At 30.1% G+C, this 116,048-nt stretch overlaps 7 protein-coding genes across 10 annotated transcripts; 5 read left to right on the top strand and 2 right to left on the bottom strand.

The window, feature by feature from the left end:
• Positions 1–28,249: 28,249 nt before the first annotated feature.
• LOC8269391 (probable aquaporin PIP1-2) lies at positions 28,250–30,087 on the top strand. The gene is made up of 4 exons (XM_002531303.4): positions 28,250–28,789; positions 29,066–29,364; positions 29,486–29,626; positions 29,733–30,087. Exons 1-4 carry the CDS (start codon positions 28,456–28,458, stop codon positions 29,823–29,825), a joined length of 867 nt encoding a protein of 288 aa, XP_002531349.1. The 5' UTR covers positions 28,250–28,455; the 3' UTR covers positions 29,826–30,087.
• Positions 30,088–40,129: 10,042 nt separating this feature from the next.
• On the top strand, positions 40,130–43,858 carry LOC8269392 (glycerol-3-phosphate 2-O-acyltransferase 6). The gene is made up of 2 exons (XM_002531304.4): positions 40,130–40,901; positions 42,780–43,858. Exons 1-2 carry the CDS (start codon positions 40,284–40,286, stop codon positions 43,644–43,646), a joined length of 1,485 nt encoding a protein of 494 aa, XP_002531350.2. The 5' UTR covers positions 40,130–40,283; the 3' UTR covers positions 43,647–43,858.
• Positions 43,859–52,553: 8,695 nt separating this feature from the next.
• Positions 52,554–54,281, top strand: LOC8269393 (protein ENDOPLASMIC RETICULUM-ARRESTED PEN3). Its single transcript, XM_025159473.2, has one exon. It carries the CDS (start codon positions 52,671–52,673, stop codon positions 54,072–54,074), a length of 1,404 nt encoding a protein of 467 aa, XP_025015241.1. The 5' UTR covers positions 52,554–52,670; the 3' UTR covers positions 54,075–54,281.
• Positions 54,282–55,947: 1,666 nt separating this feature from the next.
• LOC8269394 (putative tRNA (cytidine(32)/guanosine(34)-2'-O)-methyltransferase) lies at positions 55,948–62,721 on the top strand. Of its 4 annotated transcripts, none has more exons than XR_007217664.1 (13): positions 56,559–56,664; positions 56,844–56,900; positions 56,994–57,087; positions 57,405–57,454; positions 57,565–57,614; positions 57,849–57,957; positions 58,577–58,637; positions 58,744–58,796; positions 59,685–59,777; positions 60,294–60,357; positions 60,878–60,985; positions 61,741–62,033; positions 62,222–62,721. XR_007217664.1 is itself a non-coding variant. In XM_048380129.1 (12 exons), the coding sequence occupies exons 2-12, from the start codon at positions 56,874–56,876 to the stop codon at positions 61,980–61,982; spliced, it is 951 nt and encodes a 316-aa protein (XP_048236086.1). In that variant the 5' UTR covers positions 55,948–56,668; positions 56,844–56,873; the 3' UTR covers positions 61,983–62,141. The 4 variants fall into 4 exon arrangements, 2 of the variants coding, with proteins under 2 accessions (XP_048236086.1, XP_002531352.1); XR_007217663.1 differs by having other exon boundaries at positions 62,194–62,721; XM_048380129.1 differs by lacking the exon at positions 62,222–62,721 and having other exon boundaries at positions 55,948–56,668; positions 61,741–62,141.
• A 17-nt stretch (positions 62,722–62,738) lies between these two features.
• LOC125371353 (josephin-like protein) lies at positions 62,739–63,372 on the bottom strand. Its single transcript, XM_048380130.1, has one exon. The coding sequence runs from the start codon at positions 63,230–63,232 to the stop codon at positions 62,843–62,845; it is 390 nt and encodes a 129-aa protein (XP_048236087.1). The 5' UTR covers positions 63,233–63,372; the 3' UTR covers positions 62,739–62,842.
• Positions 63,373–84,942: 21,570 nt separating this feature from the next.
• On the top strand, positions 84,943–90,717 carry LOC8269396 (sulfoquinovosyl transferase SQD2). Its single transcript, XM_015726704.3, has 11 exons — positions 84,943–85,628; positions 87,239–87,305; positions 87,806–87,876; positions 88,127–88,244; positions 88,327–88,400; positions 88,530–88,585; positions 88,683–88,766; positions 88,990–89,077; positions 89,164–89,241; positions 89,725–89,781; positions 89,926–90,717. Exons 1-11 carry the CDS (start codon positions 85,255–85,257, stop codon positions 90,419–90,421), a joined length of 1,563 nt encoding a protein of 520 aa, XP_015582190.1. The 5' UTR covers positions 84,943–85,254; the 3' UTR covers positions 90,422–90,717.
• A 1,171-nt stretch (positions 90,718–91,888) lies between these two features.
• On the bottom strand, positions 91,889–94,039 carry LOC8269397 (uncharacterized acetyltransferase At3g50280). The gene has a single exon (XM_002531309.4). The coding sequence runs from the start codon at positions 93,950–93,952 to the stop codon at positions 92,441–92,443; it is 1,512 nt and encodes a 503-aa protein (XP_002531355.2). The 5' UTR covers positions 93,953–94,039; the 3' UTR covers positions 91,889–92,440.
• Between the last annotated feature and the right edge of the window lie 22,009 nt (positions 94,040–116,048).

Here is a 116,048-nt window from a genome sequence, read left to right as displayed (position 1 = left end):
CAAGGTTAGCTTGATTGGCCTACAGACACTTGATTATAAAATGTTAGATACAGCTTACATAAGGGTACCCTATGCATATAATTGAGTAACTAATTAAGAAAGATGATCTATGCCAGGAATCAACAGATTTTGCATTATTGCCATACCATATGGTCCTGAACTTCCAAATTATAATATGAATAAAACTGCATGATCAGTATAAACTGAAAAACAAAATATTATTGGATACTTTGAGCGGAATAGAGTTTATTAATTGTATGCAAAAAGATGCAGAACTTTTAACTGTTTCTAAAATTTTTTAACATATATGAAAACCGATCAAATATTATTATTCAATTGTTAAATCTGATCTCCTAGTGACTTGATCACTCGAGTTCCTGTATAATTATTATAGTAACAACAAATTTGTTGCTAAAGAAAGGGGCATTTTCGATCACTATCACTATAAATTTTGCTGCCCTGTAGTTATCGTGACCATTAACAGTACCTCTTTAAAAAAATTTACCAGGTAAAACCCCAGAAGGAGAAAAACCCATGCTAAAGAAAAATACCGCAATCCAAAAAGGAAAAAGAAAAAAAAAAAAAGAAGAACCCTGCCAAGAATACAAAATCAAAATTAATACTGTTATTCATTATTTAAGTAAAAAACAATATATTATTCGTTTATTACAACTTGAATACAATACAGGAGAGTTCGTAGATCAAACAAGAAATCGTGTGGCACCAAACCGAGTATAGGATATGTGTAGGCATCAATTGGCAAAGGGTCCCAAATTCTCATCACAAGCATGTGAATAGCCCCCCACAATTAAAAACAAGTATAGGGAAAAAAAAGAAAAGGCAAATGTGTAGTGTAGGTTAGGTGTAGCATCTTGGCACTTAGGAATTAAATTCCATATTCCCTTCTGATATTATTAGAGATGCATCAGCATGACGATTCATCCAAATTTTGTTGAATGAATTTCTGTATTTAAGAGGAAATTGCACCACTAAATTTATTAAGAGTCTTTGATAATCAAATATTTAATTATATGAAAAATATATAGTACAAGACAACTAATTAATTATACGATATATGATATTTTTTTCCTTTTAAATTGCTTTATTATTGTTTCTTTAAAATTGAATTAATTAAAGTAGATTTGAACATGAGAAACTTAACAAATAACATTTGATTGATTGTAAATTCTTTTAAGTTCACAGTCAATAGCTTCTAATCCATGTACAGAAAATCAGTTTTCTTTTTCTTAAAAAATGATGCCAAATACAAGTAGAACTCTTTATATATGAATAGGTGTGCATCTTTAGAGCAAATTGTCAAATGATGGTTTGGATAAGCAAAACAAATAAAGTGGAAGTTGGAGGCTTCTATGCTCAATTGCTTCTACCTTTGTTTCCTTCTTCTTTTTTTCCCTTTTACTTTTCCCTTCTTTAGAATAAAATATCTTTGATTGGCGGGGACAGGAAAAGAGGCCTAGGACATGATACTTTCAAGTATTCTTTATACATGGAAGAACTAACTTGGAAATGCAGCTTAATCTATAGTAAAGTATACAAAACAATGAATAATTAAATAATAATAATATAAATTAAACTGTCGACCCAGCCAGTGAAGGATCATGCATGTTAAATAGTTTCATCAATCTCGTACGAGTCACACAAGAAAACCTTTCAAAATGGCTTAATATTTTTATATATATATAATTTAATTGGGGAATGTGGGCTATGTTTACATATACAAGACATTATTACATATATAGCTGCTTTCTATTAAATAGTATGGTTATTCTTGGCTGGTTTTCATCAAGTTAATCAATTATTTTCAAAATTAAATTGGAAATCAGAAACATACTAGCTATGATAATAACAATAATAATATATATATATAGTCATGATAAAAGCTATATAGCACTGGCATCTGCTAAATTATACCCTCGTTTTCATTATTGCAATTCTTTAAGTTTCCTTTTAACTTTTTTTTAAAAGGCAATTAATACAATTTTAAAAAATCAACTTTCTTAATTAAAATTTACCCTAATCAAAACACAAAAGTATTTTCAATTTCATAGCACCACGACGTCAAGAGAAAGAGAAGAAAAAAGAATATTGGTTCATATTTAGATGAACATAATATATAATATCATAAACAGTTGATTTTTGTTTAGAAATCCAAAATCCCAATACTCGATATAATAATAACAATAATAAATTAATTCGTTAAGGAATTCTTTTTAAAAGGGAAGAGATCGTGGTGGCTGCCTGGCTGGCATTGTTCTAAAACCACCTACAACGGCGTCGCCAACGATTTTGTCACAGCAACGGGATTACCTATGCAAGGAACTTTTCTTTTTACTATTTCTTTTTTTTCTGTTTAGAGCACTGATTGCCTATGCTGAGATTACACCGACAAAACCTGTTTTTGAACTTCGACAAATCCAAAGCTACTATAATTTGCTTGCTTCTTCTTTTAATTTTCCTAAATATATAACATTAATTAATAATGTATACTGTACTTGCTCTCTCCTTAATCTCACCCATATTTGAAACCGTGCATGCATGGCAGTGGGATTCTCACTAAAACGTACTACTTTTGATAATCTTTTTATAGAAACTTTTTTCTAAGATATCTATCGTTTTAGAGATTTAATTAGATTTAAGTTTGATCATATAAATCTCCTTAATTTGACCTTATTAGTATTATTAATTCGCACTCCCTAATTTACATACTTGACTTTGCTATTTTTTTATTTTTAAAAAAAAAAAAGATATTTTCCGGATGATAAGTATAATAACAAAAATAAATAAAGAAATCCTCTGGGTATTCTTGGTTTTTAAACGAACTCATGATATATATATACACTGTGCACTACTTTTAAGTTTATGCGGTATTAAGTAGAAGCAACTAACAAAGATAGTTTTAGGAAAAAGGAAATACAATTAAAAGTAACATTTGTTTGGTTGCAAAATAGACGGAATGGCGTGCTACAGTCGTTTGTTTTATGTATATATATATATATATATATAGGGTTAAATAGTTTGGGCCCATAAATATCCGGAAGGTGGCCGCCAGGCACAGATATGCAATGAAAATGGCTGACCATAGCCAAGAAGGCAGGGAAATATGTGTACGGAAGTGGGTGGTGAAAGCTGGGAATCAATGAGAGGAGATGGAAGTAGTGGTGGTGGTGGTGGTGGTATTCAAAGGAACCAGAATTGCTTATCCCTCCAGAATTTACTGAAATATTGCTAGGCCAATTACATTACATACATAAATGGTGGGCCATCTCTTCCACTGGGGTATGCACATCGCAGAGGTCACGGTGTCGGTTCGGCTTGGGCTGCATTTCACGTCAATACCAAAAATATCATCAGAGTAGGAACTTGCTTATACTTTCTAACAAAAGAAATTATTAAATTTTAATTTTAATAACACTACCTATTTTGAAATAAATTAGACACATAAATATTATTATAAACTCTAAAACTAATTTACTACATTTTTCTCCTTTTCTATTCTACTGAATCTTTCCTATAAATATATTACCTTCAAACAAATACAAGGAAAAAAATAAATAAATTAGTGATAGGATCTCCTGTAAAAGAATATAAATACATAATAATATTATGTGTCCAATTACTTACTAAAGTTAACCACATAAGCTATTTTTTGTATGTATCATTGATGACATGAGCGAGAGAAAAATATTTTTAATATATTTATTTTCAAATGCCGCATCATCTAAATATGCCTAAAAAATTATGTGCTATTAAATTTAAAATTTAGTAACCATTTAGTTATAAATTAAATTAAAATTTGATAGTTTTTAAATTTTTTTGTTATCTTTCATGTAATTTACTTTCTAAATGTACCTAAAAATTCATCAGTGTTATTAAAATTAAAATTTAGTAATAATTTTATTATAAACTAACGATTTACTACTTTTTTTATATAAAATTTGGTGACTAGCTACATAATTTATCCATAAAAAATAAATTATTTGAATTTAAAAGTTTATTAGGAGTGAAGTTTATGCATTATTCTAGTTTAATTAAAATTTTAAATTTGAGTTTTGAATAATACAACTGTATTAAAACTCTTTAGATAATATTTTACTATGTGTAAAAATATTATTTGACGCACTTTAAATTAATCGAGCTATCCCTAAATAGTAAATGGTGTATAATACAATTTCTATAATTAACTCTACCTTAATTGGAGTTTAGGTTCAAGTTGGTTATATAAAAAAGCAAGGAAAATGAGAAAATAAAACAAAAAGATAGAAAAAAAAAAAGATTACTTGGAGCTAAATTCATTTTCAGCTGAGACAAATCCCCAATTAAAGTTGAAGTTTTGGTATAGCATTTAGTAATTTATTAAAATGTACTTTTATTTTTCAATGAGTTAACGAGCTCCAACATCATTCATTTTTAGACCAATTAACCAAAAATAATAGAGAACGATGGATACCTTTTGAGTTGAATTATTATTATTATTATTTTATTTTGTGAAGGTTTTTATGTCTTTAATGTTCAGAAATCAGAGGAGTTGGAGCATTTGAACTGTGTGATGGAGAAGAGAGGGTTCTCAGTGCTCTAATGTTCAGAAACCACATGTGGGTGTTTCTTAACAAACATGGGATGCCTTTGTTCTCTATATGCATACATGTCTTTAACCAGAATATACATATTATCATATTAAATACCCATAAATAAATTACTGTAATTAGATGTCCGGGTAAATTGCCGATAGAATTGAGTCAAGGACATGTTTCTGTAATATATGCATGCTTTCTGAACCCTGTGAAGTTTAATTTTTCTCAAGAATAATAAAAACAAAAAATGTAACGTTTCAAAGGATATGCAATAATTTATAAATCTGGCACTAAATATCACAGTACAGGCTGCCAGACTAACAGAGAAAAGTTGCTGTATTTAAAAATTGAAGCAGGAAATGAGAAAATATACGTACATAGTTAGAGTAATGATGAGGTAGTCGCTACAGTAATTAGACTTTACTGCTTAACAAAGTATATTCTGTTAATAGTTCATAATTAGATAGCTTAATCATGTCACTAACATGGCTAGCTAGGTTTATATAGTTAAACATCAAATGAATTTGATTAATTTATGCATCATTGCAGTCAGATTTTACATATTCTAATTTCATAATAGTCCCATAATCTAATTCAAATAGTTGACAATACATACCTTTTAAGCAGATAGGCAAACGCAAGTATGTTATAGAAGTATCATGTAGCTTTTCAGGTTATTGGTGATTAACAAATATCAGGGCATGATTGTCTGTTAAGTCATGTATTAACATACATCTCTTATGATCTAGCTAGTAGCATATATGATTTGAGTTCTGATCTATCGTAAGAAACCAACTAACCTATCCCCTTCAGGTTCCGTGGCACTAATAAAAGTAATAATCATCGTGCATACAAATGTACATGCATGCTTCTCCTTGTATAGATACTAGGCCACTTGCTGTGCACGTGGTCATGTCCTCTTTAGTGACATAGAGTCCATAACTGTGACACCAATTGGCTTCTATATATAGCCTGATCATTCTTTACAAAAGTAGCTAAGCTCAACAGGTACAGGGCTAGGGCACAACATATGCTATGCTATGTGCTATATGCATTAATTCTAGATGGGATAGCTAACCCCAAAATTCTGCTTTGTCCTGGTTCGGTGCCTCCACATCTTGTATACCAACAAACTTTTTTAGGACCATATTCTCACCAAGGCCAAGGTTAGTAGGGATGAAAATCATGTGATAGTCCTAACGCAGGCATTCATGTTTTTAAAGTTTGAAATTCCAAGGCCGGTATCTTTGCAGATTTAAGAATGTTTTATATCTGCTTATCTAGTATTTAATTAGTCTTGCATCTTTCTGATATAACCACTTGAAGTGAAAGGTCAAGCGGTAGGTTTTCTTATTAGGGAATGACGTGGGAGTAATGGAAGTCTGATGGATTTATGTTATTTGAATGAGATAATACGCATAAAGTAATAATTAAAAAATTTAAAATACACATCATTTATTAATTTTCTAAATGTAAAACGGTCAGAATATTTATTAATTATCTAAATGTAGATGAGTCATTAATAACTATATAGTGGGTTCTCTTATAGAGAGAATTAAGTTGGGATGATTGTGTTCTTCAAGTGTAAATCAAGAGTTGAAAATATTTGTATTATTTATCATATAAAATGACACATGCTCTCCAGAGCCTTACATTAGCACCTTTTTGAATACAGATAGTCCCTACAAGAAAGACTGTATAGTTCCCTGCTTCTTTCACAGTAATGTAAAGATTGACTGTCGAACACTCTCATCTTGCAAATTGCAATAGCAATAAGGGTTGTCTCTCACCTGTCTGCTTATAGGGGAATTCAATGCACATATCGTTGTCCATTGATGAAATAACCATTTGTGGCTAGAAAGATAGCAGCAATTTTCCAGGCTTAATGGGTAACATATAAAATTAAAAGAAATAGACAATAATATGAATATATAGATGCATAAAGAAAAATACCCAGATTACATTTCCCATCAATCATTTCAACGTTTTCATACCTGCTTCAATCTTTATGCATTCGTAGTGGGTTATGACTTATAAGGACACTTGGAATTATATATATTGGAACTCTACCCATGGACCATCTTAAACTTTAACTTATTAAATTCTTTCTGGCATTCCAATTGAAGCTGCAATAAAGAAAAGTAAACTTATCAATTAGGTCTTAATTTTTAGAGTAATTTTAATATGCTTTGATCGTAAACACTTCAAACAGCAAAAAACAACTGCTTCAAACTGCTGTATAGAATAACATAATCAAGTCATGCACCGCACCTTAATCTCTTCGCATTATGTCTCGGCTAACTTCTTATTTTATACCACTTATAATTCTATTTTACTTTTTCCATTCTTTTTGGTTGCAAAGACATAGAACACAAAGACATTAAGCTACATACGAGTATAAGTTATTTATAATAGAAAAAGTCTCTTCACTCTACTAAAATACTAACATTAGTACCTATCCAATTCTTTACTTACAAATTTAATTATTCATATTTATGATACTTAATACTCTAAATAATTAAACCTTGAAAACAATGATAGACTCATTATATATTTTATAAACTTTATTCTCTCCATAACTGTTATTTTTTAGTAGTCTACTTAGATTAATAAAATTTAATAGGTTTAATTATAAAAAGAAAGTTAAATTAGACTAGATTATCCTTATATAGATATTACAATATTTATTACATCCATTTTACTATAAAAATTAAATTAGACTAAAAATTAGTTTTGCCTCTAGATTTTTATAGATAGCGAGTGCGTGTATAGATTTTAGTGAATATTTACATTAAGCCCTCCATCTATTCTTTGTTAAGAAAAGGCAAAAAATTAGAGCCGGTCTGATAGAATGTATATGTGATCAAAGAATGTGGGGTCAGTGTTGTCAAAACCTAGCCGTTTGATGTATGGTAGGAAAATAGGGTGGGAACTATTTGATTTTAAGAGAGGCATAATGTCTTGATGGGATCCATTTGGATATGGAAGATGAAGGCTATTTTGGAGTTAATGCTTCCACTACTACAACTGGACTTCCCCTCTTATTTAGCCCAAAATTTTGGTGTTTCACTCGGCTGTGAAGGGTAGCCCACTCCTGTCCTCTCCTTCCCAGGACCCATTTCCAATGCTTGAATTGCCAAAATTACATTTGGTTCTTGGTTAGATATTCTCGCCCGTAAAAACTAAAAATCGCCCACCAATCCTGCACAGAATGTATGTTAGGCATTCTTTAAATGGGGAACCATGCGTCTTGTCATTTCTTATGGTTTTGAAGAGTGATTCCATAATTCTTCTACAAGGGATGAATGCTTGACAAGCATTAATAGTGGCGTGGGTGACTAACTGAGGATGAAATGAGCCGAGGGAGGGTAGGAAATTAAAAGGGTTTTTATTTATGATTATTTAGAGTTAGTGAAGACAATCATTCGAGGTGGAGGGGGGGCCCTCGTGCCTGTCACGTGATAACAAAAGTCCAACTTCTCGAGGCAGAAGACAGCTGCCTAACAAACCAACTAATCCTCTCCACTTCATGTTCTTGCCATTGGATCATCCCCACGTGACACTGTCCTCTATAAGAAAAGGGACTGATCATAGAAACTTGAGGAACTGCTTCTCTTTCAGGATCTGTCTTGTAATAAACTGTTAGTAGCAGAGATGTAATGTGGTGTGGTTTGTTTACACTTTCTCAAGAGCTGTTCTTGGAAGAAGAAGACAATTCAGGAGTTCTGGAAATCTATAACTTAAAGAAAGTCGAATTATGTTATTACTCGACTAAATCTTTAAAAGTATTAGATAACTTATCATACAAAGATTAGTATACTTTTAATATTATCACATCATAATATAGTTTATGGTTCTTTTATATAAAATTTGATAGAATATAATACAGTATGTTTGTCATTTATTTGGGATCTCCAAAACTTTAATTACTATGGATGAGAATGTATTGATTATTTAATCATTACCTTGAACTTGATTTGTCTCTTCAGATTATATGAACCATTGAATTTGGTGGAATCTTTTGACTAGAGGATACTTTGTTTCTTTTTCAAATTTTATTTTTTGGGTATTTTCTTTTGGCACAAAGGGACCCTTTCTTTTTTTCTTTTCTTTTAAAGAAAAACATGGTCCAATAACAGTAGACAGAAGAAGAGTGAGCAAGTGAAAGATTTGATATTTGAAACCACTGGTGGGCTAGTAAAGTCAAGCACTCAAGCTGCAGCAACACATAATAATTTAGCATCTTTTTCTTTTCCTTTCTAGCCTTTTCCCAAGCTTCCTAGGGAAATTAAGTAATAAGAATCCAGATCTTCACACCATCGTGGAGCTTTTGTTAAGTATTTTCTAGAGTTGAAAGTTGAGATGATATGATTACAAGAAAACAGAACTCAAAAAGGAAATGGGAAACGCTTTTCCGCTCTCTTTACACGTGAAAACCTCTTTTCCTCATCTTTTCTTTTAGCTCATTTCAGCTCCCACTTCCGCCCCCCCTTTCTTCCCATTCTTTAAAGTAGATTTGTAAATGAAATAGACCCATCTTTTGTCTATTGCAAACCAACTTTTTTTTTTAGTGTACTAAGGTTTAATTTTAGAGATTTATACACTGTACACATTTTTTTTTATAATATGAAGTACGTGAATTGATAACACCAATTATTTTGCTCGTATTTATAGATTAGTCTTTATAAAATGTTATTTATTTAATGATCAGATTTAGCTTTACGAAAATAAATTAGATTCTATTAGATAATATATTTTTTCTCTTTTTTTTTTAAACCTTTTAGTTGGGTTAATTTTTTTGGAATTTACACGTTGATTTAAGGAATAATTAAATTCCAAATAGATGGAGTTCTCAACTGATAAATAATTTCTTCTTAGCTGACTTTATACACACGAAGTATCTCGAAATTCACAAATCCAATATAGCTAGGTACAAGAAAATCATCACATAGAAATCAGAAATTTGTTTCTTTTTTTTTTTTTTTTAAAGAAAAAAGGGTCTGTATGTAGATAGTTTCGGTCGACATTCAAATCTTTAAAGGAATATCGGAATAATTAAGACATGTGTGCATTAAAAAGAGTGAATAATATCCTACAGGACACCACCAGTAGCAGTCCTGTTTCAAACTGAAGAAAATGGCAGGCAAGCCCAATTGATCTCTCCCTCTCATGTAGTAGGAGAAAGGAACCTAAAAGATACAAATAACAAAGAGAAGTCATTTTCTAGGTTTTGTTAAGTCCACGGATTTTGATTGAAAGAAATGAAGCATCATTACATTAGCGCATGCTGAAACAAAAGTAAAATTCTCAAAGTTTCCTTCCTTCCTTCCCACTTGTTCTTGCCTCCTATTCCCATTGCACAAATGGATTGAACATTTTGTGGCAGACATCAAGAAGCCCATATGAAATGGCATTCAATAATTTGGATATGACTAGGTAGAAGAACCCGTTACGAAATACTACAAATTAAAATTAATTTAAAACGATTTCTAGCATATGCCAGTGGATTCTCATCTTTATACTACATCAAACTTTCAAATTATTTACTTTTTGACTGAACATTTACTTTGTAATTCTAGAGGAAAGTGAAAAGCAAAGCAATCCGTATCAAGCTTAATTGAACTTAATTTATATATATTAATTTTTAAAATTTAGATTTTTTAACATGTATATTTAATTTTTGACATATAAATTTTTTATTTTGACACATAGAGTTTATATATAATTTTATAATTTTTTTATTAATTTATTAATTAATAAATTACATTCGTAATTAAAAGCTCATTCTAATCCTAAAAATAACATACTAATAATAAATTAATTTTTTAATTAAATAATAATTATTTTAAAAAATAACATATTAATTATATTTTAATATTATATTAACTAAAAAATTAGTTTTTAATTAGATAATAATTATTATTATAGAAAATAATATTTTTAAATATTATATCACTAATTAATATCAATTACATTGGTAGTATTAATTTATATAATATTAGATTTAATAAATAAATATTTTAAAAATAATTTTTATATTATTACATTAATAAAATTTTAAATATTTAAAAATAGTTTGCTATTATTTTTTAAAATACTATAGATTAATATTAAATATTAAATAGTTTATTAAATTATATTATAAATTTAATTTTATAATTAAAATAATAATAAAAATCAACTGGTTAATACTAATACACTCCTAACTTTATTACTTCTGTCATTGGATAATGAAAATCTCTTGTTTTGAGCTATTTTATGTCGTTGATGTCAATATTGTGATTAATAGATGGGCTCTTTTTCTTTAAGAATAATAGATAGGCTTTTGAAGAAACAATTTGTTTATAAAATGAAAGATGGATTCTTATTATAACATGGATTTTGAAACACGTAGCCATGTGGTCCTAGGTATATATGTCCGTCGGACATTGACGCATGTTCTTTATAAAATAATTTATATTTATTAAATTTATATTAAATATTTTATTAATTTATAGTCATTAAATATATACTAAATATTTATTATTTCAATATTAAATATATATTATTTATTAATATAATTTTATTAAAAATATACCACAATATATATTTATAGTATAACTTTAATTTAACTTATTTTTATTTACTAGCAGTAAAAATAATTTATATTACATTTTATTGAATCAATTAATAAATGTGATATTTATTAATAATTAATATTCATTGATAAATTAATAAATATTTATTATAATGCATAATCATTATATAAATCATAAGTTTTATTAACAGATTTTACAAACAGTTCCGAATAAGTAAAAAAACAATTTTAAGGATTAATAGTTAAAAAGATAAAGTAATAAACATTATAACGACATTACATATATATTAAACATACACATAATGAACATTAAAATAAAAGTGATAAACATTATAATAAAATTATATAAACATTAAATATATATACAATGGACATCACAACTATAAGTGATGAATATTATAACAACATTACATGAATATTATTAAAGAAAAATAATCAAAATTATAACGAGATTAAATATATATTAAACATACACATAATGAATATTAAAAATAAAAATAATAACATTATAACAATATTATATGAACATTAAACGTACACGCAATGTATATTATAGCTACAAGTGATGAACATTATGATGATATTCTATTAATATTAAACATACATCTAATGAACATTACAATTACAAACAATAAACATTATAACGACATCACTTGGATGTTACATATATGCATAAATAAATATTACAACCACAAACGATGAATACAATATCATAATAAAATATACTAATTAATAATGAATAAAATAATTTATGTATAAATTTTTAAAATATAATAATTAATTGCTGCAGTATATTATATGTATCAAATATACATATGAAAAATATGAAAAGTACTAGTGATGAATATTAATTATTAAAAAATCATCCTAGATCTACTTAATTTTAATTTATTTTATATCTATAACTTTTTTAATTAACTAATAACTTAAATAAATAAATAAATTAATTAATTTAAACTAAGTGGGTTAATTTTAAATAACTTAAACTAATCTAAAAATTTCTTTAACCTATTTAATTTCTTTTAATTTATTTTAAAAGAAATCATTTTAGATCTATTTACTTTTAATTTATTTTATATTTATCAATTTTTTTAAAATATAAATTTTTTATTTTGACATATATATTTATTCTTAACACATAAAATTAAGTTTATATATAAAAAGTTAAGAAAGACACTAAAAATATTTAATTTATTATTATTTTTGAAATATTTAAATAATTATAAAATATTAAAAAATTTATTTTATTTCATTTATAAACTCAAGTTATATTATTATCTAAAATTAAAATAATTACGACAATCGGATAATACAAATTAAAAATTATTTTTTATAAACATAAAGATTATTCAATATATAATCTTTTAATAATAATATCAATTTAATAATTTATTCTATTATAATAAAAAAAATTAAAGAAAGAGACGTCTGGCTCGCCTCCGGACTACGGTGGAAAGTGGTTCGGGTGCAGGTAATAATTGGACAAAGTTTCAATTTCCTCTCCAAATTTGTATCAAAAGATCAAATAGACTGAATTTCAACTTTTCAGGCAAATAGCCCAAAAAAATTTAATTTTAAGACCACTTAACTCTAAATTTCAGTTGGATAAGAGCGTAATTTAAAATTCTATTTTTAAATTAATTAAATAAATTGAAATCCACATAATAATTTTTTAATCTTAGCAAACTTTTGACTTTTTATCTAAAAATACAAAAATTATAGTTATTAACTAAAGAAAATGAATAAAAGAAATTAAATCCAACACCATCACTATCATTCAATCCATCACTCCACCACCATACCACAACTCAAGCTACTGCTTCATCACCACCATTATTAACATTGCCATTTCGACCTCCATCATCACCTTTATTCACACTAGTCGTTCCATCACCAACATCACAGTGCAGTTGCTCCACTTATACTTAAAGCCTCCATTCAGGCACCCATTACCCCACAACAAGAATAAATCACTCATAATTTTTTTGTATTTATTTTCTTTTTTATTCCATCAAAGCAAACCCAAAACCACTACCTCACAGCAAGCACCACTATCACTGCCTTATAGCATAGGCCAACACCACCACACCTATAATGCAATGAACAAAAATCACTCCACATTTAACAAATATAAATTATTTTCATTAAAAAATCCAGAAAATACAGATGGGTAAAGGATTTTTTGGAACAACTGCTTATGGTAATCACCTCTTTTAAAGTTACAGATGATGGTGAAATGACCGAAGTTGTTTTTAGTGTTGTTGTTGTATGTTGTCTCTGTAACGGCGAAAGAAGCACTTTAAGCGGCAACTTCATTGTCAGTAAATATAGAATTCATGGGTTTGAATTTAAAATAGAAACGAGAAGTGGCGTTGCAATGGCAAAGTGAGATTGAGATTGTCAGAGTTGGTAATCGGGACTTTGAAAGATTAAAAGGTGAAAAAGATTAGATTGAGACTAAGAAAAATTATGATTTCTTATAAAAGTTAGATAATAAATTTAACTATAAAAACTAAACAATAAAGGTATTTTAATTCAATTCATCAATAAAATATTTTATTCACTTTTGCGGATGTAATTGTTATGCACGCGCTATATTTATCAAGCATTTGGATCTATTTGATCCAAAAGCAGAAAGTTTTGACTTATTTGTCAAAAGAGTAAGAATTTGGTCTATTTGATCCTTTGACACAAGTTGAGGAGCCAAATTGACCCTTTGTGCGGTAATAATTTGCCTGAAAGATGAAGACCAATCAGAGGCCGGCGCGCATTTTAACTAACTAGTACTTCGAAATTAAAAGTAGCCGAAATGAATGGCTTTGAGCAACAAATTTGCTCTTTATTGGCCCAAGCGACATTTAAAAATGGGCCGCTACCTGAAAGAGTTTGATTAACATAACAATTTTTAAACAGAGAATTACTATTTCTATTTTATTTTTTAATATACAAATTGCTTCATTGATTTTTCAATATTTACGGAAACAATTTCTCAGAAAATAATTGCCAAACCAAAAGGCAAAAAATGATTTTCGTCAAATGAATTTCCATTTAATATTCTTTAAAAAAGTCTGTCAATTTTAGAATTTTGTTAAACTTGTTTTTTTTTTTAATTTAAAAACAATTTAATAAGTTGCCACAACATGGTAAGGAGTAACTATTCTTTAATTTTAAAACTATTTTCTTTATGCACTCTGAAAACATAATTAATTTAATGTATAAAAATACTTAAATTTAAAATTCATTTTTTCAATAACAAATGCTATTACCGGTAAGATCTCACATCTATTATTCATTTTTAGTTGTTGAAAATAAGCTTTTGACTGGAAAATGATAGGATAAAATGTCTTTCTTTCACACACTTTTTGATTGTTGGATTAGAGCATAGTTGCATCAAACACCAATCTTTTCTTTTCTTTACATTCTAATACGAAGATAAAGTCATTTTCTTTTTAAATAATTTACCGGTAATTATACAACTTATCCATATAATATCTGATTAATTTCGGTTTAGATAATTAATGTAGCCAATTTACATTATCCATTAACTTTAATATACTATTTATTTTATAAGAAGATTAAGATTATATATAATTGCATATATGTAAATAAATTTATATCTCGTTAAAGTTGAACTATTTATAATTACATGTGAAAAAATAATAAATCTTGATTTTTTAAACTAAAAATTATTCTCTTATTTGACAAACTCTTAAAGAAAAATATAAATATAAAATAAACTTAACATGTTATAAATGAGTTCTAAACATTATAATGACTTATCAAAGTAACATTTTTATACTAATTTTATATAATAAAATAAAAATAATTAAAAATTATTCTTATCTAATATTTAGTTCGGTTTGATTTTTATATTTCTTATAATTCTAAACCGTAATTAAATTAAATTTCTGGTTTTGCTTGATTCAAAAACCAAAATTAATCTATAATTTATTGAAATCATGATTTTTTATTTGGATTAGATTGAATCCGTTCGGTTTGATAAATTTTGTGTATTTCTAATGTATGGGTTGCCTGGATTTTCTTTTCTTCCTAATATCTGCAAGTCAATATGCATATACTATATAATAATAGTAATCATACTATTTTTTTGGTTTAAAATTAAACCTAATTAAGAAATAAAAGATTTAAAATGATTTTTTACAATTTCAAATCAAGTCTAACTGACCTAATTAAAAACATTATGTTCAGTTCATTCTTTATTTAAATTAAATTAGTTTTTCCAATTTTTTATTATAATTGTTTTGGAAAAATACTCACATTTTAAATAATTATCGGTTAAAGTAATTTATTTTTACTAAAAACTATCATTTTTTAAAAAAAATTAGGAAGAATAAAAATTTTAGTAATCAAAAAATAAAAGTTTGGTTCTTTTGGTGTATTCTATTAAAGTTCGTCCTTTAAGTTCCATGTGCTGAAGAACATCAAAATTTGGGTTTGTTTTTTCGATTGTTTATTCTGTAAACTTGCTAAATTTTATACCATCTCTAGTAATTCACGCTTCACTAACACTGCCCTAAAATCTTATGGTACCATTGAATTGGTTATGGCTCCTATACAATCAGGTCTCTGTCTCTCATCAAATGGTTCAGATTTTACAATCCCAGGATCAATCGTGTCGCCTCCTGACAACAGCCCTATGGGAAGCTAATATCAGGAATAACAGAAGTGGAGTCTATGCTAGAAGATGAACTGGAAGGTGCCTGGCCATTAAAAGAAAGGAAAGATGAACAAAGCGTAAATGAAGACGATCCTCAAAATTCGGTTGGACAGTGTGGAATTTATATTTATGAACAATGATGATTCTATTACAAAGGAAATTAGAATTCTGAGTTTTTACAAGTGAAGTTTACAGATCTATATACATGGTTGAGCTTCAACGGTCTTCTTTGCTACCTGATTAGTTCCTATGCCCTATGTCAACGTTAACTTCCTAATTCTTGATGGGTTGAAGCGACCTTTCTTCCTTAGGGAAGAAAGGTCACTCTCTTTCTTGCCTTTGCCAGGCCTGTGATGTACTTGTCTGTACAGTTGACAGCTGTACAGATCTGAGGCCACATGCTCCCAGGTCTTTTGTCCTTTGGTTCCTAGTTTCTAGACTGTGTAATGCTTTTGTGTGTTGGTCTTTAACACTCCTCAAGATAGGTTCGAACAAGTTGAGAGATCCCATCTTGCTAAGAAGTGTTTGATGATGGCCTTTATCGAGTGCTTTTGTGAATATATCTGCCAATTGCTCGTGGCTTTTGACAAAAGGGGTTTCAATTTCTCCGGATTGGACCTTTTCTCTTATGAAATGACAGTCAACCTCTATGTGTTTGGTTCATTCATGAAAGACTGGATTTGATGCAATGTGTCTAGCTGCCTGATTATCACAGTACATTTTCATAGGACCCTTGCATTCTATTTTCATATCAGCTAATACTTGTTTAATCCAAATGAGCTCACTGGCGGTTGATGCCATTGCACGATATTCTGCTTCCGCGCTGGATCTTGCAGTTACAGATTGTTTCTTGCTTTTCCAAGTCACTAGATTTCCTCCCACGAAGGTGCAGAAACCTGAGGTTGACTTTCTGTCATAACTTCCTGCCCAATCTGCATCAGAGAAAGCAACAATGGTGTTAGCAGTGTCATTATTTTTCATCCAAATACCTTGATCCGGGGTCCGTTTAAGATATCTGAGTATTCTGTCGATTGCATCTAAATGGAAAGTACGGGGAGCATGCATAAATTGGCTAACCATACTTACAGCGAAACTAATATCAGGTTTGGTGACCGTTAAATAAATCAATTTTCCCACTAGACGTTGGTAGTGACCTACCAGGGGTTTTCCATCTTCTAGGTTGAGTTTAGTTTTAGTCTCCATAGGGGTGTTTATGGGCTTGGCACCTATTTTTTCGGTTTCTTTTAAGTCCAGAGTATACTTTCTTTGAGACAAGAAAAGCCCTTTATGAGATTTGGCTATTTCTATTCCGAGAAAATAGGACAATTGGCCAAGATCTTTGATATCAAATTCCCTTTTTAGTTTCTTTTTTACTTCTTCAATCTCCTCGTTGTTGTTACCTGTTATAATAATATCATCCACATATACAAGGATAAAGATAGTGCAGGTGCGAGTGTGTTTGACAAACATAGAAGAATCAGACGCACACTTGCTGAAATTAATCTTTAAAAGAAAATAGCTTAGCTTGGCATACCATGCTCTTGGGGATTGTTTCAACCCGTAAATTGCCTTCTTAAGCTTACATACCAGAGAGGGATCGGAGGTAGATGTGTGACCGAGGGGAAGAGTCATATAGACTTCTTCTTCCAGAGATCCTTGAAGGAATGCATTCTTAACATCCATCTGAAATAAGCTCCATCCTGAGTTAGTAGCAACAAATAATAAAATATGCACAGTGCTCATTTTAGCCATAAGAGCAAAGGTTTCCTGGTAATATACTCCATAGGTATGAGTGAACCCTTTTGCTACTAACCTAGCCTTATACCTTTCAATTGTCCCATCATGATTGTATTTGATTTTATAAAACCATTTACAGCCAACGGGTTTTTTTTGTTAGTGGAAGAGGAACAAGTTCCCAGGTGCCATTTCTTTCTAAGGCCTGAAGTTCTTCCTCCATAGCCTTGCACCAACTTGGGTCAGTGTTAGCTTCATAGAAGGAAGCCGGTTCGGTATGCTTAGTAAGGCTTCCTAGATAAGCCTTATACGGATTGGACATGGACTGATAAGAAATAAAATTTTGAATAGGGTACGATACCTTATAGGACTCATAGTCTCTTAACCTGACAGGAGGCCTGATGGATCGAGTGGATCTTCATAAGGCAATTACTTCCTCAGTGTTACCGATTTCTCCCCCTGAAGGAATTGACTGAGAGTTGTAATGAGACCCCCCCTTCCTATACTTGGTTATCAGAAAAAAGAGGATTATGCGGAAATAATAAATCATGAGATTCAGGGGTTCTGACTGGATCACTGGGATAATAGGGTTCATGCTCGACAAAGGTGACATCACGAGAGGTATAAGTTTTATGAGTGGTAGGATCGTAGCACTTGTACCCCTTTTTTTCAGAGGAGTACCCTAGAAAAAGAGTTTTAACAGAGCTTTTGTCAAATTTATGGTGTCTTTTAGTGTGAACAAAGGTGGTACAACCGAAGACACGAAGGTGCCCAAGTTCAATTTTTCGACCTTTGAGGATTTCAAGGGGACTGAGATAGTTTAACTTAACACTGGGTAGGCGATTGATGAGGTAGGTAGCGGTGAGGATAGCATCCGACCAAAAAATGTTGGGAACATTATTTTGAAAAAGTAAAGTTCGAGTTATTTCAAGAAGATGTCGGTTTTTGCGTTCAGAGACTCCATTTTGTTCAGGAGTGTTAACACACGGAGTTTGATGAAGAATTCCCTTTTGTATAAAAAAGTCGGAGAAATTTTTATTTAGATACTCAGTACCGTTGTCAGAGCGAAAAATTTTAATTTTAGCATTGTATTAATTTTGAATGAAATTGAAAAATTGTTGGAAACAGGAGAAAACTTCATTTTTTTCCTTTTAATAAGTTAAGCCAGGTAGTGCGCGAGTAATCATCAATAAATGTAACAAAATATCGAAAATGATTATAAGAAGTAACAGGGGCGGGTCCCCAAACATCAGAGTGGATTAATTCAAACAGCTTTTCAGAGATAGTGGTAGATAAACGGAAAGGAAGACGAGTATGTTTTGAAAATTTACAAATATCACAACAACTAGAGCTTAATTTGTAAGGAAAAAACTTATTTAAGACTTGGTTGGATGGATGTCCAAGTCGCCGATGCATCAGCATCTCTTGATTGACCAGGTTTGTCGATGCAAGACATTGGGTGATGGAGTTGGGTAGGTAATAAAGTCCATTTTTGTAATATCCCTCACCAATCATCGTCCCTGTGGTGCGATCCTGAAATGTCACTGAAGCAGGTGAGAAGATGACATTGCAATTTAAATGGCGAGTAATTTTTCTAACAGATAATAAATTAGATGTAAAATCAGGTAATAATAAAATGTCAGGAACAGTTTTATTAAGAAGGGTGGAAGTGCCACAACTAGAAATTTTGGCCTTCCCACCATTTGCAACGATGACATGTTGAGACTCAATTGGAACAAAATTATGAAGTTTTGTTGAGTCCCATGTCATGTGATCAGTTGCACCAGAATCAATAATCCAATCATTAGAATAAGCGGAAGAGAAATAATTTTCTGAATTAGAGACTGAACCTGACCCACGGATTTGTTGTTAATTTACAAGCGACTGAAGTTGGAAAATAATCTGAGAGAGTTGAGAATTGTCTGCTGAATCTAGTCTAATTGGTTAAGAAAAACGGGTCGGATCTGAATGGTTGAATGAGTCCGGGTCGGGTCGGAGTGCACTACTGGGCTCAGATCGAATGAAGTCCATGGGCTTGCTTGGTTTGGGATGATTTGATCCAGGCCCAAGGTCTGACTCGCGTGCTGACACACGTACACCGCCCCGAGACCCGACTTCATCATTGCCCCGAGACCCGACTTCATTTTCCCATATGTTAGGGTTAGAGAGACATGAGCCGCCAAATCTATTGTCCCTCTTTTCTCTTCTTCCTCCATCGCCTCTCTCTCGATTCCCTCGGTCACCTTTCCCATGAGACGGGCGCAAGTGCAGATGAAGGTGCCAGCACCAACCTTTCTGCAGATGTAGGCGCTCCTCGCATGCGCAGCGCGTTTGGAGGGTGTAGGTGACGAGAACAAAAGGCTTGATTATTTGTGCTTTCGAGGCCAGGGTTCATCGCTGCTCGTTTAGTCTCTTCCTGTTGGACAGAGGCTATGACTGCATCGATCTTTGGAAGGGAGGATGACAAGAGTATTTAGAAGGATTCTAATCGAATCCAGTCCCCGGTAGTGTAAACAAGATCTGTTTACCTTTTCCCGTAGTTCTTCGGGGTTGTTCGTCGGAGGTAAGTAACTTTGTAATTCTTTCCATTTTGTTAGAATTTCAGTGGCGTATTCGAAGGAATTTTTTGTACCCTGAGTTGTTTGTGACAACTCTTACTTGAGTTTAAAAATATGGGCAAAGTTGTGCTGATGCTGGTAGAGACCCTTCATTTTGTCCCAAATGGCTTTTGATGACTCCATTAGAATACAGAGTCGGGAGATTTGTGTCTCCATGATATTGGTAATCATCGACATGACCAAATGGTCAGTCGTCTGCCATTCCTCCATTTTCTCCAATTCTTCCTCTGTTGGAGCTACTGGGTTTACTGGTTTTGGTCTCTATTTGCTTCCAGTAATGAATCCCAGTTTTTTCCGGCCACTGAGACCAATATATATCGATTTTGACCATTCAAAATAATTCTGGCTGCCTTTGAGAACAATGTTGGTTATCTTTGTGGTGTCGTTATGAGCCATACTGAATGCTTGTGACTGTGGTTTGAGGTAAGTGATGACAAGTTATACCTGCTCTGATACCATGTGGAATTTATATTTATGAACAATGATGATTCTATTACAAAGGAAATTAGAATTCTGAGTCTTTACAAGTGAAGTTTACAAATATATATACATGGTTGAGCTTCAACGGTCTTCTTTGCTACCTGATTAGCTCCTATGCTCTATGTCAACGTTAACTTCCTAATTCTTGATGGGTTGAAGCGACCTTTCTTCCTTAGGGAAGAGAGGTTGCTCCCTTTCTTGCCTTTGCCAGGCCTGTGATGTACTTGTCTGTACAGCTGACAGCTGTACAGATCCGAGGCCACATGCTCCTAGGTCTTTTATCCTTTGGTTCTTAGTTTCTGAACTGTGTAATGCTTTTGTATATTGGTCTTTAACAGACAGATTGTGCAGATGTCTTTTCAGTGACAATACTGGCTCCAACCATTCTTGTTGTTGAGATCAATTGCTTTATATCATCATGTGTAACACCCACTTCCTTTGAACCATCAGCTGTTACTTGACCTGCTGCTTCTTCACTTACAGAAGCTTCCCATGCATCCTTGGTAGTATTCAAATCCCAATTCGATCTGTTAGTAAATATCTTACCAGTATCAGTATTTCTTTCTATTGACGAGACAGGTTCTACAATTCCTTGATTCCAACTACTTTCATCATTACTCTGACCCTCCAAAAACCTAATTATATTTCAGGATTCCTAGAAGCTGAAGATATCTGTTTATATTTCCTTCCACTTACCAGTTGATTATCTCTCTACTGACATGAACTGCAGGGGCTTTATTGCCTAAAAAAATTAACTCAGCTTCTGCTGGTTTTACCATTATATTAGCAGGATTTTCTGCTGCCATAAGCTTCTCTACCTTAGATTATACTGAATTAAATGGCATGCTTCTTTAATTCTAACCCTCGAGTAGCCTACATCATTAGTCTGCACAGTGTTGTCACCACTTCTCTTATTATCCTCAGGTGAAGAAATCTTGTTCTCATCAGATAAGCACCTCGTGCAATAGGGAATATTGATATTCAGGTTGAGGTGAGGAAGGCCCAACGAGCCTCCTTTTCTTCGTACGAGCACCACCAACAGGTTTAACCCCAGTCTGCTAATAGAGGATTAGCAAATTAATGGTCAGATAGTAATATTAATCAACAAGAGATTTTGAGCCCAAATATACTAACACAAAAAGACTGCAAGAAATATATTTGAAGAAGTTGATAAAATAATTTTTTGTATACATTGCAGGAACAGCAACAGAAAAGAAATTGAAAACGCAAACATTACCAAGTAATGCCTGAAATTTGAATAAATACACACACATACAGAAACCTTAACAAATGAATCAGGGAAAAAAAGGTTAACTTGGTTGCTCATTTTACCGAAATATTAGCTGATCTACTGTGTGGTAACTCAGTTTTTGCTGATTCTAATGTTAGCAGATCTTTCTACCGTCGAAAGCTTCTCATCATCGTCAAGCTTAGCCAAAGAATCAGACTCTTGAGATGAGCTAGGTTCTTCAATTCTAACTCTCAGCTCATTATTACTACTTGATGTCATATTGTGAATTTCTCTTACTTTTTGCTTGAGAAACAAAATTTTTGTTTGCATCAGAAAAGCAAGAAGAACTTGCTGCAAGTTCTGATCAGGAGATGGCCTACCATGCTCTTGTTTCTCTAAGGAATTATTTCCTAAATATGGTAGTAGAGTTTGTTGTTGTTGTTGTCCAGATGTAGGTGAACCAGGGCAGATGGACCTCCTTTTCTTCACTGGAACACCTGCAATGTTAAGAACAAACTGTCCACCAAGGGATTTTAATCCAGTCTGCAAATATTTGATGAATTCATACAATTAACGAACTGTTGAAGAAAACAGAAAATAACAGCTCTTTTTGGTCTCAAAGGCTGCACAAACTAGGTTGCTTGTGCAAACCTTTCATCCCTGACCAAGGAGAAAAGGGAGCATCCTTTCCTGTAAGGCAGGAAAGGTCACTTCCACCTTTTCCCCAAAAACTCAGAAGTATCCGTTAGGAAGAAGACTCAGAATTCCAGCATGTATATATTTCCATCACAAGATGTAATAAACTTAGAATTCTTGTAACACAAATATTCATCATTGTTATATAAAAAATCACATGGTATCAGAGCTCGTCTAAAACCAGTCATCATCTACCCCATCATCACAAAAATTCAAGCCTCAAAAATGGCTCACTCAGAAACCACAAAAATCATAAACATTGTCCTGCGAGGCAGCCAAAATTATTTTGAGTGGTCAAAATCCATTCCCATTGCCCTCAGTGGCAGAAAAAAAATTAGGTTTCATTACTGGAAATAAACAAAAACCCAAACCCGTAATTCCAGAAGCTCCAACAGACGAAGAACTGGACAGAATGGAAGAGTGGCAGACTAATGACCATCTGGTCATGTCCATGCTCACTAATACATGGACAGAATGGAGTCATCAAAGGCAATCTGGGAAAAACTAAAAGGCCTTTACGGGAATTAAAACAACTTTGCTCACATTTTCAGATTAAAGCATGAACTTTCTCAAATCACTCAGGGGACTAAAAATCCCACAGAATATGCAACAGAGATATTAACTAGATGGGAAAAGTTACAAAATTACCTTCCTCCGTCTAATGATCCAAAAGAACTCCAAAGAAGGGCAGAACAAGATTTGATTTACACTTACCTCGGAGGCCTGGATTCAAGCTACGAAAGCTTGCGTTCTCAGATCCTCCTCGCCCCTCGGCTGCCATCAATAGACGTTGTGATAGCGACTATCCAGCACGAAAAAACCAGACGGAACACTATGAATGGGTCATCAGAAAGCACGGACAACCACTCATAGCTCACCTGTCGAGACCAAGGCCGTCAGAGAGGAGGGCCGAGTGCCATCGTGCGATGTGACCACTGCAAAAAGTAGGGTCATCACCGCGATGGCTACTGGCACCTCCATCCGCAGCTAAGGCCATCGAGAGGGTGGGAGGGGGCTGGCTCGAAGGGAGGCGAGAGGAGAGGCAGGGGAATGAGAAGGGAAGAAAACCCTAGAAAGGGTGTGGGAGCTCATTCGGGAATGGGGGCATCATATGCCAAAAAATATATGAGGCCTCGACCAGAAAGGCAACCCGAATTTCTAGGGTTTTCTCAACCCGACCCGACCCATCTCGACCCGACCCGGAATGAACCAAATCAGGCAACCCGACCCGACCCAATGATCCATGGTCTTCATGGGCTGGACCTCTCCGCTGGGCCAAGCCCATTCTTCACTCAAGCCCAGCAGGCCCATTCTCCAATCAAGCCCAGCAGGCCCATCCAGCTCCACAGGCCCATCCGGGCCAGCCCACCAATCAGGCCCAAATGACCGAATTTTTGGCCCAACTCCAAGCCTTGATTCGGCAACCACATGGATTCGGGTCGGTACAACCCAAAGTGTCAGGTTCGGTTCAAAACAATTTGTTTCATAATGCTAAATCTTATCTAAAAACATGGATTATTGACTCCGGTGCTACTGATCATATGACTTGGGATCCTGCAAATTTAAACAAAATTCATTCCATCAAGGATTCCCATCATGTGACCGTTGCAAACAGGAACAAGATCAAAATTCATGGCCATGGCACCACAAATTTATTTAATTGCAATATTAATGATGTTTTATTTCTACCCGAATTTAATTCTAACTTGTTATGTGTTAGTAAGATTACTAAAAATTTGAACTGCAATGTCATTTTCTCACCATCTTCAGTCTCCTTTTAGGATCGAAATTCCGGGAAGACGATTGGTAAAGGACACTTAGAAAATGGCCTCTACTACCTTCATAGTCCTTCCCCGCAATGCCTTATATCAACCACCCCTGGCATGCTCATGCATCAGAGATGTGGGCATCCCTCCGACTCTGTTCTAAATAAGTTGTTTTGTTACAATTTAAACTCGAGTAATTGTGATGTGTGTAAATTTTCTAAACACACACGATTGTCTTTTTCCTTGTCTTCCAGTAGGTCAGAAATTTTTTTTGATTTAATTCATTCTGATGTTTGGGGACCTACCCCCATTACTGCCTATAATCATTTTAGATATTTTGTCACTTTCATTTATGATTACTCTCGTAACACATGGATCTATTTATTAAAAGGAAAAAAATGAAGTCTTCTCTCGATTCCAAGAATTTTTTAATTTATAAAAAACCAGTATAATGCAAAACTAAAAATATTTCGTTCCGATAATGGTACGGAGTATGTAAATCACAACTTTTCTAGTTTCTTTAAAGAAAATGGAATTTTGCATCAAACCACATGTGTTAATACTCCCGAATAAAATGGTGTTTCTGAACGCAAAAATCGACATCTTCTCAATGTCACTCGCACCCTTCTTTTTCAAAATAATGTCCCTTCTGTTTTTTGGTCGGATGCTCTCTTAACTGCCACCTATCTCATCAATCGATTACCCACTGTCACCTTAAAAAACATGAGTCCTCTAGAAATTCTCAAAGGCCGTCAAATAGATTTAGGTCACCTTCGAGTCTTTGGTTGTGTATGCTATGTCCATATCAAGCGTCAGCATAAATTAGACTGCAGCTCTATAAAAACCCTCTTTTTAGGATATTCCTTCACCCAAAAAGGATACAAATGTTATGATCCCGTGACCCATAAAATCTATGTCTCTCGTGATGTCAGTTTTGTAGAGAATGATCCCTATTACACCACTCCCACCAGCACAGACTTTCCCAGTGGTCCCCATTTAGAATTAAAGATATGTATATTTATTAGTTTCATTTTACAATTAAAATTTTTTTTCTTCCTTATTTTCGCTTAACTCTGATTTCCCTCTTAGCAGCTCGGACCAGGACTGTCAGCTTCAGGGGGAGTCCCCTCTCGTCTCTAGGCTAATTCCTTCAGGGGGAGACAATCCTATTCCAGAGGTCCAATCTCAAGAACAAGCAGAAGAAGAAATTGCCTTGCGAAGATCTACCAGACAAACCAGACCTCCTATGAAATTTTGAGACTATGCATCTCATTCGGTAACATACCCGATTCAGAATTTTATTTCTTATAATGTCTTATCTAATCAATACCGCAACTATCTATGTCAGATTTCCAAACTCGTTGAACCCGCTAACTTCTATGAAGCCAACACTGACCCCACTTGGTGTAAAGCTATGAAAGAAGAACTCATTGCTCTAGAAAGGAATGAGACATGGAGCATTGTTCCACTTCCATAAAATAAAAAACCCGTGGGATGTAAGTGGATTTACAAAATCAAGTTCAATAGTGATGGAACCGTTGAAAGATACAAGGCAAGACTTGTAGCCCGAGGTTTCACCCAGACTTATGGGGTTGACTATCAAGAGACGTTTGCTCCTGTAGCTAAGATGAATACGGTCAAAATCCTTCTCTCAATAGCAATCAATCAGGGTTGGAATCTGTTCCAAATGGATGTCAAGAATGCCTTCTTACAAGGAAACCTAGAAGAGGAAGTTTACATGAAGCTACCTCTCGGACATAAGTCAACCTTAGATTCTTCCCTGGTATGTAAACTAAAGAAGGCAATCTATGGCCTGAAACAATCCCCGAGAGCATGGTACGCCAAACTCAGCCGTTTTTTATTAAGCATTCATTTCAATAAATGTGAATCGGATTCATCCATGTTCGTTAAACACACTAACAACCATACTATTGTTATTCTAGTATATGTTGATGACATCATAATAACAGGTAATGATGATAAGGGGATAACAGAGGTCAAACAGAGCCTAAAAAAAGAATTTGATATCAAAGACCTAGGCCAACTTTCTTATTTCTTCGGTATAGAAATGGCAAAATCTGACAAGGGATTATTCCTATCTCAAAGGAAATATACCTTTGACCTTTTAAAGGAAACAGGAAAAACAGGAGCTAAACCGGCCATCACTCCAATGGAAACCAAAGTCAAACTCAACCTTGAAGATGGAAAACCCTTAACCAACGTAGGGCATTATCAGTGCCTAGTAGAAAAACTGATTTATTTGACTGTCACTAGACCTTACATTTTATTTGCAGTTAGTATGGTAAGTCAGTTCATGCATGCTCCTCGCTCCAGCCATCTCGAAGCCATAGACCGGATCCTTAAATATCTCAAGAGAACTCCCGGTAAAGGAATCTGGATGAAGAAAAACAACTCCACTAACATAGTTGGTTTTTCTGATGCAGATTGGGCTGGAAGCTGTGACAGGAAGTCAACCACTGGTTTCTGTGTCTTTGTCGGAGGAAACTTGGTAACATGGAAAAGTAAAAAACAAAGTGTGGTTGCTAGATCAAGTGCTGAAGCAGAATATCGTGCAATGGCATCCACAGCTAGTGAACTCATTTGGATCAAACAAGTTCTCAAGGATATAAAGATTGAAAGCAAAGAACCTATAAAAATGCATTGCGATAACCAAGCTGCCCGTCACATAGCGTCCAATCCAGTATTCCACGAGCGAACTAAGTACATCGAAGTGGATTGCCATTTTATCAGAGAAAAAGTCCAGAAAGGAGAAATTGAAACGCCTTATATTAAGAGTCAAGATCAGCTAGCAGACATATTCACAAAATCTCTCGACAATCAGACTCATTACTCTATTCTCAGCAAGATGGGCTCGATAAACTTATTCGAACCCACCTTAAGGGGGAGTGTTGAAGAAAACAGAAAATAACAGCTCTTTTTTGTCTCAGAGGCTGCACAAGCTAGGTTGCTTGTGCAGACCTTTCATCCCTGACCAAGGAGAAAAGGGAGCATCCTTTCCTGCAAGGCAGGAAAGGTCACTTCCACATTTTCCCCAAAAACTCAGAAGTATCCGTTAGGAAGAAGACTCAGAATTCCAGCATGTATATATTTCCATCACAAGATGTAATAAACTTAGAATTCTTGTAACACAAATATTCATCATTGTTATATAAAAATTCACACGAACAAACAAACAAACAATCTTAATTAATTAAATCTAATCATATCTTAGAAAAATTAACACTATTTATTATCTAAAAAAATTGATACTTTTTAGAAAAATTAATTGAATTATGTATGAAATTAATTCTCTGATTTCACTAACGAGATTCAATATAAAATAGCTATTTCAAGATCATTGATTTTCTTGTATATTAATCATTGATCCAGTCGACAAAATTATTTGATCAGATTTGGTGGCTGGCAATGTGCATATACAATTAAAATTGCTCAATCGAAATCCTTAGTGTTGGAAATATTTTTAATGTAATCCTACAGCCATATGTTTAAGTAGAGGAATTTCTTTTAGAAAAAAAAAAAAAGAAAAAGAGAGAAAGAAAGCTAGAAATGTGCGTCGCGTGCTTCCTTATTTTCTATTAATCAAGTACACTACACTGCCATTACCATTAATTTCGAATCTGTTGGCAGTGTTCGTAGGCTGCATCATTTCTTGGAAAAAGGGAGACACTCGAAACTTTTATTAAAAGCCAAGATTTAATTCAATGCATTCAGGAAAAAGTGAAAACTACACATGATAATTGAGAAAAGAATGGACACTCAAATCTTTCCCATGATATCCAGCCAAGAAGAAGCCATTTATTTAAAAGGCCTACATGAATTGGTCGGTCATATGTCACGACAATGCACCATTCCAATATTTCTCCCAATCAAATGACAAAATGTGAAGGGAAAAATTTATCTCACCTACATAACCTTTGTCCCTAATGCACGCTACAAATACCCGACTCCTCAAAACTCGTAACTTGTGATGTGAGCCTCTCAATTGATCCAATCCACAGCTCCTGCTTTCAAAAAGGGGTTAACGAATTCAAACCCAGTTAGGCAAAAGTAATTCCATACACAATGGAGGGAAGAGAAGAAGATGTGAGTGTTGGCGCAAACAGGTATGGGGAGAGGCAACCTATTGGAACAGCTGCTCAAACCCAAGATGTCAAGGACTACAGTGAACCACCTCCAGCTCCACTTTTTGAGCCTGGAGAGCTTTCATCCTGGTCTTTTTACAGGGCTGGCATTGCCGAATTCGTTGCAACGTTCTTGTTTCTTTACATTACGGTTTTAACTGTGATGGGTGTGGTTAAATCTCCTAGCAAGTGTTCCACTGTGGGAATTCAGGGCATTGCTTGGGCTTTCGGTGGGATGATATTTGCTCTGGTCTACTGCACTGCTGGCATTTCAGGTATTTGAAACTTTCTTTTGAAATGTATGTCATATTTTGTCATAGGACTAGTAGCACAATGCTTTGGTGTCTGCATCATAGTGCTGGAAATCATAGATTTAGATCCTGACAGGAGGCCAGGCAGTCGAAGATTCAAATCCTAACAGCTCCATTCTTAATTAAAGATTCTTGAAGTACCAAAATAATTTTGCTATAAAGGCATGGCAGCTCGAACCCTTATTGTTTCACAGTTTTGAATGGACTAATTATTGGTTGCGATGGGGTCTGATGTTGCAGGGGGTCATATTAACCCAGCAGTGACATTCGGGCTGTTTTTGGCAAGGAAACTGTCTCTAACAAGAGCAGTGTTTTACATGATAATGCAATGTCTTGGAGCAATATGTGGTGCTGGTGTCGTGAAGGCGTTAGAGAAGGGGCATGAGTATGAGAGGCTTGGTGGTGGAGCCAACACAGTTAGTTCAGGATATAGCAAAGGCGATGGACTTGGTGCTGAGATTGTTGGCACTTTCATCCTTGTCTACACTGTTTTTTCTGCCACTGATGCTAAGCGTAATGCGCGAGACTCCCATGTTCCTGTAAGCAATTTTCATATTCTTTTTACCGCGATCTTTAGCTATCATTTCTCCCTATGATGCTTCATATCATTGATTGTAATTTAATTGGCTGACATGTATAAATTTGGATGCATGTGGACAGATCTTGGCTCCTTTACCAATTGGGTTTGCAGTATTTTTGGTGCACCTGGCAACCATTCCAATTACAGGAACAGGGATTAATCCAGCTAGAAGTCTTGGCGCAGCCCTCATCTACAACAAGGACCAGGCCTGGGATGATCATGTAAATTAAGCCTCCATCCTTCTTTTTAAGATAACCTTCTCACTTTATCTTAAAAGATTTTAAAAGATATTGTAACATATTCTGTTTGAAATTGTTTTGAACGCAGTGGATTTTCTGGGTAGGACCCTTCATTGGAGCAGCACTTGCAGCACTATACCACCAGATTGTGATCAGGGCCATTCCTTTCCAATCTAAATGATAATAGATTTCATGAACTATGATATTTTATATGGCTTAATCCATCAGCTGAGATTCTAAATAGCCCTACTGTTTGAATTACTCTACTTTTCCCTTTTAAAGTTTAAGTAAGCAAATGGTTAAGAAAAAAAGATGAATTAATGGCTGATGGTACTGTTATATTCCATTCCCATGATTTGCTGTATTATATATGCAAAATCCCAGCTAAAAGATGTTCTTATTACCAAGTATAATCTGAATAAATGATTTCTATTATTGGATTATTTCCCATATGCCATCAGATTTCTTTTGTTCTGCCCATGACATGACAAACTAAATAGTTGAACATATAGGACAGAGAGGTTTAGGACATGACATGTTAAAACGGGTAATTTGTTTAACCCATGAAAAAAATGATAATGAACGTTCCATTAACTAGATTAATACATATTTTAGAATTTAAATTTTTAGGATTATTCTCTTTTAAAAATAATGGTATTGCTTTATTAAGAAGAATGAACAAGATTATACAACACATGGTCTCCTAAGAATGAGGGAAAAAATAAATAAATAAAAGGACAAGGTAGAGAATGTGCCACCCTTGCTAAGGAATGAGCAAACACATTTACTTGTGGCCTAACAGAAGAAATAGAGAAATCTCTATTTACTTTCAACAAAAGAACATCTATCAATGATAACAAAGCATCCAATTTGATATCCACATGATCCACTGCTAAGTCCAAAAGCTTCACATAATCCAAGTACCTCACCTTCTTGTACAGAATTCTGAACAGCTTTTGTAAGTGATTCACAAGCCACCAAATTGACCATTCCAATCCCTGAGAACTATGGCAAGACCTACTGTTCTGCCCATATCAAAGAAATGGAACCCCATTGCAGGTGCAACAACTGTACCATTCCATAGCTTGCTATTCCTCCGGGTCCTAACACAGTGACCAATTTCTCACTAGTCTCTTTCGGACACCTTACAAGGAATGACAATACTCACTAGTATAAGGGCAATCTAGAAAGAGATGCCAGTGATTTTCAAAGTAATAATCATAAACAATACATACAGCTCAATTATCATTCAATTATGTTCAAGTCATCCTAGCTTTTAAAGTTAAAATTAATAGTTGAAATTAACTCAAAGAACAAGCTTTGGAACAACTGGATAGACATGGAATAATAATATTTTAAACATAATTGATTATGGTGTTATCTTAATGCATTACAAGAATATGATAGCTTATAAGTACATAATAATTAATTTTATTTTAATTTTAATAATTATGAACATAATTTATACAGAATTAGCTAATTATAGTATCCACCAACAAATTACATAATTCTTATATGTTATAGACTTTCATCTATTTTCTTATAATTTGATTATGGATACTTATAACTAGAAGATTTATTTATATAATTTTAATTTAATTATATAAATAATTAGAAGTTATATATAAATTCATTGACGATCTAAACTAATAAAATAATACATAAAAGTAAAAAATTAATTAAAATAATACCGATAAGTATTTATAATTAAAGAAAAAGTTTATAAAAGTAAAGTATTATAATAGTATTCTAGTAAAAATTCTTATTATGCTCACTAATATATGAAAAATCCTAAAAATTATATATAATACTCATAAATTTAGTCTGACAATTGTTGCATATCTCAATTTGATTTAAATATTAAGTTAGAAATTTTTCTTTTTTCTAACAAATAATTAAATACATGTGAGAGTTGAGAATTTCATCATAGGTAGCTGAACATATCTGTGTTATGTCATGTCTCGACATGAAATGTCCATGATCCCTCAATATAAGATCGTGCCACTACAAGAGCTGTCTATGATCTCCCAATCCAAATTGAGATCCGAGAATCCAATTCACAAAGGCACTTATTTTTCTCTTTTTGACCATTAGAGACTTGATTTACAAGATGTTCTTTTTTTATTTAGAGGGACCAAAGGAAAATTATGAAATTTCTAAAGAAAACTTTCTGTCTCAAAATTAAAGTTGAGATTTTTAGGCTTCAATAAATCCTTTGAGAATCAAGAAAAAAGAATTGCTTTTAGGGTAATGTTGATTTAGTTTCATTATGCTTTTCTTTTTTTCCTTTTCTTTAACAAATTTGTTTGAACAATAAAAAGAACTGTTGGAATAATGGGCTAAAAAGCCTAAAGAAAATACAAAAAAGATTTGGATGCAAAGGATAGATCTCGGCCAACCTAAACCACAAGGACAAGGGTCAAAGGCCCAACCAACATTACAAATATAAGGGTTTAAAACATGGGTCCAAGACCAATAAACCCAAAAGACCGAGCTTTATGCTCGAGATATAAATGGCTCTAAGGCCTACAACAATTGAAAAATAACAAACTGATCCCTGGTTTACTATTTTTCTACCAAACATGTCCTTGTTGGTCCCCCTTTAGCAGAATCGAGAATGGAGATTAGAGACTATGATCTAGAACCTTCCCAAGTACCAAATCTCTTGAGTATCATTAATCCTAAAGCCAAATCAACAAAGTAACAAGGTTTGAATAAGTTAAGCACAACCATCAGCAACAAACTAAATTGTAGGAATAGCTCGATGCACCTTTAACAGTCTAACCATCTCACAATGTCTGTTAATAGTGAAATAGAGCATAAGTGATCGATCTAGAAAGAATTGGATTTTACCCTCATTCTACAAAGACCTCAACATCATTTCCTCTCCCTTGCCCACATTCGTCCAAAGACGAACTCCTGTAGAATGATAATAAGATTGAGAGGCGGACGACATTGCATTTTGGGGTCTGGAAAATGCAAGATGGATAAAACCTTGCAACAAAAAATAACATAATATCAGCAAAATGTCCATTTAGGGGCACTAAAATTCGAACTAAGGCTTGGGGGAGGAAAAATGTTGATGTATTTATAATCTAAAAGCTAAAATGAGCATTGAAGAGGCTATTAATGGGGAAAACCATCAGCAACCGCTCAAAGAGAAACCCTAAAGTAAAAGAATAAGAGAAAAGAGAGTTTGATAGAGTGAGAATTGGTTTCATTTCTTTGATAATAGCAACATTGGTGATGGGTGGTGAATAAAAATGATGGAATAGAAAATAGTGTGCAGTGGATTTAACATAGAATAAATAAATGTTATCTTTTAAAGTGCGAATAATTATTCTTTAATTCACGTATAATAGGTATTATATGATTGAAAAATAGTAAACTTTTATTCAAATTTAAATTAATTTTTAAAATAATTGCAATATTGAAATAGTTATTCTATTCTTTAAGGGGTAATTACTATTTGTCCTATGAAAATACTATACTAGTTATCTTTTAATATTTAAAATTATATTTTATCATCCTTCTATTTTATATTTTATATTAAATACCCCTTTCATCAGTATTTTCGTTAAATAATTATTAACTAAATTTAGTTTTATACTATTTACCTCCAATTTTTTGGTACAATATACAAATAGTTCTTTATAGTATGTATTAGAACCCCATTATATTTTATGAAAACTAACCATTACCTTTTTCATCCAAAGTCAATAGTCAAAAGAGTAAATTGATAATTAAATTTAATTTAGTCATTTCATTTATTATTAAGTATCATATTCTTCTAAACTTATTTTTAAATCAAATTAAGATAAAATTCTATTTTTAACAAAAATCAACTTAATGCCTATACAAAAATAATTAACTAGTATTCTTTTATTTGCTCGAAATTCTAACAAATTAAATTCTAGTAAAATCTTAACATTTTAAAAGTATTTATATTTATCAAAATATTAAAATTCATATAATTTAATTTTGAATTATCAAAATAAAATAGATATTATTCTTATTATTATTTTTGTTACAAATTATTATTGTTAAATTAGAATTGTAACTTTGATAGGAAGATTGAAAATCAAATTATACTTTTTAATCAGTTTAATTTTTTAATTGTATTGACTTTCAATACACAAAGAAATTTTAGAGCAATAAATAAAATATAGAGAATAATTTATATATTACGTCATAAATCAGAGAAAAATAATATAAAATCAAACTTAATTAATATTATTTAACAAAACTATGACAAAAAAGGCTTTTATTATAAAATTATAAAATAGAAGAATAAAAAATCGTAATTTTTAAATGTTAAAAGATAAGTAATGTAATATAAAAAAATACAAAGTTAAATGTGGTTAATGGCAGTTTGATTTCTTAAAAATTTAGCCAACTCTAATTAATAAGTTATACACGATTCGACCACACTATATATTGATATTTCCAGCTTGAGCTCTCCCTTCCACTGTGATCTCAGCCACCGAGAATTCGTCCCCTTGCGTCTGCCATCAGTGCCCAAATTAAAGAAGAGGAAAGCTTCATCTTTATTGGAAGGCGAGAGTGTCTTCTCTCAACACAATATATTTATTCAAAAGGCATAACATTTCCATCAATTTGTTAATTTCTTTTGTTATTTTTTTGTTTATGGAGTTCAAGAAATGACAGTTTCTTATGTTCTTTTAACAGTAATATGATTTATTATTGTATATATATAAATACTATGTTCTTATATTCTTTTAAAAGTAAATGATAGTTTCTTTTTTGATAATAATAGGTGAAATTTTTTTAAAATTTTAAAAAAATTTAATGTAATAAAAGAATATAGGAATCGAATTATATATTAGATCAAACTTCATGGGATAAATAGTATTTAAATTTTAAAAGTATAGAAAAAGAAAAAAAGAAAAAGATTAAGTTAATCCATTTCTTTTGATACAAAGGAGGCTAAAAAGCTAAAGATCACAAACAAAAAGCAAAAAGTTACATCCTAATATCCCTTGGCAAGGCTTATCTCCTCGAAATCTAATCCATTGAACAGGAAAAGAAATAAAATGAAAATAGTTAAACCATTCTTTAGGTTAATTTAAAGTTTTGAAGAATAAGAAGAAGTGAAGGTATAATAGTAATATGCAAAGAAGGAAAGAGCTTGTGAGCAATATATGGACTGATAGGAAGATTCGGTGATTAATTATCCATCACAACAAAGACTGCGACTAGTTGGAAAGATTATAAAATTTGATGTGATTAGTTGTCAGGTTCGATACTCATTTAACAGAATTGTGGCCACTTTAGACCTAACTCCCAAGTACCCATCAACAGAATAATTGCGGCAACTAAGTAAAGTAGCTTATTATTATTATTGTGTTTTGGTAAATCAAATTCTTTGAGCCTTTTAAATATGATGTCTTGGAGAAACCGACTAATTAGGTGCAAGAGCATCATGGTAATGTGCCCTTCACTATATGCTCTAATGAACCGACATAACAACTATTAATGAAGGCTCATTCATTTTGGGAATGCGACTTTCATATTGCATTACCCAATACTTGGATACTAAAGAAATTAGCCAAGCAAGAATATCAAAAAAACAGGACCATTTTCTTACTCAAGTTAAGATTAGACCATCTTAATCTGTGCTGATTTTTTGTTCATTTGTGCTTAGAAAGAGATATAAAGGAGTCTTAATCCCTAATCTTTTGCCTAGTTTTGGAATAATTATTTGATTGTTAAATTATCGATTGACGGCTAGCTATAATTGCAGCAATTTTTTGTTTCTTATATAATGCTACTAACTAAAGATTTATAAGCCAGTTAGTTAACACATACAAGGACCCTAGTACTACAAATACATGGACTTTTCAAACTATTGTTAATGCTAAGATTGATGAGGGTCCTTTTCTTTTTTTCTTTTGTGATAATTATAGCGATAATTTCAATTTTGGTATAATGTAAACAAGTTAACTCCGATTTGAGTTTATATTATTGCATATATCTTATAGTGGACTTGAATAAGAATTGTGGGCTTGTGCCGGATTATAATATAGACAGTCGTTTTCCAAATCATAACAGGGTAGCCGTATTAGAAGGTGTATCTATGGATTACTTCCCTGCCTCCTTTTCATAGAAGCAAATCCTCAATTGCCTATTAATCTGGTAACTTAACCTAATTAAAAGCATGACCAACAATGTCTTGCAAGCTTAGTTTGGATATCTTTTTCTCATCATCAACACATTGTAAAGGCATCCACCTCCAAAGTACCTACGACAGAAAATTGTTTTACTTTTCTTTGTTGGATGAATATTGCACACTTCAAATACTAAATTAAATTCCTGCAGTACCTATCAAAGAAGTTTTTCTTTTCACACAAAATAGATGTTACTAATTATTATGAACTGATCTCGCAGTGTCTATATTTATTACAAATTTCACAATATATGAGTATAATACTAATTAATAAATTAACAATTAAAAATATAATTATTATAATTATGAGATTAGTATAAAAGTTCAAAGTGGTAAGAGAAATATTAATTTTTCTTTATTAGAATAGGACGATTGGTATTGTGACTGAAACTATACTAATTTTACCTTCCTTATTCTACTTAAATTGTTATCATAATTTAAGTTAATTTATATATATATAATATTAATTTCTAGAATCTAAATTTCTTTTTAATATGTATATTTAAATTTTGATATATAAGATTTTTATTTTGACATGTGCACTTACTTTTGACATACGAGATTCAAGCTTATATATAATTTTGTCATTTTTTTAATTAATTGATTGATTCATAAGTTACATTCTAATTAAACACTGATGCTAATCCTAAGAAATAGCATATTAATTATTTTTAAATGTTACATTAACGAATAAACAGTTTTCTAATCAGATAATGATATTAATTCTATCATAAGAAATAGCATATTAATTATATTCTAATATTATATTAATTAATAAATTGATTTTATAATTAAATAATAATTTTAATCTAGAAAATAACATTTAAATTATATTTTAAATATTATATCAATAATAAATTAAAAATTTTAATCTAAAAAATAGTACTATCAATTATATTAATATATTATTAATATAATATTAAAATTAATTAATAAATAATTTTTATATTATTGCATTATTAAAATTTTATTCTTTTAAAAGAATAAAGATATTTAAAAATAATTACTTTTTTTATTTTTTAAAATTTTATAAATTAATATAATATTAATTTTTTATTAAATTATATTTATCAATTTAATTTTATAATTAAAATAATAATAACAGTCGTGCAACGTACGGATAAACGACTAGCCTTATATAGTTATGATGTAAAAGAGTTTCAATTCATAAAAAAATTAAAATTTAACAAATTATTCTTTTATTCTTCAATTTTAATAAAAAAATTTAAATCTACTTCGATTTTTTTTAATGGTTATTTATTAATTAGCATAATTCTTCTCCTCTCTTTTCTTTCCTTCCTTTTGTAATACCTTCTCATTTTCTGCGCTCTTCATTGCTATGCATAATATTAAAATATAAAAGTGCAAATTCATAAGATAATTTATCAAAAGTTTTCAAAATATAAGTATGTTGACTCTCATAATTTTTTTAAAAGTAGGAAAATCGCTTTTTTCTAACATATTTGCTATACTTTTTTTAAAAATAATACTTTCTTAAAATACATGCGTGGGCTTTTGAATTTCTCAAATTTTCTTTTACTTTCTTTTTATGTAGTTGGTATCTTATTAAGTATATTAATCTTTATAATCTCATTTCCTTTATATTTATATCAAGTGAACATATTCACTATTAGTATGCATAAAACCCCAAATTCTTTTAAATTTCACATCTTACACATATGTAGGTTCATGACAAACTCAAGATTTGATAAACTTCAAATCTTTGAATCTTAAAAAATTACCAAAAAAATAAAATAAAAAAGAAAACTTTTTCCAAAGGAAAGACATAAAATATATCAAATGCGATGTGAGGAGTCCAATTCATGAAAAAGAATTAAACTGAAAGAAATGAGAAGCAAAAGACATAAAGTTCCTAACTGCAACAACAAAATCTCGAGTCTACTGTCATTCAAGTAGTTTAATCTGTGAATAATTTCGGCCGACCTGAGATTTTAATTGCTTTCAACTAACCTCTTTCTTATCAAGCAAGAGAGTGTCTGTATGTGTGTTTTTATTCCCTTTTTGGTTGATGTGAATATCTACCCTTTAGAAACTTTTGCAAGAAGCAAAACAAGAAGAGACATTTGAGGAGGATAAGATTAATTAAAGAGAATGAAAAACGGAATGTTAATTGTATTGTTTAATGTGTAAATAACTTTAACTTTAGGTTCTGTCACTAGAAATATAAACTAAATAGGTTGATTATAATGAACCAATACTATTTATATCTAATGTAGATTTTTTTATGTAGGTTTTATGATAAAATTTGCAAAGGGTTGGCCCCTGAGTCAAGTAAATGGACCTCTATAAAGAAATTCAAAGATTTTGATGGAACCCTTTTAATTTGCTGCATCCTGTCTTCCAAAGGCTGAAGATATTTTATTGGAGACAACAGTAACATTGAACAAAAACATAGACTCTTTTATTAATTCCTAACCAGTAGATTTCAAGCTTATATTGTTGGACGCAAAAGTCTTTAAAATAGGTAGGAAAAAAGCATCGTATTTTTTAAAAAGATTTAGCAATATTTTATTGGTACATTACTCAATTGTTCTACACGCATTAATAATTCATGGTTGTATATAATTGAATATAAATGAAAATTTGAGACTCGCTCTGCACAAGATTATATTTTTTTCAAATTTTCAAGTTCACTGTTAGATATAAAAAAATAAAAATAATAAAAATAAAAACACAAGAAGACTTTATCTTTTATATTATCTTTTTTCTAATAATAACTAGATAATTAGATTTTTGTCTATCAGACTTTTGTTCCATACTAAAAATAATCAATACCTTTTAATTTTAAGAATAGTAAAACACTTTTAGCTTGACTCCATTAATAATATCTTATGAAATTATATTGTGATAAAATATGGGTACCAAGTTTAGGGGAAGCATAAAAAAGAAGTGTACATTTTATTTCATTTAAGAGTCTGAGTTTGGATATGAGGTTTTATTTCGTAGCCTGTGATGTGGTCTAGTCTGAAATTCTTTTGGGTGCACTGTGAACTTACTTAGATTGAGAAAAGCAATAACAAAATTTCGGCAAAGAAAGGAGAGGATTAAAACCGAGCTTTAAAAAGGAGGGGCGGCCGGCGCCCAAAAACTAAAAAGTAGGCTAATTCAATGTAATGTGGGTGTTGGTATCGACTTCCAACCACTCAGACCCCCCCTTTACAACTGCCCTATTGTATACCTCAAATACATATATATATATAACCATAAAATAAGAGAAAGAAAAAAAAAACATGGGTCTTAATTAATTGCATTAACCCAAGTGGATTATAAATCAGACCTGGCTAATAAAAATAAACATAGAAGCATATTAAAGAATATAATTATTGTTTTAAGGTTTTGTTTTGATTAAAGTTTCAAAATAAGTAATGGAAGCAAGATTCAGAATTAAAGAGATTAAGCTTACATACTAAAAAATTATGCAAGAAAAATTTGAGATAAATAGATCGTTAGATAACTAAGTACTTCAAATAAATAACATTGATAAACATCCCTCTTTATGTTTTAGTTAATTGTTATTAAAAATGTTTTAAGAGATCTCTTAGGAGTTAGCTCTGTTCCTTCATCTTTGTTTCTGAGCTGTGTTTGCCTTTTACCAAAATAAAAAATGTTTTGACTTTTATACAAAGGACAAAAAGGTAAGCAACTCAAATTCTTAAAGGAAAAGAACAGTAAATATTATCTTAGAAGGAGCAATTAAGACTACCTACAATAATTATAAATGCATATAAATAATTCTTGAAAAAATAAAATTAGTGGGTAATTTCCCACCTGCCCGACATTATTTAAATTCATGGATTCACAGAATCCATAAATACTAAGAAAATTCATGAAATTTCAAAATCATAACAATGTATACAATTTATTGAAATTAAGAGCAATAGAATTCGAAGAAATCGATTAGATTTGGCAAAATGATTTATAGGAGGTGGGTTTTTAGTTAGAATTTATAGCAATCCATGGGTTTTACCCATAATTTTTCTCACATCTAAAAACAAATTTTATTTAAATTCATAAATCCTTTAAAATCTCTCATCAAATATATTTAAATCAAAACATTGGCTAACTTGTCAAAAAATTAAAAAGAAAAAATTAAGAGTATGGTTTTACTTTCATACCCAAATAATTAACTAATAAATAATGACTGATTTCCACGTTAATCATCCAACCCGTACGTATATTAAAGTGCCAATCAATTATTTCTTGCGATCTACAAAAGTAGTAGTGTAATAAATGGTCATATTAGTAGTTATAGTCTTCCTTTCTTTCTCAACCGCATAATATTTTCATGCTCACAAACACTCCAATGCAAATTTCCCCTCCTCTTCTTTTATAAAGCCTTCTCTCCTCTCCTCTCTCCCCCTCCCTCCATAACACATATTTCCCACTGCTACTAGCTTCCCAAAACTCACACCTTAATCTATCAAATTGGTCATGGGGGCTCATCGGCATTTCGAGTCAATCAAGAAATGCAGCACCGAGGGACGGTCGAATCAGACGGTGGCTGCAGACCTGGACGGCACACTTCTTGTTTCATCAAGTGCTTTTCCATACTTCTTGCTCGTTGCACTTGAAGCTGGAAGCGTGTTAAGAGCTATACTCCTTTTAGCATCTGTTCCTTTCGTGTATTTTACGTACCTGGTTTTATCAGAGGCAATAGCTATCAAAACCTTCATCTTTATTGCCTTTGCAGGACTTAAAATAAGGGACGTTGAGCTTGTTTCGCGGTCTGTCTTGCCTAGATTCTACGCGGATGATGTCCATCCTGAAACTTGGAGAGTGTTCAATTCTTTTGGGAAAAGATATATTGTCACCGCCAGTCCTAGGATTATGGTTGAACCTTTTGTTAAGACCTTTTTAGGTGCTGACAAAGTTCTTGGCACTGAACTAGAGGTTACAAAATCGGGAAAGGCAACTGGGTTCGTCAAGAAACCTGGAATTCTTGTTGCTGAACATAAAAGAGATGCCATTTTAAAAGAACTGGGCGCTGATTTGCCAGATTTAGGCCTTGGAGACCGAGAAACTGACCACAATTTCATGTCTATTTGCAAGGTTAGATAATCATCTTATCTTTGTTGTTATCCTGCTTTATTACCACGTGCCACGCTTTTAATTTCTCTTTATCTTCTGCTGGAGCTCGTTAATGGAGTTCTGAATTTTGTCTGAGCTGTTTCTTAGCTTAATTTAGGCAGTACTTTACCAACCGTCAATTTATACATTTAACTCTTTTATATTTATTGCATGTTTGGTGAGAATGTTAATGGCAACACTATTTTGTTCATGAATTTTTTTCTGCTTTCTGATTTCTAGAACTTTTTATTTAAATACTATTTCTGGTTTTACAAAGAACATAGGACCACTTCCTACTGTTACTTCCATTTTCCTGCAATTAGCCCATTATTTATTAATTATTACTTCTACTTTTAGTGACCTTAGTTGTGAAGCACAAATAACATTTATTTCTCACATTTGTTCTGAAAAGCTGACCATACGTTCTTCATGTCTAAACTACTCTATAATTCAACTGATGTAACCGCAATGATGAACACCATGTAAAACATATGAATCCTAATTTAATCATGTTGCTAAATTCTCTAATCGATTCTGTTGGATTTTATTTTTCATGGTTTTATTGTTGGAATCCAGAAAATATCATTAAAAAAATCAAATTTTACTTATGAAATTAGCAAATAACTAGTCGTTTACTCATGCATTGCATAATCGTTATTATTATATGATTATAAAATTAAATTTATTAATAAAATTTAATAGAAATTTTAATATTTATTCATCATATTTTTAAAAAAATAATAAATTAGATATTTTTAATTTTTCTTCATAACTTTTTTAATATTTTAGAATTTTATTAGTAAAAATATAAAAATTAAAAAATATTTATTAATTAATTCTAATATTATAAATTAATTCTATCAGTATAATTGATATTACTATTTTTTAGATAAAAATCAATATATAATTAAAAATTAATTTATTAGTAAATATAATATTTAAAATATTTTTTTAATCATTATCTAATTAAAAAAATTAATTTATTAGTTAATATAATATTAAAATATAATTCATATATCATTTTTTAAGATAATCATTACTTAATTAGAAAATTACTTTATTATTATTAAATTATTATTTCTTAGGATTAGAATCAATTTTTAATTAAAAATATACTTATTAATTAATAAATTAGTAAAAAAATCATAAAATTGCATATAAATTTAAATTACATACGGTAAAAATAAATACACATATCAAAATAAAAAACTATGTACCAAATAAAGGAACACATGTTAAAAAGAATTTAGATATCAGAAATTCATACATACATATATATATATATATATATGCATAGAGATGTTACTGTATAGAGTGCATATTTGGCACTAAATACTTCTAATTCAAATTCTTTTTTCAGAAAATAAGTGATTATTAATGTACATTAACAGAAATATCATATTTGATTTGATAGAGACTCAATTAAAGTTTATATAAAAAGCATATGCATATTACATTTTAGTGCCTTTTCTAACTTGTTTTAAACGAACTAGATTCATGGGTGCACATCCATGACTGTGTATCAAATTAATTATTATTTGATGTGTCTAAGTACATCATTTTCATAGTCAGATATGAGCTTGAGTTAACTGAAAATCTTTAAGAACTGGTCCCCTTTCATTTAATTGATTTAAGTATACGATAGCTTGCATTAGTTTCATCCCTGTCCACTCTATCAATCTCACCAATTTAGCCAGCACATATCATTTGGCTGGCAAAAAAAGTTAGCGTGACGAACACATAATTACAACCATCCGGTAAAATAAATATACATTAATTTCATAGTGTTAATAAAAGAAATTGTATCAGTTCTCTTCTAATTCTGACATGATTTTCTTTTCTGTTTTGGGTAAATTGCAGGAAGGATATATGGTGCCAAGAACAAAGTGTGAGCCACTACCAAGAAACAAGCTTCTAAGCCCTGTAATATTCCATGAAGGACGGTTAGTTCAAAGGCCAACACCTCTAGTTGCCCTCTTGACCTTTTTATGGATGCCAATCGGTATAATTCTCTCAATCCTTAGGGTATACCTTAATATCCCTTTACCTGAAAGAATTGCCTATTACAATTACAAAATTCTTGGAATTAAAGTTATAGTTAAGGGCACCCCTCCTCCTGCTCCAAGAAAAGGCCAAAGTGGAGTCCTTTTTGTATGCAACCATCGTACTGTTTTAGACCCAGTAGTGACAGCAGTTGCCTTAGGCAGAAAGATCAGTTGTGTTACATATAGCATAAGCAAATTCACAGAAATCATATCGCCAATCAAAGCAGTCGCATTATCAAGAGAAAGAGAGAAAGATGCTGCTAATATTAAGCGTTTATTAGAAGAAGGTGACTTGGTCATTTGCCCTGAAGGAACAACTTGTAGAGAGCCATTTCTTTTGAGATTTAGTGCCCTTTTTGCTGAACTTACCGACAGAATTGTGCCTGTTGCTATCAATACCAAGCAAACAGTTTTCCACGGCACGACTGTCCGAGGGCATAAATTATTGGACCCTTATTTTGTGTTCATGAATCCAATGCCAACCTATGAGATCACATTCTTGAATCAGTTGCCTATAGAGCTTACTTGCAAAGGTGGTAAATCGTCGATCGAAGTTGCCAATTACATTCAGAGGGTTCTTGCTGGTACATTGGGGTTTGAATGTACTAATTTGACAAGGAAGGACAAGTATGCTATCCTTGCTGGTACAGACGGTCGTGTTCCATCTAAGAAGGAAAAGTAAAATAGAAGGAGAAAAGGAAAATAATAAGGCTTCAGGATTGGCGAAAATTGCAAACCAAAAAAGAATTATGATTTTTCGTTATTGTTTTCATATGTTTGAAACAGCTCTTAATCTATTATTGATCTTCTTGATGTTTACCATCGAATAACCTTTTATGTATATTAATTCCTACTTAATTAATCTGGAAATATAACTATCTATTCAAATGTGAATCTACTAATTTCATTTTTAGTATTAGATCATATTTAAGTGACGCACGTATTAATCCACCGTTCTTTTATATTGGAGCTGACTGAATACATCTAAGACACCAGAACATGTGAAGATTTATTATGATCAGGCAGAATTTCCTTAGTATCATGTTCATTTATTTGTCTTACTTTTAGATAGTTTGCACTCTAAAAACTAATGATCTGCCTTGTCACAATTGCTGGATTCCCTTGAAATGAATAATTCTCTTTGTTTTTCTTCACATGCCAATTTCCAAGGATCACTACTCACTGCTCACTAAAAACAAAGGCAGTCTAGAGACCACCAAATGTGGGCTTTAAGTGCTCGCTAAACTGATATTTTGATCGCTTACAAAAATAGCTATTACAGTATGGTATATGGTATAACATGTGGTCTCTATTTAGCTATCGCGACTGTGGTCTTTTTTTGGTCTCATGTTGGTCACTATTTTACAGACGTAGGAGACTACTTAGAGACCATTTAGCTACCACTAGCGACCATTGTTGTGTGGTAGCTAATTTAAAGATCACATGCTGTAGTCGCTAAAGAATATTTAATTTTTAGACCACTTAGAAGTTATTGCTAACCAATTGATTTCTAATTTTAACTTTCAATCAGTTGTGGTCGTCAAGTGGTCTTTGTATAGCTACCATGTCAAACCACTTAGCATGTGATAGCTAAACTTATATTAGATTTTTATATTAATTTTTATTTATTTTTTTAATATATTTAATTTTATTAATGTTATGTTCTTTAAGTTATATATATTAAAATTATATATAATGAAAGGTAAGATTTTAAATTATAAAATAACGAAATATAAAAGAAATGTAATTTAAATTGAAAAATTTATAATGTTAAGTCCAAACACCCTGAAGATAATAAAATAACAAAATTCCATGTTACAAATTGAATGAACAATGAGAGAGTGTTAAAAATATTAAAAAAAAGCTAGAATGTAGATCTTGTTGCCGGTCATTGTTGGAGTCTGGTAGAGAAGTTGGGGACATATTGCTTAGGTCAACTCCTGCACAAACTGGCGCACAGTGGTCTCCAACTGCTGAATCCGCTCGTCTTTCTCGTGCAACTGAGGCGTTAACTGCGAGGTATTGTCTTTAAGCTGTCCAAAGTGGTGCTCGTCAATCATACTAGTGGCAGCTATACTATTCAAATATTTATATCAATTTATTATATCATTGTATTATATATATTTATATTTATATTTATAAATTTAAAATTTAAAAATAATAGAAATACAATAATAAATAAATATGTAAATAAAAAATATATTATACAACATAATAATATAATATATATTAAAAGATATACAATTAATAAAAGATTCATATATAATAAATATATTAAATAATATAATTAATACAGATAATAAGATCATAATATATGATAATCAAAAATATATAATTTATAGTATGTTTAAGACATTTTTATTATAAATTTAAATACATATAACTTTATATATTATATTAATTGTTTCTATATTTAATTCTTTTAGTAACATAATATCCATTATAAAATTATATTTTTTATTTTTTATTATTATAAAATAAAGACTATACTACAAATAATTATAACTCACATTAGCAACTATACTTGTGGTTTCAAATTGGTCGTTGTTGTCCTCGCCAAATATTGGTGACAGAAACATTAGCGACCACTAGCTATATAATTAACTTCAAAATAATCACAAATTTTTTAAAAGAAAATTCTTTGATCTCCATATAAAAGCAAAATAGTCGCTAAATGATAACTAAATAGCAACTACTTCAGTGTAGTAGCTAAATTGCTGTTTTTTATTGTGTATGAAGTAGTTCCCACCACTAGATTGAAGGATGATATAATTGAAAGATACTCAGATTTACCTAATTGCATTATTCATGTTGAAATTTTTTTATCTAAAATTATTATATGTTACTATCTATATACTAAATTGATGAATAATTGATAAATATTTATTAGTTTTAAATGAAAAAATCTGCGTCAATCATCTAATATTAAAATATAAAATATTCATACATATATTTTATTTTTCTATTAATTATGATATACAGAACGGATCTAGTTTAGTAAGGTAGCTAATGATACCCGCACACAAAAACTAATGCTATAATAAATAGGTAGTGAGTGACATGTTAATCAGCAGCATTATATACCTGTTCTACAAGTAATTTATTGACTACTATTTGTCACAGCAATGCAATGCTTGGAAAATTGGTTAAGGCCCAATTTGTTGGACATTTACTAGCACGTTGACTTGTCCGTGTACCTACATTATCAGCTTGAGAAATGACCCAAAACTAATTTTGTAATACAAACAGCTGACAACACCCCCTTAATTTAGTTCCAAATCATCATATAATCCAATGAATGGACTAATAATTCAGTAATCCAAGTGACAATTATAATTTTAAGAAACAAACGGGGAATATGATAAAATGGCACTTCCTGATCCTTTTAAAGTTCTCATTTTACAAGATGTATATATTTATTGGATTAAATATTATTTAATCCTTGTAATTTAATCTGATATATGATTTATTTTTTATATTTTTTTATTATATTAATTTTTTTTAAATTATAATAAAATTCACTATTACTCCCTGTTAGTTGAAGGGCTAAACTAATAATTCAAAATTATAATTTGATCCTTAAATTTATTATCAAATATTAAGCTTATCCAAAATTAATTTTATTATCAAATTATAATAGAATGTTATTTTTAGCACAAATTAATGTTAGTATCTAATTAAAATGATTTTTACTTGTTTATATCTTTTATTTTTTATAGTATAATCTAATTCTAAGAAAACTTAAACATATTAAAAATATTTATTTTTTTATTTTATATTATTTAATTACTATGTAGGTTAATTTTAAATTTTTAAATAAAATAAATAGTTACAAGTAATTATTTTTACTAGACATTAAAATTAAACTATATTAAAAATAAAAAATTTATTCGTATTAATCTCATTTGAATAGTTGATAAAATATTTCATTTTTAACATACAAAATTAATATGATCTCTTCATTGATAGTGAATTTATCAATTTGGTGTCTAGATTATTTCACTAGATTAAGAGATTATTGTTTAATTTATTTTTTATTTTTTATATAGTTTAACTATAATATATAACAAAAATAATAATAGATTGATTTTTTAACTAGAAATATTTATTTTATATTAATAACTAAAATTAAATTATATAGTAATTTAATAATATTATTATAAATATAAGTAGTTTTAAAATATTTAAATTGCTTCAATTAAATTATATTAAAAATAAAAAAATTAGAGTAAAGAAAATATTAAATTTATTATTTTAATTAAACACTAAAACTAACTTTTGCTAAAAATAAAATTTTACTCTAATTTGATAATAAAATTAATTTTGAATGAATTTAATACTTGATAATAAATTTAACAATCAAATTGTAATCTTAAATTACTCATTTAATCCTTGAATTATAACAGAAACATAGAAATGGATAATAATTAATTTTATTAAAATTTAAAAAATTAATATAATAAAAAATTATAAAAACTGACTCATATATTATGTGAACCCGTATAAAATGAATAATATTTAACCCTATATTATTTTAGTGCTATGAAACTTTGGCAGAGATTCAACAAGGGACATGCCCACATGGGCTTTGAATTAAATGGCCCAACTCACAATGAGCAGCCATGACTCAAGTCCACAGCCACCCTCTTAATTTGACCAACGATTAAAGCTATCTCTGATTAAATAATACACAATTTTCTAAAAATATACTAAAATCAATAATAAACATTATTTTGACTGTAATTTTTTTAAAAAAAATACTGTTTTTTAACTTCTTTTTAAGAAAATACGGTGTGATTATTTTTAAATTTTTTTCTTTATTTTTTTACTTTTCAAAAGATAATCAAGAAATAACTAATACCGTATTTAAAAAAAAAGGTTAAAAAATCATATTTTTAATACTTTTACACAATAAAAATGAAAAAAAAAATTAAAACTGTATTTCTTATAAAAAATAAAAAAAATGTATTTTTATAATTTTTTTCTATATAATATGGTCCTAAATATCTATGATATTGCATATTGTGCGAAGGTGCTGAGAAATTCACTAGAAAATAATGATGATATAATAGCACTGGGCTATAACCTTTGGGGAATCGGCAATTAGTCAACTCGAGTACACCAATTTTGGGGTAGGAATGGTCCCTGGGTAGCCAGAGATGGCCCGCAACCATTGAAACTGAGAGGCCTCTAAACGAACGACAACGTCCGGGTGACAGGTTGTTTTGATGCCCAGCTGCCACGCACACTCGGTCGCATCTCTGGGCAGGCCGCAGGGATGAGTGTGTTTAATGCTAAGCATCACAAATCCAACCTTTCAGCTTGGCCTTCTCGTGAGTTTTGTTGGCAGCGTTTAATTCTTTTGCTCTATGTGCTCCTTAAATGCGCGGATGTTCCTCCCATTGACCCTCCTACTTGTTCCCAGAATTATACCATAATGGTCCTTAGTTTGATTCTGTATTTTTATGTGGAGAGTAAGAAATTCTCAACTCAAAATTTATTGGTTCGCCAACTCAGATCACCTTTTCTCATATTAGGTGAAGTTCTTTTTCTATAATATGTATAAAAAAATAATTATTCATCGTGCAGAATATGATCTATTAATCCGTTCATATATTAACTAAAAAAAATCAAGATAAATATATTATGAAACTATATATAAACTGCTCATTTCAAAATAAAATATCGCTACGACTATATTATAAAATAATTTTTTTATTATTTTAGTTAATTTTGATCGACATTTTAAAGTTTGAGAAACGACCCAGATACTGAAATGGGTCTCATACCGACAAATTAAAGTTTACTGCTACCATTAAATTATCAACAGAACAGCAGAGGCTGGGGTATATATTTTGTGATGTAGAAAAGTCGACTATAACAAATTGCCATGGGGAAAGGATTACTGGGACTAATAGAAACAAGCAAAATAAAATATAAAAAGAATAAAAGGAAAAGGTATTAGCATGCATTCTGTCGGTTATAGAAGAAAATCCCAGATCCGAAAAACAGAGCAGCCTTTTTCTGGTTGTCAGGAACAAGATCATTCAACAATTTTTAAGTGGCAGTGATTAATTTTCTTGAAAGGGTAATTTAGTCCCACAACTACAAAATGGGGACATTTATTTGTCTATAACATATAGTAGTTGATTCTTTATAAATAAAATGTATACTGCAAGCCTACAGCCAATATAATTGCTCGACTTACTATTAAAGAAATGGAAATTAGGCCCATTTAAAATTTTTTTTTTCTACGTTTTCGATTTAATTTAATCACTGTTGAGAAGAAAGGTTCTGTTTTTCCTTACTAAATGTTCCTTTCTATTATTTCAAGCTTTGTTTGGTTGAATAAAAGTAGAGAGAAAAAAAAAAAGGAAATAAATTAAGATTTCTCTTCAAATTGAAAACAAAAAAAAGTTAAGATAATAATATATGACATTTCTCTTTTCTTTTCACCGTTGAAATAAACATCCTAAACAATGGAAACAAATATTCTTATTTTCCTCTTAAGATTCTTTTTTTTTCCCTTTACACAACTAATGAACCGAACAAACCCTTAATCCTTTCAAAAAATTAATGTAAAGCCAGACAAGTTTAATTTTATGATAATTAACACAAACCGTGTCCAAGATTTATATCAATTTTGCTACCATCTCTAACTTTCAATTTGTAACATAAAAATGGTCTCAATAGCGCTTCTTCACTGTATTCTTTTAAGAGCATACTAAATTGCTAATTTATTGGTACAATAAAATAGATATAAAATTAAAATTGATAAATATATATATTTATCTATTTTAGCATATGATAAATATAAGTTTTACTTTTATTCTTATGATATTTCTATTTAAAAAGTAATAATAATAAAAATAAATAGATAGCAAGAACTCTAACAATATGATTTTTAAAAAATAATTATTATATAAACGTATGAGAACTTATTAATACAATAAAATAAATACAGAATTAAAATTGATAAATAATATATATATATATATATATATATATATTTATTTGTCTTAGTATATAATAAATATAAATTTTTTATAAGATTATATTATATGAATTTTATAACTGACTAATATAAATGTAAATAGAAATATTATAAGAATAAAAGTAAGACTTAATTTCAAACGAATATTATTATAAATTAAGTTATATATAACATAAAAATTATAATATAAAAATAAATAAAATAATCATACAATAATATTATCAAATTGCCAATATATATATTAAGTACATCAAATTGTGTCATGAGATTTCACTTGATAACATTCTAAAAAGCCATATCATATGTAAAATTCTAACAAAAATATATGTGATTTTGATGTAGTTATATAATAATTTATTATAATATTAAATATTAATCAAATAAAATAATAATATTAAATATTAATTAAATAAAATCATATTATGAAATATTTATTAAAATAAAATTAGCTAAATATAATAGAAAAATTAGTAATCATATATTGCCACTATAATTATTAATTTTTAAATTTATTAAAATAAAATAATAATATTAAATACTTATTAAAATAAAATAATAGTTAAATATAATTATATTTTATAATTAAAATAATATATAAATTTAAATTAATATAAAAAAAAATTATTGACACAAGGAAATTGCCAGTATCTCTTGTGAGAAATGCCATAAATACCATAAGCAGTGTCTTGTATATTTGCACATTGCATACTTTTTGTTTGTGTATCAAGCATGCTTTTTGTTTGATATGTCAAGAATGTGAAACAGATGAATCTATTTGCTATCAATTTGAGACATCACTTATTATAAATTTTGAAAATTTGTGAGGACTTATTTAATCTTAAAAAGTTAAAAAAAAAAAACAATTAAGAATAAATATTATTATTGATATATTTTAGTTTAAATTTGAATGACATGAACTAAACAAAAGAAACACGAAATTAGCTAACTTTTATATCATAAAGGCAGAAGGTACCTAGAAGAAATCCACGGGCTCAATGGTTAGAGATGAGAGAGTGTGAATGGATAATTAATAAATTAATTTTTATTTTGAATCTGACCATAACCTTGACATAAGTCTGAGTTAATAGGGTTGTTGGTTTATATTATAAATTCTTACATATTTTTTTTAAATATTTAGTGTAATTATACATTCTTCAACAATTTCCTCTCAAGCCAATATAAACTCAAGGTCCTGAATTATATAATTCATAAATTAAACGGGCCTCATAATAGATCTATTTTTAGATTCTGACACTATATAGAAATTAATGAGTCTAAAATTAAAATAAAAAGAGTCTGAATAACACATTAATAAATCAGTTTTAATTGAAGTCTAATCATTAGTATAATTCAAATTTAATTAAAAAATTTGTCCTTTTATATTATAATTTTTTTCATATATCCAATGTGGAACATACCTTTCAACAGTACCAAAAAAAACTGTCGAATAATTTGAGGAAAAACCATTAGATCTCTACTTTATATTCTGTTAGTGTGTGCAACCCATTTAAAACGCAACTAATAATATAACACCACCTAACTCTAAAAAACATAATTTAATAATAATAATAATAATAATAATAATAATAATAAAATAATAATAATAATAATAAGAGCCGCGGTTAAATTGATGAGCTGATATTTTTTTAATAAAATGATTATTTAGTTTTAAATTAATTAAAGTTTGTATTGTTAATTGTTTTACAAATAAAAAAAATAAAAATTTTAAATGAGTCCCTCCACAAATAGAAAAACTACTTTTGTTAGTAATTTATATTTGACAAGAATCTTTTGGAAAGGTTAAAAATGGCATTAGCCAAAAGAAAATACTATTTTAATATCTAATAATAATAATAATAAGAGATAATTACTATTTACCTCATCTTTTTTCTTTTTTATATTATGCAGTTATTTTAACATTTTAAAAATATATTCTTCTATCATTTTATTTTATAATTTTATATTAAAAATATATTCTATAAAATTTCCATTAATAAATTATAATTAGGTTTGGTTTTAAGTTATTTACTTTCTGATTTTTATATAATATACAAATTGCTCCTATATTTTATTTATTATATTAAAATTTTCTTACATTTTAAAAGTCAATACAAATAAAGAACGAAATTGATAAAAAAATATAATTTGATTCTCAAATCTCATATCAAAATTATAATTCTATTGTAATAAAATTAATAATAAAAATAATATTTATTTTATTTTAAAAATTTAATATTAAATTATATAAATTTTTAATATTTTGATTAATATAAATATTTTTAACATATTTAAATTTTACTATAATTTAATTAATGTTAAAAAATTAGAGTAATTAAAAAAATTATTTAATTATTTTTATAAATACTGTAAAATAGAATGATAAAAGAATTAAATATTTTAAATGTTATGAAATAATCAGTATAATATAAAAAAATATAGGAGTTAAATAATAATTATTTTTAATAATAATAACAAAATAATAATAATAATAAAAAGCAAACAAACGAAACAACCTTGTTTTTATTTTATTTTATTTTTGCGAGAATGGAAGCTTGTGCTTGTTAAATATGGAAAAAAGAAAGTTCCAATAACCTATAGCTGTGTAGCATTTATCCAAGCCCATTATAAGTTAAAAGGTTCATAATTGTGTATTCTACTTTATCTAACTGCTTGGCCCAAACGCACACTACAACGGTCACAAGTTCAACCACAATGGACGCTGAAATTCCAAACTCAAGCTCCGGCCAGCGTTACAGCGACCGGATAAAGCTAAACGTAGGAGGCAAACTCTTCGAAACAACAGTTTCAACGCTTGCATCAGGCGGTCCAGATTCTCTCTTAGCCACTCTCTCTACACGCGCCGCTCCAGACCCTATTTTCATCGATCGCGATCCAGAGATATTCTCTGTTCTCCTTTCTCTACTCCGCTCCGATCGCATCCCTTCCACCGCCACTCGCTTCTCTAAACAAGAACTCGCCGATGAAGCTCTCTATTACGGCATCGAATCTCACCTTAAATCAGCCATGTCTCCTCCTCCTCTGTCCGGCATCGACGCCTCTCTTGTCACCACTCTCCGCCCCGCCTCTGATGGTTTTCCCTCCGCATTCACCGCCGACTCCGATGGCTCTATCTGGATAGCTCACGGAGGTCAGATTTCAGCTTATGATTGGAATTTAAGTCATTCTTCCACTATCCGTACACACCTCGACGATATCACCTCAATCCGCCGTGTAGCGGCGGATATAGCCGCCGTTGGATCTGACTCCGCCGCTGGTCTTCATTTTTATGATTTTTGTGGTTCTCGTCACCTCGGGTCAACTCAGTGGACCGACCGGACCGATCCGAGAATTTACAAAGCTAGGGTTTGTTCGATTGCTGACTCAGCAAATCAGGTTTTTGCATCATTTGATTGTCAACATAGAGAGAATTGTATATTAGTGATAGATAAATCAACGCTCCAGATCGTTTCGGAGATTGCGAGACAATTTGGAAGCTCATCGAAGAATACAGTCCCAACGAAGCTGACGTGGCTTTCCAATAATAGCGTGATTATTGGATCGGCAGTTACAAGTGGGGCGTTTGGGTATTCTGGTTATATTAGAATATGGGACCCTCGGAGTAATGATGTGGTGTGGGAAACGAATGAGCCCGGCTCAGGTCGGAGTAGTAGATTTGGTGATTCGTTTGCTGACGTGGATGTTGACGTGGAGAATTCGTGTTTGTTCAAGATTTGTTCCAAGTCTGGTGATTTGGCAGTGGCAGATTTGCGCAAACTAGAAGAAGATCCGTGGGTGTATATGGAAGACAAAAATCCTAGCATGAAATTTAGTGGTGGGCTAATGGAGAGTGTGATACATTGTTATAGGAGTCAAGTTTTTGTAGGAAGAGAAGGGTCTCTTGAAGTTTGGTCAAAGGTTGTGGAGAAAGAACGTGAGAGTTTTATCAGTGAGGGATTGTATAGAAGGAATTTTGTGGATAAAGTGAAGGATTCTGAGAGAGGGATAATTAGGAAGATTGAAGGAGGTGGGAATAGATTGTTTGTTAGCAGAGAAGATGTCGAGGGTATTGAGGTTTGGGAAAGTTCTTATTTTTCTGGTGCAGTCTCAGTTTTGTGACACTTAAAATTTAGCAATATTGGTGTTTAGAATCTTGTCAACTTGTTTGTTGTATAAGTAATTGAATTTGGGGTTATTACAGTCTGAGGCAGGCAGGTGAGAAATATTGATCCTAACGATCTCATTTGAAACAACCTCGGCTGGACTATTGACACTGTATACCACTCCTCCCAAACATAATTTTCAATTAAAGCTTGTTATCGTTTATGTAGCAGTCTTTTGTTTCAATCTCCTCAAGCTGTTCACCTTGCCGATGGTGTAGCCCTTGCCCTTGCGCTTGCAGAACTTGAGGTTTGTATTCCTAAAAACTTCCAATTTTGAATTTTTATTTCTGGGTACTGATTTATTCATCATCTTTTCTTTTTCTAGCTATCCTGGTAGTCGTTCATATTACCAATATCTGAAATTACAGGTAACAGAACTTCTCCAGTTTTATATGTTATCATCAACTATATTTGAAGATGAAACGCACGTATAGCGTACAAATTGATTAATGTAGGCAACAAGTGTCCCATTTTAGATTCCACCAATTGCACATACCATATATTGGAAATCATTATTTTCTTTTGTCCCTATGATCAAAATGAATCCATCAAATGATCTTTCGGGAAAAGAGTGTAATGCTCTCTAGCACCTGAATAAGATAGGAAACACTTCCCCACATCGAATCTAATGTGTATATATACTAAACACTTTACCATGCATTCATCTTTTTCTTTTATTATTCCAAGAGTTACTAATTGTACTATTAGAAAGTTATTAATTGTACTATATGTATTTGATACATTATAAAATTTTGTTAATGATTTAAATTTATTACACATTTAGTATCAATTTATTAATTATACTGAAGTCCTACTATGTATTAAAAAAAAGAAAAATCATTAGATTAAAATATAAGTTAAATTGAATTTTTTAAAATAATTTGTTTGGATAGTATTTTAAAAATTATGATGATGAATTTAAAATTTATTAACTCCTATTCTAAATTGTGAATATAAAATATAAAATAAATATTTTTAATTGGGATGGGGTTATGAGATACTAAAAACTTAATTAAAATAAAAATAAAAATAAAACCTTAAAATATGAAATCATAAGTAGCCTCATTATCTGTGTGTACTGATATATCATCAGGCGGTTTTATCCTACCACGTCTTAGATGTTGTCTTCTGAATGATGCCCACTAATCTACTCTGCTCTATCTCTTCATCTGTATCGGATGCTTCTAATTCTACATGGCCAACAGATGGACCCTCAAATGATGGGCGGCTAAATGCTTAACCTATCATATTTAGCGGTAAATGATTTCACTATCTAAAAGGTTCAAGTGCTGCTTACTAGGTGCAGAGAAATGGTCCGACTGACTCTGATGGATGCAGCTCCAGTGTATAGGTCGTCCTGTGACTTTAGGGGTGCTCCAGAATCGGCTTGGTGTGGTTTTGACAATTTGCGGTTGAAAATTTACTAATCCCCAAAATATAAAAACAAATAATCAAATCCAACTCACCATTGCATATCGGTTTGTGCGGTTTTAAATTACGGAGCTTTTAAAAAATGTACTAAAAGCCATAGAAGAACATTTTACTTTTATTGTGTAAATATCTTTTTAAAAATGTATAATCTTTTAATTTTATAATGTAGTTTTTTCAGTCGTTTTTAAATTATGTTTCAGTTATTTTATAGTTAATCTTTTTATTTTTTTGAAATATAATCAAAAAAATAAAATTCAATCGAAATTATAGATTTATATATATTTTCTTAATATTTTAACACAATAATTTAAAAAAATAAAAGCCATAGATTTAATAAAAAATAATTATTTCTGTTATTCTTTTTTTAAAAAAATAAAATTTAGTCCATACAATTCATAATAAGAAAGTAAAACACATTAATAAATTCGATAACTTTCTTTTAAATTACAGTTCTTTTCGAAACAATCAAATTAAAAAATAGAAAACACAAACATTGAAGATGAAAAAAATTTAACTAATAACACTTCTACATGCACAGTCCGTATATAGTCTAAAATTTAACAGTCGGGAAGGAAATAATCTACAACACGGCTTCAATTTTAGAGCCTCTGCCAGCTTTTAAATGTGCCGTCTGGTAACCACCCCGCCCTTCTTCGCTCCATCCTACCCGTTCACTTACAACACTCTTCTTGGATACTCAAAATTATAAATTCCTACAATTCCCCTTTTATCTCATAAATAAAGCCTAACTGTTAATGCTAGTTCTTTGATTCTACATCGGTTTCTAATCACTTTTACAGTCTATTATACATTGTATTTCGCTCTCTTCTCCCATTTTTCCTTTGTGGGTTTTATTACGCGGTTTTTTTTGGGATCTTGGGTTTTTCTTTTTCCTTCTGTTTTTGCTTTCGTGAGATCTTTTAATTTTTCATTAGGTTTACATTGACCTTTTCAGTTCAGAGGGTAAACTTGACTTTTCATACTAACTTAATTGCCCGACCAGAAAAAGTGAAGAGAGCATAAACGTCGTCTCGCTGCGAACTACAAGTTTCTGCTGCAGTTCCATTAGCAAGGATTTGGTGCTGGGTGATCTGACCCAGTGCCCAAACCAAAAGGCAAGTAAGCTTTCTTCGTTTCTCTTTCACTTTTTTTTCTTTTTTCTTTTTCCGTTTTGTTGTAGCAATATTATAGTGTAGATTAGCCTTTGGACATAAGTTCCTTGAATGAATGCACGAGCTAAATGAACCATTGGCTTCTTTTAATTTCTTAACAAATTAGCCAATCCTGGATGCAGGTTTGTCGAGGTAGCAAATATTTAAAAAGCATGGGAAAAGCTTCAAGGGATAAGAGGGTAACTATTTAAAATGCTTTATGTAAAATAAAAATAAAAGTTTGTTTGTTTTATTTTGGTAGTTATGATAATGATACAATTTGGGGTGTGTAGGATATCTACTACCGAAAAGCTAAAGAAGAAGGTTGGCGTGCTCGAAGTGCCTTTAAGCTTCTCCAAATAGATGAAGAATTTAACATTTTTGAAGGTTCCTTGCCTCTCTCTCTCTCTCAGTTGTTTGGAGACTATAAAGATGCAAGAATCAGTTCATTTCAATTCTATTTAGATATTGCTTGTGTTTGGAAAGTCCATAGTTGCTGAAATTCAATTCTTTTCACTTAAAAAGAATATGGCATTTTGATATTAATGAAATCATGCCATTTAATTGAATTCATGCACATTGTTTATTCCAAAGAAGGCATTTGTCTATTCCTGTGTGAAAAGAATTAGGCTGCAACACATTAGATATATTAGTTACAGTTGTGATAAACGTTCTGTTTTTTAATTATATGATTCGATTTATAGGGGTAAAGCGCGTGGTAGATTTATGTGCTGCACCTGGTAGCTGGAGTCAGGTATATTTGATTATTTAAGACATGGTCATGTGATGCTTTATCCTTTCTATTTGCTAGGTGATGATCACAAAGCATCTTAACTATTTTCTTATTACCTACTTCATTTGCAGGTTTTGAGTCGTAAATTATATCTACCAGCAAAGCTCACACAAGATTCAAGGTCAATTTTCAGTCTGTTAATTAGGAAATATATTATGCCTAAATACATTAATATTTGGCTCACTTCAAGATGTTTGTTCCCCTGTACACAAGTTCACAAATTCTGTTGTCTTCCACTAAAAGTTTAGAGAATAAAATTTTATATTTTTAAAAACGAAAAATAAAAGAAAAGGAAATGTGAAAACTATTTCTCATTTTTATTGCATTCCTGTTGAGATGGTAATTGTAATTGCAGGGATGATAATCTTCCTCTTATTGTGGCTATTGACTTGCAACCTATGGCTCCAATTGAAGGTGTTATCCAAGTACAGGGTGACATCACTAATGCTCGAACAGCTGAAGTGGTGAGGAACTTAAGATAGTTGTTTAGGTTTATCTTCAGATGCAGTTTTTAAGTCACTTTATGTAGAAACCTTATGCTCATTGTTTCTTCAAAATTAAATGGCAAATGATCTCAGCTATATTAGAATGTACAGTGATAATTCCCAAACATATGCTGTTACTTTTAGTCTTCAGAGGAGAAGTCATAGTTTAAACTCTTGCTTTAATGGAAAAATAAAATTTAATGAGGATTTGATTCATCCCATTCAAGTTTTTTACTTGAGCATCATGAGTGAGATTCTTGTTTTTTATTATTAGTAAATAAGGACAAGCAAGCACCATTTAGTGGCCTATGACTGGCATGTAGATGTAAAAAGGTGCCTTCTTCAGATGAGTATCATGTGTTATTGAAGGCTTTGAATGAATCTAGGAATTCTAAAAGGAATTTCTTTGTAATATATACTCAAAATGGGGTAGATTAGAAGAATGACTGCATTAACAATCTTAAGGATGCTATCAAATAGTTGTGTCTGTTGAATGCTCTTTGACCATTATCTACTATTTTGGTTCTTTTGGTATGAACATGCATACACTTTGGTGTAGTAATCCATTCTTAATTATTGATCTTTGTTTCTTTTACAGGTAATTAGGCATTTTGACGGCTGCAAGGCTGACCTGGTTGTATGCGATGGTGCACCTGATGGTATCCCTTTCTATTAAATGGTTAATCACATTATTGACTGGATTAATGGACATTTAACTAATTTTTTTGCCTTCTAAACCCTGCTTAATTCCATGCTGATTTGCAGTAACTGGGCTTCATGACATGGATGAGTTTGTTCAGTCCCAACTCATACTAGCAGTAAGTATTCAGATTCCTTAATGGTCCTGCATGATTATGCATTCCTTTCATAAAGGAATTTTTAATATAAGTAATACACAGTTAGATCTCTGTGCAGTCCTGTTTCACTGAGATTTAGATATGCAAAAAATATGAGTGATCTGAAGCATGAGAATTTCAGCTTAGCTAAGTTAACCAACTTATACAGTATTCAATGGTGAGAATGCTGCACAAATAATGATTCACTAAATCATCAATTTAATTGGAAAAATTTCAAATACTAAAATGTAGGAGGCTTTTTCATAAATATTCCTTGGCTGCAGCAGTGGCCAGCTTTAGTTTCCTAAAACAGAGTAGGATCATGTACCTGATGGCTTAGTTTTTATGTAAATTGCACGAAACACATTTATTTTGTTGGGGCTGATTTTGAAGTCAATGATTTGGTTGAACTTGAAGGCATTCTAAATCGAACAGAAGTATTAAGTTAATGATCTGAATTGTGTTTTAATTTGGTTACTGCTTCTTAAAGTTGCAAACAAGGAAGGTTATTTGGTTAAAAGAATTTCTTAGAGTGCCCAACCCAAAGTCTCTACTTTCAATTGAATGTGGAGGACGAAAATAATGAGAGATTATATGTTTCCTGACTCTTGGTTCTGGGTCATTGCAGGGTTCAAGAGTTTCTTTTCTTTAATTATTTTTATTAAACTTTTGAAGGAGTTACTGAAACAGCTATCGATGCTTCACCCTATGAATTTTCTTTTCTCTTTTGCTCACAGTTGTTCCATTTGGATTAGCAAACCATGTTTCTTTTACTTTCTTGTTTGCTTGTGGTTGTCTTGGAGAATGTTGTGAATCTTATCAGGTTCTTCTTAGAGTAATAGCGGCTCTGCTGGATCATTTTGTTTGCAGGGCTTGACAATTGTCACACACATACTTAGAGAAGGTGGGAAATTTATTGCAAAGATATTTCGTGGAAAGGATACAAGTCTTCTCTACTGCCAGGTAAATAGAATGTTTATTTATTAGAGTCTAATCATAGAATTAGGTTCATAAGATTTAATGAAGTTTGTTTCTTAATTCCACTGACTTTCTAGGGCAAAGTTTGTTTTGTGCTAATTCTTTGTTCCCGGTTTGGGAAATATTTGGCCAACTATTGAGCTATCTTCCAATTGCTGATGTAAGTTTGACCAATGAGCAAAATTATGTTTGACTGATAGTACAGTGCAATTATTGACTCAGATAAAGGGGGCTCATTTTCTGTATTAGAATGGAATATAAGCTAAGATGTTAAAAGTACTATAGTTGCATGATGTTGAATTAGTGGTAACGATGAGCAACTGAGTATTGCCCGTCTTCTTTTTTGCACGGATTTTAAAATGCTAGCAGATATTTTCAATGCAATACTGCCTAACCCCAATTCATTCAATTTATCTATGTATTTGAAGGCCATGATCAGTTGAGATGTTTTTATTAGCTCATATGGACCATTTATGTTTTGTTTTGTTTTTTTTGTTGCAGCTCAAATTATTTTTCCCTGTTGTGACTTTTGCAAAACCTAAAAGTAGTCGTAATTCTAGCATTGGTGAGAGTAATATTTCCTTTTTCTTGTCCTTTCTCTTTTCTTGGCAACTGACCTACTTAGTTTTCTGTATGATTAATATAATTGAAGCACTTGCTGGGTAGGAGGATTATATTGGCTAAACCCAGCAAGTGACTACTATATAAGACTGAGTGACTGCAAGTTTGCAATGCACAAGAAAGGTATTTCAAGAAAAATAACATGTTGATAAAACATACTCTGAAATGCAAACCAATATGATTTTTTTTATTAGACCAGAAATGTTCTGGTTCCTAATTCCATGATTATTGCTTCACATGTCTCACTTTCATGAGATTCTGATCTTTCTATGGCACCAAAAAGGAGGTAAAATAATCTTATGAGCTGTATAGTAGTAATGCCACGCAATTGGAACAAAACCACCATTGCTGTTCAAAAGTCGGCGGAGGTGAATCAGCCAGGGCCTGAAACTTTTAGACGATCATACGTGCAAAGAAGACAGGATGAAATATCTGAAGCTAATGTTACATCGTTCTTAATGCAGAGGCATTTGCAGTGTGCGAGAATTATTCCCCTCCAGAGGGATTTAATCCGAAAGACTTGCATCGCCTTCTAGAAAAGGTGGGAAGTCCCTCAGGCATGGATGATCTAGGTAATGTAATATTTCCATTATAGAAATAAGTATTATTATTTTTCTCTGTATTTCTGTGTAAAAGTTTGTAGATTCTATGCTATGCTTGAAGGATGATGTTTCCTGAGATAATTATCAGCAGAGACATCATTGTCTCTCTTTCTGCTTAATAGATAATGTCTCAAATCCTTTTATGCAATTCATAGCTAATCCATTCAGTAAAGCATACCTTGGGCCTTCGTACTATTTGTTTTGGCCATTTTCTTGTTGCCCTATGGAACAACTCATGCGTGGCTAGCAAAGTGCAGCTTATGTTCTTTATTTATTTTAAATTCTTCTCATGAATTGTTAAGTGATTGGACAATCTAACCTTTTTGAGCACTCACGGTCAATTGCAATATTGAGATTAGTGGAATGTAAGCAGAGTGATTGAGAAATCATTAATGAAAGTATGTAAATGAATTGGATTTGCATGAACAGTGCAGGCTACCCCCTGCTCTGCAATTTGTCTCATATAGCCTGATGGTTTCTATTTTAATTCGAGGCAAGTCATCCATTTGGCTAAAAAACTTGAAAAGTAACTTTTCATCTTCGAGGAAGACAAAAGCACTTCTCTTAAATTTTCTGCAATTTTTTGTGAGATCTTTACATATATATATATACACACACATTATCAAGTGAGACAAATTAATTAACAAATGAAGTTGATTCTAAACATAACATGTTTTTCATTACTCAATTGTTCAGAACTTTATGAAAATTGTGTGGCATTACAGATTGCAGCAGTGGATGGCTGGAAGGACCAAATAAGGTGTATATCCCATTTCTAGCATGTGGGGACCTTAGTGGGTATGATTCTGACCGATCATATCCGCTACCGAAAGTTGCTGAGGGCACTTATCAGAGCTTGGATCCTGTCCAACCTCCGATTGCCCCTCCATACAAAAGAGCTCTCGAGATGAAGAAAGCTTCTAATCGTGGCATCCGAGAGCTTGAAAAACTCTCCTTGGATTCTTGATTTTGCCTTGAAAATATTCTCTTCAACACTTGCATCTAACGAATTTATAAGGTATTAGTTTTGTTGTACTTGCACATTACTGGCAGAAAACAGTAATTACTCTGTCCCAAGTGTTTTTTCTCATGATGATCAATTATAAATGTCATGAACATTGTCATCTTTTTTTTTTTTTTTAAATATTAAATATGTTTCCCTTTCATCTTTATTTGAGAGATGCACATGAGACAGCTTTATATCAGGAACAAAACTACATAGATGACACTGCACAATTTTGTCCGCTCCTACTACTGAGGGGTGTTCTGCAAGGCTTCTGACTCGTGCTTATTGTAATGGACTGTTTCGGCCAAGTTGGGTTTGATATCATTTGGATGAAAACAACTGAAAATAAAGTGAATTTCAGTCTTAAAAAAATGACTTAAAGAAAAGAAGAAGAAGAAGAAGAAGAAGTGGAATTGAAGTGGGATATTCGAGGAGCTTGCAATTATGGCAGTGATTGGGACTCGATCACTTGAGAGTGTCTGATGGCCTCAATCATATAGGATTGGCCCACCCATGCAATGGTCTGCTTCCATTAGTTGGATGGTGTTGAGATATCATGTGTGAAAATTATGGCATTTTGATCCTAGACAGTGTGAAATTTACTCTTAACTAAGAGTTGACCTTATTATGCACAATAATCCTGATCAATGTACAGAAAATAATATGCTGTTATGTACTGATTAATCTTACTATTTGCATCTTTGAGAGACTCGGAAATTTATGATGATCAATCATCAATGAATCGTAAACTTGCTAATTTCTTTCATTTACATACTCCGTTTGATGATTAATGCAAAAAAAAAAAAAAAAAAAAAAAGGTTCTAGCAAGAATATGTAGAATACGAGTTTGATCTTTGCAAAGAGGATGAAGAATTTAAGAACTCGATACAGTCTTCTATAGCTTCAGCTCGCTGCGAGTCTATTGCATCTGCAAGTGATCTTGATCTTGTCAAGCTGGCTGAAGAAACCTTTCGCGAAGACTTCCTTCTCGTAGACACAAATCTTAGAACCCTAACCACCTTAGCACTGAACCGACTTAGTAGTCTTCCCGGAGAAAATTTTGAGCTTCTTGGCAGCCTAAATGTGAAGATTCCGGCAACCCTCTTCCTGTTTACACCTGCTCTAGTTCCGCCTCCATGTTTAAGGAAGATGGTAGGCTTCTCGTGGACATCGGGACTGAAACTTACCCGCTTGCTTGATTTACCTGACATTTTAACCCAGGACTAGTACTAGTGCACAGCCAATGGAAGGAAGATGAATCTTTCTATTTTGAGAGAGAGAGAGAGAGAGAGAGAGAGAGAGAGAGCAGAGGAGGGAAATAGTTGGAATTGAGAACAAAGGAAGAAGGGGCAGTTGGTAAGGACGTAAGGAGTATTTATTGTCGAATTAATGTGACATAAAGGGGAAAGAAAGAAATTACAAAAATAAAAATTAAATAAGGATACTGAAGATAAAGGTAAAATATTGGAGTGTGTGGCCTCTTATCGAGATGAGGGATTACTAGCTAGGGGTGTATTCATGGAAATTTATGTTATTATAGTATCTTTGTTCAAATAGCTAGGTTGACTGTTAATATACGTGCATGAGCCATGCACGTGGCACCTTTTGACCGTCCTACTACCACATCAAGCCGTGTACATAAGCATGCTATATGTCCACTTTCAAATACCCGGTACCAAAATTTGAATGTTCTAGGCTCTAGCTATGTTACTGTTATTGTTCATTACTTTTATAGGTTCGTCTAGGCTTAGAAGTTGTACTATCCAGTATTCACCCTTTTCTTGAGGGAAGTATGAATGCCAAGAAGATCGCATGCCATGTACAAAAATGGGTCCATCTCCAATCCATCAATTACTGCTACATGTTTACAGATGATTCAACAGAATCAATAAGAAGAATGGGTTTTGGTCAAAAGAAAAAGTAGCAATGGTGGAACCATAAAAAAGGAAAGAGAGAGAGAGAGAGCAAGTAAAATGAGGTTAAAAAAGAAAGAGAGAGAGAGTGAGAGTGAAAAAAGAAGAAGAAGAAGATAGAAACAATAAGTAAAGGGAGCAAAGATAGACAAAAATTCACACTCTTCTCATCAGCGTTTCTTTTTAGGTGCTGTCAAGGGCCCTACCTTCTCCTTTTGTTGGCCAATTTCTTGATTCTGTTTACTACAAGGATCAAAACAAAAAAATTTCTGGTAAGATCATGATGGTCCATTTTAGAAGGAATCTATTTGAATAATGGTACAGTGCATCATTAGTTGGGTTTGGCTTAGAGAGAATTCAACTTTTTCTTTTCTTTTCTTTTTGTCACTTTGGCAGAGAAAAATTCCTGTTGAAAAATCTGAATGTTGGTAAGGTTTTTTGACTGGGGAGCTAAAAGGCCCCAGTTTTACATGTCTCTCTTTCTTTGTTATTCAATTCTTTTTTTGTGGTCAGGTAGTTAAGGAGGGGTTTTGCTTCCTTGAGTTCTCCTGATAATAAAGCAAGAAAATCAAAAAAATGGGAAGCACATGGTTTTGGTAATTCAGTTAAACTCAACTCAATCATATACTTTGAAATTGATTGAATTTCTATATCAATTATACTTGAACATCATAATTGGGAGTCTCTAAGAAAATTATAATTATACTTGAAAATTATAATTAAGAGTCTCTAAGATCATTATATTTATATAACTCATCCTAAATCATTCGCATCAAAAATAAATTATTTGAAAATATTTGTCAAGTCTGATATATGTTCTTTTTATTATGCAACAACATAAGTTATTTTTCTCTTCTTTTTTTTCCAGAAAAATCAAATACCATTACCAATAGCATAAATAGATTTTTTCATAAAAAGATTTTACTAAGAAAAATTATATGGAATAAAATCTTTGGAAAACAACACAAATAATTATTTGATATATAACAATATAAAGTCAGATTTTATACTTTTAATACATTATATATGCCGCATGGTAAAATAGATACACGTGCTTTCTTTATTAACCAAAGTTGATCGCTTTAAGAAATTGTGTGTATAGAAAAATGTATAGAAAAATACACGTGATTTATACTAATATAGAAAAATGTATCTTTAAAATCTCACAAGAAAAAGATAAATAGATGCCAACAATCTAAAAGAAAGACAATACATCATTAAATCTTAAATGCTCTTATATATATAAATAATATAAAAAATATTTCATGAATTATCAAGTGAAATCTCAAAAACAACTTTAATATCCCAAACACGCAAATCTACAGGACTTAAACATGAAGCTGCCATTTAAGAAAATAACAAATAAAACTTAACATGAATAATACAAAGTTAGCTTTATTTTGTATTGGATTTTAATATATACTGGAGCTCTTTTTACTGTACATAGATTTAAGCTGGCAAAACATTTCACAGGAAAAAAGGAAAAAACAAAAAAAAAAAATTAAGAAAAAGGGCCAAATATATATTCAGACATTGAATTTTTGCTATTTAGTTATTTTAACATCCTAACATTCTATATAACTTGATAAATACTTTAACTTTCTATATAACCTAATAAATGACTCAATTATTTTTTTTAATATATTTTAACACTTATTTATATGTGATTTCATTCAACAAATATATATATATTATCAAAAATTTAAATTCAAGTGGCTATTAGGTTAAATTGAGAATTAAGGGTATACAAGAGGTTACAAAAATATAACTTTGTTCAGAATGACCTTTTTTTTATTGTCTGCCTCTCTTTGAAAAGGCCCAAGCGGGTTAAATTAAAAGTTAAGGTGTTAAAATAACTATATCATTAAAGTTCAAATGTTTAAATATCCATTCTACTTAGAAATGATTTATCATTTTGCCATTCATTGTTTGCATTTGACACGCATGATAAATTAATCTGTAGAGGGTTGTTTGGTTAGTGAAAAAATAAATAGAAATGGAAATAGAAAAGAGTAATTAATACTATTGATGTTTAGTTAGTTAAAAATTACTTTAGATATTTAGAATGAGATTTCTTCATTAATGAAAATTAATCGTTTTCTCCTTCTTAGGGAATAAACTTTTCATTCATTTATATGAAAATTAAGTCAAACCAATTATAAATAGTCAAATAAATGAAGTAACAATTTATTATTTTTATTTCTATTAATTTTTATACATTTGTGCATACTAGAATAATAAGTTAGATTTTAATATTTCTATAATATTACTATTATTAGTATCAACAATAAATAGAACATAATTTTCATTTCATATTAAAGCAAACAAATACAAAAGATAACTATTTCTATTCTCATTTATCTTTATCTTTATTTCTATCTCATGTTCATTCCTGATTTTGAATCGACGAGGTCCTAAAAGAGAGTTATAAAGATTGTAGAATTAATTGGTTACAAGACTGTAACACATGTAAATAGCTCGTTTTTGTATACTACTTTTGCTAAGGATTTGTGGAAAGAGTTAGAAGAAATATATGGTATGTACAATGGATCATTAGTATTTTAAACTCAAAGGCGGATAAGTTCAATTACACAAGGTACAATGTTTGTTTCAAAGTATTATACAAAATTGAAGAAGTTGTGGGATGAGTTGTTTTGTTTAGTTCCTATACCTATTTGTAGTTGTAATGATGCTAGATTTGAATGTATCTGTAGAGCTGCTAAAGCCATTTTTGAAATTACTTCGATTAATCAACTGATGCAGTTTTTTTATGGGATTAGGAGACATATATAATCATGTAAGGAATCAAATTCTTATTATGGATTTGTTACCTACAATAAATCGCCTATTCTATGGTTTTAACAGTAGAAACACAAAGAGAAGTTAGTATTACATATGCTGAACCAGTTGATAATACTGCTATGTTAATCAGAACACAAAATTTTAGGAGAGGAGGTTATGGAAGAACATTTTATATTGGTAGAAAAAGTGGAAGAGGTGCTAGTTATATAGATAAAATAGAAAGATTTTGTGATTATTGCAACATTGGTGGTCATGTTAGAGACACTTGTTTCGCTTGAATGGTTACCCCAATTGGTATAAAGAATATAAAGATAGAAGTCAATTTACTTGGAAGGGAGTGGTAAATGCTCTGGATAGTCCACTGTATTATGAAGAAACATTATACTTCCCCAATTGCAAATATAGTGCAACAAGAATTAAGCAAGCTCATTAAAAGAAACACAATGGTTTTTGAGAATCAAATTAACTTTGCACATATGGACAACTTTGTAGGTAACATTTTTGCCTTTAGTTTTACTTTTGCTGCTGCTTCTTTTATTGAAAAAGGTCATTGGATTGTGGACACAGGACTTTTCAAATCATATATGTATTGACTTTTCTTTCTAAATCCAAACCTGTGAAAGACATAAGCGCTGTATATTTGCCTAATGCATCTGTTAAGTATGTTACTCATATTGATAACATACATTTACATCCCTCTTTATGCCTAACAGATGTTCTACACATACCATCCTTTAAATTCAATTTACTTTTTATAAGTAAACTTACTAAAACAGCGCAAGTAAAATTCACCTTTTACCTTACTCATTGCTTGGTGCAGGACCAACAGACTGAGAAGACTATAACAGTAGGAAACATAGTAGGCAACTTATATGTACTAGGTCCTCAACAATGTTTTTCAATTGTTCATTCCTATAATGTTGATACCAAATCCTTTTATACCTATCATAACACCAGATAATTCTTGTATCCTATCAGTAAATAATCAATGTATTGATATTCATTATCAATAAAGTTCTTGTTTCTTCTTCATCTCTTGATAACTAGCATAGGAGATTAGGACATCCTTCGACAACTATATTGAGACATTTGTCTTTTATACCTTCGTGTGCAGATGATCATTTTGCTACTTGTGATATTTGTCATATGTCAAAACAAAGTAGACTAGATTTTCCTATTAGTAAAACTCACTTTACAAAAATTTTTGATCTCGTCCATATAGATATTTGGGGACCATATAAAGAATATTTCCTTACTAGTACCTGTTGTGTTTTTACTTTAGTTGATGAGTACAGCAGGGCCACTTGGACTTATTTGTTGTTCATAAGAGTCAAGTGTTGTATGTTTTTAAGTCTTTCATTAAAATGATTTCAACTCAATTTTATCACAAATTTAAATCTGTGAGATTAGATAATGGTACTGAATTCTTGACTCAAAATTTTCAACAACTCCTAGCTTGCCATGGCATTTTGCATCAAACATTTTGTGTTTACACTTGTTGCAGGTGGCACGAGCTTTAATGTTTCAATCTAAGTTGCCTAAATGTTTCTAGTCTTTTTTCATTCTTATGGCTACTTATTTAATCAACATATTACCCACTTCATTGTTAAATTGGAAAACTCCTTTTGAACTTTTATATGGTCAACCACCTACATATGAGAAACTAAGATGTTTTGGTTGCTTGTGTTATGTTTCTAACACCTTCCTGCATGAAAGTAAATTTGATACAAGGTCGTTTAAGTGTGTCTTCCTTAGCTATCATTCTAGTCAAAAGTCTTATATATATAGTATATGACTTACATATTCACAAGATTTTCACAACTAGAGACATTCATTTTCATGAAAATATTTTTCCATTTGCTCAAGTATCTATTGGCTCTGATGTTTCTAGTCCTTTGCCAGTTCTTGTGCATGATTCTACTTATGTATTGCCCATTTCTTCATTGTCTCAACCTCCACCACTTACTTCAGCCACTATTACACCAGACAAGACAATTTCTACACCCGATTCATCCATTTCTCCTGTTTCTTCTTCTTCACCTACTATTATACCTAATTCTATACCACTTAGATATAGTATTAGACTTGTACAAAAACCAACTTGGCTTGAGAATTTTGTCAGTACTATAAATTGCACTATTATTCCTACTTCTACTATCTCTCAATCTATTGTTTTCATCAAGTCTTCCCCTTATACTCCAGCAACTTTTTTTTATAAATCACCTTTTTTTCTATTGCATGTCTTTTTTAGCTAATTTTTCCACTTTCGAAGAACCTTCTTCATATAAAGTTGCTAGCACTGATGTAAAATGGGTTGATGCTATGCAAAAGGGGTTAGATGCCTTAGAACATAATCACACTTGGGTTTTGACTGATTTGCCTCCTATTAAGCAAGCTATAGGAAGAAAATGGGTTTATAAAATCAAATTAAAATTTGATGGTACAGTTGAGAGATACAAAGCTAGTTTAGTAGCTAAGGGTTATCATCGGGTGGAGGGGATTGATTTCTTTGATAGTTTTTCTCCTATAGCCAAGTTAGTTATATTTTGAATTTTTCTAGCTGTAGCAACTGCAAAATCTTGGCCAATTCATCAACTATATATCAATAATGCATTCTTGCATGGATATCTAGCAAAGGAAGTCTATTTACTGCCTCCTGGATATATTAAGGCTACTAAAGGTCAAGTGTGTAGGCTAGTAAAATCCTTATATGGCCTTAAGCATGCCTCACGACAACGGAACTCTAAATTTTACAGTCAATTGCAGAAGTTTGGTTTTCTACAGTCCGCTTATGACCATTGTCTCTTCACCTATGATACATCTACTACATTTATGGTATTATTAGTTTATGTAGATGATGTGTTAATTACATGAACTGATGAGTCTCTAATTATGCAAATCAAATAGTTTCTTCATGATACTTTCATAATTAAGGACCTTGGTTATGCTAAATATTTCTTCAGTTTAGAAATAGTAAGGTATGATCCAGAAACTTACATCAATCAGAGAAAATATGCTCTTTATATTATAGCTGATGCAGGGTTGATAGGTGCCAAACCTGTGTCAACTCCATTTTCAAAAGGGCAAAAGTCCTCATCTGATTTTGGTGCTAAATTGCCAGAGCTTGATAAATACTGGAGGTTAGTAGGTTGATTGTTGAACTCAAGTGTGCAACGGTTGAGCCAATTTGTTAATGATCCTTGTGAGGCACATTGGGATGCAGCTTTGCATTTGGTCAGATATCTTAAGGGTAAATTTATTAATGTATATACATATATATGATTTATTATTAATCAAATTTCATACACAGAAAGTACAATTTTAATAATTCAACTTCAAAAAATATTTGTAATTAAAATAAAAATAATAAAAAATATTCACTAAGCAATTAATTTCGTATTTCGTTAATTATTTTTGTATTATGGAATTTAAGTATGAGCTTTTCCACTGAACATTTAATTCATAATGTGTTATCGGATATGGAATAGAATTGATTCTTTATACAAAAATATTTGATTAGGATTGCCAATTGATACTTGGGAATATTAATAATTTATTTCGCTGTCAGAATATATTATTCCAACTTATACAAGATTCTTTATATGAAAATATAAGGATCATAATATATGCCCCTGGATATACTCTTTATTTTTTATTTATTAAGATGTGGGGCAGATTCACACACCAATAATTTAAGCATCACCCAGCGGCGACGAATGATGAGCCCTAGAACTTCATGCAATCATAATTGTATGGATTTATTGATAGCAATTGGATTTCTTAAAAATATTTCTAATACGTTTTTAAATATATTAAATTCTTCATTTCAAAAATTATATTATAAAATAAAATATTAATAAATTTTTTATTATTTAGATATAAAATAGAGAATAGATTTATTTTTTACATCCAATGATAAAAATAATTTAATTTTACTCTTTATGTTAAAGACATCATAAATTTCTATACATCTCATCAATTGATATTTATATATTTTGCTTTATATTAAAAGAGAAAGATTAGAATTATTAATATTTATAAAGATAAAAGTAAAATATTAAAAGTCTATTAAATTTTAATATAATTTTTTATTTTTATATTTAAATATTTTTCAAAAAATTTTTACTATAAAAATAATACTTTTTAAGATAAGTAGCAGTCTTTAAATGCTCTAATATCTTATTAAATTAACTAGTAGTGAGATAATTTTTTTTTTTTTTTTTTCAGTTTTCTTGTTCAGCTAATTTAGGTATCAATCCAAGTGTCAAAAACCACACAAGAAAAATCCAATATGGTCGAACAACTTTTTTGTAGAGTTTACATGAAGATGAATTTCTCATCCACATATTCGTTATATTTTATAAATGTATTAAATTAAAATTGTAAAATTAGAATTAGCCTTATTTTTAAGGATATTATTTGAAAGATGTAAACTACATTTGTCCTACGTATCTGAATTGGTCTTAGAATTATAATATGGCTAATACTTTAAGTAAAAAATTTGTAATTCAACAAATATACTGTCCTAAGTTGACTAATATATATTAACCCTAATCAAATTATAATTTTGGATTCCAAATTAACCCATTCTACATGAATTATACATTTTATACTCGTGATTTGAAATTTTTTATTTCAAAAACATACACTAAAATTAGTATATAATTAGAATAATATATTGTGATAATTTCCTGCCGATTTCATAATATATTGTTTCATTCATGCATTTATTGACGTCCAAAATTACATAAATCAGAATATCTTTAGATGGTTTGAGAAATAGGTCTTATGAGTCAAAATTTTAAAAAATAGAGTTTTTGTTTTTGTTTTATAAATGCCACAACCAGAAAATAATTATAAAAATATCTGTAATAATTGTTGACAATAAAAATATCTAAAGATAGAAATTTATTTACAAAAACATCTTAAAATGGCATTTTATTTATAAAAATATCTAAATTTGGTTTTTTCAAAATAAAAAGTAAATGTTGAATATATTTGAAGAAAAATGTATATATTCGATAAATTTTTGACAAATACTGAATCTAAAACATATTGATTTTTGTGAAATATTGTTATATATTTTTTGATCTTGTGATATAATAAATAAATTAATAATCTAAAAAGTATTTTGTTGATTTTAGAATTTGGAAAAATGTTGAAAATATTAAATCTGAAAAGAGATAAATTGTTACAAAGTGAAAGAAAATATATATTAGGTATACACTGAAAAAATGTATATTTAACTATACTTTTGACATAAACTAAATAAAGGTTATATTGATTTTTAATTATGTTTATGTTTAAATACTAATAATATGAAATATCAATTTCTTTCAAAATTAAAATTTAATAGGATAATTTAACCAATATTTATAATATGTGCAAGTATCTCAAAAAGCAAAAAAAAAAATGAAACATTTATAAAATTTAACAAAAAGAGAAGTAACAATAAAATATATATGTTTAACCAAAAATAGTATATATTAAATATGCGTTAGATATGTCAACGTTTTTCAAATAGAATGGAATGCAAATTCAAAAGAAATTGAATAGCAAATGGTATATATTTGCCAAATAATAATATATTTTAAATATCTTTTTTTTTAAATGAAATAGAGTACACCTCATAAAATATTTAATAATAAAAAATATATATTTACTAAAATATGATATACGTTAAATATTGGTAAAGTATATGAAACTTTTTAAAATTGAAACAAAATGTAACTTAGAAAATATTCAATAATAAAAGGTATATGTATTATTAAAAAATTGTATATGTTGGATATCTGCGATATATCTGAAATCAATTTTCACTTTATACAAAAAATTCATTTGACTCTTGTATACTGATCTCTCTCCCCCAATTTTCTCTCTGTTGTCGATATTTTTTCTCTTCTTTTCTCTCTCCCTCAGCTTCCCAAACTTTGGTCATAAGGTCTTTCTATTGTTACCAGCTCTCTTCCTCTTTCTTTTTTTACCAGAAACAGCCTAGATTCGACGAATCGACAATATAAAAATTTATGTCTTATTCCTTTTTCGCTGTCACCATTCGTTCAGCCACCTATCGATTTACTTTGCTAAACTCGACATCGAAAATCTACTACTCACCCCTAAAAATTCTTGAGTGAGTCATGGTAATAATTACATTACGGTTTGATTGAATAACCAGAAAAGAAAATAAAGAATTGGTATATTTAAATACAATAGTAGATAATTTCAAAAAAAAAAAATGGAAGAATTTCTTGTTAAAACTTTAAAAGAATAGGTAACTGATGAATTTCTTCAAATAATTTATAGTAATAAGATTTTTTTTTTTTTTTTTTACTAAGCACAAATTTGATAGAAAAATTCGAATCTATGAACTCGGAACTATTACACCAAAGAGAATTGGATTGAGCATTTTCATTCTACAAGAGAAAAGACATAAAATTGTATTAAGTTTGTGTTTGTGTAAGACCTTTACAACTTTGCTTAAAAAAAAAACTACATTACTAAACCTAACCTAGCCAACAACGTAGGATAATAATAATTATTACATAATTAAGAATAAATTAAAGATCAATCAGATAACTAACTAGTGCTAATTCAAATTAATCTAGGATTATCTCCATATAAAGAAGATTTTTAGTCAAACTAACTTCAAATGGTTATGAATCATGGATCATCAATTATTTGTAATTTGGTTCTTTCTTTTTTAACAAGATTGATTCTCATTTAACCTATTCAAGTCCTTTTAGACCGTGTAAATAATAATGTTTATACATTATAATAATTTAATATACATATAAATTTCATAATTTGAACTATAATAAGACAATTACAACTACATAAAGATTAATATGACATTATTAGGTCTCCATACGAAGATTATTAAAAAGAATTTCATTGTCTTATTATTTTTTAAGGCTTAATTCTTGTACTCTATTTTTTTCATTAAATTGTATTTAATTATTTATTCTTAATTTCAACACTATATTTTAACATTCATTTCAATTTTAGTCGTTAGTAAAATTATTAGCCAAATTTACTGAAGTATTGTGAACAAAAAAAAATTAAGTTATTATTAGAGTTGTTGATTCATCCAATTATTAAAATATTATTATTTAAGTAGATAACATTATTTTTTTATTTTTTTATTTTAGAAATTTATTAATCTTATATGTTAAACGATAATATCTTAATAATAGAAGTGTTGACCATGTCTTTTTTGTTGTATAATAAATTTGATTTATAATTCTACCAGAGACTATAATTGAATTAAATATTAAATTATAATACTAAAATTGAAAATTTATCAATTATATACTAAATTTAATAACAAGTACAAAATAAAAAAAAATAACAATTAATTTTTTTTTAAATATCATCCTCAATTCTCTCTCTCACCAAAGTCCTACATATTCTAAAAATAAAAAGCGTCCATATTTATTTTTTCTTTTTTGCATATATTCCATAAATTGGAATTGAAGGATTTCCATCTCTAGAGGAAATTTAATTTTATTAGCGTTCTCAATAATAATAATAATATTAATAATAATAATAATAATAATTATTATTATTATTATTATTATTATGAGCTATTTTAAGTATTCAAAAGCTTAATTAAGATTTTTAAGTAAATTTATTGTTCTCTATGCAACTTTGATACGGAGAATAAATATAGATCGATCTCTCAATAAATTATGAGGTCACTTATTATAAAAACTAATTATTAACACAAAACAATAAAGTAAATTTAAACACTTTAAATTAATATTTTTGAAAAAATAATATTTAAAAGTAACCAAATAATAAATAAATATGCAATGCAAATACAAATGCAAATGCTCATGATTTAGAACTATACAATGAAAATAATATTTAGCTTAACCATTTACTTAGTAATCTTTTTATTTTACTTTAAACCTAGATTTAATGGATGAGATGGTAATGTGTATTTTCTTTAATTATTCAAACTAATGAGGCAACTAAAGTTTCTTTTACCAGTATAAATTGAAACAAAAATAGTATTTCTAATACATTCAATCTAAATATTTTTATAATAATTACTATTGTTAAATTAATATGATGGTTAACTAATAATAATAATTGAAACTAATAAAGATATGAAGGTAAAGAAATCACTCATTAAATAAATAAATAACAAGATTCATATAAAAGTAAAAAGGCTAAACTAAACACTAATAAAAACTAGCCTAACATATTTAATCAATGATCATAGTATTAAATAGAAAGTCATAAAAACAATAAAATAAAAGCTACCTTGAAATTTAAAATCATTCAAGTAGGAAGATGATTGGTTTTCGCTCTCCACTTATTGAAAAAGTTTCTTAGATTTTAAAAGAACATTTAAAACTAAAACTAAAGTGTTTATTAAAGAACTGTAGAGAACATTGCAGAGACAAGAATGAATATTAAATGCAGAGAGCATATATGAGAGAGCTCTCCTCCTATCTCTTAGAACTAGGTTTGTTGAGATATATATAGAGAAGAGTTTTCCACCAATATAAGTTTTCCTAGAGATTAGTATACCAATATAAATCCATTTAATAGATAAGACTATAAATATCATTATTTCCACCAAATACTATCCATAAATAACTCTTACTATAAATCCTAATAATAATATAAAATGACTAAAATGTCCCCTTGGGCCATGTATAATTCGACTAGCACAACAATAGCAGGTCCGCGTGTCTTAATCTTTGATCTTGATACGAACATGTCCAATTAAGTTCCTCTTTGAGTATTTAGCTCTATAATTTTCCTCTTTTGCTAATATTACATGAAAATAGACGATGGAGCCTAGATGAGGTATAAACATTTATTTCCAGCATATTATATATAGAAAATATATTACTAAATTTTTTAAAATATCTAAATATCTAAATATAATTTGAACCTATCAAAAGTCATATTATAAAGTAGAGTAAATTCAGCTCTCTTTATGAGAGCCTTCTTATTTTTTCTATTAGTAAAAATAAAATAAAAAATTAAAACCACTAATATTAATGGAAATAGAAGCAAAATAAAGAATAAATTATAAAGAGCCCATTGAATTTAATAAATTATTTTATTTTCTATATTTAAATATTTCTAATAATGAGCCTCTTTACTTATATCTAAATATAAAGAGTATAACTTTTTTTGAGTCCAATGCTCTTTTTATTTTTATCTTTATTTTGCTTTATCCAATAAATATTAATGTCACGACCCACTCTGTGGACCCATGACCGGCACTAGAGAATGTGTAGGCTTAAGGCCACCGAATCCCGTAGTAAGCCTGAAACTCAGTAACTCAAACCAACCTCAACTCAAATTAATATTATTAAAGCCACAAATTATCTTAATAACTACATTTTACATAATAAATTTGGTCTGCCAGGAAAATTAGGCGAGACCCGAAACTCATAAAATTTACAACTGATACATCTACTATTACTACTGCGGAGAATATAAGATTTACCAATTTACATACCAAATCAAATACATCACCCGATGATGAAGAAGTCGGGTTACTGAATAAGAGTCGCGGGAAGACTAACAGTCACGCATCTGGAAAAAAAAAATTGAGACTGTCAGTCTCGAGAGTGAGTTAAAATCAAATAATCTAGAGACTATTGCAGTATTCACAGAAAATATTAATTATTCAAATCAGTATATCAAACCATGCACATTAATGCCAATCATACTATAATCATACCATAATAAATAAATAAATAAAAATATATTTTTACTTTTACGGGACGAGTGGCTCAGTAGAATCCTAACCCCAAATTCTAGTAGCCTTTTGGCTCTCTTGATCCAATAAGACTGGCGCCCAGATAGCAATGCTCGACCAGGGACCTTTACTCCAGTCCGGTCACTTAATATTCAAATAAGCCGGTGCCCAGAGAGCGAAGCTCGACCAGGGTCCTTTACTCCGGCATCTCACTCAAATCAGCCCAGAGAGCCATGCTCGACCAGGGAAAAACTCATAATAATCTTATTACCGCAATTTACTCAAATCAGCCTAGAGAGCCATGCTCGACCAGGGCAAACTCATAAAAATCTTATTACCCATCCATGATCATTACCGGTGCGCACGCGGTCCTGATGTAACCCATCAGGCGGCATGTTCTACAAGCCACAGTTCCCAAATCGCAATCACCACATTTAATAAATATTATTGTCTAAAGAAGTCATTCAACCATATCAAAATAATGATTAACAATTTAGAGTAAGACATCATGTAACTCATATGGAAAACTGATAATATTTGGTATTATTATAACATTACTATGATAATACTTATATTATCTTCAATAATTAATAATCCAGTGAAATTATTTACGTTGCGATACTAATAACCATATTATGCATAAACTTCCAAAATAGCATATTAAATTCAGACTTATCAATAGTGCAACGATTAAGTGACTTTAACTCACAGAATTGGACGACCTCCTAGCTCTGCTCTAGTGCCTCGGTTGGAGCGAGCCGAACAAACGGACAATCTAGTCACGAAAAATAATTTATTAAAACGCTGAAACAATCGATCATTAATCCTAGGTCTAGACTCCTAGGACTGACTGTCTAAAAATCTCGACTTGGGAGAATTCTACCGAAAATCCGGTAGAACCTCCCCTACAACACGGACATTACCCCCCGTAAAAATGGGTCCAGGACCTGCCAGAAAAACACTTCAAATATTCAACAATTCAAACTACGGGAGTCGGATCCCTAAACTTCACTATTTCCCAACTCCGCCACACAGCACAAAATACGAGGCAAGCAAACTGACCGACAATTATTTTTGACTCACAAATATCATCCAATAGACACAAATTTTAAATCAAAGGATTTCCAAGATCAACGGCCAGAGAAAATTACCGAGACGCTCAATCGCTCGGTCGACTCGGCTCCGGCCGCCGAAGTCCGATCGACGACCCGAACAAACCACCGGACTCACAACGACGCGCTGATGATGATCCCACTTTTGATTTTCCGATCTGACACCCGATCGTCCGGAGATATTTGCGGACGATCTCGGCCGTTGATTGGCAAACAGAGCCCGATCGCTACGAAACCGGTGCCATTGCGAAGCTTGAGCTGAGGAGAGTCAGGATACGTCCTTCGATCGTCCATCCTCCGCCGGAAAAGCTGAAAAATGCGGCTGCCTCCACTTTGCCAGAACTCTCTCCTCTGGCCACCAAAACCGACGCCGCCACTGCCAAAATGAAGCTCTCTTCGAGGGGAGCCGATCGCCACCAAGATCGGCCGGAAACGGCAGGAACGGCTTTCGGAAGCCGCTGCTCCTACGTGCGATTCCCGCTGCTAGACGCCGCCATTCTCCGTCGCTCGCTCGGCCGCTTCTTTGCTCAGGCCACCGGCCGACCCACGCCGCTGCCTTCCTCTTCTTCTTCTTCGGCCATCGCCCTCTCTCTCTCTCTCTCCCGATATACTTTCTCTCTCCCCAATCCCATTCCTTTCAATATCGACATTAGGCCTCCGAACTTTTCCTTATTACAATTTGGTCCCTCAACTTTCTTAATTACTTACAATTTCATCCTGCAGAATTCCAATTTAACCACTAAACTTTTCTTTTTAGCCTTTCGATTTAGCCCCTAACTATTCAATTTGGGCCAAAATAGAATTATGGAAAATGCACAGTTACAAAAATACCCCTGACTGACATATTTATTTACAAAAATACCAAACTCACAAATTTCCATTAAAACCCCATATTAATGAAATTATACTTTTAATCCTCATCCAAAAATAATTCTCCAATTTAGTCCTAACACAAAATTAATTAAATAATCAATTTATTAATTATTTTCTGTCACGACCCCACCCGTGGGCCCGTGACCGGCACTAGGGAATGGGTAGGCGTAAGGCCACCGAAACCCGTAGTAAGCCTGACACTCACTGACTTAAACAAATCTCATCTCAAATTTATATTATTAAAACCACAAATTATCTTAATAGCTACATTCTACATAAATATTTCGGTCTGCCAGAAAAATTAGGCGAGACCCGAAACTCATAAAATTTACAACTGATACATCTACTAATTACTACTGCGGAGAATCTAAGATTTACCAATTTACATACCAAATCAAATACATCACCCGATGATGAAGGAGTCGGATTCGAGAGTGAGTTAAAATCAAATAATCTAGAGACTATTGCTTCTTCTCAGAAAACATAGATTATTCAAATCAGTATATCAAACCATGCACGTAAATACAATCCACATTATAATCATACCATAATAAATAAATAAATAAAAATATATATTTACTTTTACGGGACGAGTGGCTCAGTAGAACCCTAACCCCAAATTCTAATAGCCTTTCGGCTCTCTTAATCCAACAGTCGCCCAGAGAGCAAGCTCGATCAGGGTCCTTACCTCCAGCCTGAACACTTGAATTCCAAATAGGCCGGCGCCCAGAGAGCATCGCTCGATCAGGGACCTTAACTCCGGCAATCAAACACTCGGCCAGAGCAATGCTCGATCAGGGCAAACAAATCCATAATAACCTTATGTCCATGATCATTACCGGTGCGCACGCGGTCCTGATGCAACCCACCAGGTGGCATGTTCTACGAAAGCCACATCCCCAAATCGAAATCATCACATATAATAAATATCATTGTATAATGAAATCATTCAAGCATATCAAAATAACAATTAATAATTAAGAGTAAGACATCAGGCAACTCATGTGAAAAACTGATTATATTTGGTATTATTATAACATTACTAATAATAATATTTATATTATTTTCAATAATTAATAGTCCAGTGAAATTATTTACGTTGCGATACTAATAACCATGTTATGCATAAACTTTCAAAATAGCATATTAAATCAGACTTAGCAATAGAGCAATGATTAAATGACTTTAACTCACAGAATTGGGCGACCTCCTAGCTCTGCTCCGGTGCCTCGGTTGGAGCGAGCCGAACAAACGGACAATCTAGTCACGGAAAACAATTTATCAAAACTGAAACAATCGGTCATTAATCCTAAGTCTAGACTCACAGAATCTCGACTCGGGAGAATTCTACCGAAAATCCGTGAGAACCTCCCCAACAACACGAACATTACCCCCCCGTGAAAACGGGTCCAGGACTGCCGGAAGAACACTTCAAATATCCAACAATTTAAACAACGGGAGTCGGGTCCCCGAACTTCACTATTTCCGACTCGCCACACAACATAAAATACGAGGTAAACCGGACAATTATTTTTGACTCACAAATATCATCAAATACTCAATATAATCCAATAAACACAAATTTAAAATCAAAGGATTTCCAAGATCAACGGCCGGAGAAAATTACCGGGAGTCCGACGATTTTTCGATCGACACCCGATCATCCGGAAAATTCTACGAACAATCACGCCGATTTGCAAACGGAGCCCGATCGCCACCAAACCGGTGCCATTTCGGAAGCTTGAGCCGAGAGTCGGGATACGTCCTCCGATCGTCCATCCTCCGGAGCTCGCCGGAAAAACCAGAAACACGGCTGCCACCGCGAACTCTCCTCCGGGCCGCCAAAGGAAGCTCTCCAGGGAGGTGATCGCCCGAGATCGTGGAAGGCCCGCTCGGCCGCTGCCGGCGTCCTCTGTCGTGTCTCTCTCTCTCTTCCTCTCTTCTTCCCCGATTTTCTTTCCTTTCAATATCGACATTAGGCCCCGAACTTTTTCTTATTACAATTTGGTCCCTCAGCTTCCTTAATTACTTACAATTTCATCCTGCAGAATTCCAATTTAACCCCTAAACTTTCCTTTTTAGCCTTATTCCAAAATAAATTTCCAATTTAGTCCTAACACACAATTAAATTAAATAATCAATTTCCAACTTAAAATTTAATACTACTAATCAATTATAATACCAATTTTCCCAAAATTCTTTTATAAACATCCTTTACAATTCTATCATAATTTTCCAATATATAATTTTACTTATATAAATATGCATTTGGGAAAATTTTGAATAACCAAATAAAAATATAATTTATTTCTCAAATAATTATTTAATTAACTCCTTAAAAATCAAACTAATTGGGTATAGAAAATAACTCATTTATTAAATATATAAAAATTCGGGGTATTACATTTTCCAACTTAAATTTTAATACCACTAGTTAATTAAAATACCAATTTTTCCAAAATTCTTTTATAAAAACATCCTTTACAATTTCTTCCAAAATTTTCCAATATATATAATTTTATTTATACATATACATATATATTGGAGAAAAATTAGAATAACCAAAAATATATTCTACCCTTCAAATAATTTACTTAATTAATTCTTAAAATTTCAACTAATTGGGTATAGAAAAATAATTCATTTAATTGACTAATATTAAAATTTCCATTAAAACATTTCAAATTAAACCAAATAAAAATAAAGCTAAAATTAACTTAAATAGAAACTCATTATTAAATATATAAAAATTTCAGGTATTACAATTAATGTCTTAAATTTTTATTTTTCTTTCTTAAAAAGGGAAAGAAAAATTATATTTAATGAAGAAAAATAAATATTGTAGATATCAATTAATAAAATATATGAAAACTTGTAATATATTAATTATAATAAAAATAAAGAGTTCAGTTTATATAAAGAGTTTTTTCGACATGTTTTAAGATGCTATTTATTATAAAAATTATATTCTTTAAAATAAAAAGTACCATTGAGCATTCCTAATGGTGTTCTTTATTTTAAAAAGCATAACTATGTAATAAAGAGGAGTTTAAGGAATATTTAAATATAAGAAAATAAATATTTTATTTAAGTATAATAAATTTTTATAATTTATTTTTTATTTTACTTTTATTTCTATAAGCATTAAATAGTAGAATCAAGTAATAAAATATTTAAGAACTTGTAATATATTAATTACGAGAAGAATAAAGAGTTTAGTTTATATAAAGAGTTCTTTTGAGATGTTTTAAGAGCACCAATGAGCATTCCTAATGATGCTCTTTATTTTAAAAAATATAATTTATATAATAAAGAGTACCTTAAAAAATATATAAATATAAAAATTAAAATATTTTATTTAAGTCTAATAGACTCTTTATAATTTATTCTTTATTTTACTTTTATTTCTATAAACATTAAAAGTTTTAATTTCTTTTCCATTTTTTTTCTTACTTTTTACCAATAAAAAAGTAAAATTTACAAATATCAATGTGCATAGAAATTTATAGTGTATTTATTAAATATAAAGTAGAGAGTGAAATTTAATTCTTTATATATAGAGAGTCAAATTAACTCTTTACTTTATATTTTAATAATAAAGAGTGCATTTGAATGTCCTTTTATATATAATTTTTTAAAATAAAGAGTTTGATATATATAAAGAATAAATTTGGAAATGACTAAATACATATTTAGACATTTGAACTTTGACGATTTAGTCATTTTAACACCTTAACTTTCAATTTAATCTAATAAACATCTCAATTTATATTTTTTTATAATATTTAAACACGTATTGACACATAGCTTTATTTAAAATATTCATATGTATTATATATAGGTGCTATAATGTTATCATCAAAAAAATTTTAGTGTCTGATAGGTTATAACGAAAACTAGAAATGTCTAATAGTTTATAAAAAATAAACTTTGTAATTCTCGTTACTTTGTAACGATCATGTAACTTTTTTCTAATTCCAACTGCAAAAATGTAATGAAATTGGATACTGGAGCGGAGAAGGTAGGCCCCTCTTATATGGCATGGAGGGACCAAATTGCAAAATATGTCAAAGGAAGGATGGACATATTTTGATAAAAAAACAAAAGAAAATATTTTAACAAATTCTTTTTTGAGAAAATATTTTAACAAATTCTAGCCTCACATCCCAGTTCGATTTTAGATATTCCTTTTTCGTTTTACATAGTAAAGTTAAAGATTATTTTTACTGTTCCTGCACTTTGCTTTTTAAAGGATGATAACGAACTTGACCTTCCATAATATTAATAAACACAATATAAAAATAAAAACCAATATTTTAAAAACTAGTGTGAATGCTTACAAATTTTTTATTCCGAATTTTTATCTAATTAAACTCATTTAAAAATATCTACGGAATCACTTCGTGGCTTAACAAAACTACCGAGTACAAGTTGGTATCTTAAATTATATTTTAAATATTATATTTAATAATAAATTAATTTTTTAATTATATAATAAATTTTAATTTTAAAAATAATAATATCAATTATAGTATTAAGTTATATAATACTAAAATTAATTAATAAATATTTTTAAAATAATTTTTTATTAAAAATTAAAAAAATTATTTAAAAATAGTTGATTTATTATTATTTTTTTAAAATTAGATATCTCATTAAATTACATCTATCAATTTAATTTTATAATCAAAATAATAATAACGGTAGTGTAACACATGACTAAATGACTAGTTAATAGGATAGATTCTCTCACTTATTATATATATTTCTTAGTTATTATTATTAATTTTCTGTCTTTTACGATGAATATGTATTTTTGCTTTCCTTGAATGCAAGATAATTTCTTTTGAAAGAGATAAATAAAGAATACTGTTAAAAATATTATAAACACATTCAAACTTTTAAAAAAGTAGAAAGAGAATAGATTATTATCAATCACATATGATTAGAAAAATAATTACAATTTAAATATAAAATACATAAGAGAATACATCAAATTAAATAAAGATACAATCCGATGAGAGAATTTTCACAAAAAGTCTAAATAAGTCAAAGAACATATTAAATAAAATAAAATAAAATCTGATAGAAAATTTGTATAAAAAGTCTAAATAAATTAAAAAATATATTAAATGAAATAAGAAAATTGTTATAAGAATATATAACTTCTGTTTCCAGTGGGATCACTTAAAATATAAATCAATTATAGTAAACTATCTTTCTTTTTCTTGTTGCTTTTAAAATAAATTATATAAACTAAATAAAAAACTGACAAAAAGTGTAAACCTAAACTGATCACCACTGCCAACTCCACAATCCAACCATCTCCATCGTCTTCTCCATCAAAACACCCATTAACCACCAATGCAGCACCACTTTTTATTTGATCATACACTATTATTAGTGAAAATGATGATGGCTGGAGACGACGAGGACATCAAGGGTGATTGGAGGCGATAAACATCAAGCAAATAAAGAAGACTAATAGGCAATGAATATTAGATGTGGTATTCTATTCTATTATTTCTCCTTTTGGCAGGTTTGAATTGATTTACTGGAGGTCATCGTTTTTAATAGGGAAGATGGAGGTTGTGGTGGTAGTGACAGTGGATATTAGTTTGACAGAGGCTAGGGGTTTGAAAGATTGGTTGGAGGCAGTGATGATAATAACGGTGAAATTTAGGTTCGACAGGTGGCGATGGAGGCAAAGCAGTGGTGGGGAAAAGTAGTGACTGTGATGGTATAACCAGTTATTATTGGATTTAAATTTTTTTATTTTAAAAGGTAATATATTTTAAAATTTAATTTTTTTTAATTATTTATATTTAAATATATAAGTAGAAAAAAATTATATCCACATGTCTATATTAATTTAAAATTTCACTGGACTTTACTAATAACAGCCGAGTTACTGAAGTTAATAGATTGAGCGAATTTAAAGAAATAGGACTTCAATTGTATAGCTCCAATTAGTTGAAGGACTATTTTTACCTTATGTCTTAAAGAAATACTCATTCGAATTTATAAATTTATACTCAATTTTTTTAACCCTTGGGATCCCCGTCCATATTATTTGATTTTTCTTTTTCAATCAAAATTCTTCAATTTTTAATAGGCTAAACTCCATATATTACTGTAGTTTTAAAAAGAGTTCCTAATTATAAACATAAATAATTAACTTTTTATTTTATTTGTATATATTTTTGATTGGATCTATATCTATTTTGCTCTCTATATATCTATATTTTAAGACCTAGAAAATATATTTTTAAATCCAGTTTGATATGAATATCCCCATTCAAATTTAGATAAAAGTAGTCAAGTTTAAAGTTTATATGATTCAACCCATGTTATTAATAGATAAATATTCATCACCAAATAAAAAAAGATAACTACTATATGTACTAATACGTACGAGTCAACTCAATTGAACAATGCGGATTTATAATTTTCTATTTACAATTATAAAATTCTTTTTCAGAAAAAAGAAAAGTGGTAGAAATTTTGAAATGTAAAAAGAAAAAAAAAAAAAAACAGAAAAAATGAGGAGAGGAGAAGAGAGGAGGCATCATACATAGCTGCCTGAAAGCCTCCAATGGGGGAAAAAGGCATATCCTCGCAAGTGGTCTTCTTTGATACCTTACAGAAAAAGAGTGAGACCAAACTTTAGAGAGAATATCCATTATTGTTATCGTACCTCTAAAGATTCCTTCGCTACAAATTCCCTCTCCATTTTCATTTTTACACTCCATCAGACTGTTAATCAAAATCATCAAACTAACACTCACTCTCCCCCACCCTATATTATGCTTAACCCCTCTTTCATCATGACACCCTCTTCCTCTTATTCTCTCTCTATAAATCCCACTCTCTCTCCTCCTTTTTTCTCCTCCACTTCTTCTCCTTCTTCAGCTTATTGTTCTTGTGGTTCTTCGGCTCACAATAACTCGGTTTCTTTTACATCTTTTAGAACAAGACCCGTTATAGTTTCTTGCAAACAAAAATCTGGGAGGTTAAAAAGATTCCCACTTGTTAAAGTTAAAGAAACTGATAACATGACTATTAGGGAGTTTAGAGAGGAGGAGGAAGAAGAAGAGGAGAATCCACCTCCTTTGCTTGATTCTGAAACCAATTCTAGGCCTCGCCGCATTGCTCTTTTTGTCGAGCCTTCCCCATTTGCGTTAGTCTTTCTTTTCCTTGCCTTCTTATATTAATTTCATCAGTTTTGTTTATTGTTAATCTTTTAAGGATAAGGGCTTGGCTGTTTCTTGTATCTTTACAGTTCTTGGCTTTTTAGGGGGATGTTGGGTGTTTTATTGACCAACTATCGACTCTAATTTTTCTGCTATTATTGTTGTACTTGGTTAGTTAAATTTCACGGTCACGGGCTAAAATTTGAAGTAGTTCTTCTTAGCTTGATTGTTTGTGTTGTGGATGGTATTATATGGTCCTCAAAAGGTACCTTTAGTTGCTCTTGCCATGCAATTTTCTAGTTTGCTTCTCCAACCTTTAATGATGTGAATTATGGATCTTGCCATTCTTTCTTGATTGTTTCTTAAATGTTTAAATAGTCTTGCTTTATTAACTTAAACCATATTTAATTTATGTGGTTTTGTATCTGGGATTTAGGTTCTATTCGAATTTTCCCTATATGTTTAGTTAGCTTTAGGCTTTAGCTACTGCTTTGTCACTTCACTTGGCTGCTCTTCAATGAGGATTCTTTGTGATCAAGTAATGTGTAATAAGTTTCGGATCCCTTCTAGTTCTTTTGCAAATCTTCCCGTACATTTCTACGGGATTTTAGTTTGATTCTATTGTGGAATTCAAATATTCTGGTCAGTCAAACCAGTTGAGCTACAGTTGCGATCAATTCTTCAATAAGATTACCATGCAGTCATGAACACTTTACATGTTCTATAACTAAGTGGAAGCATGTTTATGGTTATGTGAAACTCGTATTTCCCTTGGATTGCTTGACTGGTGTGTTCGGTCATGTAACGCATCTTTTATGTATGTTGGTTGGTATCTTTGAATTGACTCTTATTCGATTTTTTGTTACCCATTTATTCGTCTGAAATGACTTTTAGCACACAAATTGTTGGCTCATAGATGTTAGGTTTATATCTTCTCTGTCTGTATCGTGGTGCTTATTTATTGAGGAGGTTTAAAGTTTTTAACTATATCTATTCCTTGAGGTGGCTGTTCTGTTTGTAATCTGATTTTTTAGTAGTGTCAATTTGCTTAAGCATCAATCTGGACTATCTAATTGTAGGACTGTACTTGTTCTAAATTCATTAGGTGCTTAAAATTTTCTCATTTTTTTAAGCTTTCTGCTTACACTGTTGCAGATAACATCCTTCTGTGTATTAGTGTTCTTTCCATACTTTCAAGAAATCCAAAGGCTACCTTAAACAAAATAATGTATTACGTGTAATACTTCTAAACCTGTAATTGGGACATGAGAATAAACTTTGATCGTGGGATCTTTTGGTGTTGTGTACTTAAGTTTGTTTTGTAACCATTTATGTTTGGAAATATGTGGATGTATGCTTATAGTGAATCAGTTTAACTTTTGTGTTACCTAGCCATTTCTTTTTGCTCTGAAAATTCAAGAAAGAAATGATGTCTGCATTAACATTTAGTTTGAGAGGGATGATCTTGTTTGTTGCTTTTGAGAATTTTAGTTCAAACATGTGATGATGGCTTTTTTGTATTTTTAAAAACTGTGTATTTTTGTTGTTAGTTGAAGGTAAGAGATAGGTACATGTAAACTGTTCTTTTGTATTGCAGATATGTCTCAGGGTATAAAAATCGTTTCCAGAACTTTATCAGATATTTACGCGAAATGGGGGATGAGGTAATTGTAGAATGCTTTACTAGTGGTGTTTATGACTAGTTTTAATTTTTGCAATCCAAATATATCCCAATTTTTTCTCAAGCTTGAGCATTTTTAGTTGGCATTTTCATTTTCTGATTCATTGGGAGGCCTTTTGCCGCATAGTGGAGGGTAGCCTTCTTCATATAGTGAAACTGCCCCACCCAATTCCAGTTGGAATTATACCTAGGATCTCCTAGTAGGAATTCCAATATGGCAATTTCTTTGGAAGCTTATTTACTTCTTTTTTCTTAGATTGGCAGCATTAATTCATAGTTGAAACCCTTGAACCATTATGTTTCAAAAATAAGCCTGGCCTGAAAAAGCTTTTGATTAAAGCCCAGTTCATCTTTCTATTTTTCATTTTTTATATCCAGTGTAACTATCAACTAGGTGGCTTGTTTAATGATGGAAGTTATTATTTCGAATAAGTGCTTTCCCTTTCCCGGTGAAAATAATTGTTCTAATGATGCATGGCATAGGTGATGGTCGTGACAACACATGAAGGAGTACCTCAGGAATTTTATGGAGCAAAATTGATTGGATCACGGAGGTAGCCATACTAATCTTAGGCTATTTTTCCTGTACAATAGCATCATTTAAATTAGTAAAGTTTTATAGATGCAAATCTTAAGGTACTTATAACTTAGTGTTGTTGCATCGTGTTTATTATAAGTGCTAGCACATGTTGTTATGACTATTACACATGCTTTTGTTTTGACTATCAGCATATTGTCGCAATTTGTCAATGATATTGGTTTTAAGATTTTCTTTCATGGCTCTAAATTTTCTCATCTTTACAGCTTTCCCTGCCCCTGGTACCAGAAGGTGCCACTTTCTCTGGCACTTAGTCCAAGAATAATTTCAGAGGTTGCACGGTTCAAGCCCGACATAATACATGCATCATCACCTGGAATAATGGTACATTTCACATTCAAAGACAAGAAAAGTAGGAAACAATTAGTTCAGAATATACGGCTGATAGTTGCAATCTCTTTTGTAGGTTTTTGGCGCCCTCATTATTGCCAAACTACTGTGTGTCCCCATAGTGATGTCATATCACACTCATGTCCCTGTGTGAGTTTGATTCTTCTAGATCTTTTCGATAATGTTTTTGCATGAATATGCTTATGCTACTTCTTCACATTTCTATTGCTCAGGATATGTCAAATTTCATAGCTGAGTGATATTTGTTTCTATTTTCAGATACATCCCAAGGTACACTTTTAGCTGGCTGGTGAAACCAATGTGGTTGATTATAAGTATGTGACCTTTTTACTCTTTTGCTGTAATTCAAGGAAGATATCAAAAGCTTAGGATTTCTGAGCCCCTAATTAACGCTTTTGTCCTTGTTATCAGAATTTCTTCATCGAGCTGCTGATCTTACACTGGTGCCATCTGTTGCTATTGGGAAGGATCTCCAAGCAGCTAGGGTGACAGCAGGTGAGCATAAGCATCTACTTCCTAAATACTTACCACCTTCCCCATTTCATAGAAAAATCAGTACATACCATTTTGCAATAAACTCTTCATTTATGTATTTTGATACTTTTCTGTGGCCTTTTAGTGCACTATGTAACAAACAAATATCCCTCTATCCAAATGCCTGCCCCTGCGTGGCCACTTTGTTGTATATAAAACTTACTGGCATTGCTTATTATTTCAGCTAATAAGATCCGCCTTTGGAATAAGGGTGTTGATTCTGAAAGCTTCCACCCTCGTTTCTGTTCTCATGAAATGCGATGGCGATTAAGGTAAGACCTGTCACAGCTAATAAGTTCCCAAGTCGTTTTACTTGTGATGAGAGTTTTTCTGAGTGATGTATTTTGGCTGTAAACAGCAATGGTGAACCTGATAAACCATTAATAGTCCATGTTGGACGACTTGGAGTTGAGAAGAGTTTGGATTTCCTCAAAAGGTAATTAGTCTTTAAAATTTTTAGTTAAAGAACTGAATACTTCCACTAAATTTATCATAATCAAATTCTTGAGAGAGTGAACGATGAATGGCACTGGTGTGGCTGACATACAAATTCTGATGTCAATTTATATTATCTTTTGGTGCTCAATAGTGTCTGAAAACTTTTGATGTTGGCTGCATTTCAAGATCTTCCCAATAACTAGTGAGATTTATTCTTGAAATATCCTTCTGGGCATCTATGCAGAACTTATTAGCAATTTTTTAGGACCCTGCTCTTTGCCATCAACTTTATATATTGTAATATCTGAAATTGTCCCATTTTCTTTCTTTTACCTCTTTCATTCTCTGCGAGTTAACTGCCATATTTTGAAGTCCTACTAGCACTTCTATTCTTTGTAATGCATGGCATTCTCGTGCTGATGTTTGTAAAAATTAGCATCCTGGTGATACTTGACTAAAGTGCTACCTGGTATTTTAACAGGGTCATGGATAGGCTTCCTGGAGCAAGAATTGCCTTTATTGGAGATGGGCCATATAGGTAAAGTTTTCCTACTCTTTGAATGGTAGAATTGTTGATGATTGGTAAAGTTAAAAATTAAAAGCTTTCTATTCATGTATATAAAAGAAGTAATGGAAAAACCATTTCCCTTTAATTTGTAAAGTTCAATTCCTTTCTTCACAGAGAGGAGCTGGAGGAGATGTTCTCTGGCATGCCTGCTGTGTTTACTGGGATGTTGGGAGGAGAAGAGCTCTCTCAGGCATATGCCAGTGGGGATGTCTTTGTGATGCCTTCAGAATCTGAAACACTAGGTCTTGTTGTTTTGGAGGCTATGTCTTCAGGGATTCCTGTGGTGGGAGCTCGTGCTGGGGGAATCCCAGATATAATTCCTCCTGAGCAGGAAGGAAAAACCGGTTTTCTCTTCAATCCTGGTGATCTTGATGACTGCTTGGGCAAATTAGAGCCATTGTTAAACAACTGTGAATTGAGGAAAACCATGGGTAAAGCAGCACGTGAAGAAATGGAGAAGTATGACTGGAGGGCGGCTACTAGAAAAATACGCAACGAACAATACAATGCTGCAATTTGGTTCTGGCGTAAGAAGAGAGCACAGTTTCTGAGACCTATTCAGTGGCTGGTAAAACGCATTTTTCCATCTCCGGAAGTTAATTATAGGTGATGGATGTATCTGGGTGACTGCAGAATATGGGGAAAAGAATCCTAGGGAAGTTTGTTGGTGGTTCTGGACTTGCTCTTGATTTCAAGAGAGCACCGAAGGGTTGTGGATGATTTGATTATTTGTGAAGCATCCATTTTTCATTTGTTGTATATTAATGGCCATACATAATGGTCAAGTTTGCAATGATTGATTTGGATAGTTTTTAGTGTGATGTAAATCTAATTGTAATGCTCTTTCACCCTGTTTTTTCTTTAATAATATTTTCTAGGAAATCAGAAAGGAAAGATTACGATCAAGTAATTATGTACATTTTTTTTTTCTCATGCTGTGGATAGCCCGACCGTCCAGGATAAAAGCTTCTGCGTTCAGTTGTCCTCAACTGAACCACTCATAACTACAGCCATTACTTCTCCATTGCAAACGCTTTCAACCAGAGAAATAACCATGACTCTTATTGTTTAAGAATATTATCTTGTACTGGTCATAGAACTTTATTTAACAGAAACTATTATTGCATCCAAAGAACTAGAATACAACCCTAACACAGGCAAGACTACAATTATTTTTCAAGAATGGACTACTTGTCTCCTACTCTAAGCCCCCACACTGCAGAATTTACATAAATTCGATCACTAAGAGATTACCAGGTTTCTTCTACTTTCAGACTACATACGCAGCAGCAACCAACAAACACCAAATCCTGTCACAGTACATAGCAGACTCTTGCGCGCCCACCTTCTATTGAATCAGTAAATCTCCCTTTGCCAGGTGAGAACCCCATTGCTATTCAAACAAAGCAGTCAAGGAATGCACTGTAACATAGAACACATGTAATCATTATGGACCACATTCCAATTATGCAATCTATCTTTTGTTACCTTTTTGTAATGCCCTAAAAACTGAACACTTCAAGCATATTCCGACTATAATTCACTTGGCCCACAAAGCACTCTTAACACACTAACTAGCTACCAAAATATGCTTTCACAAAGCAGCTGTATTCCATGTACTCAAATGCTTTACCCCAATGCTTCACACTTGTTATTAAAAGCTACCATCCAAGCAATTAAAGCACCTTTGCCTCCTTCTGCACTCCCCACTCCACACATTTTGCTTCTCAATCTTCTCAGTCACTAATTTGGGAAGAACGAAGACATAACACCAAAGAAATAATAAAGCATAATATCAGGCTGCCTTGCCCAAATTCATAGCCCTTATAGTTTACCAGCCTTATTATTCACAAGAAGTTGGGTCTTGAAAACATTTTTTGTTCGTTGTCTTTTAACTTTCTGGAAAATCATCATCATCATCATCATCTCCAGCTGTGATTTTCTGTCGATTGCCATAATGCTTAGAAACCTCAAACCTCCTATCAGAGATGTTTAGGGGTTGTAATTTCTCCTTGGGCTTTGGCAGAAGTTTATGCATGCATCAAGAGTCATCTTCAGAGCAGTGAAAAGTAGCCACTTAAAAAGCACAAATATACTATTATGAATCATTGGCTCTGTTTGGCTTGAGCATTTAGAAAAAGTCTAAATAACAGAAAGTTGCCATCATGTACAATGTCTTACATTACACACACACAGCATAGCACAACACAGCACAGGCTACTTGGCCAAACAGCCCCCAAGTGGGTGGGTTTGCTGTTTTGCCTATTATCCTCTTATCATTAAAATATACATAGTGCTTTAACCAGTGCAAAGGGTGATACTACTTTATAAATCTATATTGGAGTTCAATTCTTATCAATTTTTTTTTTTTTAACTTTCAGAGAGAAAAAAAAAAAAAAAAGAAAAGGGAAATCATAAATCACAACCATCCAAATCATTAATCTTGGTTTTTTTTTTTTTTTTTTTTTTTTTTTTTTTCTGTTTAACCTGGGACCATCACCACCTTGTTTGACCATCAAAGATTTGGAATGCTACAGCAGTTACACCCACCGTGAGCTTCCAACTTCCATGTACCTCGTTCAACTCCCCCCCCCCCCCAATTCCGCTAGGGTGTAGTCCGCTCACACACTTAAGAACTTACATACTGCATAAACTCCTCATCCTTTAAAAGCCCCTCCATTGTTTCAGGTGCCAAAACTACCTCCAAATCAACGCTCCCGTTTCCTTCCCTTCCAGGGAAGGCTGAGATCTTCCCGTCAAACTTATTAGCCCTACCACTTCTTATCGCCAAAGGCCGACCCCACCCGAAATCGTTATCATACATGGGAAATCTGGGCGAGCTACCCATCGTGATTGATGCCCCATCGAAGTTCCCTAGAGGAAACAACCTTGGCTCCCTTTCCCAGTCCGCTATACCCTTCCGCACCGTAGTATCATCGTGTGCGACGACGTTTTGGTGTAACAAATCAGCCACCCAGTTCAGATCCCGGGACAATAACTCCCCTATCGGAGAAACGGTCGGGATGCTTTGAATCGCGTTGCCGAAGTAATAAGGGTCGAGCCGCGGCTCCAGCCGGTGTCGGCAGTTAACAGCCATCCGAAACGTTGTCGTTTTCAGAGGCGAGAGATTCCTCGCACGTGTAACTGACTTCCATAGCTGTGCGCACAATGATTGAAACGACGAAATCTCTGCCGTTTTATTGTTAATGTTGTTATTATTGTTATGTTTTAAGATACTCTCCCCGTTATTAACGACTTTCCAACTGTCATTAATTTGCTTGCCCAGTAACTCAACTAAATTACCATGATTAGCTCGGTATTTCAGCTTAAGTATGGCTTCTCTAGTGAAGTGAAAAATTCTTTCACGCAACGGTTGGTCATCGGAGAAGGTGACTTTCGGACCACCGGCGGGGAATTTAAGAACAGCCGGTGAGTTAAAAACATTGTTGCGGCTAAAATCTGGAGATTTGGAGATTTTCTTGGCTCCTTTGTTGATTTCAGCGAAAGTATTAAAGAAATGCCAAAAGGAGGTACCGTCAGTAACTGCGTGATTCACAGTACACCCAATAAAAACAGAGTCAGCTAGCTCTGTAACCTGTACCGCAATCAACGGCTTAGAATGGCCAGAGTAACTGAGGGTTTTATCAAAAGCAAAGAAGCCCTTGACGTAATCAGGAACGTCGTGGAGGGGGGAAAGAATGTTATTAGAAAAGGCATGTCTTGCTTTAGCATGAATAAAGTCGATGCCAGCAGAGTTGCAGACTATGTTGACGTGGCCATGCGGATCGGTCTCCAGTCGGCCAGCTAGTGCAGGGAAGAAGGAGAGAGCAGTGGAGAGAGAGCGCTTGAGGAATGTGATGAGGTCGTCGAAGGAGTATGGTGGATAAGAGAGAAGAACACCCTTCTGGATGTATTGGCAAGAGAGCATAGGGAGATCAGAAACTGAGAGTCTTAGGGGTTTGACGGAAGGTTCTTGGGGGTGGTCTGGGTAGATGGTGCATTTTGAGACGATAGTCGTAGCAGAAGAAGAAGGCATTTTTAATTGGAGTTTCTTTGGAGAGATGAGAGTAATATTATGAGTATGTGTGTGTGAGAGAGAGAAATGTAAGTGGGGATTTATATAGGAGCGGGAAGGATTCATGAACTTAGGAGGAGAACAGGCAGTTTCGTGGTGGTTGATTACATTACAACTTTATCTTGTTTCACTGTATCCATTGATTTTTATGGAATTTTCATCAACAGAAACATGTATGCTGAGAGAGAGAGAGAGAAGCAGAAAGAGACACGTGGACAAAGTCATAGCAAAAAAGGAAAATGCAATTGTCATTAGTATTTATTACAATAATGTACTAATGTTGAAGTAACAGGAAATACATTAGTATTGACTTGACCAGAAATCAGAATGAGAGTTGGCTAATTATGGCAGGCATAGGAACATCCATCCAAACAGTACCTTCATCTTGGTTCATTATATGACTCTTCACTTGCTTAACCGTTGTTTTTTCTTCGCTAAATTGTACTCTAGTCATGTGCTAAAATCTGCAAGATAAACAGAAATTACGGCTTATCAATTTACACACTTTATTTTTCAGAAAATATACGTTTCAAAAAACTGCAAATTAACTGAAGAAGTGCGGGAAATCCTTCTCTATATCAGTTCTCGGACGAGGTTTTGTTCTGGAAATGAACAGAACTTTGATAGGTGAATTTCTAAAAACGTTGCATCCTGAGAATTAAAAATTAATTATTTATATTTAGTACACAAATTAAGTTCTTAGCGAGGATGAAGTTTAATTCTTCTGATAGTTTTTTTATGTTCTATTTAAGAAATTTTTATATAAATTTAATATATATACTGTAATTAATAAAAAAATAATATGGTATGAATATTTTACATTTTTTATATTAAATGATTAATACACCCTCTACCATTTAAATTAATAAAAATGTATCATATCAATCATATATCAATTTGATATATAAATAGAAAAAAATAATATATATTTTTTTCGATTCATTTTGAAGAGGTATTAATTTCAGGACTGGACTACAAAAATCTTACTCAAGAGTATTAGGTATTAAAGAATCTCAGAAAGTAAAATATTGCACCAACAAGGGCTAACTTGTTAATATAAAAGAAAAAAAAAAAAAATTCTTGTCCTCTTGTCCTCAAATCCCATAATAAGATTAATATCCCAAACATTTGACTTAAATTTACTTCTATTTATAAATGAGATTTGTTCCGATTTTGTCCATCCATCACAATTCAAGTACCATGATTAAGGAACTATTTTTTTTTTTTCTTAATCTCTTCAACTCATTCTTTTTCTTTTCTTTGTTTTAAGAGAAAATGGAACTTCATACATAGAATGATTAATTTTACAAAGAAGAATTTACCAATAAATTACATGGACTCAAAGTTTCTTTTCCCCTTTACTTAATCACAAACAGTGAATATTTTTAGATCAAAAGACAAAAAGAATTAGAGTATATGGTAAAAAGAAAATTGATCAGTTTAGGCAAAATAGTGAGAGTCTAAAATAAAATAAAAGAATTTCTGGGTTGAGTTTGATGGGACACCAAACATCCCACTAAACGCAAATGCAGCATGTGCGCTAACTACAGGGTTGTGTGGTTCTTCAAGGAAAGTAGGTTTCCACATTTTCAAAAAGATTCAAATTCTCGAATTGCCTTTGAAACTTGTTTTCTTCTCTTCTTCTTTTACCATCGTCCCAAACAGATCCTAACTAAAATGAGATTAACGTGCACAAAGTCAAAAACAAAATGAAAAAAGAAAAAAATAAAACTACTCCAATTTTTCTATTTTACTCATCAAAAGTGAGAAAAAGAAAAGAAAATAAAAGAAAAAGCTTTTACACCGGACTCTTCAGCACTGCAACAATCTCATGGAAAAGGAGAAATGCATGGTCGGTGGATGATTAACTCGTGGAATTTAAGAATCATGACTCGCTCAATTATCGTCCTATGACTTACTAATCATTTGATAGCCATATTTTCTTTTAAGAATTAGGGTTCCAAGGCCTAACCACATGGCTTCTAGGTTCCAAATCCCAATTACTAGAGATTATCCTATCAAACTCTTACTTGGTATTTATTTTTATTATAAAGAATATATGTAAAGATTAAGTTTCTAACAAACAGTGTATTTCATTTCTTTTTTTTTTCGAAAATGACTTAAAAAGAAAAAATATACTCTTAAGTGAATCTTAAGTATATTATATTATTTCTTTTTTATTTTTTTAAAAATATTTTTTTATCTTATTAATAAAAAGTTAATTATGAAATAAAATAAAAATTTATTAAAATACACACATTTCAAGGTAAATTAAAATAGAGTATTAATTATTTATAATTTAATAAAGAAATATATAAGGAATATTGTTGTGGATACTCTTGCCACGTAAAATATGTACATGTTGGGTAAATTATTTTCATAGAGCTATATACAGGCAATGCTAACTAATAAAGTAACAAATAAAAATATAATTATTATAATTAAGTTTTAGATGATTATTCTTTATTTCTAAAAATTTAAATAATTGAAACTTTAATGATTTATTGTATATTAATTTTTAAATAATAAATTAATAATTTTGTATTTGAATTATGTTGTGAAATTAAAAATAATAAGAAGAATAAAGAGTATTGTAAAATAAAGATTAAGAATAAGAAAATAAAAAGAGAAGAGAGTAATCTTTCTGTATATGTATATATGTATGCGTGTATATTATTTCATTGATTGTAGCATCTATTTATAGATGGAAAGAGTTACAGAGATAAAGTTCTATTTACATAAAAAAGTTTATCCATTGACATAGTGATAGACATCCAATATAACTAAAACACTTTAATATTTTCATAACACTCCTCTTTGAATGTCTATTACAATGAATATACTTACTAAAAAAATCATATGGAAAAAAATCTTACTGAAAGAAATAGAGTATATTATTAATGTAGAAGCTTACGCTGTGATAATGTCTCGTTAAAAACCTTAATGAAAAATTTAATGGGACAAAACCTAAGCTTACAATGCATCAAAATCTCTCCCTCATGAAAAAATGACTTCTAGAAAAGGTATTTTAATCGGCATATGCCAATTTTATTCACCAATTTTTTAAATGTTGTTGTAGAGAGTGTTTTTATAAATAAACCTGGCAAGTTGTCAATAGATCGAATTTAATGAACATCTAAAACTCCTTGCTTTTGAAGCTCATGTATGAAAAAGAACTTTAGTGAAATGTGCTTGGTTCTATCTCCTTTAATATATCATCCATTGAGTTGTACATTATCTTCATATAGTACTGTTTGGCTTCTTTTATCAAATGGGAGATCACATATTTTTTTAATACGTTGGGTCATAGTTCTCAACCACATGCATTATCTACTAGCTTCATATATTGCCAATATTTCAGCATATGATTAGATGACGTGACAGTTAAAGTTTGCTTAGTAGAATGCCAAGATATAGTAATACCACCATATGTAAATAAGTAACCCATTTGTGATCGAGTTCTATGTGAATCAGATAAATTTTCAACACTTTCATATCCAATTATTCCTGACATCGAGTCTTGTGAATAGAATAAGCCCATATTTGATGTACCATGTAAATAACGAAAAACTTGTCTCACACCATTCTAATGTCTTCGAGTTGGTGAGAAACTATATCTTATTAGCAAATTCATAGAAAATGTTATACCAGATCTTGTATAATTAGCAAGATACATTAGTGCTCTAATAGTACTAAAATATAGTACTTCTAGACCAATTATTTCTTAACTATATTTTCGAAGACAAAAAATATCAATTTTCATATCTAGGTGTCTAACAATCATGAGAGAACTCATTGCATAAGATTTATCCAGATTAAAATGTTTAATATCTTTTCTATATAAGTTGACTGATGAATAAAAATCTCTCCAAATAAATATTCAATCTGCAGCTGAGATAAAATTTTATTCGTCCCAAATCTTCATTTTAAATTATTTTTTAAACAAGTTATTATTTTTGTCAACTCTTCAGGAATCCCAATGATATTTAAATCATCTATATAAACTACAATTATGACAAAATTAAAATTTATTTTCTTAATAAAAATACATGGACAAATTGAATTGTTAGTTTATCATTCGTTCAAAAGATATTCACTTATGCAGTCCAGATTGTTTTAATCCATACAAGAATTTTTATAGCTTATTGAATATATTTATCATGATTTTGAGCTACATACTTCAGGCATTTTTAGTCTTTCAGGAACTTTTATATAAATGTCATTATTAAATGATTTATATAAATAAGTTGTAATGACATCCGTAAGATGCATATGAAGTCATTCTAAACTTACTAGACTAATTAAATATCTAAATATAATTGTATAAACAACTAAAGAATAAGTTTCTTGGTACTATTACCAAGTATTTATAAGAACCCTTGTGCTATAAGTGGTGCTTTGTATCTTACAATTTTATTTTTCTCATTGCGGTTACACACAAAAGCCCATTTATAGTCTACTGGCTTAATATCTTCCGGTGTTAAAATAATAAGCCCAAAGACTTGATATTTTTCTAATGATTTTAATTCTGCCTCGATTGCATCTTTCCATTTAGATCAATCATTTTTTGTTAACATTCAGTGACAAACTTAGGTTCAACGTCCTCACTTGCTACTGTATATGCAAATATATTATCAATAATAGATTCACTTTGGTTCCATCTCTTACCTGAAATAATATAGTTGATTGATATCTCATTGTTTCCATCATTTTCAAGCGCTCTCTTCTGAGGCTACTTTTTCATTCATGTCTTCTGTTATAGAATCTTTAGAAACATCAATTTTGGAATTGTCACTTGATTTATTTTGTTCCTTTTTTCTTGCTTGGATTTTTATCTTTGGAACCAGGTGGGCTACCACGTTTCTAGCTTGTAATAGACTCATTTGCACAATATTAACATGTTGTCCTACTGGAACATCAATTCTAGCTGAAGCATTTTTAGTTGATATATGATATTTGATAACTCTTTTTGGATCACAAAATACATCTAGCAATTGGTTTGCTATACTTTGCAAATGAATAATCATTTGAACTTCTAATTCGCATTATTTCGAATAAGGATCAAGATAATTTAATGATGGCTCATTCCAAGTAATTTGTTTCTCTAATTGCTTGTTTTCTCCCCCCAACTTAGGAAACAAAACCTCATTAAAATCACAATCATTAAATCTTGCAGTAAAAATATTCTTCGTTAATGGTTCAAGATTTTTAACTATAGATGGAGATTTATATCCAACGTATATTCTCAATTTTCTCCGAGGTCCCATTTTTATGTGATATAGGAGGATCAATTAGGAAATAAACAAAACATTTAAAAGTTCTCAAATAGGAAGTATTTGGCTCCTCACCATAAACCAACTGTAATGGTAAAAATTTATGATAACTAGTTGGCCTGATGCAAATAATATTTGTTGCATGTAAAACTGCATTTCTCTAAGTAAATATTGGGAGTTTATTTTCATAAACAATAGTCTAGCTATTAATTGGAGACATTTAATAAAAGATTATGCTAGACCATTTTAAGTATGAACATAAGCTATTGGATGTTCAACTGTTATTCCAATTGACATATAATAATTATTAAAGGTCTTAGATGTAAATTCACTAGCATTATCAAGACGGATTTTCTTAATAGCATATTCTAAAAACTGTACTCTTAATCGAATTACTTGAGTAAGTAATCTAAAAAATCCAGATTTCGAGTTGATAATAAACATACATGTGACCATCTTGTTGATACATCTATTAACATCATAAAATATTTAAATGGTCCACATGGTAGATGAATTGGTCCATAAATATCACCTTGTATACATTCTAGAAATCTAAGTGAATACCTAATAATTAGTTTTCCTTGAGAGCAAGCCGAACATAAAAATTCATTAGATTGAAGAACCTTTTGATTCTTCAATTGATAACCATAAGAACTTTCAATAATTTCTTGCATCATTGTTGATCTAGTATGACCTAATCGATCATGCCAAATAAGAAAAATATTTAGATCTGTAAACTTCTAGTTTAAGAAAAATATTAAAGGGAATGTATTAGATTAAGAGAAGTAAAACTTTTGATGGAATTCAAAGATCACAGTGTATCTATATATATGAAAGCAAATCTCTCTTCTTTTCAATTCTTCTATGAATTTTAAGATTTTTTTTTTTTTTTTTGCATTTTGGTGAATTAACCAATTAAAAATATTTAAAATAAGTAAATAGATTTCATTAAGTATAGATAATTTTTCAATTAGATATTCAATGATTTAAATGGTATTGGATAAGTTATAATTTTTTCTATAAATAACCATTCAATAGTCATAAGCATTAATCATTAAATATTTTTTAAATAAGCAATTAATTAGTCAAAGATTTTTATATATTTATAATCAATAAAATTTTAGAAAACATATATAAAAAAACTACTATTTGATATGAATTACAATTAGTAATTTAAAAAAATTATTTTCTTATGATATAATTTTCTTTATAACACAATTAGTTTTATCAAATAAGAATACATTATCAATATTTTTTAAATAATTGTTTATTTAGATGCTCTGTAATATTTCACGGGAAGCATGCTAGTGCCATTAATAAATACTCTTAATATAAAGTCATCTAGACTTGTAAATTTACAAGATCAGTTTCTTTTATCAGTAAACTATGGTTAAATATTTAATATATGTATACAAGTTGTGAGCGTCGATTAAATAATGACATTACATTGCTAATTTAATATAAAATAAAATAAAATATAAAATATAAAAATTAAAATATATCTATAAATTCTATATATGTGAAATTAAATATGAATACCATTAAAATTAATTTTCATTTTAGTTCTTTATTAAGTAAAAATTTAGCACAATTATTCATGTGAATAACTGATGAGATTCAATGACTCAGTTTTGATAAAGTCAAATGATAAAAGTCAACAAATATACGTTTTTATATTTAATATTTGTGATTTAGTTTTTTTGTAAGATTCAGAATCTCTCGTAAGCATATTTCAAATTACAGTAGTAAATAAATTCAACTAATTTGGTAAAACAAGAGGAAAAGAAAATATAACAAAATGGATATGATAGTTTAGTATATGCATTCAAATCTTATTCAGAAGGAGTACACTTAAAATATTTGTTCTTCCATTTCAATGCATTATTGCTCCTTGATTTTTAAGAGCAACTTCTTTTAAAGAAGCTCTCTTGGGACGAGTATAAATAGTATTTATACAAGTACACGAAGCATGGTAAAGTGGTGGCAAGCATCCATGATTAGTTATGCAATGTGCATTAGTCTTGCATCGGAAGGAGACTATTGGACCTCTTGCCTCCATCTCTACATGCAAATCTGCAACCATATCCTTCTATCAGCATAACCTTCAAACTACCATCTAGGTCATTTTTACAAATTATTTATTAGTTAGAATTTATTTTCAATATGTGCATGTATATACTTGAATTAATGCATGCAAACCTAAAAATCAAATTATTGATAATACTACAAAAAAAAAAAAGAGAAAGCAAAGATCAGTACTTACAAGAGTCAATCAGTATAAAAGAGAAGAGGAAAACAAACTTAAGCAAGGACATCTTAATCTATATGTTAGTTATGCTATATGTTTTCTCTCCTGCATATATGTTTCTTTGTTTGTATGTTGCTTATGCTATTCACTTTCTCTTGTATTTATATATAAAAAAATAATTATATTGATGTAATATTACCAAATTGAAGTAAATCTTGTTACCTTAAAATAATTATTGACATTAAGAGATAAACTAAATTAGAATTAGAGATGCAATTTTACTAAATAAAAATATATTTCATCGCCTTAAAATTATTTGAGAATCATAAAGATATTAACTAAATTGGTTACTGAATTGCTATAAATTACTAAAATAAACAGTTTTTTTTAGAGAAACAAAATAGGTTTTATTGAAAAAATAGATAATATGTTTTATTTTTTGGAAAAATATATTAATTTATTAAGAATTTGAAGACAAAAGATTTTATAAATGTAAATAGGTATTCAATAATGATTTTAAAAATTTATAGAAATAAGAGGTTATTTAGATATAATTTTTATAAAGTCTATACAAATAAATCATATTCAAAATGTCATTTCTTTAAAAAAAATTGACTTTTATAGAAAGACTTGTGTACTTTAGATGACTCTGTATGTAGTAAAATATGTACAAAATTTTAAGAATTTTGCTTCATTTTTTCTTAGTATTTTAAGCGATTTTCTTTTCAAAATCTATTTTTCTCCTTCTCAAATTTTCTTGCAATATTATTCCATCAATCTTCACTACACTTTTCTTCTTAAAAAGAAACAGGGAATGAAAACCTAGAACTAATATTTTCTTAAACTCATAAATAAAAAATTGATTAATCAAATTTTTTTACTTTAATCTTAAGATGGATCGTAATAAAAAAAATTAAAAAAAAAAGTATAATAGTGATTTTTAAATTAATTCAATATCTATTTAAAAAATATAAAAAATATTTAATGATTGATGGTTATAAGTATTGAATGTTATTTATAGAAATATTTATAACTTACCAATACTATTTAAATCATTAAATATCTAATTGAAAATTCAACTATACTTAATGAAATTTATTTACTTATTTAAATGCCTTTTGTAATTGATTAACTCACTAAAATGCAAGAAAATATCTTAAATTTCATAGAAAAACTGAAAAGAAGAGAGAGAAAGAAAATTAGAGACTTTACTTTCATATATATAAGATATTCACTATTATTACTCAAATTGTTTTTAAAAAATAACTAGAGCTCACAATTCTTAAAATAGTTCACTTTCAGATATGTTTTTCTCTGTTTTTTCTTATTTCTTTTAGATTTTTAACAATTAATAATAATATTAATAGTTGATTGTAGATTAAAATTACAAATTTTTACTTGATTTTGATGGCATAATTGATTTCTCTACACTTGGTCTCTAATTTCGTTTTGAGGAACAAATACCGACATCTAATTTAACTAATTCATATTTAAAAATCGAAACGGTTACTAACATTAAAATTTAACTTTGTAGCTTAAATTTTAATATTGTTTTTCTGTTTAAATTTCAATACATGTTTTTACATTAAGAAAACTCTCCATATGGTTTATAATTTGAAAAGTGAAAACCATTAATTTTATACTAGAATGTTTTTTTTTAATACTAAATTTTAGTTGAACAAAGCTGTTTATTTTGAATTTGACTTTATATTTATTTAAATTTTATTATTTTATGAAATTCTTCTAAAAGATTAAATATTATATATTTTTTAGTACTACTATTATTTATTAAATGTATATAAAAATTTGCATAAATATTAAAGAATTCATTATAAAAAAACTACTTTCATGAAAGATAATTATTAATATATATTTGCCAAGTTAATGGAGCTAAAAAGCTGACTCTACTATGCCAAAATAACTTAATATGTTTGGCGGTTATAAATTTTTTAAAAATGGTCAAGAAATAATATAAAATATTAAATTGCTGAATTTTATCTAGAAAAAAAAACTATTATATTATAATTTAAAGTAATCTAAATAGAAGCTAAATTTTATTGTAATTTCCAGTTTCCATATGATTAGGAGATTCAGGAAGGACATGCATGTAGGAGAGAGGGTTGAGGATAGAGTAGGGGAAAGGAATTAAAGCACTTTGGGATAAAACTGCTTCTGTCGATTGGAAAACAAATACAAACCACATGATTAATGCTCCACTTCAGAGGGTGAAGTCATTGATCACTATTGTTCAAAAAAGAAAATCATTGAATTTTTAGGATTAGGTTAGTTGATAACGGTGTGTTGCCTACAATATTAGTCAGAATCCAATTGTGAGATTTGATTGTAACATTTGAGTTTGAACCCTAAGAATCAGTTGTAAAGGAGAAAAAGGAAAACCAATCTATAATATATGTTTACACCATATTTGCATGTTTTTTTGATAGTTTTATGGTAATGGGAGCTGTTTTTCTTGAAAAGGGGAGTGTTGTTGAAACTTGAAAGTTAATGAAGATGTGATGTGACAGTTTAAAAAAAGAAAAGAAAAGTTGAGGTGATGATTGATGATAGAAAAGTGAAGAACTGTTGTTAGACACTTGCTAGAAACAGATAAAAGAATGGAGTTTGGGATCAAAGTAATGGAAGGTTTACAATATGTTGGCATCCTTTCACATTGAGGTGGGAATTAATTTTTGTTAGTATATATTTTTAAATTTTAAAAATTATCATTTAAGAAAAGGTAAATCGATGATTTTTTCTAAAATAACTTTAAGAAAATAAATCTATTAAATAAAAAATTTAAATTTACTTTTTTAAAATTAATTTGGAATTTCAAATGCACCCATTATAGATAATTGAGAAATATGAGAAACTAGCGAAGTGGGGAAGTGGAAATCAAAGCAACCTTAGCTATCCTTTTAAAGGCGATTAATTATTATCGCATGGCACCAGTGTTATGAACTGACCCATTTGATTTATTACATTTAATTAAACCATTGAATAAAAAACTTGTTAATGGAATAGTAGTTGCAGGTTAGATATTAAATATTCAGCAAAACACCTGCAAATTAAGATGGCACCGTAGATGAAGACGCCTGAAACATACAATGCTGGAGCATACGGAGAAAGTAGATTCTCCAGTCCTTCAAATACAATTTAAAAAAAAATGGAGCAACGGTTATAATGGCCTGAAATCTTGGCAATGAAAAGAGTTTGCTTTTCTTTGATATCGATCCAACAAGAGCTCAAAATGGTGTTGTACCAATATCAGCAAAAACAGAAAAACTGCAGCAATTGCAGTGACAACATAAAAGCATATAAGATTCATGCCAAATCTTACTTTGATATCTTGAATAGAATCAAACTCATATTGGCGATTGTTGATCCTAAATGAAGCATAAAAATTAGCAACAATCAGAATTGGATGGTTTAATTTTGAGATCGGAAGATAATAAAAGTATAAATTAAGAATTTGAGAAGAAACGCTCGTGATGAAAAATATTTTTCTATAATTGTTCTTTTATTTTATGGAATTTTTTTTCTATTTCATCGTCTAGCTTAACTTTTTATTATAAATAAAGTTTTCATAATATTAGAATCATATGATACTAAATAATAATATTTACAAAGCTATCAAAGGAATATGAGCTAACCAACCAACAACCAGTGATCACTACGAGATACAAGGAAAAAGATTTAGTGATAAAAAAATATAACACTATTTTAAGATAAAATTATGAGAAAATAAAAAATTAATTATTATTAAAACTTTTGAAATTAACAAAGAATTAGCAATAAAAATTAACGATGGGGCACTTTTTTTTTTTACTAAATAAAGCATCAATTTTTGACGTTAAAGGTTAAAGACATAATAATAACGAATTGGCAACTAAAATTTGACGACATTCTGTCGCTGAAATTATAGTGAAAAATAAGTATCATTTTTGAATTAAGCTTAGCGAAAATACTTTTCGTCATCATTCAGTGGAAGGCATGTTTTCATCATTAAATAGTGATGGAAACGTGAATATCGCTACTTTTATAAAAAAAATTTCTTCTTAATTTCCTCTCTCATGACACAATTAGTGACAGAATTACGACATATTATTTTCTTTGCTAATTTTAATACTCACTTTGCACACTTTTTTCTTTTAATTTTTATTTATTTAGCTACGAAGAGGGTTATTACTACTTTAAAAAATCTTTTTTTTTCTGTCCTTTGCTTTTTTTTTGGCGGTGTGTTTAGTCAGTATTCGGCGGTTTCATCTTTGATGGATTGTTGAACGTTTCAAAAGTTAATTACTTCAAATAATTATTATGGATGTAATAAATATAAAATGCGTAACTATTTAATTTTTAATTTAGATTATTGTGCATGTAAGAAAGAGACCTAAATTACCTTAGGCTCTTAGCCAAGCTGATGCAGTTTTACTATATACAACAAAAATTAATTAATAAGCTAAAAGTTAAGCTAAAAATATAAAATTAAGTTATGGACATATAATTATAAACTAAAGATGTAAAATTGAATTTAGAAAATAAAGCTATAAGCTAAATTATGTAAGCTGAGAGCGGTGATGAAAATATAAGCTAAGAAACAAGATGCAATAAATATAAACTGAAACAATAACTAGAAAGCTTTAGAAATTTATCTGCATAATATAATTGCCTTACATATATAATTAAATATCGAGGAACACTTGAGAGTTTTGAATGTATTGTAAATTAAAGCTGAGAATTGCTTAGTTATGCTGAGACTTACTTTTCTAAACTAATAATTATTATCTAATCTATTGATAGTTTTCTAATCTAAGGATAAATGATAAAGTTTATAGATTCTAGATCTGTTTTGTTTGATTGATTGGTTGAAATTTTCTCACTAGGGAGTTCTTGTCTATTTATATATTTTCATGGCTTGAGAGATACTCAAACGTATTCTTCATTATTGGCTTAGTCCTCAATTAATTCCCTACCTTGAGAATATGTATTATTGCTTTTCTATTTTACACATATTGACAATGTAACTTCCTTGGCCACTTTCTTAATCTTTTGATTTTCTAGCCTTATTTCTCTCCACTTTTTTCTTTTGCTCAAATTCCTTCCTTACGTATTATAAATGTTCTTTTCTTTCTATGGATATGCTTCATTTTTACACCTTTCTCTCATTGGCTAATATTTATATTTTTTTTCTTTTTAACTTTTAAGAACGTGCTTCAAGCTTTCAGAAGATTTTTTAACTGCTTTTCATCTTCATACTTCCTCATTTATCTCATGCAATAATTCTTAAGAATTACCAAACTAACTCTTGGCCAGTGGATGGAGGATTTACACATGAATTAGACTTCTGAATATAAATCAAAATTCATAGACTTTGGGATTTGAATCAACATCAAATATATTTTCTATATAGAGCTGACCAAATTTAATGAGTTTGAACCAATACTAAATTTAAGTGTAACCACAGTGGAATCAATTTATTTCTAACTCTAATGATAAAAATAACAATGGATCAAGCATATAAATTAAATTATTTCCTTTTTTTTTAATTTTTTTAATAAATTTGATTCGTCGCTGACTCTAATTTTCTTTCATTCTTACTCTTTTTTCTTATTCTTCAATTTTTCCTCTCTGTCGTTTTCTTAATTTTTCTTCTTTTCTTCCTCATCTCTTCTTTTCATTTATTTTTTCACTATTTTTTCTATTACCTTATTTTCTTTAATTTTTTTTTCTTATTTCTTCTTTTCTTTCATGTTTGACATTCTTCTTCTTAGATATAAATTTTATTGAAAAATTATAACCTTTGTTTTTTATTATCAAAATTATTATTATTAATAAAAAGGAATTAGATATTAAGATGAATATAAAAGAAATTAGATTTGTTAGAGACATCACCAAAACTGCATTTGAAAAATTAATTGCAATTAAAATTTTCTTATAACCAAATATCAATCTATATTTTAAAATTAAAATTTATTAGTTTAGCAAATGATTTTTCTGTCGTGGATAATATCAGTGACAATCCTTTTGTTGATGGAATAGTCGTTGCTCGTTCCTAATGCTGCAATGAAAGAAAAATTTACATAAATTAGGATAATGAGTAACAAAAGATGTAAGCTCTCTTTTAATAAATCCAAAAAATGTGTATGGACGAGAGGTAGTTTAATTTATACAGGGCGAGAATCAGTGTCTTTTAGCCTAGATAGAATGGATTGGGATAAAGAGACGTGGGAGCAGAGGTAAATAGTGCTTGAGGTCACGTGTATATTATCACAACTCTCAAGCGACAAAATGAGAGCAGTAAATGGTATAATAGTAGTGTAGAGGGTAATATAGTGTAATAGCAATAAAGGAGATGTAGTCAAAATTTAGAGAGAGAAAGCTAAAGAACAACTTTCAAATTTATAGAAAGTCTTAAAATGACTAGAAGTCTCCCAAAAGTCTGAAAGTATTTTCTTTAAAGAATTGATACGATATTTATAGTGATGAAAAGTGGATGTAGAGGAGCGTTTTATGTGGACTAGGCTATTTATTGGTTTGGGCATCTTTTTTTGTCAAACAATAATAGACCTTCTTAACCGTCTAAAATCCTCCGACAAATATAACTAATAAAACTTAAAATAATATTTATTGAATAATATGAGTTAGATATAAAATAATATTATCATTAAAATATTGATGTATGTACAATGTAAAAATTTAATTATATCTAATAATATTTATATCAATTAAAAAATAATATATTTAACCATTAATTACTAAATTAACATTTGAATAAAATTATTTGGCAACTTCTATTCTCTACCCATTAAAGACAGAAAGCAAGAAACTCTAAAGAATTCAGATATTTGACTAAAGCAAATCCATATTTATTGTTTTAAGCACTCACTCATCATTCATTTCATAAAAAAATTGATTGCTATAATAGAGAAATATATTTATGGCTAAACTTCTTTAATAATTATGGCCTAATGATAATTTTGGATATGAGGATTTGATGAACAATATGGTTTTTTATATCTATGATTTGTATATGTTTTCATAGACTATTCATTGTTTATTATTATAGATAATAAAATTTAATAAGTAGTATTAGAGTTTCTATCATATTAAATTATTAGGATTTAAATTGAATTTCTTCATATAATTTCGTTTAATTTGTATTATGGGGGCTTTTCATATTCATCAATTTTTTGAAGCTTTAGTTTTGACAATAATTTTCAATCCATCTAAATATCTAATGTATGTATGAAATTTGCATGTATATATTTAAATTTTGTCAAATATGCAAATTTATGGTTTTACATACATTGGCTATTATCAATTTTTCAAATTAAGTTAATTAAAACATGTTATCAAAGTAACCACTGTTGTGTAAAATTAATTTAATTTGAAACATAAAGATTTTATATATTCATTTTTTATGCGAATATTGATTAACCTAAAGGAGGGTTGATATTTGGCCAAACAATAAAAACACTTGCGATGATAAGTATTGATAATTATACAATTGCTGTCCATGTGAATGATGATCAAAAAAAGAAAGATTGTTGTTTGACAAAATTTATTATTATTATTTGATTATTGCGTTAAGAGTACCATTTACAATTGATATTTCTACTCAAATTAGTGTCATTCCTATGCTAATGGTACAAATTTTAAGGTCTGAAAAGAGAATGTGGAATCTGTTCTCGGTTGTATAAATTTAGACCTTGTGCTAAGGATAAAAAAAAATCCACTTTAGCTGAAGATACTTCAAATGAGGCTAAAGTTGAGAAGTGGGATCACTTTGACTGCATGAGTCTAATGATTATAAAATGTTACATACCGAAAGCGTTTCGAGGCTCTATTTCTAAAACTAATAATGCTAAGGAATCCCTTGTGGCAATACAAATGTATTTTTCCAAGAATGAAAAAAATCATAAACAAGTAATCATTTGGCTGCTATAATTTCTATGAGATACAAGACAAAAGGAAGTACATTATAGAAATGTTAAACCTTGTTGGAAAATTAAAGACACTAAAGTTAGAGATAAATTAAGATTTATTCATGCATTTAATTCTTATTTCTCTTACTGCACAATTCAGTTAATTTAAGGTGAGTTATAATACTCAAAAAGATTTGATTGCTATAATGGAGACAGATATTTATGGCTAAGTTTCCTTAATAATTAGAGCATAATAGTTTTGAATGTTAAAATTTAATAATTAATATAAATTTTGATATCTATGATTTGTATTTATTATCATGGATTTTTCATTCATCATTACTATAGATAATAAAGCATAATATCTTTAGCTTTATTTTTAATATTGGATGTCAATTTTTCTTACAAAATTATTTGTTTATGAAATTAAATTTAACAAAACTGTATTAATTTAGTTAAAAATTCAGAATTATTTTCCATCTTACTATCATCTCATTAAGATTTAATAAAAAAAATATTAGTTTATTTCATAAAATTCTAAGTCTTTACTTAAAAATCAGAAGGCTTGTTAAAATTTTATCAATAATTCAAGTAACTCATATAACATCCATATGTATTTGAAATTTAACCTCGAACATTCAAACTTTAGCAATCCTAATTCACTAGTAAATTAATTAATAAATAACATATAAATAAGATGATATTTTCTTTTTAACTCAATTAGATTCTCAAATTCGAATTTTAAATGTATAGTTACATAAAAAATTTAAAATAGTATTTTACTATCAATAAAACTGATGCATAATACGCTCTAAATTACATATGTCCTTATCAGTAATTCCATAGTCCGAATTAGCTATATAAGAAAAATTTCTTCCATTTCGTTCTCATATATATATATATATATATTTTTCTCTTAAAACTATAAAACACATAATATGCAAGAATATCAACATCATACCTAATTAGCTAAAACAACATCTAGCCAAAAGAATTCATTTTATTTTTTTTAAGAGAGAGAGAGAGAGAGAGAAGAAAAAATATATATATATAAAAGAAGGTGGAGAAAAACAAAAAACCATTGATAAAATCCTCATAACTCGTGTTGAGCAGTGATGGTGTTAGAGGTAAGGTAGCTGTTGGATGCACGATGGGGCAATCACTACACCGACATGATGTGGAAGCTGTTGGCTTGGCTGTTAGACAATTTAGTTTCAGCCTCACTATTCATTTGTTTTACCTTTTATTTCTATGATGCTTATATTTACATGTAAAATATATATATATATATATATATATATATATATATATATATCCCATATCTCCATCCTTCTTTGGACCCGTCTGCTACTCGACCACCTTAAAAATCAAGAAATTATCATTCACTGAATAATTAAATTCTTACTTTCTATTTCTTCAAATTATTTTTTTTATCATCATTTTTATTTGAAAATATTACGAGATAAGAATTTACCCGTCTCATCTTCTATAACTGGATGTTCAATTTATATTTTTAATTTCAAAATTAGTCTATTAAAATTGGACAAAAGAAATTTATGAACAAAGAATATAAAAAAGTTTAATTATAGAGGTGACAAGTGTACATGAAATTGATAATCGAGACGGACAGGTAAGAGACAATAAGGTGCGAGGAAGGGTTATATTCATGCACCTAAAGCTAATATTAGCGTCGACCATGTTTCTTAGTGAGGCCTCTGCAAACGGCTTTTGGCCCACCTGTCTCTCACCTCACTCCTTATTTTAATTAATGAATCATGCACTTGTTGGATCTCTCCTAATTCATATATATTAATTAATTTATACTGTATTTTAGATTTTAACTCATATAAAAAATTTTGATAAAAACAATATATAGAAAAGGTAGATTCATGATTTGCTAAATAGAATATCTAACTCTACACTAGTGGTACAAATTTTATTGCATAATCATTTTTTTAGACCAAAACAAAAAGAGAAAAGACATGGATCGAGAGTGACTTTTAATTTTATGGGTTACGTACGAAATGTAAAGTTGCAAAGCAACCATATATGTCAAGATACTAATATATTCAAAGTAAAATGCATTTTTAACCCTTTAAATTTTTTATTTTTATTTTATTGAGTGGTTGTATTTTACTTGTATTTAAGATTTAATTTTACTTGTTTTTAAAATTTAATAGTTTTTAATCAAAATAAAAATAAAAATACATGGATTTAATATAATAAATAAAAGTCTTATAAACTATATAAGAAAAGGTTGTTTAATAAAATCTAAAATAAAAATACAAGGATTCAATAATATAAATTAAAAACTCAATAATTTAATAAAATAAAATAAAAATATTTAAGTACTTAATAATGAGTTTTGCCTATATTCAAACTTTATATGCGTAGACAAAATTTAACTAATAGAAAATTTAGCTTTGCGCCAAATGATGTAAAGATTTAGCTCATGATTTAGCCAAAATCTATACATTACTTGTATGAAGAAAACTAAAATAATTATTGTGGGGGCCAATTTCAATTAGATTCTATGAGTGTTTGATTTAATAACCTAGTTCTCCTTATAATTTGCAATTTCTCATTAGTTTTACTATACATTTATTATTGAAAATTTAATTCATTGACTAGTGTGGCAAATAAATTCAAAATGCAGAATTCAGTGAAATAGAATCGAAATTAGGTCCAACCAATACTAAAATGATTACAATTAGCTACTTAGTTGGTTAGATTTTAACTTTTATAAATTGTCAATATTTCTTATCTTTTAATAATATGAGATCTTTTGACGCTCTCTTTTGAATGTAATTAGGACTTGATTTTAATATCCAATTGTTATTTAAAACTGAAATTCTCTCTACAAAATTAAATAAGTGAAAAATATTTTATCGGATTGCTAGGACTAGACATTTAAATGGAAAGCTAAAAATTAAGCAACAACACCGAACTAGATCTTGGGACTGAAAATTGAGGCGAAAAGTTGAAAAACCAGAAAAACGACCATACTTAGCTCTAATATTATATTAAAAATTGAATTGACTAATTAAAATAAATATCAAATGAATAAGTTAATATAAATCCTAAATAATAAGATTAAATTTGAATTTAATTAAATATCAAAATAACTAAAAATAAATTTTAATTTGGACTTGAAAAATCAGTATATTTTTATTCTTTAGCGGTTATTTATTTGTACTTTTAATTTCATTTAGAATCTAATTTTTTAGTTGATACTTAATTTTTTACTTCACAAATTTAACATTTTGACGTCGCTATACTGACGTTTAGCGATTTAAAGGTGTAAATTTATCCAATACTTTGATTTCTTGGAGGACGAAAATCTTTCACACAAATAGATGTTTCGTGTGTGTAAATTATTTATTGTATTTGAATTAATTAAGCTTTTATGTGATATATACAATGTATTATTCGTACACAAAACAAAGGTCAAGCTCCATTTGGCCACCGATTTAATTATAACATGTGAGTAATAAGAGTGACAACTGGCAAATCATCACATGTTGACTTAATATATATTATGAAGCATATAAAACTAGAATGTATAGTTAACTTTGTACCATATGTTAAATTTTCTTTTTATCTATAAAATGAATAACAGGTTATTTACTATATATAAAGAATAGTTATTTTTTATATATTTATAAAATAAAAGTAAAGCTTCACTTAATACGTAAAAAAGAATTTGAATCTCACATCTTCATTTTAAAATAATAAATTTTTTTAGTGAATTTCAATTAAATATAGTTTAGAATTCATCTAAAAACTTAATCAAAAAGATTTTCATCCTTTCTCCATTTCTTTTTTCTCTTAATGTTTTATTTTTAAATAAAATATAAATATTTATCTATAAAAATAAAAAATTATATTTTGATATAAAAAATATAGCTTAGCCATTAATATTAAGAAATATATATAATTTTATTTGAAAAACGTTCTATTTAATCATTTTCAATCATATTAACACTCAATAGATATATGTCAAGTCACATATCAATTTCATGAATTTTTTAATAAATTTAATTATTTAAAATTTAAATTTATTTTCTTTATTACTCCCTTCAAGAAAGAACTATTTACCTCTATAAAAAAACAACCTCATAACTCCATCATTCCCTTAAAAGGACACCTTCACCTTCACCTTCACCTTCACCTTCATAAAAAGAAAATTATATAATCCGGTAAAAAACCTAACAACAATAAAAGCTACTTGACTGATCAACAAAGGTGGTAATTATTTAATAAATGGTGGCACCATCACACCTAAACCCTAAATGAACACATCCCTTCAACCTTATATCTATGTATATAAAATATTCCTTTACAAGAAAATAGACGCACAAAAAAAAAAAAAAAAAAAAGGAGGGATGATTTTGAAACGAAAAAGGCCAAAAACGCACAAAGAGTCAAATATCTCTCAAAGTCTAATTTTAACTATATTAATAAATAATTTCATAACTTCTTATTTAAGAGCCAAATTCTTCCAAATCTGAAAAATGATATGAATATGTTTATCATATTCATTATTTGAATTAGTTAAACGAAATAAAATTTAAATAAATATTAATTTTAATATTCATAATAAAATTTAAATTTAATTTTTTTAAATTTTATATATTATTTTTTTATATTTTATTAAAAAAATCAAAATTAATAATTATTGTCTCTATTTTGCTATCACTGTCGACTTTGCCAAACTATCGTTAACACGGTTATCATCAATTTCATTAGTTTTAGTCAAAGTTTGGATATATTTAGCCTTTAATAAAAGTTATAAATTTTTTGTTAAAATAATTAAAATTAGACATATTTTGCCATAAGCTGCGAGTTCAGGAGGGTGTTTGATCCTTTCCCTAACCGAAACATATTGTATGGCAAAACTGATTTTTAAAGGAGAGGAGAGGAAAGAGAGAGGGTCAGATAAATTTTTCGATGATTCAAGAGTCGAATTTTCTTTTCCTTTTTATTGTTTGTCATCAAAACTTTCTTATTATTAGTCTACTACTAATATTTTTAGGTTGGGGGTAAAAATCATAGTTTAAAAAGTCACTTTATAATTATCAAATTACAAATTAGAAAAATTCTATACAATGTAGTCGACAAAATATGAATATAAGTTATTAATATTCAAATGAGATATTATTTTCTGTACATCAATCTTTATATTTTTGTAATGACTAGATATTTATGATTCTTATAAGTAAAAAGAATTACAATGATAATCTATGGTAATATGAACTTTTAGTCATCAAGTTTGTGGAAATAACTGAAAAAGGACAGAAGAAAAGAAAGATTGTACAAACATAAATCATTAATCATTTTCATGTCCTCTCATCAAGTTGGAAGGCCGGGAGAGAGAGAGAGAGGGAGATCACTTGGAGGAGGGAAGACAAGGACAAAAGCATCACTTTCTATTGCAAAACGATAATGTATTTGGTAATGCTTTTGAAATATGGTTCTAATTAACTCCCCACTAATTCTGGTCGTGTTGGTTTTATCATTGAATAATATAATTTATTTGATTTTTAAAATGATAAAAAAAATATCATATAACATTAATAACTTGTTAAATTAATTATTGGAAGCATAACTATGATTAACTCGTCAAATGATGCATGTATGTAATGATGAGAGTAATAGGTAGAATTTTAAGAATTTGGTAGCTGGACTGGACCATTCCACTCATTGCAAGTTTTGAGGCATTATTATTGTTATTATTTTATTGTTATTATTCTTTTGGGTTGGTGAGACTCTGTTCTTAGTCTATTACATGCGTTATTATAAACTGAATTTATTGATTTCATTAAGGTTAGAGCTAAAATGAATAAAAAAACTAGAGCTCAATTAATAAAATTATCCTTATATTTCAATCAATATTAAAATAACTAGAATTAGCTATTTAGTTGGTTAGATTTTCATTCTTATTAATTGTTTGTGTTTCTTATTCATTAATAACGAGAGATCTTTAATATTCCTTTTCGTGCAATTAAGATTTGATTTTGATGCTCAATTGTAATTTGAAATTGAAATTCTCTCCCTATAACTTGATATTGAATTAAAACACAGTGGCAACACGAAACCGAATTACTGGGACTGGACATTTAAATGGAATATCGAAAAATTAAGAGATCGGGCTAAATCTACTCTAATGCCATTATTATAAATTGAATTGAATGATTTCATTAGGATAGGAGATAAATGAACGAGGGAGTGTAGAAGCCAACTAATAGAATTAGATTTGGATCCAATCAATCCCAAAATGACTAGAACTAGCCACATGATTGGTTGAATTTCATCCATAAAAATTATCCGTATCTCTTATTTGTCAATGATGTAAAATCTCCAACTTGCATATTATGATTTTTGATAGAATCTTTTTTATTATTTTCAATATATTATATCAGAATTGAATGTAAATTATATATAAAATAATAATAAAATCTAAAATATATATTACTTTTTAATATTTTAAAATATATAAACAAATGTAATACATCAAAATTAATTAAGTGACTTCTACAATGATAATATGGTATGGTTATGACCAAAATACTTGCTTTTCGATCAACTCATACGTATTTTTCAATACACTACTTTTTTACTCATGTATGTTGCACATAAATATTAATTATCTAACTCGCTATAATTTTAAAATAAAATAATATATATATTTTTAGATTTGTTATTATAAATGTGTAGTA

Source organism: Ricinus communis, chromosome 10 (assembly GCF_019578655.1).
Source record: "Ricinus communis isolate WT05 ecotype wild-type chromosome 10, ASM1957865v1, whole genome shotgun sequence".
In the NCBI taxonomy this organism is placed as follows: domain Eukaryota; kingdom Viridiplantae; phylum Streptophyta; class Magnoliopsida; order Malpighiales; family Euphorbiaceae; genus Ricinus; species Ricinus communis.
This window is presented reverse-complemented; position numbering and strand designations above follow the sequence as displayed.

Coding starts and splice junctions, on each gene's coding strand:
- LOC8269391 (XM_002531303.4), top strand. CDS start 28,456: ATGGAGGGAAGAGAAGAAGATGTGAGTGTTGGCGCAAACAGGTATGGG. Junction 29,365..29,485: donor CGCGAGACTCCCATGTTCCT/GTAAGCAATTTT, acceptor GCATGTGGACAG/ATCTTGGCTCCTTTACCAAT. Junction 29,627..29,732: donor ACCAGGCCTGGGATGATCAT/GTAAATTAAGCC, acceptor TTTTGAACGCAG/TGGATTTTCTGGGTAGGACC.
- LOC8269392 (XM_002531304.4), top strand. CDS start 40,284: ATGGGGGCTCATCGGCATTTCGAGTCAATCAAGAAATGCAGCACCGAG. Junction 40,902..42,779: donor ATTTCATGTCTATTTGCAAG/GTTAGATAATCA, acceptor GGTAAATTGCAG/GAAGGATATATGGTGCCAAG.
- LOC8269393 (XM_025159473.2), top strand. CDS start 52,671: ATGGACGCTGAAATTCCAAACTCAAGCTCCGGCCAGCGTTACAGCGAC.
- LOC8269394 (XM_048380129.1), top strand. CDS start 56,874: ATGGGAAAAGCTTCAAGGGATAAGAGG. Junction 56,901..56,993: donor AAGCTTCAAGGGATAAGAGG/GTAACTATTTAA, acceptor TGGGGTGTGTAG/GATATCTACTACCGAAAAGC. Junction 60,986..61,740: donor CTCAGGCATGGATGATCTAG/GTAATGTAATAT, acceptor GTGGCATTACAG/ATTGCAGCAGTGGATGGCTG.
- LOC125371353 (XM_048380130.1), bottom strand. CDS start 63,232: ATGTCAGGTAAATCAAGCAAGCGGGTAAGTTTCAGTCCCGATGTCCAC.
- LOC8269396 (XM_015726704.3), top strand. CDS start 85,255: ATGCTTAACCCCTCTTTCATCATGACACCCTCTTCCTCTTATTCTCTC. Junction 89,078..89,163: donor GAAATGCGATGGCGATTAAG/GTAAGACCTGTC, acceptor GGCTGTAAACAG/CAATGGTGAACCTGATAAAC. Junction 89,242..89,724: donor AGTTTGGATTTCCTCAAAAG/GTAATTAGTCTT, acceptor GTATTTTAACAG/GGTCATGGATAGGCTTCCTG.
- LOC8269397 (XM_002531309.4), bottom strand. CDS start 93,952: ATGAATCCTTCCCGCTCCTATATAAATCCCCACTTACATTTCTCTCTC.